At 35.5% G+C, this 144,179-nt stretch overlaps 9 protein-coding genes and 2 long non-coding RNA genes across 11 annotated transcripts; 6 read left to right on the top strand and 5 right to left on the bottom strand.

Moving 5' to 3' along the window:
- The first annotated feature begins 47,323 nt into the window (after positions 1 to 47,323).
- Positions 47,324 to 47,742, top strand: LOC115696524 (probable mediator of RNA polymerase II transcription subunit 26c). Its single transcript, XM_030623421.2, has 2 exons — positions 47,324 to 47,629; positions 47,713 to 47,742. The coding sequence occupies exons 1-2, from the start codon at positions 47,372 to 47,374 to the stop codon at positions 47,740 to 47,742; spliced, it is 288 nt and encodes a 95-aa protein (XP_030479281.1). The 5' UTR covers positions 47,324 to 47,371.
- LOC133039817 (uncharacterized) lies at positions 47,731 to 58,097 on the top strand. The gene is made up of 3 exons (XR_009688728.1): positions 47,731 to 47,767; positions 57,011 to 57,246; positions 57,861 to 58,097. It is a non-coding gene; the product is annotated as an uncharacterized LOC133039817 (long non-coding RNA).
- On the bottom strand, positions 53,483 to 54,348 carry LOC133029179 (uncharacterized). Its single transcript, XM_061101671.1, has 2 exons — positions 53,643 to 54,348; positions 53,483 to 53,548 (listed from the first exon to the last, which is right to left on the bottom strand). The coding sequence occupies exons 1-2, from the start codon at positions 54,144 to 54,146 to the stop codon at positions 53,483 to 53,485; spliced, it is 570 nt and encodes a 189-aa protein (XP_060957654.1). The 5' UTR covers positions 54,147 to 54,348.
- LOC133029178 (uncharacterized) lies at positions 54,398 to 55,789 on the bottom strand. The gene is made up of 3 exons (XM_061101670.1): positions 55,700 to 55,789; positions 54,729 to 55,592; positions 54,398 to 54,631 (listed from the first exon to the last, which is right to left on the bottom strand). The coding sequence occupies exons 1-3, from the start codon at positions 55,787 to 55,789 to the stop codon at positions 54,398 to 54,400; spliced, it is 1,188 nt and encodes a 395-aa protein (XP_060957653.1).
- A 1,245-nt stretch (positions 58,098 to 59,342) lies between the features above and the next one.
- LOC133039679 (uncharacterized) lies at positions 59,343 to 60,158 on the top strand. The gene has a single exon (XM_061118590.1). It carries the CDS (start codon positions 59,343 to 59,345, stop codon positions 60,156 to 60,158), a length of 816 nt encoding a protein of 271 aa, XP_060974573.1.
- A 1,778-nt stretch (positions 60,159 to 61,936) lies between these two features.
- LOC115696525 (uncharacterized mitochondrial protein AtMg00810-like) lies at positions 61,937 to 63,036 on the top strand. Its single transcript, XM_030623422.1, has 2 exons — positions 61,937 to 61,964; positions 62,051 to 63,036. Exons 1-2 carry the CDS (start codon positions 61,937 to 61,939, stop codon positions 63,034 to 63,036), a joined length of 1,014 nt encoding a protein of 337 aa, XP_030479282.1.
- Positions 63,037 to 65,726: 2,690 nt separating this feature from the next.
- LOC133039816 (uncharacterized) lies at positions 65,727 to 88,171 on the bottom strand. Its single transcript, XR_009688727.1, has 3 exons — positions 88,021 to 88,171; positions 87,771 to 87,871; positions 65,727 to 66,089 (listed from the first exon to the last, which is right to left on the bottom strand). It is a non-coding gene; the product is annotated as an uncharacterized LOC133039816 (long non-coding RNA).
- On the top strand, positions 82,242 to 87,565 carry LOC133029176 (uncharacterized). Its single transcript, XM_061101669.1, has 2 exons — positions 82,242 to 83,310; positions 83,442 to 87,565. Exons 1-2 carry the CDS (start codon positions 82,242 to 82,244, stop codon positions 87,524 to 87,526), a joined length of 5,154 nt encoding a protein of 1,717 aa, XP_060957652.1. The 3' UTR covers positions 87,527 to 87,565.
- Positions 88,172 to 88,778: 607 nt separating the features above from the next.
- Positions 88,779 to 92,706, top strand: LOC115696983 (glutamate receptor 2.7). The gene is made up of 5 exons (XM_030623879.2): positions 88,779 to 89,186; positions 89,275 to 90,614; positions 91,037 to 91,343; positions 91,557 to 91,951; positions 92,064 to 92,706. Exons 1-5 carry the CDS (start codon positions 88,889 to 88,891, stop codon positions 92,580 to 92,582), a joined length of 2,859 nt encoding a protein of 952 aa, XP_030479739.1. The 5' UTR covers positions 88,779 to 88,888; the 3' UTR covers positions 92,583 to 92,706.
- An 11,228-nt stretch (positions 92,707 to 103,934) lies between these two features.
- On the bottom strand, positions 103,935 to 106,879 carry LOC133039818 (protein Ycf2-like). Its single transcript, XM_061118774.1, has 4 exons — positions 106,631 to 106,879; positions 106,169 to 106,252; positions 105,985 to 106,077; positions 103,935 to 105,889 (listed from the first exon to the last, which is right to left on the bottom strand). The coding sequence occupies exons 1-4, from the start codon at positions 106,877 to 106,879 to the stop codon at positions 105,584 to 105,586; spliced, it is 732 nt and encodes a 243-aa protein (XP_060974757.1). The 3' UTR covers positions 103,935 to 105,583.
- A 10,207-nt stretch (positions 106,880 to 117,086) lies between these two features.
- LOC115698216 (E3 ubiquitin-protein ligase At4g11680) lies at positions 117,087 to 120,169 on the bottom strand. Its single transcript, XM_030625417.2, has 5 exons — positions 119,395 to 120,169; positions 118,891 to 119,010; positions 118,637 to 118,769; positions 117,857 to 118,021; positions 117,087 to 117,357 (listed from the first exon to the last, which is right to left on the bottom strand). The coding sequence occupies exons 1-5, from the start codon at positions 119,943 to 119,945 to the stop codon at positions 117,181 to 117,183; spliced, it is 1,146 nt and encodes a 381-aa protein (XP_030481277.1). The 5' UTR covers positions 119,946 to 120,169; the 3' UTR covers positions 117,087 to 117,180.
- Between the last annotated feature and the right edge of the window lie 24,010 nt (positions 120,170 to 144,179).

The following is a 144,179-nucleotide window of genomic DNA, read 5'->3' as shown; positions in this document are numbered from 1 at the left end:
CTGATCTACATTAATAAGTAAATCTGATTATATTGAAATGAGTTTTATTTAGGGCATAAAACCCAACAAACTCCCACTTGCACTCATATAAAACAAAAAGTGTGTTTCAAATAATCTCAACACCTTGATATACAAATCAAGTGTAGTAGTTGTAAACTCCTCGTAATAGGATCTAAAAGGTTGAATTAAACACAACCTTTTCCCCACTATTACTCTTCCTTAATCACAAAATCATTGATAATGTGAAATTCCTCTCTATATGTCTACTCTCTTGGGATACTGGATTCTATACCTTTGGCAACTACTTTTGGTTAATCAGGAAATAACACTAGTAGTTTAAGGCAATTTGAAATGGTGCCAAAGATGTATAGAGCTTTCCTTAGACTGAATAAGTACCTTTCCTGCAGCTTTAACATTCAGTCTTTCTCTGGTAGACCTAGAGACTTCAGATAGGTTTTTACACTTCTCCAAAATCACTATTCCACCCCCAGAGTAACCACCATCTTATCAGAAAGATTTACTAGCACAAAGGAAAATTTCAAAATCTGATATGGTGTAGTCTAAGAGTTTTAAACACACCCTTATAGACTAACATATAGTTCCTCTTATTAATCTTAAGATTTACTTGATTGTCTTCCAATGTTCTTCTCCTGGATTAATCTGATACCTACTCATTACTCCCACTCAACAGTAGGTGTCTGGTCTAAGGCATACAAAAGCATATCTAAGACCTCTCACTGTTGATGTAAGAAATTCTTTCATGGCTTTATCTTTTCTGGAATAGTTGAGACTTTTCCTTAGATAAATAAAATCTATGCCTAAGAAGTTGTGAAGCTTCTATAGATTGCCATTAGAAAGAAAATGATTCAGCATCTTACTAAAGTAAGTTGCTTGCATTAGAGTAAGTAATTACCAGGTATACCACAAGCCATAGGTTTAGATAAACTCAAACCTATAATACTAGGAACAGGAAGTTTTGTTAAGTCCATAGAATAGACTTATTAACTAAAATTTCCTTTTATGTCCTTGTAATAGAAAACTTTAGGTTATTCCATGTGAATGGATTAAACCATAGTTCTTTTGGCTTTCTTCTTAGTTTCTTATCTTGACAATCCATTACTTGTTTAAACTCACAATGGATTTTAATCACTAGTGTCTCCCAAGTCATAAGAAGGTGAGTTCCTAGAAACTCTCCCACTACGACAAGGTACCGTGAATTATGTCGAAGAAAACTAAATGGTATTAATCTCTTCGGTTGTGACAAGACAACAGAGGCAGTGGGATCATCATATGTTATATAAGATGATAGAAAACTTTTGGGATCAAGAAAAATATCTCCTTTATTTGCTACTTGTTTTCAGACTTAGTCATTATCTTAGAAAAGTAGTATTTGTTTGAACAAACACTTTCTTATCTATTGACAATGGGATGGTCCACCCCTAATCACTTAGAACAGCTAACAAACCATGGTTAACAGTTCTAGCTTTTCTTAAGATTTTGATTAGGTCATCCATGAATCTAGTAATGATTTACATTAAGTATACAACCATTACATCATTCTGAAATTGTATTACCATAGAAGGAATTAGGCAACGGCTAGTAACTAATCATCAATATGCAACTCGAAATTTCTGGGGAGGTAAGTTTGGATATAATTCAAAAATCAATTTAATGATCTTTGAACTGCATATTTACTAACTATTTCTCCACCCCTATCAGTTCGCAAGATCTTTAACCACTTACCTTAATGGTTTTAACCATTGTTAGAAATTTATGAAAATTTTCAAACATTTCAAATTTCTTTGCTAAAAGGTATATCTAGAGTTATCGTTTTAAGAATACAATGAAAAACTCATATCCACCCCTGAATGTACATCCATCTGCGAATGAGATGAACTACTTTCAGTGGATATAGGCATATTAACTCTTTGCAGAGATATATCTTGTCAAATCCACTATGAACAAGATACAAATGCCATAGATTAATAAAAATGTGGTTGTGTATTTTGATGATTTAGGTATAGTTACATCAAAGAGCTCATAGAATAGTGCAAGTGGATCCTGGTCACCGAATACCTAACTCATATTCCATACAGTTTGAATCCATTAATAGAAGATGGATATTAAACCCTTGTGAAGGTGTAACTTTATTGTATTCTGGAATTAGAAATATAAGAAAATTTCTGTTTGGATTCTAAAATTAAAGTCAAAGACTTAATTTATACCAAATAAAATGAGTAATTCTATCTTGGACCGCCACTACTAATACAAACTCTAAGTCAGATTTGCCCATACAAGTAGGAGATTTCTAAGATTGAGGATTTATATCAATTGGGAATAGAATTTCGGGATTATAATCATATGCATCATTTAATTTCTTAAGAGAAAATATAGAATGACATGAAATGATTTATAGACCATTCATCCAATGATATGTTATTGAGCTAATTCGAAATGAATAAGCTAAGAGGAATTAGGATAATTTCGTTTATAAATAAGAATCCAACGATGCTTCGATTAGCGAAAGACAAAGTAATCTTATTTATGTAATCTTCTTGTTTCATATTGTAAAAATACTAGTCTAAGGTGTCATCAATTGATGAACAGCTAGATGTTGCATATACAATATTTATCTTTCGAGATCTTACACTATTATGTATGTCTAATGGTGAAAATCCATTAGGGATTTATCTCATTAGAAAAACAAACATGTTAGACCAACAATGAAGATTCAAAATTAAACTACAACTTAATAACAGAAAATAACATGGTTCAATATAAATTCATACACAATTCAGAAATTATAAACATATAGCAAGTAGGAATGACTAGAGAAAATACTAAAACATACAATCCTAAATAATTTCCAAGGTTTTCAACAAACTGATACAGTGTCCCGGCAGGCGAGAGTCAAAGTATCATTTATTGAATAGAGTTGTCAGCTCATCCAAAATAGAAACCATTCTAGCAACATTTTATTCGATCAAAATAAGAATCCAACGTTGTCCCGGTAGGCGAGAGTCAAGGTTATTCTTATTTTATGAGCTTCCACCATTGTTTCATGTTTTATGAGTTTATCTCTAAGTAGTCACCGTAGGGGAGAGTCTAAATAGAGACGAAAACTCACAAAACACTTATCAAATGAAATCTTACGGTGTTAAATGCGTTCAACGAATAACCATCCATAGGGGGACGAAGTCTAGCGTCTCGAGGTTATATTGAAAACATTTAACTTTTGTAAGACCAACAATGGAGATCGAATATCTTAATAATAATCAAGCTCATTATTTAAAGTGAGTTGTATTTTCTTTGATTCTCTTTATTTAATCTATTTATTTTAAATATATATTTATTTAAAATTTCCAATTTAGAATGAAAAATTCTAAATATAAATTTTAATTTAATATTTATAAATTTTACTTACATGGATATGAAAATAATTATTTCCATCTTAGTAATAATTTCCAATAAATATTTAGAAAAATATTCAATTTAAGTTGTTACAAAATTAATTTAAATTAATTTACAGCTCAAATTTAATTTTCTATAAATATATATTGCATTTCAAAAAATTAAAGTATTCAAGGACACAATTTTCGAAAATGCATATTAAAATAAAAAATAAATCCTTGAAAAATTATTCTAATTTAATGTTGGCCCAAAATTAATTAATAAAATTAATTTACAACACAAAATATAATTTTCCTATTTAATTAAATATATATAAGAAAAATTTCAAATATTTAAGTATGATGATGAAAATCAACTTAAATATTAATTTTCTATTTAATTAAATACACTAGAAAAATACTTCAAGCAAAAATATCACCTATCTAGATTTTCCTTTGACTAATTAATTCAATTTCTAATTGTTGACCGAGATTTTCGGCAACTATTAAAATATGATTATAATGAAGAGCTGTAAGAAAGTGAGATGAAGATTTTTTACGTGGTTGGGGCGTTAATGAGCCTTAGTCCAAGAGTCTCTGTTATTAATGGATGTATTTAATACAGATTCTACACTTGAGAGAATGTCTTTCTCTTAAATACAGAGAATGTTCTTGGTGAGTATTTTCTCTCCTTGCTCTTTTGCAAACCAAGATTCTCGACCCCATTAAATGAGCTTTTAGGGGGTATTTATAGTGTTTTGGTGGGGTAATCCCTAGGATTGTTCTTACACGTGTATCTGTAAGTATCCATAAAGTTGGGCATTTCCAATGAATATACCATGGGTGATGCATGGTCAAATCCCTAGATGCTATAGGGCTTTTATGAAGAATGTCCTTTTTGCCTTGTGATTGACGTGACTCTTCGCAGAGTAGCCGTCGCTAGACTTAAATGATCATTACTGTAGCGCTGCTGTTCGGGGGTTGTGCCGTCAGACTTTATTGCGTGTTATAGTCTCAACACGCTTCCTCCCATGCAACATTAAATGCGACTTGATGGCTCGGGAGAGACCTGACATATCCCGGAGAGCCTTCACGCTATACTAGCTTCCTGGAGTACCTTGTACTCCGGGTGCCTCCTCCGGGACCCATGCTAACAGCGCTTCCTTGTGGCGCACAAAGACTTAGTAAATGTTTACAAGTTATCTGATCCACGTGTCCCCTCTCGACTGGTCCACGTATTTTGGGCGAATTCTGGAGCAACATTTACCCCCCAAGCCTTGTTTACTTAGTAAAAATAAACCAAGGCTTGTTCAAGTGTCTCCGGTCGACTCCTCGTTTCCCTAGCTCAAGCCTCGAGCGCGTGGGGGCAAATTAAATGATGTCATTTAATGCAGCGATTTGCTTTTTGCAGGAATGTCTCCCCCACCGTGCGATTGGTAGGTGATGACGCCTTTTCCTCATGCGTTTTTGCCTATAAAAGCCACCACCTTTCCTTCATTTCGGTTACTTTCCATTCCTTGCCATTTCTGCTCGAATTTCCCAGAGAGAAAATTCCTCAAAGTAGCACGAACTGTCTTAATACTTAGACACTTCATTCAGTTTTCCAGTGTTTGACTTCGCCAGTTCTCCTCAACTTTCACTCAACCACATTCAGTACCCCCAGTTCAACGATCTACTGTAAGTTTCTTGCATCCTTAGATAATAACATGCTTATACTTACTTCGTTCGTTTTCTGGGTTCGTACTTAGAGGCTTCTGGGTGTGTGAGTGTTTAAGTTCTTCGAGTTCTGCTTTATGTTTACTGCGTTAGTTGTAGAATCGCCATTATCATGCCCCTGTTGTAGTCATACAGCTTTGTTTGAAGAGGGCCATGTGTTCTTCGTTTAACAGTTGCTTAGGGCATAGGAAGGCTTTTCTCTTTTCTTTTTCTTTTTGCAAAACCACTTTCTGCGATTTCACTGCACCCGACACTTGTTCAGGGATTCTCTCCAGAGTTTCTCATGTGACACGTGTCCGGAGGGGGCCTCTTTCCAGCGGTTAGGGGACCCCCACTCCCTTTTTCTTGATTTAGGGTTTGGTATGGGACCTAACTGCTGGACTTTTCTTTTTCCCTTTTTGTTTTTCTCAGAACACAAAATGTCTGCTTCTGGCTCAAAATCTTCGAAGAAGAAAGGGAAAGGTATGGCCACGCTGGAAGAGGTTTCTCTGGGACCCGTTGCCCAGGAGGGGTATAAATCCCGTGCAACTGGTTGGGAAGCGGCCGAGCTTCGATCCACCCTGACTTGTCCTCACCAGCTGGAGAACATTATTAATGTGGCTGGGATCAAACCCTCCACCTCAGGGACCTTCCATCGGCCTCCTCGTGACTCGGAGACGCCTAATCATAACTATGACGGCTTCGGGGCTTGGAGTCAGACCCATTTGATGACCGGTGCCATGCTCCCGCTCCAAGATTACTTTGTTAATTTTCTTGTATTTGTCGGCCTTGCGCCATACCAACTTATTCCTCAAGCTTACCGCCTGCTCTCAGGCTTATTTATTTTTTACACCGCCCGTGGCTGGGGGTCTCCCAGCCCGGCGGAAATTTTATATTTTTATGAACTTGTATCCGTCCCCAAGAAAGGGGACAAACTTAAGGATGGTTTTTATGGGTTCGGATCCACCCCGCTAACGAGGGGGTGGTTCCGTATAATAGGCAGTACTCACGTTAAGGAGTACCGCCACCGCTTTTCTTTTCTTCCGGTTCAGGGCCGTGGACCACCCGGAGCTTCTCACGGAGTGGGTGCGGATCCCACCTTACCAGCGGACGCTTCCCACTCAGGCTTTCCTTCGAAGGGCCCAAGCCTTCGCCTCCTATGACCACGCCGATCTTGATGTCGGGGGCCTGGTTACCACGGAGAATTGCAGAAAGGCCAAACTTATCCTTTCTCATCAATCCGTGGATGACTCCAACCTCTCACGGGTCATTTGCCCCAATGTGAGGGCGCCTTGCGGAGAAGGCCTTCCAGGACGAGCTCATTGCCACGGCAGAGAAGAAGTACCAAGATTATCTCTACCGGAAGGCCCAGGAGAAAGCGTACTCTAAGGCCCAGGCTGCCTCGGGGAGAGGACTTCGCGTGGGGAGTCCGGTGGAGCGAAGGAGCCAAGCCATTGCTGAGAAGTCCGAAGCTAAATTTTTTGACAAGATACTTCAAGAAGAGATTGGGGATCGTTACGCTGTGCGGCCCCTTCGTATTGAAGATTCTTCCAAGAAGCAAACTTCCCGGCCACAGCCTTCGGCCCCCGAACCAAACTCGGGTGCTCCCGGTGCTAGCACCTCCGGTGCCGGCGGTAAGTCTCCCTTGATAATTCGCTATGTTCCTTCCGTTGATGAATACACCAGTCATAGGCCCGTAGGGTTCGACGAGCGTCTTCGTAGATTTAAGATGCCGTTGACCCGGTGGGGGGATCATTTGAAGGAGTTTTACTTTTCGAACTTAGGAGATTACCTAGGTCGGTCCCGGATGGGCTCCGGCCCTCCGGAACCTATTCCCTTAGGTCCATCAGCTTACATAACGTCCAGCTGGTTTCGGCCCTCGGACAGTTATCTCGGAGATGACGCCGCCAGCATTAAAGTACAGGACTTTGCTAGGGCCGAATTAGGAAGTTCGGGTAGGAGTAGCTTATTTGCTGTATCTTGTATAAGCGGTTCCTTGCGGACTTCTAACACTTGCTTATTTTTTTGAAACAGATATCTCCATGGATGCCATCCTGGAACAGCTTGCCGGGGTTCATACTCCCGTGGCTCCTCCGGCCTTCACCTCTTCTCCCCCAGCCCCTTCCTTGAAGGTTTCTTCCAGCGCTCCCCCCGACACTATTGACTTAGTGGATGACGAGGAGGTGCTTCCGGGAGAAGGCCAAGGGAAAGGGTGGGACTTCTCGGAGGAAGCCGTTGAGGGTGCAGGAGAGCCTCAAGCCCTTCCGGAGGTAGCAGAGGAGGACGAGGAGGAGCCTGAAGTGGCTCTGATTCGCAAGCGTAAGGGCAAGATGGTTGCCCAGGATGAGCCGAAGAGGCCTCGGAGAGCCGACACTCCTGCCCATGGCCTAGACGGCGGGGTCTCCCCGATGGAGGAAAATCCTGCTCCTCCCCACATCGAGCTTACCCCGATTCCGGGGGATGAGGTGAGGCAGGAGCTTCGCATAGCCAAACACAACTATGCTATGGATGAGTACTCCCGGGGGCATGCCGAAGTGGAGGCCCTTAGGAGGATTCTGCGAGCTGAGGTTGAGGCGAGCATCAACCACCCGGAATACCAGGATCCGTGGGACCTTAACCTGGACCCCTTATCGGACTGGTTCCGTCGCTTCCTAGGGCCTACCTTGGCTCCTTTTGCCGCGGAGATGACCGGCGAGTTCGCTTCTCAGCTCACACGCTGCGCGCCCAAGCGGTTTGCCACTTGTGCTTCCCTGAACTCCATCTTCCAGGTCCAGGACCTCAGCCATTCTCTCACGGTGGTAAGTACTTTGCAATTTTTGCGTTTCCTTTTGTTGTTTGTATTTTGTTTTCTTCCTTTGAGAAATTTTTCCTTATACTTCGTTATGGTTCAGCTTGCTGCTGAGGCTGGCCGCCTCTCCAAGAACATCATAAACCATGGCTTCACTCTGTCCGATTTTGGGGACATGAATGACGTCAGGAAGGTCCTCCAGGACCTCACAGCGGAGAGGCAGATCTACTAGGAGGCTGCCGAGCGCCAGGAGGCAGCGGCCAAGGCCAAGGAAGAGGAGGCCACATGGAGGGAGGCTCAGGCGGAGGCCATGATCCGGGACGAGGCTCAGCGGAGAGACAGGATGGAGGCCCAGCACCAGGAGGAACTAAGGGCTCAAACCGAGGCTACTGAGAAGGCCAGGCGAGATCTCCGGGAGGCCAGGGAGGCTTTGGATGAAATGGTCGCCAAGGTGAGATCTCTAGAGGAGACTCACCAGTCGGACATTGAATCCAAGGCCGCTCTAGCTGCGGAGTTGAAGGAGCTTAGGGATTTCAGAGAACAGTCCACTAGGAAGGCCAAGAGGGCCGAGCTCCTTTCTCCTGTTTCCTGCGCCCGGTGCCCGAAGCGCTTTGATGATGGTGTCTACATGGCTTGGGCCACCAATGATCAGAGTATCAAGCTTACTTTTTATCCCAAACCCGAGGAGATGATTGCCAGATTTCGGGAAAAGAAGAAGAAGCTTGATGCTGCGCTTGAGGCACGGATTGGACCTCGTCTTCCTCTGCGGGCTGACTGAGCTGCCGTATTATTGACCCAGATTCTACCCATTTCTTTTATAACTCTTTTTCTTTTTTTTGTTTGTACATATTTGCTGCTACCTTAGAACGATTTACATATAGGCGGCAGCTTTCATTTGAAGGGGAGACAATTATATTTTAAGGCCTGTCCCCGGGCCATTTATATGTATATGACCTGCCCTTTGGGCCAGGATATTTTTTATGCGATCTTTATTCGTCACACTTATATATATTTTAACCTGTCCTTTGGCTCAGGGTTTTTATACTTATGCTTTTTATTTTTGTGCATACTTTTTGACCTGCCCTTTGGGTCAGGATATTTTACTTAGTTTGTTTTTGTTTGTCCGTGCGGTATACCCTAGTACCCCCCTGAGTGGCATAGAAACTTTGTTTTTAAGGCACTCAATTTTATTTAATATAGAGGAGGTATACATTTGGACGGTACAAACCCTTTGAACAAAATCTAAGTTTAGTTCGCTACTGGTAATATTTTCTGAGGTGATCGGCGTTCCAGGTTCTTGGGACGGTGGTTCCGTCCATTCTTTTTAGTTTGTAAGTGCCAGAACCGATTTCGTCCTCGATCTCATATGGTCCTTCCCAATTTGGTCCAAGTACCCCCACTCCGGGTTCTTGGGTGGCTGGAAAAACCCTTCTTAGGACCATATCCCCAATAGCGAATTTTCTGTTTTTAACCTTGGAGTTAAAATACTTGGTCACCTTCTTTTGATAAGCAGCCATCCGTATTTGAGACTCATCCCGGAGTTCTTCGACTTGATCCAAAGCCTCTTGGAGCAAAGGCTCGATTGGTGGCGGATCATAAGTCGTCCTCCCGTGGGATGGGAATAATGTTTCCACCGGACCATTGCTTCACAACCGTACGCCATTGAGAACGGCGAGTGACCGGTTGTGGTTCTGGGGGTCGTCCGGTAGGCCCACAATACCCTTGGCAATTCTTCAGGCCAGTTATTTTTACAGGCCAGTAGCTTCTTTTTCAAAGTGACCTTTAGGATTTTATTGACTGCTTCCGCCTGGCCGTTTGTTTGAGGCCGGGCTACCGCGGAGAAGCTTTTTACCACTCCGTGTCGGTTGCAAAAGTCAGTAAATTCCTCGCAATCAAATTGCTTTCCATTGTCTGAGACTATTTTGTGAGGCAAGCCGTATCGACACACTATGTTTTTGATAACAAAGTCCAATGCCTTCTTAGCAGTTATTGTCTTCATAGGTACAGCCTCTGTCCACTTGGTGAAGTAGTCCACTGCCACTATTGCATACTTTACCCCTCCTTTTCCCGTAGGTAGAGACCCGATGAGATCTATTCCCCGTACCGCGAAGGGCTGTGGGCTGGTCATCAAAGTGATCTCATTTGGAGGAGCTCTCGGTATGTTCGCGTACCTTTGGCACGAGTCACACTTTTGGACATAGTCTATACAATCTCTTTTCATTGTTGGCCAGAAGTACCCTTGCCTCAATATTTTCTTTGAGAGGCTGGGTCCTCCCGTATGATCTCCACAGAACCCTTCATGGACCTCTAGCATGATTTGTCTAGCTTCAGGGTCCGATACACACCTTAAATAAGGCATGCTGAGTCCTCTCCGGTAGAGAATGTGGTCCATCATTACATAACGATGAGCTTGATACTGAATCTTTCGAGACAGTGCCCTCTCTTGGGGCAACTCACCTGTGGTTATGTACTTTATGATGGGGACCATCCAGCTGGGTTCTTGCCCAACCGTTTGTGTGGTCTCTTTTATTTTGATGCTTGGCTCTGCCAAGCGTTCCACTGGTACTACCCCCAGTTCTTCGATTTCACTGTCCGAGGCTAACTTAGCCAGACAGTCCGCATGAGCATTCTTCTCTCGGGGGATTCTTTCTACTTTGTAGTCCGTGAACTCGTGGAGCAGTTCTCGGACTATTGCTACGTACGCGGCCATCCGTTCGCCGTGAGTTTGGTATTCTCCGGAAACTTGGTTTACGACCAGCTGAGAATCACTGTAGACTTCCACTCTCTTAGCTCCTACAGCTTTAGCCAATTTTAGCCCTGCTATCAGGGCCTCATATTCGGCTTCATTATTCGAAGCTGTGAAGTTGAATCGGAGTGCCGCCTGGAGCCGTAATCCAGTAGGTGATATCATAGCCACTCCGGCTCCTGAACCGTTCTCATTAGAAGCTCCGTCCACAAATACTCTCCAACTGGGAATTGGTGGTTCCGGTGTATTGGTTGTTGCCTCGGCTTCATTGCATTCGGTGATGAAGTCTGCCAAGGCTTGGCCTTTTATGGAAATCCAGGGCACGTAATGTAAGTCGAACTGACTCAGCTCCATCGCCCACTTGAGGAGTCTTCCGGATGCTTCGTGCTTCGGAGAACTTGCCGGAGCGGATGATTGGTCAAGATTCTGATCGGATGGGCTTGGAAGTATGGTCTCAACTTCCTTGATGCCATCAGGAGGCAGAATACTAATTTTTCAATGACCGGGTACCTTGTCTCAGCCCCTACCATGCGCTTACTAACATAGTACACGGGGTGCTGAATTTTTTCTTCCTCCCGGACCAGTGCAGCGCTGACCGCATGCTCGGAGACGGCCAAGTAAAGGAACAAGTCTTCTCCAAGGACGGGTTTTGATAGGATAGGAGGTTTGGCCATGTGGTCTTTTAACCTTTTGAATGCCTCCTCGCATTCATCCGACCATTCGAACTTTTGGCATTTCTTCAGTATGTTGAAGAAGAGTATGCACTTGTCCGTGGATCGTGAGATAAAGCGGCTCAGTGCGGCTACCTTTCCGGTCAAGCTCTGCACGTCCTTATGTTTCTTGGGGGATGGCATGTCCAGGAGAGCTTGGATTTTCTCCGGGTTCGCTTCGATCCCCCTTTGGCTGACTATGAAGCCCAGGAATTTTCCCGACTTGACCCCGAAGGTGCATTTTTTCGGATTGAGCTTCATGCCGTATCTCCGGACGACTTCGAAACATTCTTCTAAGTCGCTTGCATGGCTGTTGCATGCTTTGGATTTGACGAGCATGTCGTCTACATATACCTCCATGTTTCGTCCCAGGAGGCTTTTAAACATCCGGTTAACCATTCTTTGATAGGTTGCTCCGGCGTTTTTCAGTCCGAAAGGCATGACTAGGTAACGTATACCCCACTTATCGGCCCCGAAGCTAGTGCACTCGGTCCGCCGTATGCATTTTTATTTGGTTGTACCCAAGGCATAGGCATCCATGAAAGACAGCAGCTTAAATCCGGACGTGGCGTCTACCATCTGGTCGATCCTGGGCAGCGGAAAGCAGTCCTTTGGGCAGGCTTTGTTTAGATCTGTGAAATCTATACAAACCCGCCAAGTCCCGTTCGGCTTGGGCACCAGGACCGGATTGGCCAGCCATTCCGGATAATATACGTCGCGGATCATGCCATTGGACAAGAGTTTGTCCACCTCTTTCTCTAAGGCCTCGGCTTTCACCGAGTCGAGCGGGCGTCTCTTTTGCTGTATAGGGGGCATGTCCGGGTTGACATTGAGTACATGGGTGATGACATGAGGGCTGATGCCGGTCATGTCTTCTTGGCGCCATGCAAAGATGTCGATGGCGCCCTTCAGTGTTTTTATTATTTTATCTTTTTCCTCCGGATCCAGGCTCTTCCCTATCCGGAGTACTTTGGTGGAGTCGTCGTCGCACACTGGTATTTCTTCGACGTCCTCCATTGGTTCCACGACCCTTTCGGACCCTATGCGAGGATCCAACTCATCCTCTTCAGCCTTCTCTATCTCAGGGGGCCCCCGGACCATGAGTACTGGTAAGTGGGTGGCAACATTGTAACATTGCCTGGCCTCTCCCTGATTTCCCTTCACCGTTCCGACTCCGGCTTCCTGGGTAGGGAATTTCAGGCATAGATGTCGGATTGAAGTAATCGCACCAAAGTCGACGAGGGCCGGTCGGCCTAGGATTGCGTTGTAGGCTGTTGGACAGTCTACCACCACGAAGGTGCAATACTTAAATGTGCTCTGGGGGGTATCCGGGCATAGGGTAACTGGGAGCCTGACTTTTCCCATCGGGATTAGCGTCGTCCCGTTAAACCCTGTGAGCTGTGATCCACTAGGCGAGAGGTCCCGGTCGGTCAACCCTATCGCAGTGAAGGCTTCTTTGAAGAGCAAGTTCACGGAACTCCCATTGTCAATCAGGACCCTAGCCACCACCTTATTTGCGATGGGGGTCTCTATGACCAGCGGGTCGTGGTGAGGAAAACGCACCGTCTTGGCGTCTTCTTCCGTGAACGTTATGGGCTGGTCCATTAGCCGAGGCCTTTGAGCCGGGAGTTGAGTAACCTCCCACACCTCACTGTGTCTTGCGGCCTCGGCATATCTTTTTCGCTCCTTGCGAGTGTTTCCTCCGATATGGGGACCTCCGGAGATCATGGCTACCCGTCCATTAGGCCGGGGCGGTAGCCCGGGGATATGCTGGGTGTCACCTGCGGGAGCACCGGAGGCAATACTCCCGCTCGTACCCTCGGCGTTCCCGGAGGCATACCCCCGGCCACCTGCCCCGAATTAAGGTGGGGCAACCTATTTTTGATCCACTCATAGAGGTGGCCCAAACGGATCAAATTTTCAATCTCGTCTTTGAGATTTTTACACTCATTGGTGCTATGACCAATGTCGTTGTGGTACTCGCATCTTTTACTCGGATCTCTCCGGGAGCTATCTTTGTACAACAGCTGGGGCCTCCGGTAGTGTGTATTTTGCCTAGTGGCAAAATATACACGTTCCTGGGAGTCCGTGAGCTCCGTGTACTGAGTATATTGGGGTGTGTATCCCTTCTTTTGGCGCTTCTCTCCCGTTCGGGTGCTGCCCTTGGAGGACCTTTTACTCCTCGACCCCTGGGTAGGGCCTGTTAAGCTAGCGTCGGGGCGGCACTCGTGAAGGAGTTCATCCATTCACCCGGACGGGTTGCCGTAATGGGAAGATGCCGGTGCCAAAGCTTGACCACAGGCCGTATCCGGGAGTAGCGGAGAACCGTATGCCACTTACCGGTGGAGTTGCCGTCGGACAAGCACCCGAGGGCGACACTCCCGGCATGTATCCCGCTATCCCGTGGGATAGTAGCCTCCGTAAGCCACGATCCGGGCTTCTTCGAGGTTAATATATTTTTGGACTCGCTTCGGAAGTCCCGAAGGCTAGCGGCCGCCTTCTTGCCGCAACTCGTTCCGAAGGGAGTCCGTGCGGATTCCTGCTTGGAGAAGCGCAAGCTGTTGTCCGTCGTCGACCTTCTTGGTCTTCGAGGCTTCCTCTCGGAACCTCTTGATGTAATTCTTCAAGGTCTCGGTGGGCAGTTGCTTGATGTTGGTCAAGGCACTAACCTCCAAGTTGACCTTCCTGGCAGCGACAAATTGTCTCCGGAAGTTGGTTTGGAGTTTGTTCCAAAGCAACTCCACCGATCCCGGTTCCAGCTTTTTGAACCATTCCTCCGCCGATCCGCTCGGCAGTGAGGGGGAAGCACAAGCATTTGGCGTCATTGCCGACCCGCATGATCTGTCATGACACGGTTGAACCGTGACAAGTGATCACTGGGGTCGGAGTTCCCAGTATATGCCGCCATTTCGGGCATCTTGAAGTTTTTAGGGTGCTCCGCCTCCAGGATATGTTTGGCACAAGGCTCCCGATCCTCACTGTCCGAGTCGGAGTCGTCTCCCTTCTGCCTCCGGGAGACTCGAGCAATATCTTTTCGAAGTATGGCAAGTTCCGCCATAATCCCTTCGTTTACAATACCCGAGGAGACCACGGGCCTGTATCTTTTTTAGTCAAGGTGATCCCGGAGGTCACCTTGATTCCCATTGATTTGATTCCTCAGATCAATGGGAGGACATCTCTGTCCTCTTCTTCCTCTACCCCCTGGTTCCTGGTGCACGGAAACGCTTTTCCGGTCCCCTCGATCCTGAGGGCCAAGACTCCCTCTTTAAGGCTTGCCCCTCTGCGGACCTTTCCCTTTAGGGAAATCTGAGCGGACCCTTCGCGGATCCTGCACCTTTTTCTTTCGCCCAGGGGTAGAAGTAGGGTTTTTTGTTTGGTTTTCCTCAGCAGGGTGCCTTATAGGGCTAGGTTCCCTAGGTCTTTGCTGCTGGGAGTTAGGCGAAGACGTCGCTGGCTCCCCGTCGAGCCCAGCTGCCATCGCCTTGGGATGTACGTGAATACCAGCTGCCTCCATGGCTTTCTGCATGGCTAGCATCACTTCCTGCATTTTTTGATTTTGCACTTTCTGAGCTTCGATCTCAGTTTCATGATCGATAGCTTTTTGTCTAAGGAGCACCAACTCCGAGTAGCTTCCTCCGTCATAGGCATACTCGTCGAGGTGTTCCTCGTAGTTCTCGTCGGGAACTATCTCTTCTTCTTCTTCCTCGGACTCCTCTGCTGCCCTTGAGGCTACATCTTCCTCATTGGGATCTTGAGCGTCTTCTAGAGGGCGAGGATGACGTGTAGCTCTTGTCTCCACCATTGTTGTGAAGTCAAATGCTTGTTATGTAGCAGCTTTCCTCAGCTCTTAATGAAAGCACCAAAATGTTGACCGAGATTTTCGGCAACTATTAAAATATGATTATAATGAAGAGCTGTAAGAAAGTGAGATGAAGATTTTTTACGTGGTTGGGGCGTTAATGAGCCTTAGTCCACGAGTCTCTGTTATTAATGGATGTATTTAATACAGATTCTACACTTGAGAGAATGTCTTTCTCTTAAATACAGAGAATGTTCTTGGTGAGTATTTTCTCTCCTTGCTCTTTTGCAAACCAAGATTCTCGACCCCATTAAATGAGCTTTGAGGGGGTATTTATAGTGTTTTGGTGGGGTAATCCCTAGGATTGTTCTTACACGTGTATCTGTAAGTATCCATAAAGTTGGGCATTTCCAATGAATATACCATGGGTGATGCATGGTCAAATCCCTAGATGCTATAGGGCTTTTATGAAGAATGTCCTTTTTGCCTTGTGATTGACGTGACTCTTCGCAGAGTAGCCGTCGCTAGACTTAAATGATCATTACTGTAGCGCTGCTGTTCGGGGGTTGTGCCGTCAGACTTTATTGCGTGTTACAGTCTCAACACGCTTCCTCCCATGCAGCATTAAATGCGACTTGATGGCTCGGGAGAGACCTGACATATCCCGGAGAGCCTTCACGCTATACTAGCTTCCTGGAGTACCTTGTACTCCGGGTGCCTCCTCCGGGACCCATGCTAACAGCGCTTCCTTGTGGCGCACAAAGACTTAGTAAATGTTTACAAGTTATCTGATCCACGTGTCCCCTCTCGACTGGTCCACGTATTTTGGGCGAATTCTGGAGCAACACTAATAATATACTTTAATTCAATTTATTTTAAATTAATCAATAAATGAAAAAAATCATTGATTTAAGTTGATCCAAGAATTAATTAAAATAAATAATTAATTTACAACTTAATCTATTTTTCAAGATAGATTCAAAATCATCTTGCATTATGAAATGCAATTTCGAAAATTGATTAATAAAATAAAGAAAAAATATATTTTACTTCATTTATTTTAATTAATCATTAATGAAAAAATCATTGATTTAAGTTGGTCCAAAATTAAAATAAATAATTTACAACTTTAATCTATTTTTCAAATAAAATTCAAAATTCCAACATTTAAGAAATGCAATTTCGAAATTTGATTAATAAAATAAAGAAAATATATTTTGAAAATTATTTAAATTTAGTTGAAAAATAAATTTCAACTAAAAATAATTTTCTATTTAATTAAGTGTCATGAAAAAGAAATATTTAAGTATCATGATGAAAATCAACTTAGATATTTAATTTTCAAATTAATTAAATGTATTAAATTCAAGAAATAAATAATTAAGTGTAGAGAAGGCTTAATTATTAATTTGTAGTTTAATACTAAGAAAAAATATACTTAAAATAAATTGTACCAAAATTAATTATTTAAATAATTAATTTCACAATGTATAATATTTTCCTATTTAATATTAGAAATAATAAGTAGTCTAGAAATAACTATCTAGAAAATATCTTATTTGACTAAATATCTTTTCCACAAAATTTGAAAAAATATCTAATTTAAGTTGTATTAGAAAAAACCTAGAACTTAAATATTTTCAAATTTAAATTTAATTAAATATCAAAAATTAAGTTGTAACCACTTAATTCAAAAAAATATTCCATTTTAAGTTAATATTCGAAAAGATATTAACTTAAAAAATATCCAAAATATTCTATTTTAAGTTAATATTCGAAAAGATAATAACTTAAAAAATATCTAAAGAATCTTAATAACCAATGCCTAAAATTCCTCAACTTAATTTTGAAATTTTAAATCCAAAAGATATTCAGATTTAAGTTGGTTAGTTTTAGATAACTAAATATCAACTTAAATAGGAATATTTAATGAAAAATTTAAATTAAGCTTCAGAAAGAATCTAGATGGTTATAATTCTATATTTAATTAAATACAAGAAAATACATATAGTTTAGCTTAGAATAAAAAATTCTTTAAGCTATATTTTTCTTAAATTAATTTCAAAATAAATGAAATTAATTATGTTGCTAATCAATTTTATTAGGTTAAACTAGTTTAATTAACCTAGTACAAGTGTTCAAATCAGGCAAATGGGCCTTCACAATTGGGGTGGTTAATGTGAGGGGGTGCTGGGTTCAGTATGTCGTACCTACTACTATGGCTCCCAACTCTCACACAAGGCCCAAAAGAGAGGAATTTAACCTTAAAATGAACAACTGTTATTAATTGAATAAGCCCCAAAACTAAATGGGCCTAAATAAAATCTATCAATAACTATGACATTTTATTTAGCAACAACAACCTATATGCATCTATAATGAAATTAAACACATAGGCTCACACAGGCACACTTTGGATGGGTCCTATCATGTTGCTAGGTCATACACAGATGAAAGAAGTTTGTAAATATACCTGTTACAAATTATTGTCTTGACCAAGGGAGCCATCAGATCAATAGATCTGGCAAAAGGTAACCATGGCTATTTGCAATCAAGTAATAGTAGGTTTTGAAAACTTACACACAAGCTAAAACACATACTCCTGCAACAAGGTTAGCTGGATAGTTGGATGTAGGATTTATTTAATTTTAAATTAAATTATTAATTTCGAAATAATTAATTAAATAAAAAATAATTTTCGAAAATTTAAAAAATTTGAATAATTCGAAATTTAAAAAAAAAATTAAATTTAAAATTAAACCTACAATTTTGAAAAATTAGGTTTCAACCAACCTAAATATCATTTCAAAAATTTGCTAACTACTTTTAAAATTTAAATGTTATTTTATAAATAAAAATTAAATAAAAAATTAAAAAAGATAAATAAATATCTTTTTCAGATTTTAAATGTAATTTAAACAAATAAAATAACAAACTTTAAAAGTTAGCAAAATATATTACATCTTTTTAAAATTACATGATTATAGTTATCTTATTTTAAATTTAAATAAGGTCGAATTATTTAAAAAAAAATTAAATTTAAAATATTTAAAATCTGACCTTAAATTTAAAAATAAGATAAGATATAATCAAATTTAAAAATAAGATAGATTATTAAGCAAATAAGACAGATACTAACTATTTTAAATTCAAATTACATTAATATCTTGAATTGAATTTAAAAAATATTAAATTAATTCATAATGATAATTAGAATTGAATTAGGAATAGCAATAGTATAAATATAGAACTACACAAAAAATCGGAAGTTAATTCCATGAAAAAGCATGAAAAATCAAAGAAAAACGAAAAAATTGTGAGCTGTACGGACAGTTTTCGCGATCGCAGGAAAATTTCAGCACAACTCTGATTTTTTCGAATCGTCAAAAAATCATAACTAATTCAAATTAAATCGAAATTGAGTTCTGTAAAAAAGTAACTTGCTTAATTTTTTCCATACTATCCAATAAAAATAATTCCAGAAACAGATATTCAATTATTTTTAACGAAAATTCACAAACACTAATTAATCATCAAATAACACTCAATACAACATGATACCATCCAAAAACAAACAAACAATCGTTTTAAAGTCCAAATTTCTTGCAAGTAAATCAATTACCATGGCTCTGAGGCCAGTTGTTGGAAATTATTCTACCAGGATCTTAGATCTACTCACAAGTATGTTTATTAACACCCTAAATATGAACTTTCTAAAACGATGAAATAAACACATATAAAGTTTAGGAAACCTTACATTGGGTGCAGCGGAATTAAATGACTCCTTCCGTTCAGATATCTAGCCCTTGATTCCTTTCTGTAGCAGAGCATTATCAATATCTGAACCTGGATCTCTTTCTCTGAATGTTTGATGCTGAAACCTCCTTCTTGCTGAAAGTCTTTCTTCACGATCTTCCTCACTATGATTGAGGTATCACTTGCTGTGTATGGGCACTAATCATACACTAAGGATTTCGAAATTCAAGAGGAAGAGAGAGAGAGTGGGTTCGGGCAAAGATAGGGAGAGAGAAGGCTCAGGTTTTTCTGATTCAGAAAGTGTCAGAAAAAAGTATAATTTTCCTGAAGCCTTCACTATCTATTTATAGCATTCCACTAGGGTTAGGTTTGAATTATTTGGCATTAAAATAATGAAAATATCAGAGGTAAATTCCTATAAAAGTGGCCGGCCCTATACATGTGGATTTGGGCCTCACTTTTTGCAATTTTGCAGTTTTATCTTTTCTGCATCTGATTTTCTCAAAAACGCCAATTTTTTAATTCAACCATTTAAATGCCAATTCTAACTATTTAATAACTATAAATAATTATTAAATAATATTGTCATTTATCATATTTATTAATTGAACCATACAACGTATCATAATTAACAAATATGCCCCTAAAACTTTTTCTTTACAATTTTTCCCTTACTTAGTGAAAAATTCACAAATAGACATACTCTAATTTGAGAATTATAATTGATTAATCAAAACCAATTACATGAGTCTTACAAGCAATATTATCTCAACTAGTGTGGGGACCATGGGTCTATATAACCGAGCTTCCAATAAGTAGATCAAGAATTTAGCACTAAAATTCACTAACTTATTAATTCTTTGTTGAATCCACGCATAGAACTTAAAATTGCACTCTCAGTATATAAAATGCTCTATATGTTCCACCATATAGACACATAATTAGTTATCCATTGTTATAATCCTAATTTGATCAATGATCCTCTATATGAATGATCTACACTGAAAAGGGATTAGATTACCGTTACACCCTACAATGTATTTATTCCTTAAAACACTTGACCCCGTATAAATGATATTTCAGCTTATGTGAAATGAGTACTCCACCATTTATGTTCGTTTCATCAAGCTTGAAGGAGATCATCCTTTGCTTACTATTCGCCAGATAGAAGCTATAGATTCCATGTTTATGCTAGCGCTCCCACTCAATTGCACTACCGTGTTCCCAAAATGTACGTATCACCCTGACCTAAAAGTAGGCTTAACTAACAAATCAAAGAACACGAATAGCCTCTTGAGATCGAGCCTAATCATAAAAGGATTAAGAGCATTTGATCTAGGATCAACTAGGCGATATTGGCTTGAATAGATATTACGGTAAGTTTAATAAATCTAAGTCAAAGTTCAATATTGGTCCCTTCCGATGCATACTCCATGCATCCAACCTGAGCTTTACTTTAACCAATGCTCTGGAAAGAACATAGCACTTCTCCAAATGCAAGTAAACTCTGTTGTAGATTATCATATCAGTAAAACCCTATGTCTGATAAATCTAGGAAACTTTATTCACATAGTCATGTTTACTTTCCAATGTGTTGACAGCACAATAAACAGGATCAAGTATGTGAAAAGGGTTTCAGATGAATTTATACATTATGTACATATAATCATGAAATAAATCATGTGAACCATGCAACATTAAATGTTATTTCTGATCTACATTAATAAGTAAATCTGATTATATTGAAATGAGTTTTATTTAGGGCATAAAACCCAACAAACTCACACTTGCACTAATATAAAACAAAAAGTGCGATTCAAATAATCTCAACACCTTGATATACAAATCAAGTGTAGTAGTAGTAAACTCCTCGTAATAGGATCTAAAAGGTTGAATTAAACACAACCTTTTCCCCACTATTACTCTTCCTTAATCACAAAATCATTGATAATGTGAAATTCCTCTCTATATGTCTACTCTCTTGGGATACTGGATTCTATACCTTTGGCAACTACTTTTGGTTAATCAGGAAATAACACTAGTAGTTTAAGGCAATTTGAAATGGTGCCAAAGATGTATAGAGCTTTCCTTAGACTGAATAAGTACCTTTCCTGCAGCTTTAACATTCAGTCTTTCTCTGGTAGACCTAGAGACTTCAGATAGGTTTTTACACTTCTCCAAAATCACTATTCCACCCCTAGAGTAACCACCATCTTATCAGAAAGATTTACTAGCACAAAGGCAAATTTCAAAATTTGATATGGTGTAGTCTAAGAGTTTTAAACACACCCTTATAGACTAACATATAGTTCCTCTTATTAATCTTAAGATTTACTTGATTGTCTTCCAATGTTCTTCTCCTGGATTAATCTGATACCTACTCATTACTCTCACTCAACAGCAGGTGTCTGGTCTAAGGCATACAAAAGCATATCTAAGACCTCTCACTGTTGATGTAAGAAATTCTTTCATGGCTTTATCTTTTCTGGAATAGTTGAGACTTTTCCTTAGATAAATAAAATCTATGCCTAAGAAGTTGTGAAGCTTCTATAGATTGCCATTAGAAAGAAAATGATTCAGCATCTTACTAAAGTAAGTTGCTTGCATTAGAGTAAGTAATTACCAGGTATACCACAAGCCATAGGTTTAGATAAACTCAAACCTATAATACTAGGAACAGGAAGTTTTGTTAAGTCCATAGAATAGACTTATTAACTAAAATTTCCTTTTATGTCCTTGTAATAGAAAACTTTAGGTTATTCCATGTGAATGGATTAAACCATAGTTCTTTTGGCTTTCTTCTTAGTTTCTTATCTTGACAATCCATTACTTGTTTAAACTCACAATGGATTTTAATCACTAGTGTCTCCCAAGTCATAAGAAGGTGAGTTCCTAGAAACTCTCCCACTACGACAAGGTACCGTGAATTATGTCGAAGAAAACTAAATGGTATTAATCTCTTCGGTTGTCACAAGACAACAGAGGCAGTGGGATCATCATATATTATATAAGATGATAGAACACTTTTGGGATCAAGAAAAATATCTCCTTTATTTGCTACTTGTTTTCAGACTTAGTCATTATCTTAGAAAAGTAGTATTTGTTTGAACAAACACTTTCTTATCTATTGACAATGGGATGGTCCACCCCTAATCACTTAGAACAGCTAACAAACCATGGTTAACAGTTCTAGCTTTTCTTAAGATTTTGATTAGGTCATCCATGAATCTAGTAATGATTTACATTAAGTATACAACCATTACATCATTCTGAAATTGTATTACCATAGAAGGAATTAGGCAACGACTAGTAACTAATCATCAATATGCAACTCGAAATTTCTGGGGAGGTAAGTTTGGATATAATTCAAAAATCAATTTAATGATCTTTGAACTGCATATTTACTAACTATTTCTCCACCCCTATCAGTTCGCAAGATCTTTAACCACTTACCTTAATGGTTTTAACCATTGCTAGAAATTTATGAAAATTTTCAAACATTTCAAATTTCTTTGCTAAAAGGTATATCTAGAGTTATCGTTTTAAGAATACAATGAAAAACTCATATCCACCCCTGAATGTACATCCATCTGCGAATGAGATGAACTACTTTCAGTGGATATAGGCATATTAACTCTTTGCAGAGATTGATCTTGTCAAATCCACTATGAACAAGATACAAATGCCATAGATTAATAAAAATGTGGTTGTGTATTTTGATGATTTAGGTATAGTTACATCAAAGAGCTCTTAGAATAGTGCAAGTGGATCCTGGTCACAGAATACCTAACTCATATTCCATACAGTTTGAATCCATTAATAGAAGATGGATATTAAACCCTTGTGAAGGTGTAACTTTATTGTATTCTGGAATTAGAAATATAAGAAAATTTCTGTTTGGATTCTAAAATTAAAGTCAAAGACTTAATTTATACCAAATAAAATGAGTAATTCTATCTTGGACCACCACTACTAATACAAACTCTAAGTGCCCATACAAGTAGGAGATTTCTAAGATTGAGGATTTATATCAATTGGGAATAGAATTTTGGGATTATAATCATATGCATCATTTAATTTCTTAAGAGAAAATATAGAATGACATGAAATGATTTATAGACCATTCATCCAATGATATGTTATTGAGCTAATTCGAAATGAATAAGCTAAGAGGAATTAGGATAATTTCGTTTATAAATAAGAATCCAACGATGCTTCGATTAGCGAAAGACAAAGTAATCTTATTTATGTAATCTTCTTGTTTCATATTGTAAAAATACTAGTCTAAGGTGTCATCAATTGATGAACAGCTAGATGTTGCATATACAATATTTATCTTTCGAGATCTTACACTATTATGTATGTCTAATGGTGAAAATCCATTAGGGATTTATCTCATTAGAAAAACAAACATGTTAGACCAACAATGAAGATTCGAAATTAAACTACAACTTAATAACAGAAAATAACATGGTTCAATATAAATTCATACACAATTCAGAAATTATAAACATATAGCAAGTAGGAATGACTAGAGAAAATACTAAAACATACAATCCTAAATAATTTCCAAGGTTTTCAACAAACTAATACAAAGGTCCCTAAGAAAGCGAGAGTCAAAGTATCATTTATTGAATAGAGTTGTCAGCTCATCTAAAATAGAAACCATTCTAGCAACCTTTTATTCGATCAAAATAAGAATCCAACGTTGTCCCGGTAGGCGAGAGTCAATGTTATTCTTATTTTATGAGCTTCCACCATTGTTTCATGTTTTATGAGTTTATCTCTAAGTAGTCACCGTAGGGGAGAGTCTAAATAGAGACGAAAACTCACAAAACACTTATCAAATGAAATCTTACGGTGTTAAATGCGTTCAACGAATAACCATCCATAGGGGGACGAAGTCTAGCGTCTCGAGGTTATATTGAAAACATTTAACTTTTGTAAGACCAACAATGGAGATCGAATATCTTAATAATAATCAAGCTCATTATTTAAAGTGAGTTGTATTTTCTTTGATTCTCTTTATTTAATCTATTTATTTTAAATATATATTTATTTAAAATTTTCAATTTAGAATGAAAAATTCTAAATATAAATTTTAATTTAATATTTATAAATTTTACTTACATGGATATGAAAATAATTATTTCCATCTTAGTAATAATTTCCAATAAATATTTAGAAAAATATTCAATTTAAGTTGTTACAAAATTAATTTAAATTAATTTACAGCTCAAATTTAATTTTCTATAAATATATATTGCATTTCGAAAAATTAAAGTATTCAAGGATACAATTTTCGAAAATGCATATTAAAATAAAAAATAAATCCTGGAAAAATTATTCTAATTTAATGTTGGCCCAAAATTAATTAATAAAATTAATTTACAACAAAAAATATAATTTTCCTATTTAATTAAATATATATAAGAAAATTTCAAATATTTAAGTATGATAATGAAAATCAACTTAAATATTAATTTTCTATTTAATTAAATACACTAGAAAAATACTTCAAGCAAAAATATCACCTATCTAGATTTTCCTTTGACTAATTAATTCAATTTCTAATAATATACTTTAATTCAATTTATTTTAAATTAATCAATAAATGAAAAAATCATTGATTTAAGTTGATCCAAGAATAATAATTAATTTACAACTTAATCTATTTTTCAAGATAGATTCAAAATCATCTTGCATTATGAAATGCAATTTCGAAAATTGATTAATAAAATAAAGAAAAAATATATTTTACTTCATTTATTTTAATTAATCATTAAATGAAAAAATCATTGATTTAAGTTGGTCCAAAATTAAAATAAATAATTTACAACTTTAATCTATTTTTCAAATAAAATTTGAAATTCCAGCATTTAAGAAATGCAATTTCGAAATTTGATTAATAAAATAAAGAAAATATATTTTGAAAATTATTTAAATTTAGTTGAAAAATAAATTTCAACTAAAAATAATTTTCTATTTAATTAAGTGTCATGAAAAAGAAATATTTAAGTATCATGATGAAAATCAACTTAGATATTTAATTTTCAAATTAATTAAATGTATTAAATTCAAGAAATAAATAATTTAGTGTAGAGAGGGCTTAATTATTAATTTCTAGTTTAATACTAAGAAAAAATATACTTAAAATAAATTGTACCAAAATTAATTATTTAAATAATTAATTTCACAATGTATAATATTTTCCTATTTAATATTAGAAATAATAAGTAGTCTAGAAATAACTATCTAGAAAATATCTTATTTGACTAAGTATCTTTTCCACAAAATTTGAAAAAATATCTAATTTAAGTTGTATTAGAAAAAATCTAGAACTTAAATATTTTCAAATTTAAATTTAATTAAATATCAAAAATTAAGTTGTAACCACTTAATTCAAAAAAATATTCCATTTTAAGTTAATATTCGAAAAGATATTAACTTAAAAAATATCCAAAATATTCTATTTTAAGTTAATATTCGAAAAGATAATAACTTAAAAAATATCTAAAGAATCTTAATAACCAATGCCTAAAATTCCTCAACTTAATTTTGAAATTTTAAATCCAAAAGATATTCAGATTTAAGTTGGTTAGTTTTAGATAACTAAATATCAACTTAAATAGGAATATTTAATGAAAAATTTAAATTAAGCTTCAGAAAGAATCTAGATGGTTATAATTCTATATTTAATTAAATACAAGAAAATACATATAGTTTAGCTTAGAATAAAAAATTCTTTAAGCTATATTTTTCTTAAATTAATTTCAAAATAAATGAAATTAATTATGTTGCTAATCAATTTTATTAGGTTAAACTAGTTTAATTAACCTAGTACAAGTGTTCAAATCAGGCAAATGGGCCTTCACAATTGGGGTGGTTAATGTGAGGGGGTGCTGGGTTCAGTATGTCGTACCCACTACTATGGCTCCCAACTCTCACACAAGGCCCAAAAGAGAGGAATTTAACCTTAAAATGAACAACTGTTATTAATTGAATAAGCCCCAAAACTAAATGGGCCTAAATAAAATCTATCAATAACTATGACATTTTATTTAGCAACAACAACCTATATGCATCTATGATGAAATTAAACACATAGGCTCACACAGGAACACTTTGGATGGGTCCTATCATGTTGCTAGGTCATACACAGATGAAAGAAGTTTGTAAATATACCTGTTACAAATTATTATCTTGACCAAGGGAGCCATCAGATCAATAGATCTGGCAAAAGGTAACCATGGCTATTTGCAATCAAGTAATAATAGGTTTTGAAAACTGACACACAAGCTAAAACACATACTCCTGCAACAAGGTTAGCTGGATAGTTGGATGTAGGATTTATTTAATTTTAAATTAAATTATTAATTTCGAAATAATTAATTAAATAAAAAATAATTTTCGAAAATTTAAAATAATTTGAATAATTCGAAATTTTAAAAAAAAAAATTAAATTTAAAATTAAACCTACAATTTTGAAAACTTAGGTTTCAACCAACCTAAATATCATTTTAAAAATTTGCTAACTACTTTTAAAATTTAAATGTTATTTTATAAATAAAAATTAAATAAAAAATTAAAAAAGATAAATGAATATCTTTTTCAGATTTTAAATGTAATTTAAATAAATAAAATTACAAACTTTAAAAGTTAGCAAAATATCTTACATCTTTTAAAAATTACATGATTATAGTTATCTTATTTTAAATTTAAATAAGGTCAAATTATTTAAAAAAAATTAAATTTAAAATATTTAAAATCTGACCTGAAATTTAAAAATAAGATAAGATATAATCAAATTTAAAAATAAGATAGATTATTAAGCAAATAAGACAGATACTAACTATTTTAAATTCAAATTACATTAATATCTTGAATTGAATTTAAAAAATATTAAATTAATTCATAATGATAATTAGAATTGAATTAGGAATAGTAATAGTATAAATATAGAACTACACAAAAAATCGGAAGTTAATTCCATGAAAAAGCATGAAAAATCGAAGAAAAACGAAAAAATTGTGAGCTGTACGGACAGTTTTCGCGATCGCAGGAAAATTTCAGCACAACTCCGATTTTTTCGAATCTTCAAAAAATCATAACTAATTCAAATTAAATCGAAATTGAGTTCTGTAAAAAAATAACTTGCTTAAATTTTCCATACTATCCAATAAAAATAATTCCAGAAACAGATATTCAATTATTTTTAACGAAAATTCACAAACACTAATTAATCATCAAATAACACTCAATACAACATGATACCATCCAAAAACAAACAAATAATCGTTTTAAAGTCCAAATTTCTTGCAAGTAAATCAATTACCATGGCTCTGAAGCCAGTTGTTGGAAATTATTTTACCAGGATCTTAGATCTACTCACAAGTATGTTTATTAACACCCTAGATATGAACTTTCTAAAACGATGAAATAAACACATATAAAGTTTAGGAAACCTTACATTGGGTGAAGCGGAATTAAATGACTCCTTCCGTTCAGATATCTAGCCCTTGATTCCTTTCTGTAGCAGAGCATTATCAATATCTGAACCTGGATCTCTTTCTCTGAATATTTGATGCTGAAACCTCCTTCTTGCTGAAAGTCTTTCTTCACGATCTTCCTCACTATGATTGAGGTATCACTTGCTGTGTGTGTGCACTACTCATACACTAAGGATTTCGAAATTCAAGAGGAATAGAGAGAGAGTGGGTTCGGGCAAAGATAGGGAGAGAGAAGGCTCAGGTTTTTCTGATTCAGAAAGTGTCTGAAAAAAGTGTAATTTTCCTGAAGCCTTCACTATCTATTTATAGCATTCCACTAGGGTTAGGTTTGAATTATTTGGCATTAAAATAATGAAAATATCAGAGGTAAATTCCTATAAAAGTGGCCGGCCCTATACATGTGGATTTGGGCCTCACTTTTTGCAATTTTGCAGTTTTATCTTTTATGCATCTGATTTTCTCAAAAATGCCAATTTTTTAATTCAACCATTTAAATGCCAATTCTAACCATTTAATAACTATAAATAATTATTAAATAATATTGTCATTTATCATATTTATTAATTGAACCATACAAAGTATCATAATTAACAAATATGCCCCTAAAACTCTTTCTTTACAATTTTTCCCTTACTTAGTGAAAAATTCACAAATAGACACAGTCTAATTTGAGAATTATAATTGATTAATCAAAACCAATTACATGAGTCTTACAAGCAATATTATCTCAACTAGTGCGAGGACCATGGGTCTATATAACCGAGCTTCCAATAAGTAGATCAAGAATTTAGCACTAAAATTCACTAACTTATTAATTCTTCATTAAATCCACGCATAGAACTTAGAATTGCACTCTCAGTATATAGAATGCTCTATATGTTCCACCATATAGACACATCATTAGTTATCCATTGTTATAATCCTAATTTGATCAATGATCCTCTATATGAATGATCTACACTGTAAAGGGATTAGATTACCGTTACACCCTACAATGTATTTATTCCTTAAAACACTTGACCCCGTATAAATGATATTTCAGCTTATGTGAAATGAGTACTCCACCATTTATGTTCATTTCGTCAAGCTCGAAGGAGATCATCCTTTGCTTACTATTCGCCAGATAGAAGCTATAGATTCCATGTTTATGCTAGCGCTCCCACTAAATTGCACTACCGTGTTCCCAAAATGTACGTATCACCCTGACCTAAAAGTAGGCTTAACTAACAAATCAAAGAACACGAATAGCCTCTTGAGATCGAGCCTAATCATAACAGGATTAAGAACATTTGATCTAGGATCAACTAGGCGATATTGACTTGAATAGATATTACGGTAAGTTTAATAAATCTAAGTCAAAGTTCAATATCGGTCCCTTCCGATGCATACTCCATGCATCCAATCTGAGCTTTACTTTAACCAATGCTCTGGAAAGAACATAGCACTTCTCCAAATGCAAGTAAACTCTGTTGTAGATTATCATATCAGTAAAACCCTATGTCTGATAAATCTAGGAAACTCTATTCACATAGTCATGTTTACTTTCCAATGTGTTGACAGCACAATAAACAGGATCAAGTATGTGAAAAGGGTTTCAGATGAATTTATACATTATGTACATATAATCATGAAATAAATCATGTGAACCATGCAACATTAAATGTTATTTCTGATCTACATTAATAAGTAAATCTGATTATATTGAAATGAGTTTTATTTAGGGCATAAAACCCAACAGTTTCTTCTTCTTCTCCCGAAATTTAGCAATAGCCTCCTCAGGCTTGGGATAGAAGTCAAGCTTGATGTTTTGGCCGTTTGTCTGCCAGGCCATGTAGACGCCATCGTCGAAGCGCTTGACACAACGCTTGCAGGAAACAGGGGAGAGGAGCTCATCTCTTTTAGCCTTCTTTAAGGCTTGATCTCTGAAGTCCTTGAGCTCCTTCATCTCCACGGCCAAGTTAACCCTGGACTGCAAGTACGCCTGGTGCAACTCTTCTAAGGACCTCACCTTGGCGGCCAACTCCTCCCGAAGCTCACGCTTGGCCTTGGCAGTGGCCTCGCCCTCCGCCCTCAGGGCCTCCCGGTGCCTCGCCTCCAGCCTGTCCCTCCGCAGGACCTCCTCTCGGAGCATCGCCTCTGCCTGGGCTTCCCTCTGTTTAGCCTCCTCCTCGAGCTTTGCCTTAGCAAGGGCCTCCTTTCGCTCAGCCTCCTCCTGGATCGCCCGCCTTTCAGCAGACAAGTCCCGCAGGATCCTCACGACCTCGTCTATGCCCCCGAATTCGGACAGGATGAAGCCATGATTAACTATGGTCTTGGAAAGGCGGCTGGTCTCTGCAGTAATCTGGAAAAGGAAATAAGAGTGAGAATAAAAGCCTTAGGCAAAATATCGAGGAAAGAAATAAATCACAAGTACTTACCTCAGCCATGGCGTTGCTGATGTCCTGAACCTGGTAGACGGAGTTCAAGGATGCACAAGCAACGTACCGTTTGGGCAGGAATTGAGTCAGATGGGAGACATACTCGCTAGTCATCTCCGAGGGAAAAAGGGGCCAAGGTGGGCCCGAGGAAACGGTTGAACCAGTCCGTCAGGGGTCCATGTTCAGGTCCCACGGATTCCGAAAGTTCTCCTCGTTGAGAGTGTTTTGCAGCTCCTCTCGTAAGACCCTCTTCAAGGCCTCCACCTCAGCATGCCCCCGGGTGTACTCATCAAAGGCGTAGTTGTGTTTGGCTATCCGAAGATTCTGCCTCTCCTCATCTCCGGGGATCGGAGTCAACACAATGCCATGAGGTACCGTATATTCCTCCGCCTCAGAGGGGATCCCGGAGTCATGACTCGGGGCCGTAGTGTCCACCCTCCGGGGGCGTTTAGAAGGCTCCTCTTCTACCATCTTGCCCTTGCACTTGCGCACAAGAGCAACCTCTTGCTCTTCTTCACCTTCTTCAGCTTCCTCAAGAAGTACCCCTTGCTCTTCTTCACCTTCTTCAGCTTCCTCAAGAAGTACCTCCTCCTCGTCCACTAAGACAATAGGGCCCGGAGGGGCGCTGGAAGAAGCCTTCCCGGGGGTGACCAACTGGGAAGAACTAGGAGGAGGGGAAACATCAGGACTGTGGGCTCCAGCAAGAGTGGCCAAGATCTCATCCATGAGAGCGACTGCTGCAACAAAAGAAAAAGGTTAAGTGTTAGAATTTGTAAAAATGGTGTACACTTAACAAAAAGCAATCAAGCTAGCCCTACCTCGACTCTCTAATTCGGCCCTAGCAAAGTCCCGAATCTTAACACTGGCTGCATCATCCCCGAGATAGCTGTCTGAGGGACGGAACCAGCTAGAAGATAGATAGGCTGAAGAGTCCAAGGGAACAGGCACTGGACGTCCAGAACCCATCCGGGACCCGCCTAAATAATCGCCTAAGTGAGAGAAATAATACTCTTTGGCATGATCCCCCCACCGAGTGGAGAGCATCTTAAACCTATGGAGATGTTCATCGAACCCTATAGGCCTAAGGCTAGCATACTCACGGACAGGAGGGACGTAATGTATCGTTAAAGGGGACTTACCGATTCCAGAAGTGCTGGCATCGGGAGCCCCCGTATTCGGCACTTGGACAGCAGGCCTTGGTCTGGGGGTTCTTCTCTCCATCGGGCTCCCGATACGAAGGGGCCTCCCGGCAGCCACCTGGGCCTTGTTATAAGCCTGCTCCTGTGCCTTCTGTAAGAGGTATTTCTGGTACTTATCTTCCACCGTGGCGATGATATCCTCCCGGAGTACCTTCTCCGCGGTCGGAACCCTCACATTTGGGCAGAAGACTTTAGAAAGGTTGGATTCATCCACCAACTGATGCCCCTGGATCATTTTGGCCTTTCGACAGTGCTCCATCATGACCAACTCCCCGACGTCGAGGGCCTTCTTGTCATATGTGGCGAAGGTCTTAGCCCGTTGGAGGAAAAGCTGAGTAGGTTCAGTCCGCGCATAAGGAGGGATACTAACCCACTCCGTGAGAAGCTCCGGATGTTCCACAGCCTGGAACCCGAAGGAGAAGAAGAAGCGGTGACGATATTCCTTCACATGTTTCTGTTGGTTGAAAGGGATCGGGCCCTCATTCAAGGGATGGGCCCGGAAACCGTAAAAACTGTCCTTAAACTTATCTCCCTTTTTGGGGACGGAAACGAGTTCATAAAAATACAAAATCTCCGCTGGACTGGGAGAGCCCCAGCCCCGGGCAGAGTAAAAAATAAATAAGCCTGAAAGCAGGCGGTATGCTTGAGGAATGAGTTTGTATGGCGCAAGGCCGACAAAAACAAGAAAATTAATAAAGTAATCCTGAAGGGGAAGCATGGCCCCGACCATCAAGTGCGTTTGGCTCCAAGCTCCAAAGCCCCTGTAGTTGTGATTGGGCGTCTTCGCATCCCGGGGCGGCCGGTGGTAAGTCCTGGAAGTCGCAGGCTTGATACCTGCCACCACCACAATGTCTTCCAGTTGGTGGGGGCAAGTAAAGGTAGAGTGAAGCTCGGCCGCTTCCCACCCCTTAGCACGGGACTTATACCCTTCCTGGGCCACTGGATCCTTCATAACTTCTTCCAGGGTGGCCAAACGTTTCCCTCCTTTCTGTGAAGATTTGGAACCGGATGCAGACATCTTAGTTCTGAAAAAGATTGAAAATTCCAGCTGTCAGGCCCCAAACCACCCTAAGTCAAAAAAAGGGAATGTGGGTCCCCTAACCGCTGGAAAGAGGCCCCCTCCGGACATTTGTCAACAGGAGAGACTTAGAACGTTTTCCTTGACAAAAGTCGGGTGCAAAAATCCCACAGATGGTGAAATTACGAATAAGCAAAGAAAAGGAAAAAAGGGTAAAAATCGAGCAGACAAAGTCCTTTCTGAACCCTTGAAAGTCATTACGGGAAGAAAAGATGGGTCCTTGACAAAAAATACGTAGAATAGAAGTATCTCGAACACGAGAAAGGAGGAATCTATCGTGTTACACAGAAACTCGAGACAGAAATTCCCAGAAATTTTAAACATCAAACCCAGAAAAAGCAGATGAACAGTAAAGCATGCGATGTACACAAACAATAAACTAAAGTACGAGATGCGAAGAACTTACATAAAGCTTGAGAACTGGGCGTTGTTGTTGATCGACGGTAAAGAGTTGATTGACAGCAGCGAAGGACGATCAGTAAGAAATCTATGGTGTTTGAGGGTTTTCTGTTCGAAGGTTTCTTTTTCTCTCTGGAAAACTTGAGAAAATTTGGTGAAATTCTGAAAGTAACCAAATGAAGTGAGAATGGTGGCTTTTATAGGCCAAAAAGCATGTGAAACAGGCGTGACCAGCTACCAATCGAACGGTTGGGAAGGCATACAATAAATATATTCTCATGAAAATTTATTTTGAGTTGCAAATTAATTTAAATTAATACAACTTAAATAATTTTCTTAATATTTATATATCAAAATTACTAATGAGATGGAAATAATTCAACTTATTTCAATCACCATTTAAGTATAATTTTATAAATATTAAATTAAATTCTAATTTAGAATTTTAATTCTAAATTCGATATTTAATGAATATATTTTATTATAAATAATAATGAAAATACATTTAAAAGAATGAGCTTTATTATTAAGATATTCGATCTCCATTGTTTGTTTTACATAGCGTTTGTTTTAGTGAGTAATCCTCTGTAATGGAGGAACGTTCATTAGCAAGTTCGCACCGTTTAATATCGAAAGATAAGTAGCTTTGTAAGTGTTTTATATGGTATGGATCACCCTAATGGTGGCGACTGTATTTGACTTGCAAAATATGAAACAATGGTAGAAGCTCATAAGATAGAATTGCCTTGACTCTAGCCTAAACGGGACAACGCTGAATTCCAATCTTGATCGAATAAAAGGTTGCTAGAATGATTATCATTTTAGATGAGTTGACAACTCTATTCAATGGATGGTAGCTTTGACTCTCGCCTAAACGGGACAATGATATCAGTTTGTTGAAAACCTTGGAAATTATTTAGGATTGTATGTTTTAGTATTTTCACTTGTCATTCCTACTTGCTATATGTTTAATAATTTCTGAATTGTGTATGAATTAATATTGAACCATGTTATTTTCTGTTATTAAGTTGTAGTTTAATTTTGAATCTTCATTGTTGGTCTAACTTGGTTTGTTTATCTAATGAGATAAATCCCTAATGGATTTTCACCATTAGACATACATAATAGTGTTAGATCTCGAAAGATAAATATTGTATATGCAACATCTAGTTGTTCATCAATTGATGACACCTTAGACTAGTATTTTTACAATATAAAACAAGAAGATTGTATACATAAGATTACTTTGACTCTCGCTAATCGGAGCATCGTTGGATTCTTATTTAAACAACGAAATTATCCTAATTCCTCTTAGCTTATTCATTTCGAATTAGCTCCATAACATATCATTGGATGAATGGTCTATAAATCATTTAATGTCATTCTATTTTCTCTTCAGAAATTAAATGACGCATATGATTATAATCCTGAAATTCTATTCCAAAATGATATACATCCTCAATCTTAGAAATCTCCTACTTGTATGGGCAAATCTGACTTAGAGTTTAAATTAGTAGTGGTGGTGCAAGAAAGAATTACACATTATATTTGGTATAAATTTAAGTCTTTGACTTTAATTTTAGATTCCAAACAGAAATTTTCTTATATTTCTAATTCCAGGATACAATACATTTACACTTTCACAAGTGTTTAATAACCATTTTCTATCAATGGATTCAAACTGTATGAAATATGAGTTTAGTATTCTGTGACCAGGATCCACTTGCACTATTCTAAGAACTTTTTAATGTAACTAAACCTAAGTCATCAAAAAGACACAACCACATTTTTATTAATCTATGGCATTTGTATCTTGTTCATAGTGGTTTTGACAAGATCAATCTCTGCAAAGAGTTAATATGCCTATATCCACTGAAAGTTGTTCATCTCATTCGTGGATGGATGTACATTCAGGGGTGGATATGAGTTTTTCGTTGTATTCTTAAAAACGATCACTCTAGATTATACCTTATGCAAAGAAATTTGAAATGTTTGAAAAATTTCATTAATTTCTAGCAATGGTGGAAAACCATTAAGGTAAGTGGTTAAAGATCTTGCGAACTGATAGGGGTGGAGAAATAGTTAATAGATATGCAGTTCAAAGATCATTAAATTGATTTTTGAATTATATCCAAACTTACCTCCCCAGAAATTTCGATTTGCGTATTGATGATTAGTTACTAGTCGTTGCCTAAGTCTTTCTATGATAATACAATTTCATAATGATGTAATGGTTGTATACTTAATGTAAATCATTACTAAATTCATGGATGACCTAATCAAAATCTTAAGAAAAGCTAGAACTGTTAACCATAGTTTGCATGTTTGTTAGCTATTCTAAGTGATTAGGGGTGGACCATCCCATAGTCAATAGATAAGAAAGTGTTTGTTTAAACAAATAATACTTTTCTAAGATAATGACTAAATCTGAAAATAAAGGAGATATTTTTCTTGATTCCAAAAGTGCTTTATCATCTTATTTGACATATGATGATCCCACTGCCTCTGTTGTTTTGACACAACTGAAGAGGTCAATACCATTTAGTTTTCTTAGACATAATTCACGGTACCTTGTCATAGTGGGAGAGTTTCTAGGAACTCACCTTCTTATGACTTGGAAGACACTAGTGATTAAAATCCATTGTGAGTTTAAACAAGTAATGGATTGTCAAGATAAGAAACTAAGAAAAAAAGCCAATAGAACTATGGTTTAACCCATTCACATGGAGTAACCTAAAGTTTTCTATTACAAGGACATAAAAGGAAATTTTTGTTTATAAGTCTATTCAATGGACTTAACAAAACTTCCTGTTCCTAGTATTATAGGTTTGAGTTTATCTAAACCTATGGCTTATGGTATACCTGGTAATTACTTACTCTAATGCAAGCAACTTACTTTAGTAAGATGCTAAAGCATTTTCTTTCTAATGGAAATCTATAGAAGCTTCACAACTTCTTAGACATAGATTTTATTTATCTAAGGAAAAGTCTCAACTATTCCAGAAAAGATAAAGTCATGAAAGAATTTTTTATATCAACAGTGAGAGGTCTTAGATATGCTTTTGTATGCCTTAGACTAGACACCTGCTGTTGAGTGGGAGTAATGAGTAGGTATCAGATTAATCCAGGAGAAGAACATTGGAAGACAATCAAGTAAATCTTAAGATTAAGAAGATGAACTATATGTTAGTCAATAAGGGTGTATTTAAAACTCTTAGACTACACCACATCAGATTTCGAGATTTGCCTTTGTGCTAAGAAATCTTTCTGATAAGATGGTGATTACTCTGGGGGTGGAATAGTGATTTTGGAGAAGTGTAAAAACCTATCTGAGGTCTCTAGGTCTACTAGAAAGGGACTGAATGTTAAAGTTGCAGGAAAGGTACTTATTCAGTCTAAGGAAAGTTCTATACATTTTTGGCATCATTCCAAATTGCCTAAACTGCTAGTGTTATTTCCTGATTAACCAAAAGTAGTTGCCAAAGGTATAGAATCTAGTATCCCAAAAAGAGTAGACATATAGAGAGGAATTTCACATTATCAATGATTTTGTGATTAAGGAAGAGTAATGGTGGAGGTTGTGTTTAATTCAACCTTTCAGATCCTATTACGCGAAGTTTACTACTACTACACTTGATTTGTATATCAAGGTGTTGAGATTATTTGAAATGCACTTTTTGTTTTATATTAGTGCAAGTGGGAGTTTGTTGGGTTTTATGCCCTAAATAAAACTCATTTCAATATAATCAGATTTACTTATTAATATAGATCAGAAATAACATTTAATGTTGCATGGTTCACATGATTTATTTCATGATTATATGTACATAATGTATGAATTCATCTGAAACCCTTTTCACATACTTGATCCTGTTTATTGTGTTGTCAACATATTGGAAAGTAAACATGACTATGTGAATAAAATTTCCTAGATTTATCAGCCACAGGGTTTTACTGATATGATAATCTACAAAAGAGTTTACTTGCATTTGGAGAAATGCTATGTTCTTTCCAAAGCATTGGTTAAAGTAAAGCTCAGGTTGGATGCATGGAATATGCATCGAAAGGGACCGATATTGAACTTTGACTTAGATTTATTAAACTTACCGTAATATCTATTCAAGTCAATATCGCCTAGTTGATCCTAGATCAAATGATCTTAATCCTGTTATGATTAGGCTCAATCTCAAGAGGCTATTCGTGTTCTTTGATTTGTTAGTTAAGCCTACTTTTGGGTCAGGGTGATACGTACATTTTGGGAACACGGTAGTGCAATTGAGTGGGAGCGCTAACATAAACAAGGAATCTATAGCTTCTATCTGGCGAATAGTAATTAAAGGATGATCTCCTTCGAGCCTGACCAAACGAAAATAAATTGTGTAGTACTCATTTCACATAAGCTGAAATATCATTTATACGGGGTTAATTATTTTAAGGATAAAATACATTGTACGGTGTAACGGTAATCTAATCCCTTTACAGTGTAGATCATTCATATAGAGGATCATTGATCAAATTAGGATTATAACAATGGATAACTAATGATGTGTCTATATGGTGGAACATATAGAGCATTCTATATATTGAGAGTGCAATTCTAAGTTCTATGCGTGGATTCAACGAAGAATTAATAAGTCAGTGAATTTAGGTTATAAATTCTTGATCTGCTTATTGGAAGCTCGGTTATATAGACCCATGGTCCCCCCACTAGTTGAGATAATATTGCTTGTAAGACTCATATAATTGGTTTTGATTAATCAATTATAATTCTCAAATTAGACTATGTCTATTTGTGAATTTTTCACTAAGTAAGGGCAAAATTGTAAAGAAAGAGTTTTAGGGGCATATTTGTTAATTATGATACTTTGTATGGTTCAATTAATAAATATGATAAATGACAATATTATTTAATAATTATTTATAGTTATTAAATAGTTAGAATTGGCATTTAAATGGTTGAATTTGAAAATTGGCGTTTTTGAGAAAATGAGATGCAGAAATGATAAAACTGCAAAATTGCAAAAAGTGAGGCCCAAATCCATATTGCTTAGGGCCGGCCACTTTTATAGGGTTTTTCATCTGATATTTTCATTATTTTAATGCCAAATAATTCAAACCTAACCCTAGTGGAATGCTATAAATAGATAGTGAAGGCTTTAGGAAATTTACACTTAACTTTTACACTTTTCCTTCAGAGAAAAACCTGAGCCTTCTCTCTCTAAACCTAGCTGCCACCTTCTTCTCTTTCTTCTTCCTTGAAATTTCGAACCACTTAGTGATTAGAGTAGTGCCCGCACACAGCAAGTGATACCTCAATCATAGTGAGGAAGATCGTAAAGAAAGACATTCAACAAGAAGGAGTTTCAACACTAAAGAAGGAGAGAAAGAGATCCAGGTTCAGATCTTGATAATACTCTGCGACATAAAGGATACAAGGGTTAGAGATCTGAACGGAAGGAGTCATATTATTCCGCTGCACCCAATGTAAGGTTTCTCATACTTTATATGTGTTTATTTCATAATCGTTTTAGAAGTTCATATTTAGGGTGTTAATCAACATACTTGTGAGTAGATCTAAGATCTTGGTAAAATAATTTCCAACACAAGCTTCCTCTGAGCAGTCATCTCGCATTTAATGCTGCATGGAAGGAAGCGTATTGGAACTGCCACACGCAATAAAGTCTGACGGCACAACCCCCAATCTGTACCTACTAGGCTATGACCAATAAAGTCTAGTGACGGCTACTCTGTGAAGAATCACATCATTCAAAAGAGATTAAGGACTGCCCCCTTAAAATCCCTACAGCACCTAGGGATTAGACCATGCATTACCCATGATATATTCCTTGGGAATGTACAACTTTACTGATAGTTACAGAAATGCATGTACTTTAATTCTAGGGATCACCCCACGAAAACACTATAAATACCCCCAAAGCTCATTAAAGAGGGGTCGAGAATTCTGGGTTGCATAATTGCTAGAAGAGTAAATACTCACCAAGAACATTCTCTGTATTAAATACTATCATAAATACACAGGCTCGTAGACTAAGGCTCATTAACGCCTCAACCACGTATAAATCTCTCTCTTAATTTCTTATAGCTCTCTAAACTATTATTATTTTATTGGTTGCCGAAAACCTCGGTCAACAAAACTAAAAAAATTAATTCAAAATTAAAAAAAAAAATTCGAGCTTCATCTTCATCTTGGACTAACTCCACCCTTTTGTCCAACCATCCGATTCAACTCGCTAAATAGCATTCGAGTTCAAGCAGCTGGACCTTACTCATTACTCACACTCATCAGCAGGTGTCTAGTCTAAGGCATACAAAAGCATATCTGAGACCTCTTACTGATGATCCTAAGGAATTGTTTTATTGGCTTTATCGTTTCTGGAATAGTTAAAACTTTTCCTTAGATAAATAAAATCTATGTCTAGAAGTCGAGAAGCTTCTATAGGTTGCCATTAGAAAAGAAATGTTCCAACGTCTTACTAAAGTAAGTTGCTTGCATTAGAGTAAGTAAATACTAGGCATACCGCAAGCCATAGGTTTAGATAATCTCAAACCTATAATACTAGGAACAGGAAGTTTTGTTAAGTCCATTGAATAGACTTATTTTCAAAATTTCCTTTCTTGTCCTTGTGATAGAAAACTTTTGGTTGTTCCATGTGAATGGTTTTAACCATAGTTTTCTTGGCTTTTCATCCTAGTTTCTTAATCTGACAATCCATTATTTGTTTAAACTAATAATGGATTTTCATCACAAGCGTCTCCCAAGTCATAAGAGGGTGAGTTCCTTGAAACCCTCCCACTATGACAAGGTACCGTGATTTTGTCTAAGAATAAACAGGGCATTTTCACCAATGAGAGCAATGTTAATGTTCTCTATTTGGGAAAGTTATCCATTCAACATATTATCACTCAACAGTGACAACATGGGATTGGTCATTGTCATATTAGATACTACAAATAACAATAAACCGAAATCAATTAAGGTTTAACACAAAATCTCATTCAGAAATTATTAGCACATAGCAAGTAGGAATGACAAGTAAAAATACTAAAAACATACGATCCTAAATAATTTCCAAGGTTTTCAACAAACTGATATTAGTGTCCCCTTTAGGCGAGAGTCAAAGCTACCATCCATTGAATAGAGTTGTCAGCTCATCTAAAATGATAAACATTCTACCAACCTTTTATTCGATCAAGATATGAATCCAGCGTTGTCCCGTTCAGGCGAGAGTCAAGGCTATTCTATCTTATGAGCTTCCACCATTATTTCATACTTTTGTAAGCCTTATTAAAGTCGCCACCATTAGGGTGATCCATACTAAAATAAAACGCTTACAAAGAGTACTTATCTTTCTAGATTTTACGGCGCTAACTTGCTAATGAACGTTCCTCCATAAGGGAGGATTACTCACTTTAACAATAACTATGTAAAACCAACAATGGAGATCGAATATCCTAATAATAATAAAGCTCATTATTTAAAATGTATTTTCTTCTAATATTTATTTTAATCTATTTAATTTAAATATATATTTATTTAATTAAAATTTCCAATTTAGAATAAAATTCTAAATAAAATTTAATTTAATATTTATAAAATTATACTTAGATGGATATGAAAATAAAATGAATTATTTCCATCTTAGTAATAATTTTTCAATAAATATTAAGAAAATTATTTAATTTAAGTTGTATTAATTTTAATTAATTTGCAACTCAAATTTAATTTTCTATAAATATATATTGCATTTCAAAAAATTAAAGTATATAATTATACAATTTTCGAAATGTTTTAAAATAAAATAAAAATAAATTAAACATTACTAGAAAAAATACTTGAAGCAAAAAAATAATATCTATCTAGATTTTCTTTGACTAATTAATTCAATTTCTAATTATAATATATTTTAGTTCAATTATTTTAAATTAATCATTAAATGAAAAAATAATTGATTTAAGTTGGTTCAAAATTAATTAAAATAAATAATTAATTTACAACTTTAATCTATTTTTCAAGATAAATTTAAAAATATCTTGCATAATTAAATGCAATTTCGAAAAAATGGATTAATAAAATAAAAAAAATATATTTTGAAAATTATTCAAATTTAAGTTGTTATGAATTTTTTTCTTAAAAAAATCCAACTTTAAATAATTCTCTATTTAATTAAATATCATGAAAATCAACTTAGATATTTAATTTTTCAATTTAATTAAATGTATTAAATTCAAGAAATAAATAATTAAGTATAGATTAGACTTAATTATTAATTCTAGTTTAATACTAGGAAAATATACTTAACTTAGATTGTACAAAAAATTAATTATTAAACAATTAATTTTCAATATAAATTATTTTCCTATTTTAATATTAGAAAAAAAAAATAACAAGTACTAGAAATAACTATCTAGAATATATTTCAATTAACTAAGTGTTTTTCTAAAATTTGAAAAAAAAAAAAAAAACTAATTTAAGTTGTTATAGAAAAAATCTAAAAAATTCAACTTAAATATTTTTCAAATAAAATTTAATTAAATAACAAAATTAAGTTGTAACCACCTAATTACAAATATTCCATTTTAAGTTGATTTAAAATTTTTAAAAAAATATCAGCTTAAAAAAAATATCTTAAGAATCTTCAATAACCAATTCCTAGAATTTCTCAACTTGATTTTAAAATTCAAAAGATATTCAAATTTAAGTTGATAAAAAAAATTAGTTAGAAATAACTAATTTACAACTTAAATAGGAATATTTAATGAAATAATAAAAATAAGCTTAAGAAAGAATCTAGTTATAATTCTTTATTTAATTAAATATAAGAAAAATAGAGATAGTTTATCTAGAAATAATTTCATTAAACTAAGAGTGTTTTTCTTAAAATTAACTTTAAAATATTAAAAAAAAATCATATATTTTAAAAGTTAATTATGTTGCTAATCAATTTTATTAGGTTAAACTAATTTAATTAACATAGTACAGTTATCCAAATCAGGCAAATGAGCCTTCACAGTTGGGGTAGTTCATGTGAGGGAGGGCTGGGTCTAGTATGTCGTACCCACTACTATTGGCCCCCTAACTCTCACACAAGGCCCAAAAGAAAGGAATTTAACCTTGAAATGAACAATTGTTATTAATTGAATAGGCCCAAAAACTAAATGGGCCTAAATAAAATCTATCATGGTGTGACATTTTATTTAGCAACCTAGTTCATTAAAAAAATGAACAACCTATATGCATCTATAACATAAAGTAAACATATAGGCTCATACAGGCACACAGATTTGGATGGATCCTATCATGTTACTAGGTCATACACAGATAAAAGAAGAATGTAAAATTTACCTGTTACAAATTATTTACTTGACCTATTGACAATTGAACCATTGGTTAAAATCAGATCATTGGATCTGTCAACAAGTTAACCATGGCAATTTAGATCAAGCAATAATAGGTTTTATAAAACTTACACACAAGCTAAAACACATACTCCTGCAACAAGTTGAATTGGGTAGTTGGATGTAGGATGTATTTAATTTTAAATTAATTAAAAAAAATTCGAAAAAAATAATAACTAAATAAAAATATTTTTTTCGGTTTTAAATAAATTTAAATAAAATAAATTAATATTTAAAATTAAACCTACAATTTTGAAAAATTAGGTTTCAATTAACCTAAATACCATTTCAAAAATTTGCTAACCATCTTTTAAATTTTCATGTTATTTTATAAATTAAATATTCAATAAAATAAAATGATAATTAAATATCCTTTTCTGATTTTATAATTTAATTTAAATAACAAAATTTAAAAGTTAGCAAAATATCTTATTTCTATTCAAAATATCATGATTATAGTAATCTTATTTTAAATTTAAATAAGGTCAAATTATTTGAAAAAATAGAATAATTTTTTTAAAAATATTAATATCTGACCTTAAATTTAAAAATAAGATAAAAAAATTAAGCAAAAAGATAGATTTTTACCTATTTTCAAGTTCAAATTACACTAATATCTTAAATTAATTTTAAAAAATTCAAATTAATTTATTTCTGATAATTAGATTTGAAATATGAAAAGTAAAAATCAAAATACAAAACTACACAAAAAATGAGAAGTTAATTCCATGAAAAAGCATGAAAAAAATTGAAAAATTGGAAAAAAATTGCATGTGGTACGGACAGTATGCAGTGCATACCATCCGCACGCACATGGAGGGCATTCTGACCGAGGGAGCACGGCGCAGGAGGCTGTATGCAGCCTCTTCGCGCGCGCCCAAGGTCGATTTCAAACATGCGCCCGCGTCCTGACCAGTAAACTCAGACAGCAGGCTGTCTGAAACCCACGCGTCCGAGGAAATAGCCTCATCTGCGCGCGTGCATGGGGTGATGACACCTGATTTTTCCGATTTTCAAAAATTCATAACTAATTCAAATAAAATCGAAATTAAGTTCTATAAAAAAGTGAATTGCTTAATTTTTTCCAAAATATCCAATAAAAATAATTCCAAAAACAAAATTCAATTATTTTTCATAAAATTTCACAAACATCAATCAATCATCAAATAACACACAGATCAACATGAAACCATCCAAATCACACACAAATCGTTTAAAGTCCAAATTTCTTGAAAGTAAATCAGTTACCATGGCTCTGATACCAGTTGTTGGAGTTTATTTTACCAGGATCTTAGATTTACTAACAAGTATGTTGTTTAACATCCTAAATATGAACTTCTAAAACGATAATAGATACATATAAAGTTTAGGAAACCTTACATTGGTTGCAGCGGAATAATATGTCTCCTTCCACTCAGATCTCTAACCTTTGTATCCTTTCTGTCGCAGAGTATCACCAAGATCTGAGTCTGAATGTCCTTCTCTTCAATTTGGATTCTTCATGATCTTCCAGACTATGATTGAGATACCACTTGATGTGTGTGGGCACTACTCTATCACTCAAGGTTTTCGAAATTAGAAGAAGAAAAGAGAGAGAGGGGGGGTCGGCTATAGAAGGATAGTGAGTGGCTCAATTTTTCTGAAGGCAATCTCTTAAATCACTTGAATCTCTTATTTGGTGTGAGCCATCACTATCTATTTATAGGTAACCACTAGGTTTAGGTTAGTAATTATTTGGAATTAAAATAATGAAAATAATAATTGGAAAAAGGCTCTCCAAATGGCCGGCCATGGTGTTAATGGGCCCCACTTGGAATTTTGCAATTTTGATATTTTTCATTTCTATTATCTCAAAAACGCCAATTTTCTAATTCTAACCATTTAAATGCCAAAACTAATTATTTAATAAATTAAATAAATTATTAAATAATATTGTCATTTAATATAATTATTAATTAGACATATAGAGTCTCTTAATTAATAAATAAAACCTAGAATCTCTTTTCTTCACAATTTTGCCCTTGCTTAGTGAAAAGTCATAAACTAGACATAGTCTAATTCTAGAATTATAACTGATTAATTAAAATCAATTATCTGAGTCTTACAAGCAGTATGGTCTCAACTAGAATGGGGACCATGGACCTCTATTACTGAGCTTCCAATAAGCTGAACCGAATTTACCAAGTAAATTCCCTAACTTATTAATTCCTTGTTGAATCCACTCTTAGAACTTGGAATTGTACTCTTAGCTATATAGAACGCTCTATATGTTCCACCATATAGATACACTATCACATTTAACCATCGTTATAATCTCAATTGATCAAAGATCCTCTATATAGATGATTTACACCGAGTAGGGATAAATTTACCGTTTCACCCCTCAATGTATTTTGCTCCTTAAAACACTCAGCTACCTGTAAATGATACTTTAGTGAACTAAAATATAATCACTGAAACAAGAGCTCTTCCATTTACATCTATTTAGCTAAGCTCGAAGGAAATCATCACTTGACTTCCAAACACCTATAAAAGCTATAGATTCTATATTTATGTTTAGCGCTCCCACTCAATCATACTATCATGTTCCTAAAATGTACGTATCACACTGACCCAAAAGTAGGCTTAACTAACAAATAAAAGAACATGAATAGCACTCCTAAGATTGAGCCTAAGCATATCAGGATTTAGATCTTTTGATCTAAGATCAACTAGTGATATTGACTTGGAAAGATACAGCGGTAAGTATTATAATATCTTAACTAAGATCAATATCGGTCCAGTCCAATGTATACTCCATACATTTGAAACTAGTATACTTTGCTGCCAATGTTCTGGAAAGAACATAACACTTGTGCAAAGTGTAAGTATACTCCATCGCTGATTATCACATCAGTGTAAATCCAAAGCACTGATGAAACAGGGACTTAGTCTTTCGAATCATATAATCACAATCACATTCTACTGTGTTGATATCACTGTAATTGTGAATGACTATATGTTCTGGACTCAACAGATTTTGTACATATATTAAACCATAAACATGAAAACTAGATGTTAACATAAATCACTTCTAATTCTCTTATTGATAACAAATCAGATTAGATTGTAATGGGTTTTATTTAAGGCATAAAATCCCAACAGTTTCATGTTGTAGAGATCGAGAATCTACCACATTTATATGTTTCACACCACGTTTCATGCTTAGTGTAATAGTAGTTTCTTTTAGAAGGGTATTACATATGATAATTTCTTTTAGGTGCCGTTTGGTAACACTTTTGTTTTTTAATTTTTTAATCACAAAATGAAAGTAAAATTTTTGTTTTTAAAAAATTTATTTTTGAAAAACAAAAATGCGTTTTGTAACAACTTTTATTTTTCAATTTTAAAAACAGAAAACAAAAGTGTGTTCTGTAAAGTTCATTTCCATTTTTATTTTTTGATTTTATTTAAGTCGTGTCTAGGTCCGATGTTGGATTCGGGTTCGGATCAGAAGCCGCATTCAGCGCCAAGGCCGTGGGGAGGAGATTTGGTCCGGGTCTGGTCGTAATCCAAAAGATTGATTTCGAAAAAAAAAAACATTTTAAAAAAATATTGAAAGTGATTTTTTTTTTGTTTTTAAATTTTTGATTTCTAATTATAAAATTGAAACGTAAAAACAGTTTTATAGAACATGTTTTTGAAAAATATTTTTACTTTTCCAATTTTAAAAACAAAAAACTGATTAAAAAAATGTTAGCAAACGCCACCTTAATTTTTTGGGTTTTTTATTTTCTCCCTTTATTTTTTTGAGTTATTTACGCCAGTGAACGTTGTTTGCATTTTAATTATGAATTTAGCCTTAGTTTAATTAATACGGTTTTATACTATTTGTATTTTAAAATTTGGAGTAATACGTATACCGTTCCAAATGCTTTTCATATTTGATATGTTTTGCATGTATATTACGTTTGCAGGTTTGTGCAATATTAAAATATTAAAAAAAAAAAATAGAGGGCATTTGTTGGGGTAAAGAAAGATAAAAGGCCTCGATCAATATCAATACTCTTGCCCTTTTTCTTCTGTAAAATTCTAAAGCTCTCTCTCTTCAATCATCTCTGCTACAACAATCAATGGCTTCGAGTCGATGACTCAGGCCTGAGGTAGGCTTTCAATTTAGGCTTATTTCTCCTTTGTTTTTTTTTTTATCTTTCCGATAAAGTCTGTACTTTTCTTTTATTTTCCTAATTATTTATGGGTTTGGGTTTTGTATTTAGGTTTACCTACTGTTCGCTGCCGTCGGTGTCGCCGTTGGGATCTGTGGGTTTCATACAACTACTACATAAATAACAACATTACATTTTAATTACCATAAGTAACTAATTTGTTGTTTTTTTTTTTTTTATGTATGTTCTATTTGAATTATTCACCAATGAATCTCCTTTTTGTTTTTTTAAAAAAAGTTTAAAAAGTTTTTTTGGTAACACCGATAATTATTTGAGCTCAAAAATTATATCACCGCAATCTACTTTTCAAGAGGATCGTTTTAACATATGGGAAACATATATTTTTTTATCGTTGTTGGAAAAAATAATTAAAATTAAAAGTAACTTTTTATTAGTTTTTTCTTTTTTTGAGAAAAAACCTTTTAGTTTCTTTACTAGAAAATTAAATTTCAAATACGAACTATTTCTAAAATAACTTATAATAATTTAATTTTTTTTAAACACGACCTCTTCTCTACTATATGGGATGTGTAGTGTTACTCATTTAAAGTAAATATATTTAGATACTAAAAAACTTTTAAATATGAAATATTATAATATTTATTGTAGTAACCCATAAAATTAGATGGTATACTTATTTTGTTCAAATATAATATTTAGTTACTTCTTTGTTAATAATTTATAAAAGAAAGAGAAAGGTTACTTTATCTTGTTCATCTTTTTTTTTTTATATATATATATATAAAAAAAAATATATATGTTTCCCACAACTCAAAATATGGTTTAAAATTGCTAAAAAAAATAATCTTAAGGTATCTTAAATAATAAAATAACATATAATATAGTCTAAAAATTAAAAAAAATAAAATCATAATTTTAAGGTTATCCGATTAAAATAAACAACTAAATGTGTATGAGAAAAAAATTATTCATGAAATAATTTTTTTATAATAAAAAGTAACTAATTGATATATTATTTACATCAAAAGCAACCAAAATGTTACTTTTTTTAAAACTTGCAAAACACTGAAAATTCTGGAAGCGAGAATTTTCAAGTTTTTCCTATTTTCGGTAATAATTTTGAATTTCGGTATTTATGTTGACGTGGCACATTGGTATTTGCGCAAAAAAATTTGTTGAAGGTATTTTTATAAATAAAATCAGTTTTTGGTATAATATTAAAAAGACCCCTTATTTTTTTCGCCATATTGTTGATCGGTCAATCAGAATCTCGAGAATGGATACGATGATTTGCGTACCATAATGGATAGCTCCGGCGTGGATGTGTGGACCCTTATCGACACAGCAATTGCTGTAGCTTCCAAAGATTACGGCAGCGATCTGAAGAAACACCGAGACGGTATCGTTGAGCGTCTCTACACGGCAACTGCGACTTCTTCAGCTCCTACTGTAGCTTATTTGGGTCTGAGTTGGTTGGTTTGTCTTGTACAGTCGAAAGATAGCTTGGTTGGACTGCTTCAAGGTCTCGCAGACATGGATATAACTTTCCAAGCTCTCAAGGTAATTCTTTTGTGGTGGCCATTGCTGTTTTGTTTGTTTCTCTTACTTTTCTCATGTAATGTTCTTTAATTGTTGTAATATAGGAAACTGATATTGGGAGACATGTTAAGTGAGGAGATTGGTGAAGCAACTTGTCAGGTTTTGATGACAACTCTTCCCTTTGTTTGAGCTACCAATGGAAATGAATAATTTTATTATTATTATTATTATTTTCTTAAAAAAAATGGTGTTGGGTTCTTATTTGATTTTAAGGCTGTTTGTTTATCAATGGGTAAAATTAAATAACCCTGGAGAACATGCCTCTGCAATCATGGGTACATTAGTACAAATCCTTTTCCCATTGGGAAATTTCACTTTTTGGCCTTAATAATACAAGCCATATCAAAATTTATACCCTCCCTTAATTTGTACAAATTTAGTCCATTAATTACATGAACTTCCCATTTTACCCTTTTTTTTCAAAAAAAAAAAAAATAAATTAGGTAAAATCTGAAATTGATCTTTCTCTCTCTCTTCCCTCTTCCCTCTCTCTCGTGCACCACTCTCTCTCTCTAAAAAAAACTGAAAAATTTATCAAAAAAATTCCCTCTGTCCGTCCCACTCTCTCGTCCCTCTCTTTCTTCCCTCTTGAATGGTTGTTTTCTCGGTGGGTGTTGGTGGAAAACCGAAGCACAACCCAATATCACTCAAGAATCTTACACCATTATAATGGGTAAGTTGTGTTTTAAGCATTTTGTTTGACTTTATGTAGTTTAAAATTGTTATATGTGTGTTATTTGTTGGGACTGCTGTTTTTTGGTCTGAAATTGTTGAGATATGGCAGATCTGGTTTTCAGTCGAATTCTGTGTTTTCCAGTGTTATCGATGATATATCGATAATATGTCGATGGTTTATCGATGATTACAAAAGGAAAGGTTAGTGACGACCATTATCGACGTTATGTCGACATAATGTCGACGTTATGTCGACATTAAGCAACAAACCCACTAAATACAATTTGTCGACATTTTGTCAATAGTTGTCGACAGCATGTCGACAACAAGCGTTTATCTCTTTTTTAGATGTTGTCGATATTTTGTCGACACCATGTCGACAAAATATCGATGTAAATGAAAAAAAGCCGTAAATAACATAACATAACATTAAAATAACCTAAAATAAAAGGGAAATTTCATTAAAATTAGAAAAAAAACATAACATAAAAAAACATAAAAAAAAAAACAGAAAATAAAGTTCATAAAAAAAAAACAAACATTAAATAAAACTCACCACAAGACATAACATAACAAATTATTTTTTTTAAATTCTTTGGCTTGTGGGTGAGCCTTGCAATACTTGCATAATGTTCCAGGCTTCACCGGTTTACCGTTAAAGATGCCTAGTTTGCAACGACGGCATCCTTCGGGGAACCCTGGTGGTGGAGCCGGCCATACACCAGTTTTGCAAAAATGTGCTTCAAGTTGCTCGAACTCGAACTCGTTCCCACATCGTTCTCTTTCGAAAGCTCTTTGGGCGTCAAAAACTTTCTGCATTTCAGGAGTAACTATGCCAACATCAGGCTCCTGCTTCAGCTCTTCAGGAGTTAAGATGGGGAATTTGCCTTTGTTCTTTCTTGGGGCCATAATTAGAACTTAAGAATAAGAGAAATTTTTAAGAGTAAGAGAGAAGTAGAAGACAAGAGCACTTATGAATAAGAAAGGGATTTGCTTTTATAGAGCAGTAAACATGTTAGGAATGTATGAAAATTTAATGGTCATTAAATGCGTGTAACTGTACAGGTAAAACGCATGAAATGGTGTATTTGTCGACTGAATGTCGATACTATGTCGACATGATGTCGACAACATGCCAATTTAGTGACACTGCTAACTCATTTGTCGATACCATGTCGACGTCATGTCGACAGCTTGTCGATAGGACACGTGTCTGACATGCAACGTGTCAGTTGGGAAGGGTTGTTGGGAACGTAGATAAAATTTATTAACATTAAATGTGTAACCGTAAAACACGAAACGCATGCACTGTGTGTTTGTTGATTGAATGTCGATGGTATGTCGATGTTATGTCGATGGCGAGCATGCTTGGTGTGGTTGTCGATGGTATGTCGATAGTATGTCGACTAAATGTCGACAATTAGTGCCCTAATTTCTGATGTTGTGATTATCGACATTATGTCGATTGATATCGATGGGATGTCGATTTTTATTTTTTTTTGGGTGTTTTTCCCTTTACTCACCTTGTTTTTTTGGTTTGCAATTGCAGGAGAGAAAGTGTTCCTTGTAGTATCGTACGATGGTGTTTGGTTATGTGAGAATTATAATTGGATCTACAAAGCAAATAGCAGCTTGACGTTGACAGTTACAACTGAGACAACCCTACAAGAACTGCGACAAATTTTATATGAAGAGTTGGAAGTTGATCCGGTAGCATATGATTTAAAGTTGGAGATTTGTTCCTTGTACATGAAGGGAAAAATGGTTGCGCCAGAGGTTATTAAGAGAGAACGCCAACTAAGAACGTTTTTAGAGATGAGGGCAACAATGTCAAATACAGAGTTTATGCCATTATTCGTGACCAAGGTGAGAAAAGTTGGGAATTCGGAGCCTACGCCGCCTACTAATCCTCTCCCTCAAAGTGTGGTAGGGTCTTGCGTTCCCAAAACAGATGTTGGGATTGGTGTGAATGAGGAGGTTCCGACCAATTTAGAGGTTCCAACCAATGTAGGGCAAGAACAAGAAGCGACAGGATTTCATCAATTTGAAGAGTTCGATACACCCTTCTACAATAACGATCCTATTGTAGATTTGAATATGGACGATGAACATGATTTGGCAGTCGATGAAGCCGTAGCGGGACCATCGTTGAGGTTAGAGTGTGTACCGAGTAACCAAGGTACACAGCGAGAACAACAACCTCGTAGTGAAAATCGCACTACACCTGGAACTAGCAGTAGTCGACAAGGCAGAACTGAAGAACATGCTCGTCATGCAACGTTCTCAACGTTCTCCTCTTTTGAAGTTTGTACCAAGTTCAAAGCTCCCATGTGGACAAAGGAAGATATAATGGAAAATCATGAGCTAACTACTTATTTACAAAGTAAGGAAGCAGGGGTGATAGAGCTTGGTAATTTTTATGAAAACAAGGAAGAACTGAGACAAGTAGTGGGTAGGTTTGCACTTAATAACAATTTCGAGTGGATGGTGAAGAAGTCATCCTCTGATGTGTTGTACGTTACATGCAAGGCTCCAGATTGTAAATGGAGATTGAGGGGGAGGAAGAAGATGCATTCTGACAACTTTGAGGTCACTGTATTTCACAATGAACACACATGTAACATGAATGCGAGACGTTCAGATCACCGTCAAGCAGCACCATGGGTAGTTGGCCACCTTATTAAGGGGAAGTACACCCAAGATGGAACTAAGTACAAGGCTAAAGACATACAGAGGGACATGTTTGACAACTACGGTATCAGTATGAGTTATGTGAAGGCGTGGAGGTGCAGGGAGATGGGACTTACGTATGCTAGGGGTACGCCTGAGTTTTCATACATGAAGCTTCCTGGGTACTTGTACATGCTGGAACAGAAGAATCCAGGTACCATTACTGACTTGTACTTAGAGGATGAGCGGTTCAAGTACTGTTTTATATCACTCGGTGCATGTAGAAGGGGCTTTTCTTTTTGTCGTCCTGTTTTGAGTATCGATGGCACCTTCTTGAAGACGAAGTACGGCGGTATAACATTAGTTGCTGTGGCATACGATGCGAACAACCAATTGTTGCCGGTTGCTTATGGTATCGTTGACAGTGAGAATAACGACTCCTGGACGTATTTCTTACAGAAGTTGAGGGTAGCAATTGGCGTGGTTGAGAACTTAGTGTTTGTGTCAGATAGGCATCAAAGCATTGATCATGCTGTTGAACTCGTTTTTCCCGAAGCAGTCCACTGTGCATGCTATCACCACATTGTTATGAACGTGAACGCCAAATTCAAGACTGATGCTTTTCACAACCAAATATATAATGTTGCTTACGCATGGTCGAAGACTGAATGCGATAGAGAGTTCGAGAAGCTTAGAAAGATGAATCCGGCCATTGCTGCATATGTGGAGAGTATAGGGTTTGAGAAGTGGGCTCACCCTTATTGTTTGGGCGATAGATACAACATCATGACGAGCAACGCTGCTGAAAGCTTCAATAGTGTCACAGAAGAGTTCAGGAAATATCCAATAACTACTTTGGTTGAATTTATCAGGTTCAGACTCCAATCGTGGTTCGCTGATCGCCTCGAAAATGCTGACAAATGTGCCACCCCTTTGGCCACGCTCTTTGAAAAAAACTTGGCAAAAATTCATGAAAATGCAAGGTACAGGCGCGTCCAACGAAATGGAGCCAATTTGTATAACGTTGGTAGGGGACCTAACGGTGAAAGAGGTGGTGATGTGAATCTAGTTGAAAGAACATGCACCTGCGGCGTGTTCACGTTATTGAAACTCCCTTGCCTTCATGCATGTGCCGCGGCATTGAAAGCGAACACAAGTGTGTACACGCTTTGCTCACCTTATTATTCAAAAGAAACGTGGAGGAAGATTTACGATGATACCATCAATCTTGCTGGTGACGAGGATGATTGGGTTCTCCCAGAACACATCAAGAATATGAAAGTTGGGGTACCTGTGGAAAAGAAGCCTGTAGGTCGTCCAAGAAAAAGCAACGCTGGAAGAAGACGGGAGAATCGTTTCCCGTCTGGTGATAAAAAAGGTTCTGTACCACGAAACTGCAGCCGCTGTGGTAGTTCAGGCCACAACAGAGCAACATGCAAAGCCCGCATTTGAGGCGTCTTGTACGTATTCGTTGGGAAATTTGATCTATTGTAATGATGCATATTTTGTCATAGTTATTTTTGTTGAGGTTGAATATTTTTCAAATATTTTAATTATTTTTAGGTTTAAAGTTATTTTTGTTGAATAATATTGATATTTTATATTTGAAACCACGAATAATTATCAAAATTTGAACGAAAAGAAAATCTATATATACATAACTGTAATGTTAATTACACAAAATATACAATGTCCCAATAATTACACATATAATCAGCCGACATTTTGGTAAAATAAATCAACACACCACCGTTGACGAAACATAGCTATCCGGTCTGGCGTCACATCGGTCAATCCACGCTGCATCATGAGATGCTCCACATACTCAATGCAATAGATGCCACAATCACCACTAAATGCAAAATAAAATGTAAAGTCAGTCTAACGTAAACATATTTTAATACTATAGTACTTTTTTATCGCTATGTACCTGGTTGTTGACTTCGGAACTAAGTCATGAGTGGCTCGAGTCGAGTGCATTTTTGGAAGCACCGTGATGTCCCTGTTAGTTAACGCCATGCTCTGGTTGTTATGTGGAAATTCCCCGGTTGCAAGGATTAGCGAGGGCAGCAGTTCTCCCCAAGTCTTCAGGATGGGTTCCATGGCGGTCCAATGACAGACGCTGGAATCACAGTCGTAGACATTAATTTTCCACAGCTCTATGTCGACTTCAAGTGTGACCCAGTGCCTTGCCTCGGGAAGGTTCAGAACGAAGTAAATAAACTCGTTACCCCTCCATCTCTCAAAGACTTGGGACTGTAATTACAGAGAACAACGAAACAATTAACAAACCATAATAATCTTCCCAAACAATTAACATTTAAAATCTTACTAAAACAATACCTTATGAACCCCTCTGCAGTAGTCCAGGATATAATCCTCCCACACAAAGTTTTTCCTCGGACCCCTGTGGCTCGTCCATGCACTACTGATCATGGTGGTCACGAATGTGGAGAGAATGACACCCTTCTAAGGAAATGTCAGTGGATAGTCGGTGCGTCGCCTCCTCAGCATATGCATTGCTGCATCTATATGCTGCATATAAAGGGAAATGTCAGTTAGACAAAAAAATATATTAATTGCACATAAAGTTGTAAAGTGAAGTAATATTATAAAATACTTTACTTACGTCATCTGTAAGCCATTCCTTTGGTGTGAGCATTATCCAAAAGAATCCTGGACCGTAATCACCACTTCTCAAATCCCGAAGTCGGTGGTTCGGAATGAGTCCAACACACCACTTTCGGAAAGTGGTTAACAATTTCTCATCCGGTGGCTCCAGGGGATCAAAAGTCGAAGATGGCCTATGTCTCCTCTTCATCTCCGTATAGTCACCGAACCATACAGGAGGCTTTCTCTTCCTCTTCCGACTCTTAACCACTGCAGGTTGTGCCTCTATCGACAGAATCTCACCCTGCGACTCGGTGTCATGTACATGGATAACAGGTTGTGCCTCGATCGGAGTCGCTGGAGCTCCCTCATAAGGATCGTAATCGTCGGGGAAGACCTCCTCCTCTTCTACTGGGGGTGAAGCAGCTGGTGGTGGGGTAGATGGATCTGCTGGGGCCTCCGGTGCTGAAGCTGTCGTTGGCGGACGATTCAACATGGCCAATATGTCTCTGAGCTGCTCCATAATTACGTTCTGACCACCCTTCAGCTCTACATGGCTGGTCTCGTATGCCTTCTTCAGCTCGACATGAGCAGCATACAGACCCTGAGTGTCAGCCTCGATCCTATCCAACCTCGCCACTAAATCAGTGTACTCGGCACCCCGAACGCCTGATGAAGATGGTGCACTGGGCTGAGGTTCTAAATCAGTGGCCTGAAAAAATATATATCAAAAAAATACGGTAAGCATACGATAATTCCACAATGTAACAAATATCACAAAACAAAAACAATAAAAAATAAAGACATAAAAAAAGTTCCAAAAATTGGTACCTGAGTGTTTGTTTCCTGAGTGTCTGGGACCTGAGTCTCTGGTACCTGACTACCTGCCTCAGCCTCTGTGTCATCCACACCATCATCAACCAGGTTCTCCACACCATCGTAAGATATGGTCCTCACAAATGCCTCCTCCTCTGTCCGTGGAAGTAGCCCCTTCACCACTTCAAGATTCTGTTTATGGTTCAAAAAATATCAAAATAAAACCATTTAGCATTTATTACAAGCATTTATGTTAAATAATTATTCTGAACATAAGTGAAAATCATACCCGTCTAGAAAATAATGCGCTGACGTCTTTCTTCCCAATATCGCCCTTGCTCGTCCAGCTAAGCATCCTGGGGAACCGAATCCCGTGATTCGTGCCATACCTCTTCCCAACCTCCAAAATGGCCTCGTACGCCCAATATTGTACTGCAGGTGCGAAGCCATATGCTGTGTATTTGCACTCGTGCTGAACATCTGAACTCAGCTTCTTCTCGTAGTTGGCCTTCTGTTTCAACATGTCTTTTTGAAGCGAGTGCATGAGTCTGGCGAATGAGTGCTTCCCCCAAGGAATCCGGAAGAAGAACTCGAGGTCTTCCACATATCTAAGTATGTGAGGCGTAATCAGCGCGTTTGCCTCGCGGCCCAGAACCACTGACTCCACAAACAAGCACAAGCCGAGCTTGTACAAGTCTTCCGGGTTCTGACAGTTTGTGAACCTATCTTGGAGTGCTTCTATCTTCACACTATCAGACCGGTTGAAATATTTGTTGATCAATCTGTCTGACCCCGAGCGCGCGACCTGCGCAGCCTTCTCCTCTTCTGTTGGCCCCGAGGAGAAGTCCAGGCCTGTAATGAGTGCAAACTCCAGCACCCCGAATCTGACCTCCTTCTGACCAATATAAAACCGCATCCTCAACTCCTTCTGAGCATCCACTTTCATTTTGTGGAGCATCAGCTGGTGAAATAACACCGAGGAGAATGTCAAGGGTACGACATTCCAGAAGCTCCCGAAACGGCTATCCTTCGCCGTGTTATTAAGGTTGAACTCCTCAAACCGAGCTTTGATTTTTGCAAACACTCCAGTGCCTCTATATGTGACGCGGCCAGTAAAATGCTCGGGTGCTGGAATAATGAGTCTGGGAGCCATCTGAAAAAACAAAAAACAAATAAATAAAGCTGCCAAAAAAATTTAAAAATATGTCGACATTATGTCGACATTCTGTCGACATTATGTTGACATTATCAAAAGCAGACACAATTCAACAATATCGACAAAATATCGACATCCTGTCGACATTCAGTCGACAATTTTAAACGAACAACAATTCCACAGCATGTCGACATTTGTCGACATCCTGTCGACATTCAGTCGACAATACAAATTAAATTCAACATGTAAATATAATCGACAATATATCGACAACATGTCGATATGCTGTCGACAAATTCAATCAGACCATAATTTCACAACAAGTCGACAACATATCGACATACTGTCGATATTAAGTCGACAATACAACCTAACAATAAACAAGTTGATCTAATCGACAAACCATCGACAAGTCGTCGACAATATAGGGCAGAAAATACATTTCACCCACTAATCGACATCCTGTCGACATACAACGATATCCTATCGACATACAAATAACAGCTAAATTCAAACAGACACCCAAAATATCGACATCCTATTGACATCCTATCGATATGTCATCGACAAACACTGTACATACATATAATTTCGCCAAAAATAATACACAGAATCAAAGGAATCCACAGAATGTATATGAACAAAGATAAATCACAAGTAATCAAGTAATCCACAAAAATCTAGCAAAATTGAACATTTAAAATCAATTTTTTTTAAAAAAAAATGGTACCTTTTTGACTGAAGTGGGTGTCGATTGAGGACGGTGGTGGGTGTTGACTGGATTTTGTGGTCGTTGTTTCGTGGGTTTTGTCGTCCTCGACTGGGTTGTGGGTTCGTCGATTGGATGCACACGAAGAGGGAATGGAGGGAGAGGGAATGGAGGTTGGGGAAGTGGGTTTGGGTTCTCGGACTTTCGTTATGGCGAGGGAGAGGGAATGGAGGTTGGGGAAGACGAAGTGGAAAGAGAGAGAGGGAATGGAGGTCGGGAACGCTGGTTGGGTTTCTCGGAGGTAGGTGGGGGGTTGGGGAAGCCGAAGTGGGAAGAGAGAGAGGAAAGGGAAACTGTTAGAGGGAAATTTTAATTAAATGGTAATTTGGGTAACTTTTAAAATTATAGGCATCAATTTGTACAAATTAGTTTAGGGTATAAATTTTGATATGGGGTATATTATTAAGGGCAAATAGTGAAATTTCCCTTCCCATTTTAGTTTTATCCTTTTGGTTTGAAATTTGATCTTTTCCCAAACCCATATTGCTTGATCTGTATTCGAATTGAATGCGTACATTAATTGCGATTAAGCTATACTTAATTATTCCTAAATCCAAATTCATATTTTGATTTGACCTTTATTCAAATTATGCAAAAAAAAATAATAATAATTAAAGTGGCTTCTGATTACCTTCAATTGACGTAGATAAGCCTTACGCTGAGTTTTTGGGCACCTACGAGTCGTTGTTTCTGTTTGCAATGGGGGAAGACAGTAATGTGTATCTATCGTTTTAGTTTATGTGTCGCCGCATCTGGTTTGCAACGGTGAAGACAATAATGGACATCTCACCCATCTCTCTCTATTTGCTTATGACGTCAGAGCACTAATTCCTCTCTTAGTCCTCTACTTCAGTAGCTCGTTAAACTTAAGCTTGAGACAAGGTATTTGATTGACTATTAAACTATGAATTTTGTATTTAAAATTTGGTTGTCATCATTCTGATGATAACACAATTTTTTTAAATTAATTTTTTTATTTAATTAAATGGTTAGATTTGGAAAAATCACAAACCAAAGTCCTATACAGAATGGATAAACTATTATAAGAATTTGTTTCAACATAATACAGAATGAAAAACTGCACAACAAATCAAAAAAGTTACAATGAATCATCTCTTTATACTATAATAAATTGGCAATATACCATATTAGAAAAATTGTTCCTAAGTATATGGTGCCTTCTTTATTCCACCCAGTTTTCTCTTAACATAATACACATTTCTAAACATAGAATGATACTAGCATTACAAATAAAAAATTTACAGGGCTATAGCTACAAATCCTTTAAAAGAATACCAATCCAACAGGAAGAGAATTAATTACTCTTCTTCTTCTATTCTCTTTTTGGCTTTTGGATGAGAGCCAATCCTTGCAGTATCACTCAAGTGTCGGAACGTTTAAAAGTTGAATTGTAGCCTGGTCGGTATAAATTGAAGTCTTTCAAATTTTTCTAACTCACTGGATTTCTATGGTCGGGCCACTATGCTATGTTTCAGATGCCCTCCTAAGAGGAAATTGGGGGACATAGTTGCGATTCAGACCAACACCCAGTCTAAAAGTTTTTCCAACTTCTGTTGTGGCTTGCCAATTAGTTGAGAGGCAAAGCTGGAGGATCAAAACTAATTAGATTTGCCCACAAATTGGCAAGCTTCAGCAAGTAGTGATTTCCATCCCAAACCACCATTTTCATTCCTGATGCCAATAAATATAGAAAATTTCAGTAAATGCATTGGGCTAGATATTAGGAGTAAAACATAGTGAAAATGAATTGTGTTATTAGATGATTAGAATGAAACAGTATTACAAGTATTTATAGGCAAAAAGCCAAGCTACAGTACATAACAGAATAAACCGAAAAATAACTAACAAAACTAACTAATTCCTAACTGATCTAAGAAGCAGACACGTAAAAATTGGGAAATAGAAAATCGTTTCATTTAATGAATAATTCCATAACAATGAATTTAGCAAAGTAAAATAACCAATTTGATGTCCACCACATGATTAGTATTGATGCTTGAAGTTGTAGGCAGGCAATATGCTTCAGAGTTCGATGCAACTTTGAATGCACTAATGGAGTCCAACCAACCTATCTTCCGCAGGAATCGTGCCATGCTTTCTCTCAAGAACAACCTATCTGTTGACTGTCAATGTTATCCGCAGGAATCGTGCCAGGTATGAAGGTCTTTTTCTTTTTTCTCCATTGTTATTGGTAATCTGAAAAATTCAGGGTACATCAGTTCTAGAAAAGATTATATATCTTTTCAATCTTGGCCATGAACTTTATATTTTATTTGGTTTCTAGTCTTAGATCAGTTAGGAATTAGTTAGTTTTGTTAGTTATTTTTCGGTTTATTCTGTTATGTACTGTAGCTTGGCTTTGTGCCTATAAATACTTGTAATACTGTTTCATTCTAATCATCTAATAACACAATTCATTTTCACTCTGTTTTACTCCTAATATGGTATCAGTCGCAATATCCTGAAGCTCCAAGAAATCAAATTGCAGCTTCAAGATTCAAGCTTCCTCCATCACAGCAATGGTGCGTACTCGAGCTACAAGTTCTGCAACCAATTCTGATGATCCTTCCAGAGTTGAAGTCCCCACGGCTCCTCCACCATCGAATACTTCCGCTGACAACCCATCTCGAACGAACACTCTTCCTTCTCCTGCTGTTCATCGTCCTCTTCCAGTCGAAAGACCAGCATACGAAGACGTTCGATCACCCTATTATCTCAGTACAGCAGACCATCCTGGTCTGGTCTTGGTTACATCTGTCCTCACATACAAGAACTTCCAACCATGGAAAAGGGACTTCAAACTCTCCATTTGAGCAAGAAACAAAACTCCTTTTCTTGAAGGTACTCTTCCTCAACCCCCTTCCCATGATTCTCTCTTTGATTCTTGGAATAGATGCAATCAACTTGTCATGTCTTGGATCTTGCATTCGGTTTCACCCAAAATAAAAAGCAGCATCATGTACTTAGATACTGCATCTGAGATGTGGACCGTGTTAAACAATCGGTTTAACCAAGGCAATGGTCCACGGATCTTTGAATTAAACGAAACACTAACATACCTCAATCAAGGGGATGACTCCGTTAGTGCATACTTCACTAAACTCACTGCCATCAGGGACGAAATTAATCAATTAAGACCCTGCATTCCTTGCACATGTTCTGCTGCTGCCCAAAGATTAGATCATCAAAACCATGACCATGTTCTTCAATTCCTTAAGGGTCTCAATGACTCATATCATGCAGTTCGTGACCAAATACTACTGCTTGATCCATGCCCCCCTTTAAACAAAGTCTTTTCTATGGTAGTCAACCAAGAAAGACAAAGAACTTTGGGTCATAGATCTTTTCCTCCCTTGGCTGCTGCAACATCCAGTAACTCCCAAGACAATGCCCCTGCAACAAATGCAGCTTCCAAAAACAAACGCCCTCGCCCTCATTGCACCCACTGCCAAAAACCTGGTCACTACAGGGACAAATGTTACTTTCTAGTTGGCTTCCCACCTGACTATGGCAATCGCAAACCAAGTGACAACCCCCCTGTCAACACAAAGAAACCTGACACTGGTAATCACACCAGAAATCCCCAAGCTTCACATGTTTCAAGCACTGCTGATGCATCTACTCCTCAACTTACACCTGCCCAATGTCAACAAATCATCTCTATGTTGACTCAACAGCTGCAGCCTACTACAGATGCCTCAACCTCCAATGACAATGTTGCCATCAACAACTTCTCAGGACCTTTCTCCGATATCGAAGATTGGGACTGCTAAGCGTTTTGGCAACTTGTACTACTTACAGCAACAGACCAATGAAGACAATTCTACTATACAAGCTTGTAATGTACACCTTAATCAAATCCAATGGCATACTCGCCTTGGACATCCCTCTGTAAAGATTACTAATAAGATCAATAAACATTTACAAGTTTCTGAAATTTCTACACCTTTTAATTGTCCAACATGTCATATTGCAAAACAAAAAAAGCTGCCATTTCAATCAAACAACAACATATCTCCTCATATTTTTGACCTTGTTCATATGGATATATGGGGACCCTATTCTGTCTCATCCATTGAAGGTTACAGATATTTTCTAACCATAGTGGATGACCATTCACGACACACTTGGTTATATCTCTTAAAAGCAAAATCAGATGCTCCCTTGGCCATACAAACTTTTTTTCAGCACGTACTGATTCAATACAAAACAAACATTAAATCAATTCAAACTGACAATGCCAAGGAGCTAACTCTTACTACTTTCTATGCCACCAAAGGTGTCATCAATTATAACTCATGTGTTGGCCGTCCACAACAAAACGTTGTTGTCGAACGAAAACATCAACATATACTAAATGTGGCTCGAGCCCTTGCCTTCCAATCCCACTTACCTCTGCAGTACTGGAGTTATATGGTCACCACGGCTGTTTATCTATTAAACAGAACCCCATCCATCTTATTAAATGACAAAACTACACATGAACTCCTTCACCAAAAACAACCACAATATCATCACGTTCGCAATTTCGGTTGTTTAGCATATGCATCTGTTGTCAATTCAGCAACAAAATTCTCACCTCGAGCCAAACCGTGTGTTTTCATTGGCTATCCACATAATATGAAGGCTTACACCCTTCTTGATATTCAAACAAATCACATTTTTCATTCAAGAGATGTGATTTTTTATGAAAATATATACCCTTTGAAACAATCCACCCCACCACACAACATTGATCAGTTTTTTTCCAATACTGACACTAATAATTCCCATATCACAATTGAGATCAATCCGTCTCACCTCCCACAATACAAGTAGTATAACACTCACCCTCAGTCTCCTGATATTAATCCCTCTCGAGATCACAACTCCACAGACAGTGCACATTCGCACTTAGCTCCTGAGAACTCCACTCAACCTCAATCAATACCTGCTACAACAATAAAAACACGATCTGGCCGCATATCAAAAACTCCAACATCCCTCAATGATTACCAATGTCCCACCACCAGCACAGACTATCCTCTCACAAATTTCTTATCTTATCACAGATTCTCTCCTCTTTTTCGAGCTGCTATACTCTCACTTAATTGCATTCCAGAACCAACAACTTACAAGCAAGCTTCCAAACATAAAATTTGGAACAATGCTATCGATGTCGAAACCGATGCACTCGAAAAGAATCATACATGGATTGTAGTCCCATTACCACCAAATCAACACGTCATTGACAATAAATGGGTCTACAAGAAGAAATATAAACCAGATGGTTCTGTAGAACATTGCAAAGCACGTTTGGTAGCCAAAGGCTACACCCAACAACCTGGCATAGACTACTTCGAAACCTATGCACCCGTAGCCAAATTTAACACACTCAAAATCATGTTTTCCCTTGCAGCCATCAATAACTGGCACCTTCATCATATGGACATCAACTATGCATTCCTCCATGGGGAATTGCATGAAGATGTCTACATGAAACTCCCACAAGGATAAAAACCTAAAGAACCAGTCCCACCTAATGCAGTGTGCAAACTACAAAAGAGTCTATATGGCCTTAAACAATCTTCAAGGCAATGGTATGCCAAATTGAGTTCTCATCTTCTACACGAACAATTCACTCAATCCCCAAACGATCATTCTCTGTTTATTAGACATCAGTCAGGTGTTTTTTTGGCTCTTCTCGTTTATGTGGACGACATTATCGTCGCCACAATTAACACATCTGCCTTAACCAAATTCATCACTACCCTTGATGCACAATTCAAGTTAAAAGACCTTGGCCCTCTCCATTTCTTTCTCGGTCTAGAAATTGCACGATGCCCTCAAGGCATCTCTGTATCTCAACGACCATTCACTATTCAATTGCTCAAAGATTCTGGCTGCCTTGGTTCAAAACCAGTGTCCACTCCCATGGAACCAAACATTAAACTTAGCACTGAATCAGGGGACTTACTACCAAACCCAACTCAATATCACAGCCTCATTGGCAAGCTTCTATACCTCACAATAACACGGCCTGATATAAGTTTTGCCGTAAATAAATTGAGTCAATTTTTACAATCCCCTCGACAACCTCACTTGACTGCAGCCACAAGAATTTTACACTACCTAAAGAATTCTCCAGGGCAGGGCCTATTTTTCCACGCATCATCATCATCACCACTCCAGCTCAAAGCTTTTGCTGATGCTGATTGGGGAGCATGCCTCGACACCAGACGCTCCATCTCTGGCTACTGTGTATTTCTTGGCAAATCCTTAATCTCCTGGAAGTCAAAGAAACAGCCCACGGTTTCCCGCTCCTCAGCCGAAGCAGAGTACCGGGTAATGGCCAATGCTACGTGTGAACTAACCTGGGTCATCTCCATACTGAAGGATTTTCACACCAACATTCAGCTGCCTTCAACTCTTTTTTGTGACAATAGCGTAGCAATCCACATTTCAGAAAATCCAGTATACCATGAGAGAACTAAACACGTCGAAATCGATTGCCATATCGTCCGAGAAAAGATCACCAATGGCACTCTCAAAATGAATCATGTTTCATCCAAAGCCAATCTTGCAGACATCCTAACAAAACCACTCTTTCCTGCTTCCTTCAACGAAATTTTGTCCAAGATGGGTGTTCGAGATCTCTACACTCCACCTTGAAGGGGCCTCTTAGATCAGTTAGGAATTAGTTAGTTTTGTTAGTTATTTTTCGGTTTATTCTGTTATGTACTGTAGCTTGGCTTTGTGCCTATAAATACTTGTAATACTGTTTCATTCTAATCATCTAATAACACAATTCATTTTCACTCTGTTTTACTCCTAATACTGCTTGATATCAATCAATGTAAAGACTCTCAAATCTAAGAGCACTAAAACTAGAAAATAGACAAAATAAAATACATTTACAAGGTTGGGTTTAGCCCATTATGTAAAGAATCCTAATAAATTGAGCATGGTTTGCTTTTTTGAATGTAATGTATTAGTTAGAATGATATCTTAACCACTTGAGGTTAACTCAAGTGGCCATAGGTGGGTGTGTGTGTCTTGCAGGTTCTGGGTTCGAGTCCCAGATAAAATATGGTTGTAATATATAAACGCCTTAAATCAAAAAAAAAAAAAAGTTAGAATGATATCTTGGCACTTGTCATTTTATTGGGAGACAAAAAGTTGAATAATAATGTTTATCTGGATAGAAGTATGAACTTTTAGTGTCATAGGTCAAAATTGTTACAAATTTACCTTCCTTACATAAACAATTGATGGCATGTTGATTTTTTTTGATGAGCTAAAATGACAATTCTGATTAATCATCTGTCAGGTACTTGTTATATTCTTTTTTGTTTTTCGAACAATTATATGTGGGAGTGTCATTTTATTGTTGGAACAATTAAAATGCCAACACATCATCTGTTCTTTAAAGTGTTAATTTTAGATTTTTCTTTTAAAGGTTAGACACATGGCTAAATATTGAATGACATTCGCATATCTTATTTGCCAATTTCAATAAGATCCTTTTGGTCATATGCAGAAAGAGTTGATGTGTAGATATTTTAGCATGATATGAGATATAATTAGATTAATTTTATCAAAGAGAAGAGGAAAGTATATACCAAATCACTTATATGAGAGCCTAAAATATTGATGTGGTTAAGCTGTTAGAGTATGATGTAGCTATTTTTATTACACTATTCTCGATCTATTAATTGTTTATAATTGCAGTTTATTATATGGAGTTTTACACAACACTTACATCAAATGAGAGAGTTGTTGATATTCTATAAAGTTGGTTAAGAGTTTCAAAGTAAACATTTATACTTTTGTGTATGCATTTGAATGTTGAATGTTGTTATTGGCAACGTAAAAAATTTTGGATTAGTAAAAATTGTTATTTATTATATTTATTAAGGACTAATATTTATAAAAAAAAATGTTACATTAAATTTATAATATTTTTCATTGTATATTTACATTTAAATGTAGAGTTTTTTTTTTTTTTTTGCTTTTACTTTAATTTTGTTCTTGAATTTTTTCATTTAAATGTACAATTTGAGAGGATGTAAAGTCGTCAAATAGTGTAGAAGCATACCTGCATTTGAACATTAGTTTTTGGTTTATTTTTAAATTAATTTAAGAACAATTAGATTATAAAGATTTTTTAAACACTAACATATTGCATTCAAAATTTATTTTAATTTACAACAACATTATTTAAATTAATTGAATATACATTAAAACAATCTAAAAATATAACTAATACTATTTTTCTCAATTTTTTATTGTATCATTATTAAATAAAATAGAAACTAATTAGCATAAAACTAAATATACGTGCCTCACATGTAATTTTCTTCTAGTTTATATATATATATATATAAAAAAAATATAAGTTAAAATAATTGAATTCCTTTCTATTGGGTAGGATTAATGTTTTAGTAGGAGTATTCAATTGTATGATAGATTTTTTAACTACTATCAAATTGTAATGCCACGTCAATAAATAAACGGTAAAATATTGAAAAATCTAACAGAAGGGCATGTTTACTTGTTATATATTAGGAGGTATTTTTACCAAGTCATATATTATAAAGAACAAAATCTGGTAGTATTATAAGTAAATGGGGCAAAAATGCTAATTGCTCTATTTTTATTGGAGCATAACTGTTTCCAACATCGGCTCTAACTTCTTTTGTGTTAGTTGTTCTATAAATAACAAGAGTATGATCTCATAGTAACAAAAATTTGTAGTTGTTACATCAATTACGACCAAAAACTAATGCAGAGATTTATTATAAGTTAATTAGGATTTTTGTCTCGTAAACCTTAATATGTACAAAATCATATCCCATGAACTTTTTAAGTTGTTAAAAATTTTTTTTTTTGAACTATCAAGATTGTTGAATTTAAGGTTTTTTTTTTCTAATTTTAGTAAGAAAAGTCTAATATAGATGAAAATTCAGGAGAATTAATTTGATACATGTTGAAGTTCGAGAGGCATAATTTGGTTGATATTAAATTCTAGAGAGCATAATTTAGGTGGCGTTTGGTAACACTTTTGTTTTTTTAATTTTAAAAACAGAAAAATGAAATTAGATTTCTTGTTTTTAAAAAATAAAAATGAGTTCTATAACTACTTTTGTTTTTAAATTTTAAAAATAGAAAACAAAAGTATGTTCTGTAACCACTTTTGTTTTATAATTTTAAAAACAGAAAACAAAAGCGTGTTCTGTAACCATTTTTATTTTTCAATTTTAAAAACAGAAACATAAATTTTGATTTTTTTTCTTTTTTTGAATAAAAAATTATGAATATCATTTATTTTTATTTTTAAACAAATATATGAAAATTATAAAAAATCAAATAAAAAATACTCATTAACATCTTAAAAAAAAATCAAGTAATTTAAAATCACGAAACTCATTATCTATAACACAAAACCGACAAAGTCATAATAAAATATGAACTAATAATTGTTTAATCTTGAAGAAAACTATTAAAAAAATTCTAATTGTTAATAATCTTCACTCATTATCTTCATCGTCGATTTTCTCTCCATATATAATCAGCAATTTCATCACGGACATTAGCCATTTCACGAAGTTGATCTCTTGAAATGCTAAACTCAACACTATCATTCAAAGTTTCGTGGGTCCTTTGTATAGTAGCATCTTGTACTTCAGGAATGTCTTCATCTCTATCAAAATATACGTCTTTTTCTACATTTGTCCTTATAAAATTATGAATTCCACAACAAGCAATCACAATGTACTGGCAATAATATAGCATCCAAAACATCCTAATTTTCATCTCAAATTCAGGTTTCAATACTCAAAAAAGCAGATTAAAAAACGAGGATGTATGTCCTTAAAAACATTCAAAACAGCTTAGAAACTTATATAACCACCCACATTAAGATAAATAAAAGATAAACAACTCAAGCGTGGAAGCCAGGATCTGCCCGAAATCCAGATACTTATTCTTTCCCAATAGACAAACATAACCTCACCAAGCCAATTCATTTTCTCTCTTCAATTCTCTTGGAACAACCAATACTTAAACACCTATTTATACTAATTTTAAATTAACATCATGGCAGTTGGCTAATAGTTACCCAACTAACTAACTGTCAAGGCAACAGTAAAGAATTGATTCATATAATTGAGTTAGAGTCAGAAACTAACAATGGATAGAATAAATATGATTTTTGTAACTATTAGTTTTGTTGAGAAAAAATTCAGGAGACAAAACTCTACAAACATGGTAGTTTAGGAGACATATTTTATTTATTCCAGTAGATATGCAAATAGTGAGATTGTTGAGTAAAAATTCTGCACTATAAAAACTCTATTAAACAAAACAATTTTCAAATATATTATGTTCCATTACAAGTGTAGAAATTATGATCACACACACAAAGAGAAAGGCACAAGAAATGCTTGGCTGAGATTTCTAGAGAAAAGTCCTTCATTCTCTTTACATTCCACTTTCCTGAACTTTCCTTGGAAACAAAAATGAGTAAACCATTTGATAGTCTTTCAATGCATAAGTATATGATATTGCTATTGTAGTAATTAATAAATTACGGATATATGTGCATGTTTTATTATAATATCATATAGTGGCGAACATATCTATATAGCTCATAATTATATACACCATTATGGCTGTAGATACAAAAGTCAACACACAATCAGTCTTCATATTTTATTCTTGTAAAAACACATTAGATAGAGTAGACTGTAGACACACGATTGTGAATTTGTGAGCGTGTCTAGCTAATTAATTAATTTCATCATGAGCATATATGCATGTTTGGTCCAATCGCTTCAAGCTAGGGGACCATATAATTATAACATATATATCTCAACCGATTGTCTTGCACGTATATATATATATAAGAATTGCCTTGCAAGTATATATTTATATATTAGTAAGTCAGCAAGTATATATATATATATAAGAATTGCCTTGCAAGTATATATTTATATATTAGTAAGTCAAGTTGCTCAAAATAAATACATAGATCAAATAATTAAGCTGAATTAATTCAAATAATGATATAACAATTTGTTTTTACCCTACTTAATTCGTAACATGATCTACCCAACTATGTATTAGCTAATAGTCATTTCTAACCCGAGAAACCCAGAATTAACCAAAATCAACTAAAGGCAATCAAATGAACCAAAAACCTAGAATTCCACATATATTTCCAATAATATATATTGTAGGAAATCAAGCTAGCAATTAGTTGTAAATTTACATTTAATGTATTTTCCATTTACTCTAGTATTACTAGGTGTTCACATTGTATTAGATATACCCTTTGTATACACTAAAAGAGATCATCAGAATATAAAAATCATTTCTCTCATTTTTTTCATTTTTCTACATGGTATCAGAGCATGTAAAAGCTCCTCAAGAGAATTTTTTTTCATTCCTTCCCATCTTAAAATTAGGGTTCTTAAAATTAGGGTTTGGAGGCTCTATCTTAGAAAACTAATTAAAAGGAGTTTTCTATTCTCACCTCCGACCCAAGAAGCTTCTCCCACCTCCGATCGGCAAAACCCAAAAATCTGGCGATCATCCGAGCTGCGGGTGGGCCCCACGTGCCACCTCCATCCGCGGTGACTATCTCCACGCGCCAGCGCGTGGGCGCGCGTGGCAGCCTCCAACGGAGTTTTTCCAGCATCGCCTCTCTCAGGTTTCTCCATCTCTGGCTCTTCTCCAACTCCAACGACGTTTTTCCAGCGCTGTCTCTCTTTGTTTCTATACTTGTTTGTTTTGTCTTGTTGTCTTTCTCCATGGCAGAACAAATATCTCTTTAGTTGCAAGACAGTGCAATACTCATGCACTTCAGGTTATGCAAATCCCTCATGACCCTTGGATTGTGGATTCTGGTGCTTCTGACCATATGACAGGTGATAGATCACTATTTTCTTTTCTAAGTAAGTGCTCTCATGAAAAGACTGTTCGCATAGCTGATGGTTCGTCTTCTAGAATTGATGGAATTGGAACTATAACAATCTCACCAAGTCTTGTCTTAAATTCTGTCCTTTACGTTCCAAAGCTTGATTGCAATTTACTTTCTGTAAGCAAATTGAGTAGTGATCTTAATTGTGAAGTTAAGTTTGCTGCTAAATTTTGTGTTTTTCAGGATGTGGAATCGGGGAAGATGATTGGCTATGCTGAGTTCAGTAAGGGCTTGTATTTGCTAAAAATCGACAACCCCATGTTTAACCATGGAATTCGTTGTTGTTTCTCCCAAGGTCAATCTCTTTCCTCAGTAAATCAATCTAATAAAATCAGTACTATCATGGCATTACCGTCTAGGTCATCCAAATTTTGTATATCTTAAACACTTATTCCCATCCCTATTTGTCAATATAAATCCTCAGTCTCTCAAGTGTGATATTTGTCAATTTTCTAAGCACTCTCGCCACTCTTTCATTCCAAGACCTTATCAACCCTCTCACCCATTCTCACTCATTCATGGTGATATATGGGGACCATCCAAAATTCAAAATATCAGTGGAGCACGTTGGTTTTTATTACTAGTTGATGATCACAACCGCCTAAGTTGGACATTCCTCATGAAAGAAAAATCTGAAACAAGTCATATTTTTCAAAATTTCCACAAAATGATCCAAACTCAATTCTAAACAAACATCCAAGTGTTAAAAACCGACAATGCTCGTGACTTCTTCAATTCTGTACTTGGATCATATTTGCAATCCAATGGGATAGTTCATTAAAGTTCGTGCGTAGACACACCACAACAAAATGGTGTGGCTGAACGCAAAAATTGTCATTTACTAGAGGTAGCCCGATCTTTACTTTTTTCATCCCATGTTCCAAAAAGATTTTGGGGTGAAGCAGTTCTCACAGCTACCTATCTCATAAATAGAATGCCATCACGTGTATTAAAATTCAAAACTCCGCTGCAAATCTTCCTAGAAACATATCCCCACTCACATCTTGTGTCTCAAATTCCCTTACGTGTCTTTGGTTGTGTTGCATTTGTCCATGTTCACTCCTCACATCGTAGCAAACTTGATACTCGAGCCACGAAATGTATCATTCTTGGCTATTCATCTAATAAAAAAGGATACAAATGCTACTGTCCTGTTTCACAAAAAGTGTTCAACTCCATGGATGTTACTTTCTTTGAGGAACAGTCTTATTATCCCAAATTTGCAGTTCAGGGGGAGAATCATAATCAAGAACTACAAAATTGGGAAAATTGGGACTTTGTTTCACTCATTGATCCTCATTCTTCTTCTGACAACACCATTGCTCCAAAAACTACTCATCCTCCTGTTTCACTCACTGATCCTCATTCTTCTTCTGACAACACCATTGCTTCAAACACTCGTCATCCGTCTGTTACTCATACTCCAAACTATTCAGTCAAATCACATGAGCCAAGAAATCCTCATCCAATTCCTTCCTTAAGCCTTGTTCCTATCAACGAGGACCGACTCAACCATTCAGCCAATTCACATGAGCCAAAAACTCCAATCCACATCCCAAACAAAGAAATCTGAGTTTACTCAAGGAAAAAGAAAAATCTTGCCAGCATTGAACAAGCTACCACTCAAACTCAGCAAAGTCATGAATATAATCCGATTCCATTTATTCTTGAACAAACACAGGAAGATGTTCGAGTTGAACCTGTTCTGGAAGAAGATGTGTCTGACGATCTAAGCATTCCCATTGCTCTCAGGAAAGGTGTTCGTTCTTGCACTCAACATCCTATTCGCAACTATTTGAGTTACTCAAGCTTATCTCCTACCTATAGAGCTTTTATCACCACCCTGGATCAAGTTCAGATTCCAAATTCAGTTCAGGAAGCTCTACAGGATCCCAATTGGAATGCTGCCACAATGGAGGAAATAAAAGCACTTGAAAAGAATAAAACATGGATTATCACAGATTTGCCAAATGGCAAACGCACAGTTGGTTGTAAATGGATATTCTTGGTCAAGTATAAGGCTGATGGGAGCATTGAAAGATTTAAAGCCCGATTAGTGGCTAAAGGATTCACCCAATCGTACGGCATCAATTACCAAGAGACATTTGCTCCTGTTGCTAAGTTGAACACCATCCGAGTTCTCTTATCTATTGTTGTCAACAATGAATGGCCTTTATTCCAACTTGACGTAAAAAATGTGTTTCTTAACGGCGACCTTGTGGAAGAAGTATACATGGACATTCCTCCAGGATTTGAGGACTGATTCTCAAAAGGAAAAGTGTGCAAACTGAAAAAATCTCTCTACGGCCTCAAGCAATCCCCTCGAGCCTAGTTTGACAGGTTTACAAAAGTGTTGAAAGGAGATGGTTACACCCAATGCCAATCAGATCATACTTTGTTTATAAAACACTCAGTTGGTGGAAAATTAACAACATTGATTATTTATGTCGACGATATTGTGGTTACAGGTAATTTCGTGGAAGAAATTTCTCATCTCAAGCAGCTTCTCTCCAGCGAATTTGAAATTAAAGATCTAGGCCAACTAAGATACTTTCTGGGGATGGAAGTTGCAAGATCCAGCCAAGGTATCTCAGTAACTCAGCAGAAATATGTCATTGATCTCTTACAGGAAACATGGATGATCGGATGCAAGCCAAGTGAAACTCTGATGGACCCTAATACCAAACTTGAAGCACACACAGACAGAACAAAAGTTGACCGAGGAAGGTATCAACGTCTTGTTGGAAGGCTAATATGTTGGGTTTTATGCCCTAAATAAAACTTATTTCAATATAATCAGATTTACTTATTAATATAGATCAGAAATAACATTTAATGTTGCATGGTTCACATGATTTATTTCATGATTATATGTACATAATGTATAAATTCATCTGAAACCCTTTTCACATACTTGATCATGTTTATTGTGCCGTCAACACATTGGAAAGTAAACATGACTATGTGAATAAAGTTTCCTAGATTTATCAGACATAGGGTTTTACTGATATGATTATCTACAACAGAGTTTACTTGCATTTGGAGAAGTGCTATGTTCTTTCCAGAGCATTGGTTAAAGTAAAGCTCAGGTTGGATGCATGTAGTATGCATTGGAAGGGACCGATATTGAACTTTGACTTAGATTTATTAAACTTACCGTAATATCTATTCAAGTCAATATCGCCTAGTTGATCCTAGATCAAATGATCTTAATCCTGATATGATTAGGCTCAATCTCGAGAGGCTATTCGTGTTCTTTGATTTGTTAGTTAAGCCTACTTTTAGGTCAGGGTGATACGTACATTTTGGGAACACGGTAGTGCAATTGAGTGGGAGCGCTAGCATAAACATGGAATCTATAGCTTCTATCTGGCGAATAGTAAGCAAAGGATGATCTCCTTCGAGCTTGACCAAACGAACATAAATGGTGGAGTACTCATTTCACATAAGCTGAAATATCATTTATACGGGGTCAAGTGTTTTAAGGATAAAATACATTGTAGGGTGTAACGGTAATCTAATCCCTTTACAGTGTAGATCATTCATATAGAGGATCATTGATCAAATTAAGATTATAACAATGGATAACTAATGATGCGTCTATATGGTGGAACATATAGAGCATTCTATATACCGAGAGTGCAATTCTGAGTTCTATGCATGGATTCAACGAAGAATTAATAAGTTAGTGAATTTTAGTGCTAAATTCTTGATCTACTTATTGGAAGCTCGGTTATATAGACCCATGGTCCCCGCACTAGTTGAGATAATATTGCTTGTAAGACTCATGTAATTGGTTTTTATTAATCAATTATAATTCTCAATTTAGACTATGTCTATTTGTGAATTTTTCACTAAGTAAGGGCGAAATTGTAAAGAAAGAGTTTATAGGGACATATTTGTTAATTATGATACTTTGTATGGTTCAATTAATAAATATGATAAATGACAATATTATTTAATAATTATTTATAGTTATTAAATAGTTAGAATTGTCATTTTAAATGGTTGAATTAAAAAATTGGCGTTTTTGAGAAAATCATATGCAGAAAAGGTAAAATTGTAAAATTGCAAAAAGTGAGGCCCAAATCCACTAGTATAGGGCCGGCCACTTTTGTAGGCAATTTAAACTGATATTTTCATTATTTTAATGCCAAATAATTCAAACCTAACCCTAGTGGAATGCTATAAATAGATAGTGAAGGCTTCAGGAAAATCACACTTAAAATTTTCTATTTTTCCTTCAGAGAAAAACCTGAGCCTTCTCTCTCCCTATCTTTGGCCGAATCCACTCTCTTTCTCTTCCTCATTGAGATTTCGAAATTCTTAGTGTATGAGTAGTGCCCACACACAGCAAGTGATACCTCAATCATAGTGAGGAAGATCGTGAAGAAAGACTTTCAGCAAGAAGGAGTTTCAGCAATAAAGATTCAAAGAATGAGATCCAGGTTCAGATATTGATAATGCTCTGCTACAGAAAGGAATCAAGGGCTAGATATCTGAACGGAAGGAGTCATTATGTTCCGTTGCACCCAATGTAAGGTTTACTAAACTTTATATGTGTTTATTTCATCGTTTTAGAAAGTTCATATTTAGGGTGTTAATCAACATACTTGTGAGTAGATCTAAAATCCTGGTAAAATAAATTCCAACAACTGGTCTCAAAGCCATGATAATTAATTTACTTGCAAGAAATTTGGACTTTAAAACGATTGTTTATTTGTTTTTGGATGGTATCATGTTGTATTGAGTGTTATTTGATGATTGATTGGTGTTTGTGAATTATTGTTAAAAATAATTAAATATCTGTTTCTGGAATAATTTTTATTGGATAGTATGGAAAAAATTAAGCAAGTTACTTTTTTACAGAACTCATTTTCGATTTAATTTGAATTAGTTATGATTTTTTGAAGATTAAAAAAAAAAAACGGAGTTGTGCTGAAATTTTCCTGCGATCGCGAAAACTGTCCGTACAGCTCAAAATTTTTTTTCGTTTTTCTTCGTTTTTTCATGCTTTTTCATGGAATTAACTTTTGATTTTTGTGTAGTTCTGTATTTATACTATTACTATTCCTAATTCAATTCTAATTATCATTTTGAATTAATTTAATATTTTTTAAATTTAATTCAAGATATTAGTGTAATTTGAATTTGAAAATAATTAGTATCTATCTTTTTTGCTTAATAATCTATCTTATTTTTTAAATTTGATCATATCTTATCTTTTTTTTAAATTTAAGGTTAGATTTAAAATATTTTAAATTAATTTTTTTTTAAATAATTTAACCTTATTTAAATTTAAAATAAGATAACTATAATCATGTAATTTTAAAAGGATGTAAGATATTTTGCTAACTTTTAAATTTTGTTATTTTATTTATTTAAATTACATTTAAAATCTGAAAAAGATATTCATTTATCTTTTTTAATTTTTTTATTTAATTTTTATTTATAAAATAACATTTAAATTTTAAAAGTAGTTAGCAAATTTTGAAATGATGTTTAGGTTGGTTGAAACCTAATTTTTCAAAATTGTAGGTTTAATTTTAAATTTAAATTTTAATTTAATTTCGATTTTTTTTTTTCAATTTTTTTTTAAATTTTCGATTTTTTTTTATTTAATTATTTATTTTTCGAAATTAATCATTTAATTTAAAGTTAAATAAATCATACATCCAACTATCCAGCTAACCTTGTTACAGGAGTATGTGTTTTAGCTTGTGTGTAAGTTTTCAAAACCTATTATTACTTGATTGCAAATAGCCATGGTTACTTTTTGCCAGATCTAATGATCTGATGGCTCCCTTGGTCAAGTTAATAATTTGTAACAGGTATATTTACAATCTTCTTTCATCTGTGTATGACCTAGCAACATGATAGGACCAATCCAAAGTGTGCATGTGTGAGCCTATGTGTTTAATTTCATTATAGATGCATATAGGTTGATGTTGCTAAATAAATTATCATAGTTCTTGATAGATTTTATTTAGGCCCATTTAGTTTTTGGGCCTATTCAATTAATAACAGTTGTTCATTTTAAGGTTAAATTCCTCTCTTTTGGGCCTTGTGTGAGAGTTGGGAGCCATAGCAGTGGGTACGACATACTGAACCCAGCACCCCCTCACATGAACCACCCCAATTGTGAAGGCCCATTTGCTTGATTTGAATAACTGTACTAGGTTAATTAAACTAGTTTAACCTAATAAAATTGATTAGCAACATAATTAATTTCATTTATTTTGAAATTAATTTAAGAAAATCATAGTTTAAAGAATTTTATTCTAAGCTAAACTATGTGTATTTTCTTGTATTTAATTAAATATAGAATTATAACCATCTAGATTCTTTCTGAAGCTTAATTTAAATTTTTCATTAAATATTCTTATTTAAGTTGATATTTAGTTATCTATAACTAACCAACTTAAATTTGAATATCTTTTAGATTTAAAATTTCAAAATTAAGTTGAGGAATTTTAGGCATTGGTTATTAAGATTCTTTAAGATATTTTTTTTAAGTTAATATCTTTTCGAATATTAACTTAAAATAGAATATTTTAGATATTTTTTAAGTTAATATTTTTTCGAATATTAACTTAAAATGAAATATTTTCAAATTAAGTGGTTACAACTTAATTTTTGATATTTAATTAAATTTAAATTTGAAAATATTTAAGTTCTAGATTTTTTCTAATACAACTTAAATTAAATATTTTTTCAAATTTTGTGGAAATGATACTTAGTCAAATAAGATATTTTCTAGATAGTTATTTCTAGACTACTTATTATTTCTAATATTAAATAGGAAAATATTATACATTGTGAAATTAATTATTTAAATAATTAATTTTGGTAAAATTTATTTTAAGTATATTTTTCCTAGTATTAAACTAGAGATTAATAATTAAGCCTTCTCTACACTTAATTATTTATTTCTTGAATTTAATACATTTAATTAATTTGAAAATTAAATATCTAAGTTGATTTTCATCATGATACTTAAATATTTCTTTTTCATGACACTTAATTAAATAGAAAATTATTTTTAGTTGAAATTTATTTTTCAACTAAATTTAAATAATTTTTGAAATATATATTTTTTTATTTTATTAATCAAATTTTGAAATTGCATTTCTTAAATGCTGGAATTTCGAATTTTATTTGAAAAATAGATTAAAGTTGTAAATTATTGGACCAACTTAAATCAATGATTTTTTCATTTATTGATTAATTTAAAATAAATTGAATAAAAATATATTTTATTAGAAATTTAATTAATTAGTCAAAGGAAAATCTAGATATGTGATATTTTTGCTTGAAGTATTTTTCTAGTGTATTTAATTGAATAGAAAATTAATATTTAAGTTGATTTTCATCATCATACTTAAATATTTGAAATTTTTCTTATATATATATTTAATTAAATTGGAAAAATATATTTTTTGTTGTAAATTAATTTTATTAATTAATTTTGGGCCAACATTAAATTAGAATAATCTTTCCAGGATTTATTTTTATTTTTTATTTTAACATGCATTTTTCGAAAATTGTATCCTTGAATACTTTAATTTTTCGAAATGCAATATATATTTATAGAAAATTAAATTTTAGTTGTAAATTAATTTAAATTAGTTTTGTAACAACTTAAATTGAATATTTTTCTAAATATTTATTGGAAATTATTACTAAGATGGAAATAATTCATATTATTATCATATCCATCTAAGTAAAATTTATATTTAGAATTTTTCATTCTAAATTGGAAATTTTAATTAAATAAATATATATTTAAAATAAATAGATTTAATAAAGAGAATCAAAGAAAATACAACTCACTTTAAATAATGAGCTTGATTATTATTAAGATATTCGATCTCCATTGTTGGTCTTACAAAAGTTAAATGTTTTCAATATAACCTCGAGACGCTAGACTTCGTCCCCCTATGGATGGTTATTCGTTGAACACATTTAACACCGTAAGATCTCCTTTAATAAGTGTTTTGTAAGTTTTCGTCTCTATTAGACTCTCCCCTACGGTGACTACTTAGAGATAAACTTATAAAACATGAAACAATGGTGGAAGCTCATGAAATGAGAATAACCTTGACTCTCGCCTACCGGGACAACGTTGGATTCTTATTTTGATCGAATAAAAGGTTGCTAGAATGGTTTCTATTTTAGATGAGCTGACAACTCTATTCAATAAATGATACTTTGACTCTCGCCTACCGGGACACTGTATCAGTTTGTTGGAAACCTTGGAAATTATTTAGGATTGTATATTTTAGTATTTTCACTTGTCATTCCTACTTGCTATATGTTTAATAATTTCTGAATTTTGTATGAATTTATATTGAACCATGTTATTTTCTGTTATTAAATTGTAGTTTAATTTCGAATCTTCATTGTTGGTCTAACATGTTTGTTTTTCTAATGAGATAAATCCCTAATGGATTTTCACCATTAGACATACATAATAGTGTAAGATCTCGAAAGATAAATATTGTATATGCAAATCTAGTTGTTCATCAATTGATGACACCTCAGACTAGTATTTTTACAATATGAAACAAGAAGATTACATAAATAAGATTACTTTGTCTTTCGCTAATCGAAGCATCGTTGGATTCTTATTTATAAACGAAATTATCCTAATTCCTCTTAACTTATTCATTTCGAATTAGCTCAATAATATATCATTGGATGAATGGTCTATAAATCATTTCATGTCATTATATTTTCTCTTAAGAAATTAAATGACGCATATGATTATAATCCCGAAATTCTATTCCCAATTGATATAAATCCTCAATCTTAGAAATCTCCTACTTGTATGGGCAAATCTGACTTAGAGTTTGTATTAGTAGTGGTGGTCCAAGATAGAATTACTCATTTTATTTGGTATAAATTAAGTCTTTGACTTTAATTTTAGAATCCAAACAGAAATTTTCTTATATTTCTATTTCCAGGAAGCAATACAGTTGCACTTTCCAAGTGTTTAATATCCATCTATTAATGGATTCAAACTGTATGGAATATGAGTTAGGTATTCTGTGACCAGGATCCACTTGCACTATTCTAAGAATTCTTTGATATAACTAAACCTAAGTCATCAAAAGACACTACCACTTTTTTTTTAATCTATGGCATTTGTATCTTGTTCATAGTGGATTTGACAAGATCAATCTCTACAAAGAGTTAATATGCCTATATCCACTGAAAGTAGTTCATCTCATTCGCAGATGGATGTACATTCAGGGGTGGATATGAGTTTTTCGTTGTATTCTTAAAACGATAACTCTAGATATCCCTTTTAGCAAGAAATTTGAAATATTTGAAAATTTTCATTAATTTCTTGCAATGGTTAAAACCATTAAGGTAAGTGGTTAAAGATCTTGCGAACTGATAGGGGTGGAGAAATAGTTAGTAGATATGCAGTTCAAAGATCATTAACTTGATTTTCGAATTATATCCAAACTTACCTCCCCAGAAATTTCGAGTTGCATGTTGATGATTAGTTACTAGTTGTTGCCTAATTCCTTCTATGGTAATATAATTTCAGAATGATGTAATGGTTGTATACTTAATGTAAATCATTACTAGATTCATGGATGACCTAATCAAAATCTTAAGAAAAGCTTGAACTATTAACCATGGTTTGTTAGCTATTCTAAGTGATTAGGGGTGGACCATCCCATAGTGAATAGATAAGAAAGTGTTTGTTCAAACAAATACTACTTTTCTAAGATAATGACTAAGTCTGAAAATAAAGTAGCAAATGAAGGAGATATTCAATTCTTGATTCCAAAAGTGTTCTATCATCTTATTTGACATATGATGATCCCACTGTCTCTGTTGTCTTGTCACAACCAAAGAGATTAATACCATTTAGTTTTCTTCGACATAATTCACGATACCTTGTCGTAGTGGGAGAGTTTCTAAGAACTCACCTTCTTATGACTTGGGAGACACTAGTGATTAAAATCCATTGTGTGTTTAAACAAGTAATGGATTGTCAAGATAAGAAACTAAGAAGAAAGCCAATAGAACTATGGTTTAATCCAGTCACATGGAGTAACCTAAATTTTTTCTATTACAAGGACATAAAAGGAAATTTTCGTTTATAAGTCTATTCAATAAACTTAACAAAACTTCATGTTCCTAGTATTATAGGTTTGAGTTTATCTAAACCTATGGCTTGTGGTATACCTGGTAATTACTTACTCTAATGCAAGCAACTTACTTTAGTAAGATGCTGAAGTATTTTCTTTCTAATGGCAATCTATAGAAGCTTCACACCTTCTTAGACATAGATTTTATTTATCTAAGGAAAAGTCTCAACTATTCTAGAAAAGATAAAGCCATGAAAGAATTTCTTAAATCAACAGTGAGAGGTCTTAGATATGCTTTTGTATGCCTTAGACCAGACACCTGCTGTTGAGTGGGAGTAATGAGTAGGCATCAGATTAATCCAGGAGAAGAACATTGGAAGACAATCAAGTAAATCCTAAGATTAAGAAGAGGAACTATATGTTAGTCTATAAGGGTATGTTTAAAACTCTTAGACTACACCATATCAGATTTCGAAATTTGCCTTTGTGCTAGTAAATCTTTCTGATAAGATGGTGATTACTCTGGGGGTGGAATAGTGATTTTGGAGAAGTGTAAAAACCTATCTGAAGTCTCTAGCTCTACCAGATAGGGACTGAATGTTAAAGTTGCAGGAAAGGTACTTATTCAGTCTAAGGAAAGTTCTATACATTTTTGGCACCATTCCAAATTGCCTAAACTACTAGTGTTATTTCCTGATTAACCAAAAGTAGTTGCCAAAGATATAGAATCCAGTAACCCAAGAGAGTATACATATAGAGAGGAATTTCACATTATCAATGATTTTGTGATTAAAGGAAGAGTAATGGTGGAGAAAAGGTTGTGTTTAATTCAACCTTTCAGATCCTATTACGAGGAGTTTACTACTACTACACTTGATTTGTATATCAAGGTGTTGAGATTATTTGAAACGCACTTTTTTGTTTTATATTAGTGCAAGTGGGAGTTTGTTGGGTTTTATGCCCTAAATAAAACTCATTTCAATATAATCAGATTTACTTATTAATATAGATCAGAAATAACATTTAATGTTGCATGGTTCACATGATTTATTTCATGATTATATGTACATAATGTATAAATTCATCTGAAACCCTTTTCACATACTTGATCCTGTTTATTGTGCCGTCAACACATTGGAAAGTAAACATGACTATGTGAATAAAGTTTCCTAGATTTATCAAACATAGGGTTTTACTGATATGATAATCTACAACAGAGTTTACTTGCATTTGGAGAAGTGCTATGTTCTTTCCAGAGCATTGGTTAAAGTAAAGCTCAGGTTGGATGCATGGAGTATGCATCGGAAGGGACCGATATTGAACTTTGACTTAGATTTATTAAACTTACCGTAATATCTATTCAAGTCAATATCGCCTAGTTGATCCTAGATCAAATGATCTTAATCCTGATATGATTAGGCTCAATCTCGAGAGGCTATTCGTGTTCTTTGATTTGTTAGTTAAGCCTACTTTTAGGTCAGGGTGATACGTACATTTTGAGAACACGGTAGTGCAATTGAGTGGGAGCGCTAGCATAAACATGGAATCTATAGCTTCTATCTGGCGAATTGTAAGCAAAGGATGATCTCCTTCGAGCTTGACCAAACGAACATAAATGGTGGAGTACTCATTTCACATAAGCTGAAATATCATTTATACGGGGTCAAGTGTTTTAAGGATAAAATACATTGTAGGGTGTAACGGTAATCTAATCCCTTTACAGTGTAGATCATTCATATAGAGGATCATTGATCAAATTAGGATTATAACAATGGATAACTAATGATGCGTCTATATGGTGGAACATATAGAGTATTCTATATACCGAGAGTGCAATTCTGAGTTCTATGCGTGGATTCAACGAAGAATTAATAAGTTAGTGAATTTTAGTGCTAAATTCTTGATCTACTTATTGGAAGCTCGGTTATATAGACCCATGGTCCCCGCACTAGTTGAGATAATATTGCTTGTAAGACTCATGTAATTGGTTTTTATTAATCAATTATAATTCTCAATTTAGACTATGTCTATTTGTGAATTTTTCACTAAGTAAGGGCGAAATTGTAAAGAAAGAGTTTATAGGGACATATTTGTTAATTATGATACTTTGTATGGTTCAATTAATAAATATGATAAATGACAATATTATTTAATAATTATTTATAGTTATTAAATAGTTAGAATTGTCATTTTAAATGGTTGAATTAAAAAATTGGCGTTTTTGAGAAAATCATATGCAGAAAAGGTAAAATTGCAAAATTGCAAAAAGTGAGGCCCAAATCCACTAGTATAGGGCCGGCCACTTTTGTAGGCAATTTAAACTGATATTTTCATTATTTTAATGCCAAATAATTCAAACCTAACCCTAGTGGAATGCTATAAATAGATAGTGAAGGCTTCAGGAAAATCACACTTAAAATTTTCTATTTTTCCTTCAGAGAAAAACCTGAGCCTTCTCTCTCCCTATCTTTGGCCGAATCCACTCTCTTTCTCTTCCTCATTGAGATTTCGAAATTCTTAGTGTATGAGTAGTGCCCACACACAGCAAGTGATACCTCAATCATAGTGAGGAAGATCGTGAAGAAAGACTTTCAGCAAGAAGGAGTTTCAGCACCAAAGATTCAAAGAAAGAGATCCAGGTTCAGATATTGATAATGCTCTACTACAGAAAGGAATCAAGGGCTAGATATCTGAACGGAAGGAGTCATTATGTTCCGCTGCACCCAATGTAAGGTTTACTAAACTTTATATGTGTTTATTTCATCGTTTTAGAAAGTTCATATTTAGGGTGTTAATCAACATACTTGTGAGTAGATCTAAGATCCTGATAAAATAAATTCCAACATAATATACCTAACTCACACTCGGCCTGACATAAGCTTTGCTGTGAGTGTTGTTAGCCAATTTCTCAATAATCCCTTTGAGGAACACATGGATGCTGTCTACCGGATTCTTAGGTACCTCAAGGGAACACTAGGAAAAGGGTTAATGTTCAGGAAAACTCTCAACAAAGATCGTCAAATATACACAGATGCAGATTGGGCTGGTTCTCTCACTGATCGAAGATCCACTTCTGGGTACTGCTCCTACGTTTGGGGAAATCTCGTATCTTGGCGAAGCAAGAAGCAACAAGTGGTAGCTCGCAGCAGTGCAGAAGCAGAATTTCTTGCCTTAGCACATGGAATTTGTGAAGGAATGTGGCTGAAACGTCTTCTTGATGAACTCAGAATCAAACTTGAAGGCCCAATAGATGTTCTCTGTGACAATCAATCAGCCATAGCAATAGCAAAGAATCCAGTTCATCATGATAGGACTAAACATGTTGAAATTGATCGTCACTTCATCAATGAAAAGATTGAAAGCAAGATCATCACCTTGAAGCATATTCCCTCGAGACAACAAGCTGCTGATATCTTAACCAAAGCTCTCCATCGTCCTAATTTTAGGGAACTAAGTTCAAAATTAGGAATGTTTAGTATATATCTAGCTTGAGGGGGAGTGTAGGAAATCAAGCTAGCAATTAGTTGTAAATTTACATTTAATGTATTTTCCATTTACTCTAGTATTACTAGGTGTTCACATTGTATTATATATACCTTTTGTATACACTAAAAGAGATCATCAGAGGGAATCTGTTTGTCACAGAACATTATTTCAGTGGAACAAGTTAACTACTGACCGAGAGCTTAGAGAAGTCATGTCCTTTGACATGTTATTTTTCTCTCTACTATAGAGTGTTGTTTTGATTAGTACAAGTCTTGTTATTTTGGTTTTTGTTTCCTGAGATGGCCTCAAGCAGTCGAGTAATGGAAGAGTTAGAGAATAGATGGGATACAATCTGTTTAGAAGAAGAGGAAGAGAGCGAAGAGATACTGGAAGATGAGGAAGATGGCAACCCTGTGTTTGATGGAAGATGGAGCCTTGTAGGGAAATTGTTAACAGGCAGAATATCCGATTATAAGGTATTTCAAAATATGATCGCAGACCTATGGAAGCCAGGCAAAGGTATGACTGTAAAGATTTTAGAGCAGAACCGATTCTTGTTTCAGTTCTATCATGAGATTGACATTCAACGTGTTATCAATGGTAGTCCATGGACATTTGATCGAAAGCATTTGATCTTGAAGAGACTGAAGGCAGGGGACAACCCAAAAATGGTGGAATTGGATACGATTGACATGTGGGTTCAGATCCATGACTTACAATCTGGATTCAAAACAGAGCAAGCAGTTCAAAAAGCCGGGAATTACATTGGCACATTTCTCAGTTCGGATCCTAATAATTTTCATGGTATTTGGCGTGATTACCTTCGGGTACGGGTCTCTATTTCGTTACATAAACCTCTGAAGAGGAGGATGAAGTTCCGGAAACGTGATGGTGAAACTTTTTGGGCCAATTTTAAATATGAGAAAGTCCCCACATTCTGCTTTATATGTGGTATCATGGGACACCCTGAGACATTTTGTCCCAAGCTATACGATACCCCTGTAGCTAATCTCACAAAGCCATACGGCCTCTTTATGAAAGCTCCACCACGAAGAAACAACTTTCTCACTGCTTCTCCATGGCTCCGGCAACATGAAGCACCCCCGATGGATACCGGCGTCAAGAGTCCTGATGAAGATACCGAATTTAATGCTCCCCATGATACTCGGCCTGATGATAGGGAGGATAATCTTCCAAGGAATAATTATGGAAACTTGCATGGATATGGAAAGGAAATTGCCTATGATTTGGGAGCTGCTCATGTACAGCCGAATATGGCTTTAAATGAGCCAATTGTCTTGGTCAAAGAGAATCAAGCTTTATTCTCTTCTGATATGGAATTGACGATATCTGAGCTTAAAAGGAGACGTGTTGGGCTTACCAAAACTAATGTCTCAACTGGGCCCGTATTAGATGATATGGAACATGATAAAAATGACAATGAGGAGGCAACAGTGGTACTTTCAAAAAACGGAGTCAAGGTGGGTTCTGGTGTCCAGGCCCACCAAACATTATGAGCACCTTGAGTTGGAACTGCCGTGGGCTTGGGAACCCACGGGCCATTCAGTTCCTGGAGGATATTTGTTTCCAAAAGAAGCCCAAATTTCTTTTCTTATGTGAGACCCTTTGTAACAAAGAATTGGTGAATCGGGTGCGAGTTAGACTCGGTTTTGAAGGAGCCTTTTCAGTCGATGCTGTTGGAAGAAAGGGAGGCCTTGCTCTGTTCTGGAAATCGAATGATGAAGCCAAGTTCTTGGGTTTTTCTCAACATCATATCGATTTGGAGGTTAGTGTTCAAGGTATGGGAGTTTGGAGGTTAACTGGACTATATGGCGAACCAAACAGACAATTACGACATCAAACTTGGCAACTTCTTCGAAGCCTCTCTCTCGAGTCAACACTTCCATGGTGTGTAATTGGTGATTTTAATAACATAGCCAGCAATGAAGAGAAGAAAGGAGGACGTCCGTATCCCACTGCTTTAATCTCTGGCTTTCAATCGGCCCTTGACGATTGTCATCTTATCGACTTGGAGCTTCGTGGCTATCCTTTTACTTGGCAACGTGGAAAAGGAACGGACCAATGCATTGAAATTCGTCTAGATAAAGCCGCTGTTACTCATGAATGGTTAGTCATTTTTAATCACTCTACACTCACCAATATTGACTACACTTGCTCTGATCATACACCTATATTTTTACAACCTGAAATGCTGTCTACTGCTGCCACATTCCACTGCTTTCGGTATGAAAATGTATGGTCCCGTGAACCATTGTGTTCCCAGCTGGTTGAAGATTGTTGGTCTAATTTGCACGGGTTACCTCTGTCTAGTAAAATAGCTCAATGTTCAATTCGGTTGGAGGAATGGGGAAAGGAAAACTCAGGGAATTTCAAGAACCGTATCGCCCAAAGCAAGAGGCGTATGACCAGAATGAAGAGCCAGTCGAGTTCGTTTCTGCATACCGAATTCGAAAGTGAACAAAATAATTATTTTGAACTATTGGCTCAACAGGAGATTTATTGGAAGCAGAGATCGAAACAGTTTTGGCTCCATAATGGTGACAAGAATACCAAGTACTTCCATGCCTCTGCAAGTGCCAGGAAGAGAAACAATCAGATTCGTCAACTGCAAAACAATGCTGGGGAGTGGACAGATTGGACAACTGGCCTTGATCAGGTAATTGTTCAATATTTTAATGATCTGTATACAGCTGGTTATTCGTCAAATGATGGAGTTATTAGAGAGGTTAACTGCACTGTTAGTTCTATCCAAAATGAAGAACTCTTGAAACCAGTTTCTTGCGAGGAGGTGAGACTTGCCTTGTTTCAGATGCACCCTGATAAAGCTCCAGGGCCAGATGGAATGGGTCCGGGATTCTTTCAACATCACTGGAATACTGTTGGGATAGATGTGGTAAATCTTGTTCAGGATTTCTTTCATTCAGGCTCCTTCCCAAAAGAGTTGAATGAAACTAATCTTGTTTTAATTCCCAAAAAGAAGAATGTTGCTACAATGGGAGATTTAAGGCCTATTGCTCTTTGTAATGTTGCCTATAAAGTGATCTCTAAAGTTCTTGCAAATCGGATGAGAGATATCATTGATCTTATAATCTCAGACACTCAAAGTGCGTTCATCCCTGGACGCCTTATCTCAGATAATATCATGGTGGCTTTTGAAGTCATGCACTATCTCAAACGTAAAACAAAAGGCAAGAAAGGCTATATGGCTCTTAAACTGGACATGAGTAAGGCCTATGACCGGGTTGAATGGAGTTATCTTCAGGCTGTGATGCTTCAAATGGGTTTTGCTGAAAGATGGGTCAACTTGATTATGTTTTGTGTATCATCTGTCAGCTATTCTGTTTTGCATAATGGTCATCGAATGGGCCCTATCCTTCCTTCTCGTGGCATTCGTCAGGGAGATCCATTATCTACTTACCTCTTTATTATTTGTGCTGAAGGCTTCTCTGCTCTCATCAAGAAATTCGAATCCCAGCAGCTTCTTCAAGGTTGTCGTGTGGCTCATGGGGCACCATCCATTACACATATGCTCTTCGCTGATGACAGTTATCTGTTTTGTCAAGCAACAACTGGTGCAGCTGTGGGGATTTCTAATCTCCTCCAAGTCTTTGAGAATGCGTCAGGTCAGAAAATAAATTTCCACAAGTCAACCATCTTTTTCAGTCCAAACACTAGTGCTGAAACTCGAACTCAAATTTGCAATAGACTTGTCATGCCCGAAGCATCTGAAGGAAGCTTGTATCTGGGCCTCCCGAATATTGTTGGTCGAAACAAAAATGCAGTCCTGGGTTTTCTGAAGAATAAAGTAATTGCAAGGGTCAATAGTTGGGATGGTAAACTCCTTTCTCGAGCTGGTAAAGAAATACTTCTCAAAACGGTGGTTCAATCACTCCCAACTTACGCCATGAGTGTCTTCCTCCTCACCAAAAGTACATGTCTTGAAATCGAGAAGGAAATGGCTCGATTCTGGTGGAAGACATCCTCAAGTAAAGGACGAGGCATAACCTGGATGTCCTGGGATCGTATGTGTGCTTCAAAGTCTGAAGGTGGCTTGGGTTTTCGTAACTTGCATGACTTCAATCTTGCAATGCTTGCTAAGCAAGGTTGGCGGCTTTTGTGCAAACCCGATTCCCTTGCGGGGAAAATTTACAAAGCTAGATATTACCCTCATTCGGATTTCCTTACTGCTGAATTGGGTAATAATCCTAGCTTCGTTTGGCGAAGCATTTGGAGTTCTCAAGACCTTTTACGCTCTGGCATTCGAAGAACCATTGGCACGGGTACAAATGTTAACATTCTCCAACATCCTTGGCTCCCAAATTTGGCGAATCCGTATGTCTCTGTGCATCATCCTGGGTTAGTAAATCAATTCGTTGACTCGCTCTTCATAACAGATTCTAGAACATGGGACATTGATGTTGTTATGGACATGTTCTGCGCTTCGGATGCTGCTGCAATACTAGGAATTCCACTTAGCTTAAATGCTACACGTGACTCCTGGTCTTGGATGTATGAGAATAATGAAGATTTCTCTGTGAAAAGCGCCTACGGTCTTCTCCAAAAACAGAAACAATCCCAGCGTATTAACACTGATACTAGTTTCTGGGATAAGCTTTGGGGGTTGTGTATACCTCCCAAAGTCAAGAATTTCTTGTGGCGAGCTGCAACAAACAATCTCCCCACCTGTGTAAATCTGGTTTTTCGTCATGTGGAAGTGCCGACCGTGTGTCCTGTGTGCAAATCTCAACCCGAAACTACATCCCATGCATTGATTTTCTGCAATATTGCTCTCGCCTGCTGGAGAAAGGTTGGAGTCACCTTTGTTTTTGATCCAGGAGGCCATTTCCGCAGCTGGTTACAGCTGATGTTTACCTCGGCCACTGCAGAACAAATAGCAACAATTGCTATGGTTTGTTGGTCACTTTGGAAAGCCAGGAACAACACCGTTTGGAAAGCAAAAAATACTTCTGTTTCGAATATTGTTGGATCAGCTACAATTGCACTTGATCAATGGAAGAAAGCTCAAGACAAAAACTCTCTATCATCGTTATGCATAAATAACAAAGTTGATGGAGTTGAGCATTGGACTAAACCCGAAACTAACACAATCAAGTTAAACGTTGATGCATCGATTTTTGAAAGAGAAGAACAATATGGCTTTGGTATTGTGGCCCGTGACCACGGTGGCAACTGCTTGGAGGCTCGGGCAGGCTGCTTTGGTGGAATTTATTCTGCTGCGGTAGTTGAGGCCTTGGGAATCAAAGAGGCGCTTAGTTGGATCAAAACCAAAAATTGGGTCCATGTTGTGGTTGAAACGGATAGTCTTGTCACTGTCCAAGCAATCCGAAGTTCTCAAATCATGGGGTCGACTTTTGGTTTAATTATTCAGGACTGTCGTTCTGCTTTATTATCTTTGCCCAATGTTAATTTATGTTTTGTCAAACGATCAGCAAATCGTGCTGCACATTATGTTGCTAGGCAGTCTCGATTTCATGCTGGTGGTAGCATTTCTGATTTTCCCATTTCATCTGATCTTCAGAACCTTATGTATTCAGAATGCTAATTTATTTCAATGAAGTTGATATTTCATTCAAAAAAAAAAAAAAAAGAGATCATCAGAAAATAAAAATCATTTCTCTCATTTTTCTCATTTTTCTACATATATAATTATAAAAACCAATGCTTGATATAGTGGTCAAACTGGTCTTCCGTAGTTCCAATCTAATCCGAGAAACCAAATCCAATTATAATAATGAACAAAAACAATACACAAAACAACCAAAATAGGAAACGCAAGAGAGAGATACCTGATTGAGCGTGGTCAGACCTTGGAGCGATCTTCGAATCTTGAGGAAAATAGTGCTGAAACCAGAACCCGCCCCTTATTGACTTAGTCAAGTCTCAAGATCTAGGGCACATAACATCAACATCAACCTGAAGAAGAGGACCAAAACTCAAACCAAGACTAAGAGAGGAGAGAGAGAGAGAGAGTGTGTGTGTGTGAGTTTGTAAGTGAGAGAAAGAAGAGTAGTATGTTAATGGTGAAGTAAGATTTACCTGGTGAAGCTAGTCATGGAAGGCTCTGAGCTGAGGAATTGACCGAGAGAGAGAAGCAAAATGAAAAAAGTGTTTTTAAAATTTTTTAAAAGTATCAAAAATCTGTTTTTAAAATTTACTTCATTTTGTTTTTTAATTTTAAAAACAAAAATCGAAATGGAATTACCGAACATGATTTTTATTTGTATTTTTAAATTTTTGATTAAAAAAACAAAAAATTATTTTTAAAATGGTTACCGAACGAGTTCTTAGTATATGGATAATCACAAAATTAATAAAAATAGAATTAAATAAATATTCTTAAATTGAATAATTTTGAGGAATTTTGAATGTGAAAATGATTTGCTACATATCAAAAGTTTGAAAAATCATAATTAGTATTTTTTTTATATGATTTGAATGAATAAATTAATGAGAAAGCACGCATCAAGACTAAATCCACTTGCAAGATTTCATTGTTATATAGCAGCAATATTTGACTTCAAAATCCCCAAAGAAATTTGGAGCCGCTAAAGCTATAGATATTTTCCCCCAAAGTTTCAAGAAAATAACGTTTAAGCATTCTAAGAAAAAACTGTTTTTGTTTTTTAATTTCATAGTTGTCCAGTTATCTATCTTCCTCTACTCCCTTTGTACAACATTGAGACCAAGTCAAGTCAAAGGTATCAAATTCACGTCTTTTGTTTTTTTTTTTTCTATTTTTTTTATTTTGAGGGAATCAATTTACAACCTTTTCTAACAAGCAATAAGGCTCAAGTATACATACACATATATATAAATATTTATTATACGAAGGCATAAATTTTTTCCCATGAACCATAAAGTAGTGAATGAAATTCTAGTTTTAGAATATTATTAAAGCTAAAAGATGACTTATTCCTTTGTTTCCCTTACCAAAGTTCCAACTCTTCGTTCCATGTTTCACGTACTACTTGTCTTTCTTCTTATTACAACTTATTATGGAGCTCAAGCTGAAGGTACTAATGAAGAAAATATCACTAACGTTGGAGTTATTATTGATCTTAATTCTCGAATTGGGAAAGAGCAAAAAGCTGCCATGGAAATTGCAGCTCTAAACTTCAACCATAATTCAAAGAACAAGAACCACAAGCTGTTACTTTATTTTCAGGACTCAATAAAAGAACCCCTCAAAGCAGCTTCTTCTGGTAAGTTCTTCAAGAAACTTTTTTTTACCTTTAAACATTGATAATCTGTTTAAGTCATGGCTAATAGCTTTCTCCAATTTCGTTTCAGCTAAGAATATGATTGAAGAAAAGAAATTAGAAGTGATTGTTGGAATGGAAAGATGGGAAGAAGCTGTTATAATAGGGGAAGTAGGAAACCAAACTCAAGTTTCAGTTATTTCATTAGTGGCACCAAGCATAACACCTTCATTGATGCAGCTTCCATGGCCTTATTTGATATCAATGGCTAATGATGCTTCTGCTGAGATTAAGTGCATTGCAGATATTGTCTGTTCTTGTCATTGGGGAAAGGTAGTTGTGATTTATGAAGATAATGAATATGGCAGTGATTTGGGATCCTTGGCTCTTCTAAGTGAGGCTCTTCAGAATGTTGGTTCTGAGATCGAATACCGTTTAGTTCTTCCACCTTATTCAACTCTCTCTAATCCTAAAGAGGTTGTCTTAGATGAGCTGTTGAAGCTTTTGAGTGTACAATCTCGAACTTTTATCATTCTTCGATCTTCTTTGCCTATGGTTACTCATTTGTTTAGAGAAGCTAAGAAGATAGGACTTTTAGAGAAAGAGTCGGCTTGGTTGATGACTGAGAGTGTTACTAGTCTGTTGGACTATGCTGACAAATCTGTCATTTCCTCCATGAAAGGAACTCTAGGGATCAAGACATACTACTCCAAAGATACTTCTTCTTATAAAGCTTTTCAGAAGCAATTCCAGAGGACATTCCATCAAGAAAACCCAAATGAAAGTAACAATTTGAACCCGGGAATTTATGCTTTAAGAGCATATGACAGCATTAGAGCTATTACACAAGCCTTAGAGAGAGTAGCTACTGATACTAGTCCAAAATTGTTAAAGGAAAACATATTATCTTCTAGTTTTGAAGGTTTAAGTGGGACTGTAAGTTTTGATGAAAACAAGCTATTGTCTGATCGAACATTAAGGATTGTAAATGTGGTTGATAATGAAGGCCAAGAAATATCTCAGCCAAATGGAATATATCAAGAACTTGACTGTTGGAGGCCAAACTATTGGTTCTCAAACTGCTTTTTCACAGAAAAAGATAAAATGGAAAACAGAACAACTGATGTTCGTCAAGGCTCCCAAGGCATATATGGTTCTGTAGTTTGGCCTGGTAACTTAACAGAAAGAATTCCAAAAGGCTGGTCAATACCTACTATTAAAAAACGATTGAAGATTGGAGTTCCTGGTGATACCCAATTTAAAAAGTTTGTGACAATTAATCAATCCAAGAAGAACACAAATGAAGGTTATGATGGTTTCTGTATACGAATTTTCAGAATGGCATTGCAACATTTGAATTATGACCTGCAATATAAATTTATAGCCTTCACAGGTTCATACGACGAACTCATTGAGGCTGTATATAACAAGGTAAGCTCACATATTAAAAGTCCTTCTAAGATTATCTTCACACACAATATATAAAAGAAAATCATGTGCTCACTTCTTTATTTTAGGTTAAATAATTTTCTATTTATTTTATACTGTTAAAGAACTTTGTGTAGATAACAAGTAACTTTGTTCAAATTTTCCTTAAAAAAGAATGTTTGAACTTTGACAATTGAATTTCATTACCTTAAAGCTTCTCTTCTATAGCCTGCACATTGAAAACACTTTTAAGGCTAACCTTTGGCATTGTTTTTGGGGTGTTAGCTTTTAGCTAGAAAATAGAAATGTCAATTTACAAAGGATAGCAGAACATGTCAAGTTTTATCTTATTTTTTCTACTGTTACATTCACCTGTTCTTATGGAGATTGTTTGATTGTTCATGTGGGATCAATTTTAATGAAAGACCTTTGATGCTGTGGTGGGTGACATGACCATTCTATATGAGCGAACACAAAAGGTAGAATTTACTCAACCATTTGTCGAATCAGGTCTTTCGATGATAATTCCAATTAAGTCCAAACAATCGACATGGATGTTCATGAAGCCTTTCACTTGGGAAATGTGGGTGATGACCATTGTCATCTTGGTTTACACCATGCTTATAGTATGGTTCCTGGAGCATCCAACAAACCCTGAGTTTACTGGCTCGGTAAAAGATCAGATTGGCATTGCCTTTTGGTTCACTTTCTCCTCTCTATTCTTTGCTCAAAGTAAGTTATTCACTCTAACTCAGCTCATATCTCACCCTTTCATCATCACATGTAGAAATGTAGTGTTAAATATATATATATATATATATATATAAATAATTAATTTGAAAGCACCTTGGTGCCTCATAGCAATGTTCAAAAGTAAAGAAAAGCATTCTAGAAATTTCTTGTTTTAATTGCTTCTAAATAGAGATGTTTCTCACATTGTTTCAGGGGAAAGAGTTCATAGCAACATTACCAGAGTTGCTGTCATGACGTGGTTTTTTGTGGTTTTCATCCTAACTGCAAGTTATACGGCAAGTCTTTCATCAATTCTGACTGTGAAAAATCTTGAACAAGATATAAATATTGAGTGGCTAAAAAAAACCAACCAGAAGGTTGGTTGTTATGGTGATTCATTTGTAAGAAATTACCTGGAAAATGTGCTTCAATTCACTCCAGATAACATAAAAAATGTTCCAGAGGAAGATGATTACTCAGAGTGGTTTGATAAAAAATTAATAGCTGCTGCCTTTCTTGAACTCCCGTACCAGAAAGTTTTTATCAACAAGAACTGCAAAAAATACACCACCTCCTCTATCACGTACAGATTTGGAGGATTAGGCTTTGTAAGTACTAAGATAACATAGTATAACATTATTAGAAATGTATACGTGAATGCAAGTAGTGGTTGTGCTGTGCTATTTTCAAATTATTAACATGTGTTGGGACACATTTCAGGTATTCCAGAAGGGGTCTCCACTAACCAAAGATTTTTCAAATGCCATTCTAAAACTATCAGAAGATGGAAAAATAACAGCACTAGAGAAAGAATGTCTTACACCAGATGAGTGCTCATCAACATCTATAGAAACTGAACGATTAAGCCTTAAAAGCTTTTGGGGTATCTACCTAACATCTGGAGTCACTTCCACCATTTGCTTACTCATATCCTTGGTTCGCCTCCAGCGGAACTACCGGCTCCATCAGCAAGCAAATGGTGGTTGTCAAAGTATAAAAACAAACGCTTTTGGATTGGCAAAATATTTCTATAACGGGCAGCACATATATAGTCCAGGAAGAGTTTCCCCTACTACTACTACTACTACTACTACTACTACTACTAATGTTTCTAATCATGACATGCCTAATCTGATGGTAGATAATTCTTCAAGCTGGGATTTTGTGAACACATCTAATGAGGGTTTAGACCATCCTGACACATCTTCCCCTGCTACAGTTGAAATCACAACTGTTTAGATTCATTATTTTAGAATTTTAGGTGTGTATAAATCTCATTAAAGATGTAGGAGCATAATTTTAAGGGAAATGTAGATGTATAAATATATACACGGTTGAAGATACCTATTTTTATTACCTCAAATTTTGCTGAAAATTACATGTAAATAGAATAGTAAATAATTCAGTCATTCTTCATGACAAACAAACTTGCAAGCTCATTGACTAAATTTTAAGATGAGATCGATCCTTTAAACCTAAGTACAAGTAATGTCATCATAACATTAATTTATCCCAAAAATATGAAGTTGCTGTTGAATAATTTTTTTTTACAACTTGAGATTTTTGCTTCGAAGCTAATTATCGGATTCAACAAGTTGTTATATTCCTTTAATTGAAACTGTCAACATTTCAGCATCTGAAATTCTAAAAAATTTTGTGGTTGTTAATATCAGATCCCTTATGTAACCTAAACTTCGGAAGCAAAATCCTTCGGTATGTACTAGATGACATATTTACCCTCAACTCATTACAACTTACAACAGAAAAGAACACAATACATAAAGACTATTGACCTTAAAAAGTGATCAACTGACAGCAGAGTTGTATAGATCTGATGATTGCCACGTGTTACACAAATAAGAATAAAAAATAATAAACACAGAGATTTATTATAGAGGTTCGGCCCCCTTGTGATAGCGGGTAATAACGTATTCCCCTTTTGGTTGTATTGATACCTAGAGATAATACTATTCAGATCGCTATAGGTGGGATCTGATATAGCTATCTATAAGGATACAAAATATGAATCAGTAGGCAGATCTCTAATGAGAGAGTGAGATTGCCTTAGAGGCGTGTGAGAGAGATGAAGAGAGGAAACAGAGTCCTATTGGGCGTGAGCAAGACACACACACACACACACACACACACACACAGAGAGAGAGAGAGAGAGAGAGAGAGAGAGAGAGAGAGAGAGAGTAGGGCTTTCGGACTTAGAGCAATTTGGAGGCTAAATGACTTAGGTTTCTAGGCTAGTGTTAAGGCCTTTATATAGGAGGCATAAACCCTATATTATAGTTTAAATCCCTAGATATTTGCATAGGTTGTTAGATAATTACAAAAGACTAAAGTGCCCTTGAATCTAAATATTATTCAGCCATTGTGTTGGGCTTTTAGGGCCGAATTTGCAGCCCATGACTTGCTGTCCACATTTTGGGTTGTATATAGAGTCCTGCCAAGTTAATCCTGGCCGCCCAAGGCCTGCGGGATCTGACAGGTCAAGGCCTGCAAGATTTGGCAAGTCAAGGCATGTAGCACCTGGCAAGTCACTATAGCTCTACCAAGAGGAGGCCAACCTTTGGTTGTGGAGGCCAGCTTTTTGCAAGTTGAGGACAACTTTGTACACTATTTCCTGGTAGAGGTCAGGTTCCCTTGGTCGAACGGAAGCTCCCTTGGTCTAGAAGTCACTTCTTGGCCGGCCAGCCAGATCTTGGCCAGCTTATAGGATCACTCTGGTTGACCGATAGGCTTCTCTTCACAAGCCAGGGATGTTGGTACAACTTCTTGAGGACTTGTTTCACTCCATTCAGTTGCTGCTTGGCAGTTTTGCTATATCTTGCATATAGGCCCTATTCTGCTACTGGCAGGGCTGTACTCCACGTGTACTCTTTCTTTGGCTTACGTGGACATGCCACATCAGGTGGACAAATTTTGGGATAACATTTAGCCCCCAAGTCCCTGTTCGAACATCTGGTCAGATAGGGACTTTCTAGCTCTCGTCTTGTTTGTAGTAGTCTCTGTTGAGCAGCCTTGTCTAGCCAAGTGTTGGCTTTTTGCATGGCATGCTTTTGGATCTTTTATCTTCTCTCTCTCTCTCTCTCTCTCTCTCTATATATATATATATATATATATATCTATCTCATCTTCTCTTCTTGGATATCTCTTCTTTGTACCTGCCATTAACAAATTTTAATCTTTTAAAGCTTTTGGAAACTTTTAATTCTCGTGTTAGTTTGCAATCTCTTTGGTATATTGATCCTCATGACAGATTTAGAATGTATAATGTGTGACTTTTTGATTAAAAATATTCGATTTTGGCTTTGGCTATGCTTCTTGACTCTTTGAGTCATAAAGAATACGAGGCTCATATTCGAGTTTTGAAAGAAAAACACACATAAGGATTCAAAACATACCTTGGTTGGCCTAGGAGGTCTTGCTTGAGACCTGGCCGGCCCTAAGGCTTAATTATGGGAGTTGGCCAGCTTTAGGGTTTTACCCTATAAAGCTAGCTTGTTAATGCCTGGGTTTGGTGGCCCTGGCCAGTTCTTGGCTGAGTCATGGGACCTTGAGTACCTTGGTCGGCATGGGCCTTAGTTCCAATTGGGTAGCCAATTTTCTATCCTCTTGTGACTTTGGTAAGAATTTGGCTTTGTAGGCATATACAACCTTAGCCTCATATGTGGTTTCCTTAGAAACTTTGTATGAAGCTTAATGGTGAGTCTATTATAGTCGAATGTTCAACTTAATACTGTAAGGAACTGTGCCTTAGCCGTAGCCAAGTATGTGGCCCCTATAAGAGATCTGTCAAGTTCTTTTCAGGCTATGTGGTTCTAGCAGGGCCTTGACCTCATGCATGCGAACCGATTTCATATCCGACCTCAAAGTTTTCATGTTCTTGCTTTGGCCTATAGGCCCTCTATTTTTGAACACTACTATTATTTAGCTTTAAAGCCATCTATAACGGACATATGATTGTCTTGGCTGTCTTCTTATGGCCTTGACAGGTAAGGGTCCAGATTTACTTTGTCAAGCTGAAGTATGACACTATGACTGAGTATTATCAAGATCTCTAACCCTTGTTCCTTTCTGTCGTAGAGTATTATCAAGATCTGAGCCTAGATCTCTTTTTCTCCGTCGGGTTTGCTTACCACCGTCTTACTCACTATGATTGAGTACTTGACTTGCTATGTGTGGGCATGACACTCTATAACTATAGGGTTCGAATATGAAGAACAATGAAGGAGACTTGAAATCACTATAGAAGGTGTCTTTCATCTACTAGTTGTCTGACAGAGTTAGGAACTAGATTTTGGCAAGTTGAAAGTGTTGGATGAGATGAGTGCAGCATGTTCCTTTTATGGTGTTTCAACTAGGGCTTAGGGTTGAATTATATGGATTAAAAAAGAATAAAATATTAGGCAAAAATTCACTTAATGGCCGGCTATGAAGTGGACCATTCTCTAGTTACAATTTTGCCACTTTATTTCAACCACGTATTCTTCTTTCAATAACACAATATTTTTTAATTCAATCCTATAAATGCAAAAATTATTTATTTAATAATTATAATTAATTATCAAATAAAAGTTCCATTTATATTATTTATTAATTAGACCATGCAAAGTCTTTTAATTAATATAAAATCTCTTTTCTTCACAATTAAGCCATTGCTTAGTGAAAATTCATAAATAAGATATAGTCTAATATTAGAATTATAATTGATTAATTAAAATCAATTACCTGAGTCTGCAAGCAGTATTATCTAAATTAGTGAAAAGACCATGGGCCTATATAACTGAGATTTCAATAAGTAGATCTAGAATTTACTAAGTAAATTCTTTAATTTATTAATTCCACCTTGCGCCACTATAGATTTGGAACTGAATAGCACTCTCCATTATATAGAACGCTTTATATGTATCACGATATAGATACGTTATGATTATCCATTGTTACAATCCTAATAGTCAAAGATCCTCTATAGATGATCTACACTGAAAAGGGACAAATTTACCGTTCTGCCCTTCAATGTATTTTATTCTTAAAACACTTATCTACCTATAAATGATACTTCAGTAAACTAATATAATTACTAAAATGAGGCCTCAATCATTTATCTCTATTCAACCAAGCTCAAAGGAAATCATCGTTTCACTTCTAAATACTTGTAGAAGCTATAGATTCCATATCTATGTTTAGCGCAACCACTAAATTGAACTACCATGTTCCCAAGATGTAAATATCTGCCAGAACTATTAGTTAGCTTCCACGAACACCTCTAAGAACATAAATAATACAACTAAGTTGAACCTAACCATTTCAGAATTAAGATCCATTGACCTAAGATCAACCATTGATATTGACTTAGAAAGATATAATGGTAAGTTTCTGATATCTTATCCAAGATAAATATCTGTCCCTTTTAATGTATACTCCATACATCCGATACTGGTAAACTTTGCCAAAGCCCTGTAAAAGACATAACACTTATCCAAGGTGTAAGTATACCTTATCGTCGATTATCATGTCAGTCTAAATCTAGTGAACTGACAAATCATGGGAATTAAACTTTTGAACATATAATCATGATTATATTTTACTGTGCTGACGACAATATAATCATGAACAAATATATATATTTATATATATTCTGTACTTAATAGAATTTATACATTAAACATAATCATGAAATAAATCATGTGAACCATGCAACAGAGAATGATTTATGATCTTTATTAATTAGTAAATCTGATTATATTGAAATGGATTTTATTTAAGGCACAAAATCCAACAGTGGCCACCTCCATCATCCTTTGAATAAAAGCCTTCTAACTTTCATTATGTTGCTATTTGACGTTGGTAAGAGAGCCAACTTCCATATCCTTGTCACGTGTAGCAATGAACTATTTGTAGAAAGTCGACTATAAATCTTTCCAACATCCATTGATCCTGAAGCTAATCGTTTCCATCAATCTTTTGCGGACTTAATCAAGGTCAAGGAAAAACATAAGCATTTGGCATCGTCACTAACCCGGGCAACTTGCATCATCTTGTAATACTTCGCTAAATGCGCTCGCAGATCAATTCTTCCCTCATACAACTCAATGTGGTGCATTTTGAAGTTTTTCGAAAGTGGGATCACTGCGATCCTCCTCACACAAGGTTTCAGATCTTCATCTTTCGAATTCGAGAGAGCTCTACTCTGTTTCTTGACCAACTTGGTCAGAGCAGCTATCTACTCCTCCAATCGCTTTGTGTCACTCTTGGGAGATCACAACCCATCATCTTATTACTCAAGTGGTTTCTGAGGTCACCCCCACATAGCCTTGCTTACTTTTGTACTTCTCGTACTTGGCATCTAATCGCCATCGAAGGTCGGTAGTGGACCAGTTCCTCAAAATGTCCCACAGTTGTCCTTCTGTCCTAATTGACTGAATCACTAAGGTGGTTCCTTTGCCTTTTAAGCTTAGGTATCTTTACACTTTGTCCTCGTTGCACAGTTTTGCCTCTAGGATCAAAAGGGCCTCTGGGCTCGAAAGCATAGGTGGCCTTTTGCATCCTTTAGGGTTGGCCAACTAGATTCATATCTTTTCGAGAAGGTTTAGGAGTGGATTTTTGTGGGGGCTCACCCACCTTGCTTTTACCTTTATCCTAGCGAGGATCCGAGGTTTCAACTTCTGTTTATTTGTGGGAACATTCCTCGCCCATTACTTCCACTGAAGGCTCATTGTCAGACTCCTCCAAGTTGTCAAACTTGTTTTGAAGGCGTTCTATCATTCTTTTCATTTTTGTGGTGAGCTTCCTCTGTTCTGCTAACTCCGTCTGAGTAGCTTCTAAATCTTTGGTCACTCGCAACAAGTATGGGTTGTGGTCACAGTAATGACCATCCTTGTAGTACGTGTCTTTTACGTAGTCATCACCATCACCTTCTTTATCCCCACCTTCAAGGTTCTGGTCATCGTTGAGGCCGTTGAACAGGTTCTCGGCATCTTCCCCTCAGTTCTTGACGTGGGTCATGCCTTCTTCTCTAACACCGCCCGTCTGGGGCCGGAGGCAAGGGAATCTGCTTCCTTCAAAACAGTGTCCAATAGAGTTTTGTTGCTTGTATTCTTTTGGGTATTCACCATGATCGAAGTGATGCAACAACCAGTAAAATTTCCTCAACTCTCAATGAAAGCACCAAAATATTATCGAGATTTTGGAAAACTGATTATTTAGAGCTTAAGGAAAATGCAAAACAATAAATAATAGACAAAATAATTTTTACGTTGTTTGGGCGTTAATAATCCCTAGTCCACAAGTTTATGGAGTATTTATAGGCATACATGCGGGTAAGGGCATTTCCTTTACCCACTTAGGGTTTCGTACTTAGCATGTTTCTCTAGCTAGTGATTATAACTTGGTGATCTGGCTGTTGGTGGCTAGGAAACCTCCTAATCGTGAGATACACAACTGTGGCATCCCAATTTGTAGGACTAACGACACATGTTCCAAAGGTTTCACCTTGCAAAATTGGTGTATAAACAAACTGTTGGCAAAAATGAGCTAAAGAGCATGTACGTGCACTACCAAGGTCTGATGCGGGGGACAAGATCTGATTTGGTATTAGAAGATATGCAACTGTTGGGTTTAGCTCCAGATTAGGCATTATGGAGTTCTAAAAAGATCTGGCTAAGGTCTTCCTGGACCAACTAATTTGCTACCATCTCGGAGCATGTGCGACTTTCGTTCACTTCCAGTAGCAATAGGTTTGATGAGAATTTCGGAGTCCTTTTCGCCTTTGCTGGCAGGGAGAGCTTCTGGGTATTACAGCACCTTCTGTAACCCTGATAAGTGGAAGATATAAGATAACAATATTCAATTCGACGTGGCACTCTTCTATAATTACCACATACAATTCATCCATAAACAGGGATAACACTAACATATAGTAAATAGAAAAAGGTATTTGAGTCTTTGTTTGGGAAGGTAGTTTTGAGTGCAAAATTTATATATATATATATCTATATATCTATATAAATGAGAAGTATGAGGCGGTGATATGTCACTCTAAAATTATTCCAAATACTTTTATCAATTCTCTCCTTAATTTTCTCATTTTTTATTTTTTTATTATAAAATTTATTAATTAATTCTAATTAATTCTATGTATTCTCTCCTATTTTTATTATGTTTATAAAATATTAATAATTAATTAGAAGATATTTAATTATTTATATCATTATATTAATAATAAAAAAAAAGAATTTATTAAACATATAATATTATATATATACCGTACAAATTAGAATTTTTTTGATTTTTTTTAAATAAGGGTTTTTTTTCTTCAACTTGAGTGATCTATTCACCATATGCGAGGATCAAGGAATTGGGGCCAACTCTTCCATTTAGCAATTCACATCTTTACTCACCAATACAACTTTTTCATTGTTGCTATTATTGATTATATTTTAAGTGAACTCATTCCCATTTACTTTATTTTGGATGCTTTTTTATGTTATTTTTATGTTTTGCAAGTTTTGATATATCACAATATGCAAGAGCCACCACGAGAAGATTAATTCATGTCCAATTCTTTTAGATTCAACTAGAGCAATACTTATAGATTATTATGAGAATGTGTTTAGTCACATGAGGAGGTTTAAATTGATTTCTATTCATTATCAATATTTTAAGAAAATATTAATATATATGGTTTTTTATAAATTTGTTGCCTACTATTTTAAAAGTTTTGGTATTATTTTTTCTGTTTATAATTATATGGTGAGTTTTATTTAATTTTTTTTAATAGATTTCTATTTTGGGGTACTATATTCTCACAACTCTTTCCGTCTATAATTATATGGTGAGCTTTATTTAATTTTATCAATTATTTTTGTAGATTTCTATTTTGATTTAGTCTTTTATTACTCTATGTTATTTCACAACTCTTCTTTCTTTTTTTGTTTTGAGATTTTTTCTATAATAAACCAAAAATAGATGAAATTTACATTTATGACCCCAAAAAAGGAAATAAACAAAAGTGAAAACTAAAAAGTTGGTAATTACAAAAATACCGGCAGAGAAAACGGAAACCTCCATTCTCAACCCACCAGCCGATCCTTCTTCGTGACCTAGCCGTCCAACCCCAACAACCCATTCTCAACCATTTTTCTTCCAAAACCAGCAAAATCAAAATCTAAAAAAATATAGATCTTATAGGAAGACAAGTTGAATCCCGAAAATCCAAATACAAAAACGGAAAGGAAAAAAAAAATAGCCAACCTCCATTGATGTACAAAAAAAACTCAAAAACAACAATCATTGAAAAAAGAAATCGCGATCAGAGGTGAAGAACCGAATAGAAGGAGATCTGGAAATCAAAGAAACTCACCCATGATTGAATCAGAAAGAGAATTGAAGGTAAACCAATTTTTTCATGAACGTACTCAAATCCTTTAGTGTAGATTAATAGAAATTTGTTATTAATTGATGAAAACTGGATTAAATTGAAATAATAATAAAATATTGGTGAAGCTGAAAAAAAAAAAAAAACAACAACGGTTTGCATGAAAATAAACATTAACGGATATAAATAGTTGCTACAGTGTTTTATTCTGAAAATAGTTGTTTACAAGTTGTTTTCAAGTGGAATAATAGTTGTTTGGGATCTGCAAACTAGAAAAGATGAATCTATTGTTATTAATTACTGATTGCTTTTAAAATAGTTGTTTGATAGTTGATTTAACAGATTTAAATAGTCATCCAGATGAAAGTGTTAGTTGCAGAAGTTATTGTTGGAAAGAGTTGTTTATTAGTTGTTTTGACAGATTAAAATAGTTGTTTGCAACTACAAAAACTGAACGAAGTAAATAATTTACATTATTTCAGGATACGGAACCATTACAAATATTGGTGCAGAGCAATGGGCATTGGGATGACCACAAAAACTATGTTGAGTATGAATCAAGTGGAGAATTAATTTCCACCAAGTGCACTTTTGAGGAACTAATGAGAATAATGATGGAAGAACTCCAATGCAACCCTGAATCAACACAGCTACAACTGAAATATCAACTGAAGGAAGGAGGCCAACCACTACAAATCAAGGATGACAAAAGTCTGTTGTTCTACATAAAGCTATTAACAAAGGAGGTTGATTTCACAAGGTACCCATTGTGTGTGAACAAAACCAGCAACACGGCACCACCTAACCAAACAATGGTGTGGAACAATATGATCATGGAATCGTATGACAACAACGCAGCACAGGAAGATTTGCAGCAACCTGGAAACAACACGGCAACAACTTCCAAGCAACAACTATCTGCGCAGACGATTAGATCTGCTGAAGATGATACATTTTTCCTAGAAACAGGGACAGTGTCATCAGAATCAACCATACAACAACCAGAAAACAACAGAGAAAAAACTACAGCAGTAGATGAAGATTTCGACTTCACCGACTATGCAAAGCTTGTGGCTGCAGAAATGGTACAGCAACTTGAAAACAACCAGGAAGAAGAAGAGGAAGTGGACAACACAGAAATGATTATCATCAATGACAAACGACATGAAACAATAGAAAAGGGGCAAATTTACAAGGACAAAGAAACATTGATAAGTACACTATGCTACTTTGCAATCAAGAAGACATTTCAATACAAAGTAGTGAAATCTTGCACAAAAGAATACAGCATAGTGTGTTTGGACACAAACTGCAAATGGAGTTTAAAGGCTACAAAAAATAGAAACACAGAAACATTCATAATAATGAGCTACCAAGAAGAACACACATGTGCAGTTACAATAAGATGTGGAGATCAACGACAAGCTACATCAAAGTTGATAGCAGATTTTGTAAAACCAAAATTCTTGAACCTGAAAACAAAGTGCAGCCCAGCAGACATAAAGACAGAAATGAAAGACAAATACGGAATAAAGATGAATTGCATGAAAGCATGGCGTAGTAAAGAGCGAGCACAAACCCAGCTACATGGAAATGCTAAAGAGTCGTACAATCTCTTGCCAAGATACCTGTACATGCTACAGAAAACAAATCCAGGTAAAAAAAAATAAAATATTTTAGTTCGAAAATAGTTGTAAAAATAAAAACGTTGTTTTTGCATTGTTATTTAGTTGCGTAACAGTTGTTTGAAAAACACTGTTTGATTAAAATTCAGGAACATTAATTGACATAGAGAAAGAAGATGATGACAGTTTCAAATATGCATTTGTTGCATTGAATGCTGCTATAAAAGGTTGGCCAAACTGCAAACCAATCATCGTTGTGGATGGTACATTCCTAAAGGCCGCGTATGGAGGCACGTTGCTCACTGCCAACACACAAGATGCAGAATCGAAAATTTTTCCACTTGCATACTGCATAGTTGATTCTGAGAACGATAAATCATGGGAGTGGTTCTTAAAAAAAATAAAAGAAGCATTCGGGGTTCGAGAATATCAATGCCTAATATCAGACAGACATGAAAGCATCATCAAAGCAACTAGGAGAGTGTTCCCTAAAATAACACATGGCTACTGCATCTTCCACCTCTTGTCGAACCTCAAAACAAAATTCAAAAAAAATGCAAAGCATTTCAGAGCTCCATTCTTCGCAGCTGCAAAAGCTTACACAGAAATGGAGTTTGAATTCCATATGAGGGAGCTAGACAACTTGGATAAGCGCATAAGACCGTACCTGGAAAAAATTGGCCATGAAAAATGGTCAAGGTATCATTCAGAAAACAACAGGTGAAAACAAATAAAAAGGATAACATCAATTACATATTCAGATATTTTAAGCGTTGTATTTGCATTGTTTTTGCGTTGCGTTTGAGTTTTTTTTAAAAAAAAGAACTATGATAGAAACTGTCCAAATTATAGGTACTCTACCATGACATCAAACATAGTTGACGCACTGAACTCAGCAAATTTAGCAGCAAGGGAAACACCAGTCACAACATTAATGGAGTGCTTGAGGGCACAAATGCAAGAGTGGACATACAATGATAGAAAGGAGGCACAAAAATGCACAACAAGGCTAACACCATCATCTGAGAAAAAACTCATAGGGAACTATGTACAGTCATTGCGACTAACAGTAAGTTGAGATTATTGTTCGCATAAAGTAAAATGAAAACAGTTGTTTTTGCATAGTTTTTTGGTTGTTTTAAAGTTGGTTTAAAACATGCAGGTGAAACCAGCAAACCAAAACCTATTTGAGGTGATAGATGAAGACAGAACAAGAATAGTAAACTTGAAGGAGAAGACGTGCACATGCAATAGATTTCAAAAAGATGAAATGCCATGTAACCATGCAGTCGCTGTCATGAAGGACTTGAACATAAACACATACAACTACTGTGCACAATACTACACATCAAAAGCATGGCTGCAAACATATGAAGAAACAGTATACCCAGTTGGAAACGTTAGAGAATGGGAACTACCAGAATTTTTTGAAGACATCATAGTGTTGCCTCCAAAAGAAAGAATCAAGTCTGGAAGGCCGAGGAAAAGAAGAATGGCAGCAGCTTGGGAAACAAAGAAACAAAACAAGTGTGGCAAGTGTGGACAAAAGGGACATAACAAAAAGACATGCAGAAGAATTACAACATAGAAGTACAAACAACTACACATCAACCAAAAAACAACTATACTAAAACATTTAAAAAACATACTGCATATTACTATTGGTTGTTACATTTTTTTTACTGTGAATTTTTATGTGGAGAGATATTGATAATAGAGAATTGGTATTATTATCATTAATATACAAAGAACATCAAATATTATAGTTAAATAATTAAATGAGTGCAATAAAGTTGAAATTAATAAGAACGAAACAAAACTACATAAAGTGATTAAAATGCAAATTAGTCGTTTGTAAGATGGTTGTAATAAGGTTGTTAATGATATGCTTTCATGGATTAAACTGAATATAAAAATTAAAAACCCAAAACTAGGAACAAATAAAAAACCAATTTCAATAAAAAAAAAAAACATGATAGAAACAACAACTTGTCTATAATTATGAACATAATCTGGTAATAGAAAAAACAAAAGCTCAATAAAAAAGTACTATTTCCAACAACAACAAATAGATAACTAAAACAAATTCTTCTTTGAACTCTTTGGAGGAGCCTCATCTTCAGTATCAATAAAATCCACTTCTTTCATGCGAGCATACTTATAGAACAATACAGCAAGCCTATCACGGTGTTTCTCAACATCAAATATGGGAGGAATCGGTTTCATATCAATGAAGTATTCGGCAAACGATACCACGAAACAACCACAGTCACTGGAAAACAACCAAAAAACAACATCAGAAAAACTTAAAAAAAGGAAAATAACATAAAAAATAAAAATAAAACAACACTTGAAAATAAAAACTAAAAACAACTTACTTCGAGGTTTGTTGAGGCAAACCATCAACCTTAACAACTTCGAAAGGGTCTAAACAAACAGGTTTGTTTTCCTTTTTGAACTCATCGAACAAAGCAAAAAAGTGGGGCAACAACACCGCAAATTGCTGACAAGCTTTGATAGCGGCACTATCTTTCATAGCAGTCGACAAGGAGTCGTACATGTACATACGCCTTTCCTCAATATTCAAGCGACCAAGAATCCAATGTGATTCAGTCTCCATATGGATGATAAACAAAACATGATCGCACAAATGCCAAGGGGAACCACATAACATTTTTCTACCTCTGATATAATCAGCAATGGCATGCTGGGCAGTTATCAAAGAATGATCTTTTTTCTGTGCAACAAATTTTTCATACAAAGCATGAATGGTTTTGAAGAATAAGCAATCGGTGGTTGTGAACTTAACCTTTGGCTCCTTTGCATACTTTCCTTTTTTACGTAGATAGTAAAAAATGATATCCAAATGCTAAACAATAAAAAATGAGAAATGTTCAAAATTAAGAAAATGAATTATATATCAACAACTGAAAAACAACCAACAAACAACATGAAGAAAACTATAGACTGACATTTTTTTAAAAAATCAAAAAAAAAATTAACTTACAGAATTAGTTAAACATTGGCAGGATATGCAAGCTTGTGGAACCACATCTTGGTTGCAACATCTTCCACGCCAAAACGAAAAGGGGGAACAATCTTATCCTTACCCTTCAAGTAAACCTTGTCGTTGTCATGGCTAACATAAAAAAAAATAGAATTGAAACATAAATAGTAAAGTAAAAAACAAAATATACAAAAAACACAACAAAAGTGCTGAAATTAAACACTTACGGATCTTTCTTTGATCGTCGTCCTTCACCAAGCCACAAGTCAAAATCATTCTCGTATTTATGTTCTACATCTTCACCAATCTTATCATCAAGAGGACACAAACCAGCCACATACTTAACAACTCCATAACTAGAACCATCTTTAGAACTAGAAATGGAAGAGTCATACTCCATAAACGGAGACGTCAACGCTATGGGTTTCTTAGATTTCCTCTTGTCAACAAGAGGAGTTTCTTCAACGGGAATTGGGTCATCTTCAACAAGTTCAATGTTAGAATCAACATTGAGACCTGTTGCACCCATCTAATATATTTTTTCCAAAAAAAATGAAAAAAAAAAGTCAGTGTTAAACACAAAAAGTATGAAGAAACTAAAAAACAACCATAAAAAAAATATACCTCAAAACAAACAAGACGACGATCCGTAACCTCAACATTTTCAGAAACTGAAATCTGTTTACTAGAGTCACCACCAATTCCATCTGAAGACATCTGTTTATATATGGTATTAAAAAGTAATTAGAACAAGGTTAAAAAATAACAACCTTTACACAACCAAAAAATAACACAAAAGCAACATTACCATAATCTCAACTGCTTTCACACCAGACTGAACAGTAGCCTCAACATCTATTTGAGTAGATCCGTCATTGAAATCAACGAAATTCTTGATACAGAAAAAAAAAGGAAAGAGAAGATAGAAAAAAAAAAATGAAGTTATTTTTTTGTAAAAGGCTTCAACAACTAAGAAAAAACTACATAACAACTAAAAAACAAAAAGTAAAATAAGAAGACCAACAATAATTGCGAACAACATAATCTATAAACACAGCCATCTAAATAACATAATAAATACAAATAAATAGTCTGAAAAATAGTTGCAAATTTAAAAAAAAAAAAAAAAAAAAAAAAAAGGAAAGAAAACTAAAACATAAGAAGAGACATAATAAGAACATAGAATTACAAGACCACTACCTAAACGGACTTACAACGAAATAAACCACACAAAGTAACTAAAACCTAGTTACATTGTCTACTTATCTACCTTCTCCTCACTATCAGTGCATTCATCATCACTGCCCTTATCATTTTTTTCTTTTGACTCAGAATCTTCATCAGCTTGACCATCCTTCTCTTCACCTTCACTACCCTCACCTTCTTCATCACCCATAACATTCTCTTCTTCATTGTCATCAGTTTTTTCATATTCATCTAAATCAAAATCTTCTTCATTACCACTTCCACCATCATCATTGGAAGAGTCACTGCCTTTGTCCAATATTGAAAATATCATTTAAATTAGTATAAAACAACTTAAAAAAAACTGAAAAACAACCATTGAAAAACTAACATACCTTAGCATAAGAATCGGCAAAACAGTAGAAAACTGTGTCTGCATTGAAGCCATCTGAGCACCAAAAGAAACAAACTGTGCACACACAAACTCTTTCAACTCAACCAAATCGGAAGAAATCTTCTGTTGGGAAGTATGCAGCAAATCGATCTTCACCTCCAACCCATCAAATTTCTCAGAAAAAGCATCAAGCTTGACAGAAATGTCACTCTGAGCAACAGAAGGCTCTTCGAGAACAGGAACACTCTTGTAAGAATTGTAGTCAGTGTCAAACTTGAAACTGCTCAATTTCAAAGCTTTGAACTCAGCAGCAGTGGGCCTCATATTTGATAGTTCCAGCTGATTAAAAAACAACAAAATGAAAATTTCAATTATAAAGATTATTAATAATAAAAAACAACTTAAAAACAACTACTAAAAAACTAAATTAAAACAAGCAGATGTACCTTATCTTTGGAAACATCAAAAATAGTAGTCTTCAAAACTTTGAAAGTCGGCTGACTATTGCATGTCCACTAAATAATCCTTGGAATACGAGAGTTTTCCTTTTGGCAATACTTACCTTTCATGTATTTACAACACTCATAGAACCAAATTTGAAAAACATGAGGACAACCAATCAAAGTGTAAAAAACACTCGGCCTCTTTCCCGAACTCCTTGCCTTCCTAACACCTTCAACCCAACTGTCAAGCTTGTTGGAATTTATTTTACCAGGATCTTAGATCTACTCACAAGTATGTTTATTAACACCCTAAATATGAACTTTCTAAAACGATGAAATAAACACATATAAAGTTTAGGAAACCTTACATTGGGTGCAGCGGAATAATATGACTCCTTCCGTTCAGATATCTAGCCCTTGATTCCTTTTACGTAGCGAGCATTATCAATATCTGAACCTGGATCTCTTTCTCTGAATCTTTGATGCTGAAACCTCCTTCTTGCTGAAAGTCTTTCTTCACGATCTTCCTCACTATGATTGAGGTATCACTTGCTGTGTGTGGGCACTACTCATACACTAAGAATTTTGAAATCTCAATGAGGAAGAGAGAGAGAGTGGGTTCGGCCAAAGATAGGGAGACAGAAGGCTCAGTTTTTTTATGATTCAGAAGTGTCAGAAGAAAAGTCTAATTTTCCTGAAGCCTTCACTATCTATTTATAGCATTCTACTAGGGTTAGGTTTGAATTATTTGGCATTAAAATAATGAAAATATCAGAGATAAATTCCTATAAAAGTGGCCGGCCCTATACTAGTGGATTTGGGCCTCACTTTTTGCAATTTTGCAGTTTTACCTTTTCTGCATCTGATTTTCTCAAAAACGCCAATTTTCTAATTCAACCATTTAAATGCCAATTCTAACTATTTAATAACTATAAATAATTATTAAATAATATTGTCATTTATCATATTTATTAATTGAACCATACAAAGTATCATAATTAACAAATATGAATTATTTCCATCTTAGTAATAATTTCTAATAAATATTTAGAAAAATATTCAATTTAAGTTGTTACAAAATTAATTTACAACTCAAATTTAATTTTCTATAAATATATATTGCATTTCGAAAAAATTAAAGTATTTAAGAATACAATTTTCGAAATTGCATATTAAAATAAAAAATAAATCCTGGAAAAATTATTCTAATTTAATGTTGACCCAAAATTAATTAATAAAATTAATTTACAACAAAAAAAAAATAATTTTCCTATTTAATTAAATATATATAAGAAAAATTTCAAATATTTAAGTATGATGATGAATATTAACTTAAATATTAATTTTCTATTTAATTAAATACACTAGAAAAATACTTCAAGCAAAAATATCACCTATCTAGATTATCCTTTGACTAATTAATTAAATTTCTAATAAAATATATTTTACTTCATTTATTTTAAATTAATCAATAAATGAAAAAATCATTGATTTAAGTTGGTCCAAAATTAAAATAAATAATTTACAACTTTAATCTATTTTTCAAATAAAATTCGAAATTCCAGCATTTAAGAAATTCAATTTCGAAATTTGATTAATAAAATAAAGAAAAAATATATTTTAAAAATTATTTAAATTTAGTTGAAAAAATAAATTTCAACTAAAAATAATTTTCTATTTAATTAAGTGTCATGAAAAAGAAATATTTAAGTATGATGATGAAAATCAACTTAGATATCTAATTTTCAAGTTAATTAAATGTATTAAATTCAAGAAATAAATAATTAAGTGTAGAGAAGACTTAATTATTAATCTCTAGTTTAATACTAGGAAAAAATATACTTAAAATAAATTGTACCAAAATTAATTATTTAAATAATTAATTTCACAATGTATAATATTTTCCTATTTAATATTAGAAATAATAAGTAGTCTAGAAATTACTATCTAGAAAATATCTTATTTGACTAAGTATCTTTTCCACAAAATTTGAAAAAAAAAAATATCTAATTTAAGTTGTATTAGAAAAAAAATCTAGAACTTAAATATTTTCAAATTTAAATTTAATTAAATATCAAAAATTAAGTTGTAACCACTTAATTTAAAAATATTCCATTTTAAGTTAATATTCGAAAAGATATTAACTTAAAAAATATCTAAAATATTCTATTTTAAGTTAATATTCGAAAAGATATTAACTTAAAAAAAATATCTAAAGAATCTTAATAACCAATGCCTAAATTCCTCAACTTAATTTTGAAATTTTAAATCCAAAAGATATTCAGATTTAAGTTGGTTAGTTGTAGATAACTAAATATCAGCTTAAATAGGAATATTTAATGAAATATTTAAATTAAGCTCCAGAAAGAATCTAGATGGTTATAATTCTATATTTAATTAAATAGTTTAGCTTAGAATAAAGAATTCTTTAAACTATAATTTTCTTAAATTAATTTCAAAATAAATGAAATTAATTATGTTGCTAATCAATTTTATTAGGTTAAACTAGTTTAATTAACCTAGTACAGTTGTTCAAATCAGGCAAATGGGCCTTCACAATTGGGGTGGTTCATGTGAGGGGGTGCTGGGTTCAGTATGTCGTACCCACTTCTATGGCTCCCAACTCTCACACAAGGCCCAAAAGAGAAAAATTTAACCTTAAAATGAACAACTGTTATTAATTGAATAGGCCCAAAAACTAAATGGGCCTAAATAAATTCTATCAAGAACTATGATAATTTATTTTAGCAACAACAACCTATATGCATCTATAATAAAATTAAGCACATAGGCTCACACAGGCACACTTTGGATGGGTCCTATCATGTTGCTAGGTCATACACAGATGAAAGAAGATTGTAAATATACCTGTTACAAATTATTAACTTGACCAAGGGAGCCATGAGTTAAAATCAGATCATTAGATCTGGCAAAAGGTAACTATGGCTATTTGCAATCAAGTAATAATAGGTTTTGAAAACTTACACACAAGCTAAAACACATACTCCTGCAACAAGGTTAGCTGGATAGTTGGATGTAGGATTTATTTAATTTTAAATTAAATAATTAATTTCGAAAAAAAATCGAAATTAAATTAAAAAATTTGAATTTAAAATTAAACCTACAATTTTGAAAAATTAGGTTTCAACCAACCTAAATATCATTTCAAAATTTGCTAACTACTTTTTAAAATTTAAATGTTATTTTATAAATAAAAATTAAATAAAAAATTAGAAAAGATAAATGAATATCGTTTTCAGATTTTAAATGTAATTTAAATAAATAAAATAACAAAATTTAAAAGTTAGCAAAGTATCTTACATCCTTTAAAAATTACATGATTATAGTTATCTTATTTTAAATTTAAATAAGGTCAATTTATTTAAAAAAAAAATTAATTTAAAATATTTTAAATCTGACCTTAAATTTAAAAATAAGATAAGATATAATCAAATTTTAAAATAAGATAGATTATTAAGCAAAAAGATAGATAGTAACTATTTTCAAATTCAAATTACACTAATATCTTGAATTAAATTTAAAAAATATTAAATTAATTCAAAATGATAATTAGAATTGAATTAGGAATAGTAATAGTATAAATACAGAACTACACAAAAAATCGGAAGTTAATTCCATAAAAAAGCATGAAAAAACGAAGAAAAACGAAAAAATTGTGAGCTGTACGTACAGTTTTCGCGATCGTAGGAAAATTTCAGCACAACTCCGATTTTTTCGAATCTTCAAAAAATCATAACTAATTCAAATTAAATCGAAATTGAGTTCTGTAAAAAAGTAACTTGCTTAATTTTTTCCATACTATCCAATAAAAATAATTCCAGAAACAGAATCGCAATTATTTTTCACAAAAATTTACAAGCATCAATCAATCATCAAATAACACTCAATACAACATGATACTATCCAAAAACAAACAAACAATCGTTTTAAAGTCCAAATTTCTTGCAAGTAAATCAATTACCATGGCTCTGAGGCCAGTTGATGGAATTTATTTAACCAGGATCTTAGATCTACTCACAAGTATGTTTATTAACACCCTAAATATGAACTTTCTAAAACGATGAAATAAACACATATAAAGTTTAGGAAACCTTACATTGGGTGCAGCGGAATAATATGACTCCTTCCGTTCAGATATCTAGCCCTTGATTCCTTTCTGTAGCAGAGCATAATCAATATCTGAACCTGGATCTCTTTCTCTGAATCTTTGATGCTGAAACCTCCTTCTTGCTGAAAGTCTTTCTTCACGATCTTCCTCACTATGATTGAGGTATCACTTGCTGTGTGTGGGCACTACTCATACACTAAGAATTTCGAAATCTTAATGAGGAAGAGAGAGAGAGTGGGTTCGGCCAAAGATAGGGAGAGAGAAGGCTCAGTTTTTTTCTGATTCAGAAGTGTCAGAAGAAAAGTCTAATTTTCCTGAAGCCTTCACTATCTATTTATAGCATTCTACTAGGGTTAGGTTTGAATTATTTGGCATTAAAATAATGAAAATATCAGAGGTAAATTCCTATAAAAGTGGCCGGCCCTATACTAGTGGATTTGGGCCTCACTTTTTACAATTTTGCAGTTTTACCTTTTCTGCATCTGATTTTCTCAAAAACGCCAATTTTCTAATTCAACCATTTTAATGCCAATTCTAACTATTTAATAACTATAAATAATTATTAAATAATATTGTCATTTATCATATTTATTAATTGAACCATACAAAGTATCATAATTAACAAATATGCCCCTAAAACTCTTTCTTTACAATTTCGCCCTTACTTAGTGAAAGTTTCACAAATAGACATAGTCTAATTTGAGAATTATAATTGATTAATCAAAACCAATTACATGAGTCTTACAAGCAATATTATCTCAACTAGTGCGGGGACCATGGGTCTATATAACCGAGCTTCCAATAAGTAGATCAAGAATTTAGCACTAATTACAAGCAATATTATCTCAACTAGTGCGGGGACCATGGGTCTATATAACCGAGCTTCCAATAAGTAGATCAAGAATTTAGCACTAAAATTCACTAACTTATTAATTCTTTGTTGAATCCACGCATAGAACTTAGAATTGCACTCTCAGTTATATAGAATGCTCTATATGTTCCACCATATAGACACATCATTAGTTATCCATTGTTATAATCCTAATTTGATCAATGATCCTCTATATGAATGATCTACACTGTAAAGGGATTAGATTACCGTTACACCCTACAATGTATTTTATCCTTAAAACACTTGACCTCGTATAAATGATATTTCAGCTTATGTGAAATGAGTACTCCACCATTTATGTTCGTTTGGTCAAGCTCGAAGGAGATCATCCTTTGCTTACTCTTCGCCAGATAGAAGCTATAGATTCCATGTTTATGCTAGCGCTCCCACTCAATTGCACTACCGTGTTCCCAAAATGTACGTATCACCCTGATCTAAAAGTAGGCTTAACTAACAAATCAAAGAACACGAATAGCCTTTCCAGATTGAGCCTAATCATAACAGGATTAAGAACATTTGATCTAGGATCAACTAGGCGATATTGACTTGAATAGATATTACGGTAAGTTTAATAAATCTAAGTCAAAGTTCACTATCGGTCCCTTCCAATGCATACTCCATGCATCCAACCTGAGCTCTACTTTAACTAATGCTCTGGAAAGAACATAGCACTTCTCCAAATGCAAGTAAACTCTGTTGTAGATTATCATATCAGTAAAACCCTATGTCTGATAAATCTAGGAAACTTTATTCACATAGTCATGTTTACTTTCCAATGTGTTGACGGCACAATAAACAGGATCAAGTATGTGAAAAGGGTTTCAGATGAATTTATACATTATTTACATATAATCATGAAATAAATCATGTGAACCATGCAACATTAAATGTTATTTCTGATCTATATTAATAAGTAAATCTGATTATATTGAAATGAGTTTTATTTAGGGCATAAAACCCAACAAAGCTTACCCTTCAATGAAGAAATAGTCAGTTCAAAAGAACTCCGTCCCCAAGCAAATTCATTGTACCTCCCACTGTCTACAACATCTAAAATAGACCTAGGTACATTTTTATGCTTAGTGCCACTAAGCAAAAACCATTCCACAAAATACACAACTGCCAACTTCACAGCATCCTCATCAGAATCACCCCACCTCTTGGTGGTAAAACATTCCCTAACAGATTCCTTAGTGATAGAGGATGAAGTTGGCCAATATTTTTCAGAAAGACTATTAACGTCTTGCTTAAAATCTAAAACACTACAGTCACCTTCACAGTCTAAACCAGTAATCAAAGCAAACTCCTCAATGCTAAACCTAAGCCTAACACCGCGTATCATTACCCACAACTCAGCATCATTAGGTTGCTGAACCTCCCACAACAACAACCCATGAAACACTTGCGGTTGAACTTTAAAATCAGGAAGCTTAAGGAAATGTCCAAAACAGGTTTTGGAAAACATTTCAAGCTGTTCAGGTGAAAGGCAAGACTTAATGTTTTCTATCACTTGGAAAGTAGCAGTCGAAAAGGCTTTCGCAATGAAGAGATTCTTCTGATTATAAATATAATCCCATTGCTGTATCAATTGAAACTAAAAAAAAATGAGGACAAAACAAAAAAACTAAAACAGAAACAGAAAATAAATAATAAAAACAATTTTTTTTTTTTTAAAAAAAAAGACACCTTATGGGGATTTTTTTTTGGTAAGTCAAATCCTTCAACCTTCTCAGAGGTCCTAACATTGACCTGCAAAAATTAGAAATACAAAATAAAACATAAGCAACAAATCTGAGCAACAAGAACAATGCAAATATAAAATGTAGTAACCAAAATACAACCAATACAAAACCTAAAAACAACATTTATGAAACCGTTACAGTATGATAAACGTAAAAGATAAACAGCTTTCAAAAAATACATAAACAACACTGTAACAACTTGTAAAAAATAAAAGTTATAAAATGGTTGTGAATACTGAAATTATCATAAAAAATCCAAACAAAACTCACAATAAACAGATAAACAAACGAAAAATATTTAAAACACTGTAGTTGTTTGTAAAAAGTAAAAATTTTATAATGATAAACAACCAAAACAAAACTAACAATAAACAGATTAACAACTAAAAGTATTAACAACACTGTAAAAGCTAGTTAAAAATGAAATTTTTAAAATGCTTCTCGATAATAATATTGTGATAAACAACCGAAAAAAAACTCACAATAAACATATAAATAACTAAAGTATTAACAACACTGTAACATCTTGTTGAAAATAAAATTACTAAAATGCTGCTCAATAGTAATATTGTGGTAAACAACCGAAAAAAACTCACAATAAACATATAAACAACCAATGGGAAAATTGCAGTAAATAACTGTAACACAATACGAATTGAACTGTGTAATTTAAAAACAACCAAACAACAACTGAATAAAAACAAGAAAACAACATCAACCACAATACATGACAGAAATACATAAAGAACAACACAAAACATAAAAAAATGATGATAAACAACTAAATCAGTGACCTGAAAAGCTGATGTAAAAATTAACTCAATAAAATGATACCAAGCAATTTAAAATTACCTTCGATTTAAGTTTAGGCTTTTGGTCCTCAGCATGCACTTCATCCTCAAAATCAGAATCTGAGGAAACCTAGAACAAAAATGGGGAAAACATTAAATCATCAAATGTAATACAACAAATAGAACAACCAGAAAAAAACTAAAGAAAAATTGAAAAACAACAAAAAGAAACTTACATCGCGTGCAGAGTTGGAAATTTTAGCTCTCTTAGGCTTAGGAGCGTCGACCTTAACTGGAAGGGCTCTTTTCTTAGTGCCCGATGTCTCTGGAACATCACCCACTAATTTCTTAGCAATTTTTTTTAGCCCCATCTTAGCTTCGACTTTGGAAGAAATAGTTGGAGGTTTCTTAGATTTTTTAGGGTGTTTCTTGGCCGGAGATGGGGATTTCGAACCACTTCTAGTGGTTGCCATTTATATAGAAAAAAAACAGGGGAGGATGACAATGTAGGTTGAGGAAAACGTGGGTGAGGGCTTGGAGAAGGTGATCGTGGGAAGAAGAAATGGGTTAGGGCTTGAAAATGGTGATCGTGGGAAGCAACTGTTGAAGACGAAAAGAAGCAGAGGAAAAAAAAAATCAAAAAAAAAAGGAAAAATGGAGTTATGAGGTGGCGTGCGTGAACGTGTGAAGAGAAGATGACATATGCATGGTAAAGGTAGTTTTGTAATTATGAAACTTTTTGAAAACTAAAATTGAAAAATGTAAAAGGTATAAAAGTTTAATAAACCGTGTAATGACAAAAAAGTAAAAAAATGATGAAATGTGGCATCAGGTGTAAAAATCTCTTTTGTTTTAGATCACGAATTATATGATGTGTTTTTTTTTATAGATTTGATAATTTTTTTTCGAGATCTCTATTCTTGGTGAGATTTTTTTCAATTTCTAATATTTGTTAATAGTCTTTTATTACCCTATATCGTTTGACAATATCTCTTATTATTCTTTTTTTTAGACCACAAATTATATTATGAGTTTTTTCTTTTTTCACAGATCTGTCATTTTTTTTTCTCCAAATCTTTATTCTTGATGATATTTTTTAATTTTTAATGTTTTTTATCTCTATTTTAGTATTGATTTAGTCTTCTATTACCCTATATTTTTAATAATACTCTTTCTCTTTCTTTTTAGTAAAGAATTTATAACAAAATTATTCACTTATGTATAAAAAAGTTAGTACTTAATTAACTCAAGTATATGATTTATTTTATGTCAAGAGCAAATTTATTTTGATCAATAGTGATAAATGAGATACGATAATGATAGCGAATGTAGTGGTGACTACAAATGAGTTACGGTGATAATATCTGTTTTGAATGACAACAATTTTGAAATCATATGATGAGTTTTCTATAGATAATTTATCAATTGTTTTTTTTTTATATCTCTATTTTGTGTGAGGATTTTCCAACCTCTATTTTTTTTATTTTACTATAACATTTGAAAATATCTTTTTGTTGCTATTTTTTAGATAAGAAATTGTATGATGAGTTTTTCTACCATGTTAATTTATTTTTCTGTATAAAAATTATGAAAAAATTAAGTAGAATAGTTACTCATATTATTAAAAAAATATCAATTTTATTTCCTAGTTATTATATATGAGTGAGTAAGAGAATAGAGCGGATATACAATGAATTGAGGCAATCTCCAATTACATCCAAGGGGCCTAAGGACTCCCATGCGTATGTAATTAGCTTTTCTATATCAATCTTGCTGCTGTTGTGTGTGTTTTGGTTACTATTTTATTATTTTCTTGAGCTTGGATTATTTGGTTCTTACTTAACAGTATCAATAATTTTTTCTTTCTTTTACTAAGAGAGGTGTCAAGAAATTAAACACGAAATCTACAAAACTTTTACAATGTTTTATTAAGTGGGGTACATTTTACTTGTCATTTAAAATAATCTTACATAAACATAAAATTAAAATAAAATATGGATGTATATATATATCTCTATATGCGGAATTCTTATAATATTACTTATGGTTATATATATATATATTTATATATATATATATATATATAAATATATATATATATAAAAAAAAAAAAAAAAAAACTAAAGGATGCTGATACAGCGAGTTCCTAGTGCAGAGAAATCAACAAAAAGTCTCACTGAGTTAACAGTATGTACAAATAGGTATGAAGGACACAACCAGTGTCCAAAACAAAAACTCTAGTTTTCATACATCATCAGCGCAACTTTCGTTGGCGGGTTTCAAAATGTTGAACTTGCAGAGAGGGCATACTGCGTTGATATGTAACCACTTGTCTACACAAGCACAGTGGAAATGGTGGCGGCAAGGAAGTTCACGGAGTTTGGTTCCGTCATCATATGCGGTGAGACAAATGCAACATTCCTAAAATTCACCAAAAAGAATTAATATATCAGTAACTTTGTTTCTTATTCATGTTATGTTTCTAAGTTTTATAAGAAATCTAGAATGAACAAATCGAACACAGTCCCACAATTCCAATGTATTATTTGAAGATTACAGGTCTGGATCCGAAGTTATGATAACAAAATTGCTTCATTGCATGTTATGGTGCATAAAACGTCAATGTTTCGGCCTTAAAAGACCTAGACAGATGGTGATAACAATCCATCATAGGTTCTATGATGAAAAAGTGCATAACTTTCAGGGCATCTTAAGATAATATCCAATACCATCTGATATGGCATACTGTTATTGGTGTAATTCAAAATCGAATACTAAATTTTAATTGAGACCCGATATTGGTGATAGTGGTATGCAATACCCATTAGCAATACTTGTAAAAAATGGCATATAAATTGTTGTCTTCAAACACACAAGCAAATATTTCAAACATTCAAGTTATCCTTTCATGAAAACTTACAGCATCCTCTTGTGAAAGAACACGTTCAATGGGTGAATTATCTTCACATTCAATCATTACTCCTCCAAAAGATTCTTGGATCTCTCCATTAACTTTCTGAACATCAGATACCTTGCGAAACATGAATTTTGGTAATCGATCAAGGTCTTCTTTTGTTGCTCCTTCCTAAAAGATGATGTGAAGTTAGATATGGTAAATCAAAATAGTCAAGCATGGATTATGAATTACAAAATACATTGGTTCACGGTGCCCTATTAGAACTACTAAAGTCTGAATAGTATCATCTGAATTTGTAGTCTTCCAATAAAAAAAAAGCCTTAAATTCTACTAATCCTTGTAGATGTTGGTAATGTATATAATATGCTCTATGCATTACTATCTTTCTAGTTTATTTATAACAAGTAACCAGCAAATACCTTGCCAATATATGTGACATGTAACATATAATCTAACTGCCAGAAGCAGAAGAGACAAAAACATAAATCCACTGCTTGTGGCCTAATGAGAATAGAAATATGCCCCACTTATAAGTGTTTTTCTACACGAATCGTAATGTTTGTCAGCAGTTCCCAGAAGCAAAAAGCTTAGTGAACAACACAGTGGCAATAATCGTGAAATGCTAACACAGAAATTCTTATCTCAAATACCAAAATCAATCATGGATTATGACAACAAGAAGAGTGCTAAATTGGAATGCTTAGTAAACTGCAGGCGAACATTAGTGAATAGAATACTATGAGCATATCCGAAACTAAAGTAATTAAAAGTCTTGTAAATTACCTGATCTGTGACAACATATAGGATTGCAATTATGCATGGGAGACAACAGCAAACGGCTATGCCGATAAGGCAAGCAACTGCAACGCAGATAACAACAAATACCACGTCAAAGGCTAGAAAAATCACAGAGAGCCTGCAAAAACAGCAACTTTATGAACAAAAGGAGAGAATGAAAAATAAAAACAAATAGACATTTGCTTACATAACTGAAAGAAAAAAGAAAAAAATAAATAAATAAACAAGATCAAACTCACCAGTATAGCTGTGGTGAGTCAATAATCAAACTATCACCACCAGCAGTTACCCAGTAGAACCCAACGATCCACCAGATAAATGAGAACATTGTATTTGCAGACTCCAAATGCTTTGCAAGACTGTCATAACAATACAATACAAACTTTAGTCAATGAACAAATATGTTTATATACTTCACATATCTAACACACATTCAAATAAGAAGTAAATTAATTATGAATTCTTATATAAAATAAAATGGCTCTTCTGATCTCAGAATTCTTTTCAAAGAAAACCACTTCAACACCTTTAGAGTCTTCAAATTAACAAAAGTTCCAACATATATAAGGCATACATACATATACAAAGCAATACAATGCAAAACAGCTCCAAATTACCATGATTTTCACACAATTATTCGTATAAATATAAACCACATCAAACAAAAACGATTCTTTTTAACACCAAGAAATAATTTTCCTGGAAAATAAATTCAATTAATATATTTCCAGTATTCAAATTACCTACTTCCACTTCCAGCTTCAACAAGACCCTCCTCAACGGCATATTCCTCCACATCACTTCCAGACCCAGAATTCAAATCCCCACCGCTCTCCCAACCTTGACTCCCTTCCAATTCCTCCCCACCCCTCTCGCGCTGGCGCCTCCTGTACTCAGCCGCAACGCAACCCATGTGGAACACGCACTGAAGCGCATACCCAATAATCCAAAGCCTAAGTGGCACCGAAGGGTTCTCGTTAACGCTAAGCCAGAGCACCGCGATCCCAATCCCCACGAACGTAGCGTTCCACAGCACGTCCAGTGCGATCACCGGCTTCGAGTAGGCCCAATCGCTCTGGCGCTCCTCCAGCTGCTGGGCAGCAGCCTCCCGCACACGTACGGACGGCTCACGCAGCATCATACCGCGCCCGCTGGCGCGCCGGAGGAACCGAGCCGCGCCACGAAGAGGAGTCGGAGGCCGGCGCAGGTAGCGGCGGCTCCTCGAGGGGCTGTTTGAGAGGAGTGGTGAGGTGGCGTCGGTGGCGTAACTGGGTGCCGGGGTCTCGCGTTCCATTTGTTGGTTTGGTTCTTTCTAAATCTTATTTTCTTTTAAATTTAAATATTTTGTTTTGGGGAATCAGAGAGAGTAGAGCTGGTTATTTTCCTTTGGCTTTCTTCTCGAAGAGAAAAGAAGCTGCCATGCTTTCATAATTTATTATTTGTTGGGGATTCATCTCCTTCTTTCCAGTGTAAAATTTGTTGTAAATTTGGTTCAAAAAATTAACCAATTAACTACCAAAGCCTATTTTATTTGCAACTTATAATTATAAAAATATGGGACTTGTATCGTAGGAGGGAATGAGATATTTTAGGGGCTGTTTGGAATAGGTTAATCTTAGTAAGGGAATGGTAATGTGAAACATTACCTTGTTTGTTTGGAGGGTTTAGCTTTGGAATGTTATTCCCCTAGTAATATAACTACCCTTGAGGAGGGTAATGTTCATACCTTAAAAAAGAGTAGGATTGAATTATTACCTTCCATCATATTAATTTGAATAATATCTTTGAATTAATAAATAAATTTAAATACCAATAATATTATCATTTATTATAAATAAAATGTTACGATATATATATATTTAGTCTGTGAGATCAGTTTTTTTTAACTGAGTTATTTTATACTATTAGCAATAACATATATATATTTATTATACAAAAAATTTATGCAGGTGATGTACATAAATAACATATCGAACAAAAATAAATAACATAGTGATAAAATATATAAACATGTTCATTTTAATTAATAAAAAATACAATAAAATTTAATGTTTACTAATTAATAAATATATTTCTTTAATAAATAATTATTTTATTTTTATATGTAATTAACATTAAATAGATATAATAAAAAAGTATTTTTATTTTAATTTTTCAAAATAATATATATAAGATTCCTGTACTCAACCAAACAGTGTAATTTAATTAACAGTAATATGATTACATATTACCCTACACAACCAAACACAGTTTACACATTTCTCTATAATCATATTCTCCTTCATAATATTCCCTATAATCAAATTATTTTGAACACCTCATACCAAACGCCCAGTAACCACTTTAAATTAAACTTTATTTATAACTAATTTTAAATCCTATTTAATTGTTATATTCAAGTAACAAAAATTTTAAGCCTAACTCTACATCTGAATCTAATTTTTATTTTATTTACTTATTTAGTTTTATGATTGAGATATTTTACTTATAGGTAAGTATAACAATTTGTAATTATTAATCTAATTAAATGGTTTAAATTAAACTTTGAAATCTATAACCTAAAACAAACCGCGCTTTGCGTACGGTTGTAATTTATTTAGTGGTAATTAAATCTTAAAATTATTTGAATTTTAAAATTTTTATATATTTTATGTATTTTTGATGATAATATGAGTAACTATTAACTAATTTTTCTTCGCATTTAATAAAAATAATTTTGATATTGTAAAACGTAATTTTATTAATTGTTTTGAACTTAGTAAATATTTTTCATTATATTATTTATTATACATACATATATTATTAGTTTTCAAAATATACACATAAATTAAAGGATGTTTTTTCAATTTTAACCAAAAAAAAAGTAAAAATATTACAAAAATACTTTCAGCTGACCAAATAAATAAATATACAACTCAAATAAATAAAATTACACAAATACCACTTACGCACACCTTCAACCCATGATCCATGCTTTCTAGGCAATTATCGCGCAACCACGCAGCAACCCAACGCAACCGAAACAAAAATTCAACCAGAAAGAGAACCACCATTAATTTCGACAACTTCACTTGAGAAAACAACCAGAATCAATCAAAACATGGGCTGTTTTGAATTCATAAAAAAAATGTAGAAAAACTACTGCGAAACTAAAATTCAACCTGAAATCGAGATTAATTTGCATAAAACTAATGCCCTGACTTCAATTTTTAAATCCATGAAAAGCAGATCTCAAAAAGTTGATCTGGAGTTCCCAAACAATCCAACTCAAATATAATCCAAAAAAATTACATCAATACTATAATAAAATATTTATCTTGGTGTATCTTCGTTGTTTTCTGAATTTCTAATAGTAAATTTGTTCATATTAAATCATATAGAGACAAGTAGATAGAGTTACGTACGTAGAAACACTGTTCTAATTTTTAATGTTTCACAACAGTGGCATTACAGTTGCATAAATATTTTGCTAATAGTTATTTTATCTTATTAAAACCTCCGTCTGATGCAACCTTCGGCCAACCACCTAGAAACTTTCGTCTGATTAAAACCTTCGTGTTATGCAACTTTCGGCCAACCACCTAGCAACCACCCTGCAACTATCGTCTGAATGAAATCTTCATCTAATGCAACCACGCAGCAACCACCCTGTAATCATTATCTGATTGTGTAAGTGATAGTGTAAGTGGTATTTTAGTAATTAAAATCATATAAAAGGTATAAATATTGTCCACACTTTATAGAGGTATCTTTGTAAATAAAGTGTCAATTTATATTTTCTATGTAATAATTCCTAAATTAAATTAAAATTAAAAATATATACCTATAATAATTGATAAATTTATAGAAAATATTTTTAAAATTATTGTCATCATCGTAATGAGTGTATTTCATAGTCCTTACTTTGCTTTTTAATAGGCTTGCTTAGGGCTGTTCATCCGATCCAATCCGTACTTTTTTGGTCAAACAACATCCAATCCGCACTAAGTGCGGATTTCATTTTTTGGATCCAATCCAATTCGCACAATAGCTCAAATTCAATCCGCAAAAGTGCGGATTGGATCGGTTACTTTGGATTGGTTACTTTTTAATATTAAATTATTTAATATTTATGAAAACAATATTTTTTTTTACATACCTAGCAACAAAATAAAACAAATTATAGTTATTTTATGTCTCCAACAACACATTAAATAAATAAAATAACAAATAACAAATAACAAATTCAAAGCAAGAAAAAAAAATTGTATAAATATAAAAAATATTTAATTTTATTGTAAATTGTATGTAGAAAAAAATATATAAGAATAGAATATACATTTTATCTATTAAGTTTTGCAATATAATTGTATTATATGTATTACACTTTTAAATTAGTATTTTCTTTATATTAAAATATTATTTGTATATATAATTTTTTAATTTTGTTATAAATAAGTGTGGATTGGATTGGATCGGTTACTTTTACCTGTCAATCAACATCCAATCCGCACAAGTGCGGATTTTGAATTTTCCAATCCAATCTGCACAAGTGCGGATATCCGCACTTTGCGGATTGGATTGGATTAGATCGTATGGATTGGATTGGATCGACTATTTTATAAACACCCCTAGGCTTGCTCTCTCAGGCTTGCTCTTTATATAAAAAAAAGACAACGAACGAAAAATCCTGTTGGAATATGTTTTACCAGGATCTAGATTTACTAACAAGTATGTTTCATTAACATCCTAATATGAATTTCTAAAACAATGAAATTAAACACATATAAAGTTTAGGAAACCTTACTGTTGCCCCTAATTTTGCCCAATATACGTGGACCAACCGGACAGGGACACGTGGATCAAGCAATTTTATAATATTTGCTAAGTCTTTTTATGCCATAAGGTAACGTCCCGGACATAGGTCCCGGAGAAGGCACATGGAGCTCAAGGTGCTCCCGGAAGCTCACATAACGCTAAGGCATCTCCGCGAGGTGTCAGGCTTCTCCTGAGCAATCAAGTCGCATTAAATGCCGCATGGGAGGAAGCGTGTTGGGACTGCTACACGCAATAAAGTCTGACGGCACAACCTCCAACCAGCAGCGCCACAGTAATGATCATTTGTCTAGCGACGGCTACACTGTGAAGGGTCACGTCAATCAAAAGGCAATAAGGACATTCCACATAAAAACCCTACAGCACCTAGGGATTTGACCATGCATTACCCATGGTATATTCATTGGGAATACCCAACTTTATGGATACTTACAGATATACTTGTAAGGACAATTCTAGGGATTACCCCACCAAAAACACTATAAATACCCCCTCAAAGCTCATTAAATGGGATCGAGAATCTTGGGCTGCATATGAGCAACTAGAGTAAATACTCACCAAGAACATTCTCTGTATTTATAAGGGTGAAATTCTCCCAAGTTGAATCTTTGTGTTAAATACATCCATAAATAACAAAGACTCGTGGACTAAGGCTCATTAACGCCCCAACCACGTAAAAATCCTTCTCTCACTTTCTTACAGCTCAATAATTTTATAATATTTTATTAGTTGCCGAAAATCTTGGTCAACATTTTGATGCTTTCATTGAGAGCTGAAGAAAGCTACTATAAACAAACATCTGACTTCACAAACATGGTGGAGACAAGAAGTACTCGTCAGCCTCGTCCTCTGAAAGATGCTCAAGACCCGAATGAGGAAGATGTAGCCTCAAGAGCAGCAGAGGAGTCCGAGGAAGAAGAGATAGTCCCCGATGATGACTATGAGGGAAACCTCGACAAGTATGCTTATGACAAAGGTAGTTACTCAGAACTGGTGCTTCTCAGACAAAAAGTTATCGATCACGAAGCCGAGATCGAAGCTCAGAAAGCGCAAAACCAGAAAATGCAGGAAGTGATGCTGGCCATGCAAAAAGCCATGGAAGCAGCTGGCATTCACGTGCACCCTAAGGCAATGACCGCTGGACTCGACAAGGAGCCAGCTACGTCTTCGCCTAATTCCCGACAGCAGAAATCTAGGGAGCCTAGCCCTATAAGATACCCTGCTGAAGGGAATCAAACAAAAAACCCTACTTCTACCCCAGGGCGAAAGAAAAAGGTGCAGGATCCGCGAAAGGTTCGCTCAGATTTCCCTAAAGGGAAAGGTCCGCAGAGGGGCAAGCCCCAAAAAGGGAGCCTTGGCCCTCAGGATCGAGGGGACCGAAAAAGCGTTTCCGTACACCAAGAACCCGGGGGTAGAGGGAGAAGAGGACAGAGGTGTCCCCCCGTTGATCTGAGAAATCAAATCAATGGGAACCAAGGTGATCTCCGGGATCACCTTGACCAAAAAAGATACGGACCCATGGTCTCCTCGGGTACGTTGAATGAAGGAATTATGGCGGAACTCGCCATACTTCCAAAAGACATTGCCCGAGTCTCCCGGAGGCAGAAGGGAGACGACTCCGATTCGGACAGCGAGGATCGGGAGCCATGTGCTAAGCACATCTTAGAGGCGGAGCTCCCTAAGAACTTCAAGATGCCCGAAATGGCAGCTTATACCGGGAACTCCGATCCTAGCGACCACTTGTCACGGTTCAACCGTGTCATGACGGTCATGAGGGTCAGCAATGACGCCAAATGTCTGTGCTTCCCACTTACTCTAAGTGGGTCCGCGGAGGAATGGTTCCAAAAACTGGAACCAGGATCCGTGGGCTGTTGGAACAAACTACAGACCAACTTCCGGAGACAGTTTGTCGCCGCAAGAAAGGTCAATCTGGAGGTCAGTGCCTTGACTAACATCAAGCAACTGCCCACTGAGACCTTGAAGAATTATATAAAGAGGTTCCGAGAGGAAGCCTCGAAAATCAAGAAGGTTGATGACGGACAACAGCTTGCACTTCTCCAAGCAAGCATCCGTACTGGGACTCCGTTCTGGAATGAGCTGCAGCAGGAAGGAGCTGCTAGCCTCCAGGACTTCCAAAAGAGAGTCCAAAAATACATCAACCTCGAAGAAGCCCAAATCGTGGCTTATGGAGGCTACTATCCCACCGGAATAGCAGGGTACATGCCCGGAGTATCGCCCTCGGGTACTGCCCCGACCGCAACTCCACAAGCAAGTGGCATACAATTCTCTGCTACCCCCGGATATAGCCAGGGCCAAACCTTGGCACCAGCATCATCCCACTTTGGCAACCCGTCCGGAGTGAATGGGCAAGCTCCTTCACACTCTGCTCCGGCTGCTAGCCTGACAGGCCCTTCCCAGGGTTCAAGGAGTAAAAGATCCTCCAAAGGCAGCACCCGGACGGGAGAGAAGCGCCAGAAAAAGGGGTACACCCCCAAGTATACTCAATACACGGAGTTGTCGGACTCCCAAGAGCGTGTGTACTTTGCTACTAGACAAAATACACACTACCGGAGACCACAACCGTTGTACAAAGATAGCTCCCGGAGAGATCCGAGCAAAAGATGCGAGTACCACAACGACATTGGTCATAGCACCAATGAATGTAAGAATCTCAAGGACGAGATCGAAAATCTAATCCGATTGGGCCACCTCTACGAGTGGATCAAGAATAGGTTGCCCCACCTCAATCCGGGTCAGGCGACCGTAGGTATGCCTCAGGGAACACTGGGGGGTACAACAGGAGTATTGGCTCCAGCTGCCCCCACGGGCGACGCCCAGCATATCCCCGGTCTGCCGCCCCGGCCTAATGGAAGGGTAGCCATGATCTCCGGAGGTCCCCATATCGGAGGGACTACTCGCAAGGAGCTTAAGCGATACGCCGGGGCCGCGAAACACAATGAGGTGTGGGAAGTTACTCAACTCCCAGCTCAAAGGCCCCGGTTGATGGACCAACCCATCACGTTCACGGAGGAAGACGCCAAGACGGTGCGTTTCCCTCATCATGACCCGTTGGTCATAGAGACCCCCATCGCGAATAAAGTGGTGGCCAGAGTCTTAATTGACAATGGGAGTTCCGTGAACTTACTCTTTAAAGATGCCTTCACCGCGATAGACTTGACAGACCGGGACCTCTCACCCAGTGGGTCCCAGCTCACAGGGTTTAACGGGACGACACTTATCCCAATGGGAAAAGTAAGGCTCCCAGTCACCTTGTGCTCGGACACCCCCCAGAGCACATTCAAATACTGCACCTTCGTAGTGGTGGACTGTCCTACAGCCTACAACGCGATCCTCGGCCGACCGGCCTTGGTGGACTTTGGCGCAGTCAATTCGATCCGGCATCTGTGCCTAAAGTTCCTTACCCGGGAGGCCGAAATCGGAACTGTGAGGGGAAACCAGGGGGAAGCAAGACAATGTTACAAAGTCGCAACCCACCTGCCCGTGCTAATGGTCCGGGAGTCAGCTGAGCCAGAAGTGGCTGAAGACGATGAGTTGGACCCCCGTGTGGGGTCCGAAAGAATTGTGGAACCAATGGAGGACGTCGAAGAAGTATCAGTGTGCGACGTCGACTCTGTTGGAAATTATTTTACCAGGATCTTAGATCTACTCACAAGTATGTTTATTAACACCCTAAATATGAACTTTCTAAAACGATGAAATAAACACATATAAAGTTTAGGAAACCTTACATTGGGTGCAGCGGAATAATATGACTCCTTCCGTTCAGATATCTAGCCCTTGATTCCTTTCTGTAGCTGAGCATTATCAATATCTGAACCTGGATCTCTTTCTCTGAATCCTTGATGCTGAATCTCCTTTGCTGATGATCTTTCTTCACGATCTTCCTCACTATGATTGAGGTATCACTTGCTGTGTGTGGGCACTACTCATACACTAAGGTAGTTCGAAATTATCAAGGAAGAATAGAGAGAGAGAGTGGCGGCTAGAGAAGAAAGAGGAGGCTCAGGTTTTTCTGATTCAGAAAGTGTAGAAATTTAAGTGTAAATTTCCTGAAGCCTTCACTATCTATTTATAGCATTCCACTAGGGTAAGGTTTGAATTATTTGGCATTAAAATAATCAAAATATCAGTTTAAATTTCCTACAAAAGTGGCCAGCCCTATACAAGTGGATTTGGGCCTTACTTTTTGCAATTTTGCAGTTTTATCTTTTCTGCATCTGATTTTCTCAAAAACGCCAATTTTCAAATTCAACCATTTAAATGCCAACTCTAACTATTTAATAACTATAAATAATATTGTCCTTTATCATATTTATTAATTGAACCATACAAAGTATCATAATTAACAAATATGCCCCTATAAACTCTTTCTTTACAATTTCGCCCTTACTTAGTGAAAATTTCACAAATAGACATAGTCTAATTTGAGAATTATAATTGATTAATCAAAACCAATTATAAGAGTCTTACAAGCAATATTATCTCAACTAGTGGGGGGACCATGGGTCTATATAACCGAGCTTCCAATAAGTAGATCAAGAATTTAGGACTAAAATTCACTGACTTATTAATTCTTCGTTGAATCCACGCATAGAACTTAGAATTGCACTCTCAGTATATAGAATGCTCTATATGTTCCACCATATAGACACATCATTAGTTATCCATTGTTATAATCCTAATGTGATCAATGATCCTCTATATGAATGATCTACACTGTAAAGGGATAAAATTACCGTTACACCCTACAATGTATTTATTCCTTAAAACACTTGACCCCGTATAAATGATATTTCAGCTTATGTGAAATGAGTACTCCACCATTTATGTTCGTTTGGTCAAGCTCGAAGGAGATCATCCTTTGCTTACTATTCGCCAGATAGAAGCTATAGATTCCATGTTTATGCTAGCGCTCCCACTCAATTGCACTACCGTGTTCCCAAAATGTACGTATCACCCTGACCTAAAAGTAGGCTTAACTAACAAATCAAAGAACACGAATAGCCTTTCAAGATTGAGCCTAATCATAACAGGATTAAGAACATTTGATCTAGGATCAACTAGGCGATATTGACTTGAATAGATATTACGGTAAGTTTAATAAATCTAAATCAAAGTTCAATATCGGTCCCTTCCGATGCATACTCCATGCATCCAACCTGAGCTTTACTTTAACCAATGTTCTGGAAAGAACATAGTATTTCTCCAAATACAAGTAAACTCTTGTTGTAGATTATCATATCAGTAAAACCCTGTGTCTGATAAATCTAGGAAACTTTATTCACATAGTCATGTTTACTTTCCAATGTGTTGACGGCACAATAAACAGGATCAAGTATGTGAAAAGGGTTTCGGATGAATTTATACATTATGTACATATAATCATGAAATAAATCATGTGAACCATGCAACATTAGATGTTATTTCTGATCTATATTAATAAGTAAATCTGATTATATTGAAATGAGTTTTATTTAGGGCATAAAACCCAACAAACTCCCACTTGCACTAATATAAAACAAAAAGTGCGTTTCAAATAATCTCAACACCTTGATATACAAATCAAGTGTAGTAGTAGTAAACTCCTCGTAATAGGATCTGAAAGGTTGAATTAACCACAACCTTTTCTCCACTATTACTCTTCCTTTAATCACAAAATCATTGATAATGTGAAATTCCTCTCTATATGTCTACTCTCTTGGGATACTGGATTCTATATCTTTGGCAACTACTTTTGGTTAATCAGGAAATTAACACTAGTAGTTTAAGGCAATTTGGAATGGTGCTAAAGATGTATAGAACTTTCCTTAGACTGAATAAGTACCTTTCCTGCAACCTTAACATTCAGTCCCTCTCTGGTAGACCTAGAGACTTCAGATAGGTTTTTACACTTCTCCAAAATCACTATTCCACCCCCAGAGTAACCACCATCTTATCAGAAATATTTACTAGCACATAGACAAATTTCGAAATCTGATGTGGTGTAGTCTAAGAGTTTTAAACACACTCTTATAGACTAACATATAGTTCTTCTTCTTAATCTTAGGATTTACTTGATTGTCTTCCAATGTTCTCCTCCTGGATTAATCTGATACCTACTCATTACTCCCACTCAACAGCAGGTGTCTGGTCTAAGGCATACAAAAGCATATCTAAGACCTCTCACTGTTGATATAAGAAATTCTTTCATGGCTTTATCTTTTCTGGAATAGTTGAGACTTTTCCTTAGATAAATAAAATCTATGTCTAAGAAGTTGTGAAGCTTCTATAGATTTCCATTAGAAAGAAAATGCTTCAGCATCTTACTAAAGTAAGTTGCTTGCATTAGAGTAAGTAATTACCAGGTATACCACAAGCCATAGGTTTAGATAAACTCAAACCTATAATACTAGGAACAAGAAGTTTTGTTAAGTCCATTGAATAGGCTTATAAACGTAAATTTCCTTTTATGTCCTTGTAATAGAAAACTTTAGGTTATTCCATGTGAATGGATTAAACCATAGTTCTATTGGCTTTCTTCTTAGTTTCTTATCTTGACAATCCATTACTTGTTTAAACTCACAATGGATTTTAATCACTAGTGTCTCCCAAGTCATAAGAAGGTCAGTTCCTAGAAACTCTCCCACTACGACAAGGTACCGTGAATTATGTCTAAGAAAATGGTATTAACCTCTTCGGTTGTGACAAGACAACAGAGGCAGTGGGATCATCATATGTCAAATAAGATGATAGAACACTTTTGGAATCAAGAAAAATATCTCCTTTATTTGCTACTTGTTTTCAGACTTAGTCATTTTCTTAGAAAAGTAGTATTTGTTTGAACAAACACTTTCTTATCTATTGACAATGGGATGGTCCACCCCTAATCACTTAGAATAGCTAACAAACCATGGTTAATAGTTCTAGCTTTTCTTAAGATTTTGATTAGGTCATCCATGAATCTAGTAATGATTTACATTAAGTATACAACAATTACATCATTCTGAAATTGTATTACCATAGAAGGATTTAGGCAATGACTAGTAACTAATCATCAACATGCAACTCGAAATTTCTAGGGAGGTAAGTTTGGATATAATTCAAAAATCAATTTAATGATCTTTGAACTGCATATCTACTAACTATTTCTCCACCCCTATCAGTTCGCAAGATCTTTAACCACTTACCTTAATGGTATTAACCATTGCTAGAAATTAATGAAATTTTTCAAACATTTCAAATTTCTTTGCTAAAAGGTATAATCTAGAGTGATCGTTTTAAGAATACAACGAAAAACTCATATCCACCCCTGAATGTACATCCATCTGCGAATGAGATGAACTACTTTCAGTGGATATAGGCATATTAACTCTTTGCAGAGATTGATCTTGTCAAATCCACTATGAACAAGATACAAATGCCATAGATTAAAAAAAATGTGGTAGTGTCTATGATGACATATGTTTAGTTACATCAAAGAGTTCTTAGAATACTGCAAGTGGATCCTGGTCACAGAATACATAACTCATATTCCATACAGTTTTAATCCATTAATAGAAGATGGATATTAAACACTTGAGAAAGTGTAACTGTATTGTATTCTGGAAATAGAAATATAAGAAAATTTCTGTTTGGATTCTAAAATTAAAGTCAAAGACTTAAATTTATACCAAATATTATGAGTAATTCTATCTTGGACCACCACTACTAATTTAACTCTAAGTCAGATTTGCCCATACAAGTAGGAGATTTCTAAGATTGAGGATTTATATCAATTGGGAATAAAATTTCAGGATTATAATCATAAGCGTCATTTAATTTTCTTAAGAGAAAATATAGAATGACATGAAATGATTTATAGACCATTCATCCAATGATATGTTTTGAAGCTAATTCGAAATGAATAAGCTAAGAGGAATTAGGATAATTTCGTTTATAAATAAGAATGCAACGATGCTTCGATTAACGCGAGTCAAAGTAATCTTATTTATACAATCTTCTTGTTTCATATTGTAAAAATACTAGTCTAAGGTGTCATCAATTGATGAACAGCTAGATGCCGCATATACAATATTTATCTTTCGAGATCTTACACTATTATGTATGTCTAATGGTGAAAATCAATTAGGGATTTATCTCATTAGAAAAACAAACATGTTAGACCAACAATGAAGATTCGAAATTAAACTACAACTTAATAACAGAAAATAACATGGTTCAATATAAATTCATACACAATTCAGAAATTATAAACATATAGCAAGTAGGAATGACTAGTGAAAATACTAAAACATACAATCCTAAATAATTTCCAAGGTTTTCAACAAACTGATACAGTGTCCCGGTAGGCGAGAGTCAAAGCATCATTTATTGAATAGAGTTGTCAGCTCATCTAAAATAGAAACCATTCTACAACCTTTTATTCGATCAAAATAAGAATCCAACGTTGTCCCGGTAGGCGAGAGTCAAGGTTATTCTCATTTTATGAGCTTCCACCATTGTTTCACGTTTTATGAGTTTATCTCTAAGTAGTCACCGTAGGGGAGAGTCTAAATAGAGACAGAAACTCACAAAACACTTATCAAATGAAATCTTACGGTGTTAAATGCGTTCAACGAATAACCATCCATAGGGGGACGAAGTCTAGCGTCTCGAGGTTATATTGAAAACATTTAACTTTTGGAAGACCAACAATGGAGATCGAATATCTTAATAATAATCAATCTCATTATTTAAAGTGAGTTGTATTTTCTTTGATTCTCTTTATTTAATTTATTTTTTTTTAAATATATATTTATTTAAAATTTCCAATTTAGAATGAAAAATTTTAAATATAAATTTTAATTTAATATTTATAAATTTTACTTATATGGAAATAAAAATAACATGAATTATTTCCATCTTAGTAATAATTTCCAATAAATATTTAGAAAAATATTCAATTTAAGTTGTTACAAAATTAATATAAATTAATTTACTACTCAAATTTAATTTTCTATAAATATATATTGCATTTCGAAAAATTAAAGTATTTAAGAATACAATTTTCGAAAATGCATGTTAAAATAAAAAATTAATCCTGGAAAAATTATTCTAATTTAATGTTGGCCCAAAATTAATTAATAAAATTAATTTACAACAAAAAATATAATTTTCCTATTTAATTAAATATATAAGAAAAATTTCAAATATTTAAGTATGATGATGAAAATCAACTTAAATATTAATTTTCTATTTAATTAAATACACTAGAAAAATACTTCAAGCAAAAATATCATCTATCTAGATTTTCCTTTGACTAATTAATTCAATTTCTAATAATATACTTTAATTCAATTTATTTAAAATTAATCAATAAATGAAAAAATATTGATTTAAGTTGATCCAAGATAAAATTCGAAATTCTAGCATTTAAGAAATGTAATTTCAAAAATTGATTAATAAAATAAAGAAAAAAATATATTTTGAAAATTATTTAAATTTAGTTGAAAAAATAAATTTCAACTAAAAATAATTTTCTATTTAATTAAATGTCATGAAAAAGAAATATTTAAGTATGATGATAAAAATCAACTTAGATATTCAATTTTCAAATTAATTAAATGTATTAAATTCAAGAAATAAATAATTAAGTGTAGAGAAGGCTTAATTATTAGTCTTTAGTTTAATACTAGGAAAAATATACTTAAAATAAATTGTACCAAAATTAATTATATAAATAATTAATTTCACAATGTATAATATTTTCCTATTTAATATTAGAAATAATAAGTAGTCTAAAAATAACTATCTAGAAAATATCTTATTTGACTAAGTATCTTTTCCACAAAATTTGAAAAAAAATATCTAATTTAAGTTGTATTAGAAAAAATCTAGAACTTAAATATTTTTCAAATTTAAATTTAATTAAATATCAAAAATTAAGTTGTAACCACTTAATTTGAAAATATTTCATTTTAAGTTAATATTCGAAAAGATATTAACTTAAAAAATATCTAAAGAATCTTAATAACCAATGCCTAAAATTCCTCAACTTAATTTTGAAATTTGAAATTCAAAAGATATTCAGATTTAAGTTGGTTAGTTGTAGATAACTAAATATCAACTTAAATAAGAATATTTAATGAAAAATTTAAATTAAGTTCTAGAAAGAATCTAGATGGTTATAATTCTATATTTAATTAAATACAAGAAAATACATATAGTTTAGCTTAGAATAAAAAATTCTTCAAACTATAATTTTCTTAAATTAATTTCAAAATAAATGAAATTAATTATGTTGCTAATCAATTTTATTAGGTTAAACTAGTGTAATTAACCTAGTACAGTTGTTCAAATCAGGCAAATGGGCCTTCACAATTGGGGTGGTTCATGTGAGGGGGTGCTGGGTTCAGTATGTCGTACCCACTTCTATGGCTCCCAACTCTCACACAAGGCCCAAAAGAGAGGAATTTAACCTTAATAAGAACAATTGTTATTAATTGAATAAGCCCAATAACTAAATGGGCCTAAATAAATTCTATCAAGAACTATGATAATTTATTTTAGCAACAACAATCTATATGTATCTATAATCAAATTAAACACATAGGCTCACACAGGCACACTTTGGATGGGTCTTATCATGTTGCTAGGTCATACACAGATGAAAGAAGATTGTAAATATACCTGTTACAAATTATTAACTTGACCAAGGGAGCCATGAGATCATTAGATCTGGCAAAAAGTAACCATGGCTATTTGTAATCAAGTAATAATAGGTTTTGAAAACTTACAAACAAGCTAAAACACATACTCCTGCAACAAGGTTAGCTGGATAGTTGGATGTAGGATTTATTTAATTTTAAATTAAATAATTAATTTCGAAATAATTAATTAATTAAAAAATAATTTTTCGAAAATTTAAAAAAAAAAATTGAATCATTCAAAATTTAAAAAGAAAATTAAATTTAAAAATTAAATCTACAATTTTGAAAAATTAGGTTTCAACCAACCTAAATATCATTTCAAAATTTGCTAAGTACTTTTAAAATTTAAATGTTATTTTATAAATAAAAATTAAATAAAAATTAGAAAAGATAAGTTAAATATCTTTTTCAGATTTTAAATTTAATTTAAACAAATAAAATAACAAAATTTAAAAGTTAGCAAAATATCTTACATCTATTTAAAATTACATGATTATAATTATCTTATTTTAAATTTAAATAAGATCAAAATATCTAAAAAAGATTTAATTTAAAAAATATATAAAATCTGACCTTAAATTTAAAATTAAGATAAGATATAATCAAATTTAAAAATAAGATAGATTTTTAAGCAAGAAGATAGATACTAATTCTATTCAAATTCAAATTACACTAATATCTTGAATTAAATTTAAAAAATATTAAATTAATTCAAAATGATAATTAGAATTGAATTAGGAATAGTAATAGTATAAATACAAAACTATACCAAAAATCGAAAGTTAATTCCATGAAAAAGCATGAAAAATCGAAGAAAAACGAAAAAATTGTGAACTGTACGGACAGTTTTCGCGATCGCAGGAAAATTTCAGCACAGCTCCGATTTTTTCGAATCTTCAAAAAATCATAACTAATTCAAATAAAATCGAAATTGAGTTCTGTAAAAGGCTAACTTGCTTAATTTTTTCCATACTATCCAATAAAAATAACACTCAATACAACATGATACCATCCTAAAACAAACAAACAATCGTTTTAAAGTCCAAATTTCTTGCAAGTAAATCAATTACCATGGCTCTGAGGCCAGTTGTTGGAAATTATTTTACCAGGATCTTAGATCTACTCACAAGTATGTTTATTAACATCCTAAATATGAACTTTCTAAAACGATGAAATAAACACATATAAAGTTTAGGAAACCTTACATTGGGTGCAGCGGAATAATATGACTCCTTCCGTTCAGATATCTAGCCCTTGATTCCTTTCTGTAGCTGAGCATTATCAATATCTGAACCTGGATCTCTTTCTCTGAATCCTTGATGCTGAATCTCCTTTGCTGATGATCTTTCTTCACGATCTTCCTCACTATGATTGAGGTATCACTTGCTGTGTGTGGGCACTACTCATACACTAAGGTAGTTCGAAATTATCAAGGAAGAATAGAGAGAGAGAGAGTGGCGGCTAGAGAAGAGAGAGGAGGCTCAGGTTTTTCTGATTCAGAAAGTGTAGAAATTTAAGTGTAAATTTCCTGAAGCCTTCACTATCTATTTATAGCATTCCACTAGGGTAAGGTTTGAATTATTTGGCATTAAAATAATGAAAATATCAGTTTAAAGTTCCTACAAAAGTGGCCAGCCCTATACAAGTGGATTTGGGCCTTACTTTTTGCAATTTTGCAGTTTTATCTTTTCTGCATCTGATTTTCTCAAAAACGCCAATTTTCAAATTCAACCATTTAAATGCCAACTCTAACTATTTAATAACTATAAATAATTATTAAATAATATTGTCATTTATCATATTTATTAATTGAACCATACAAAGTATCATAATTAACAAATATGCCCCTATAAACTCTTTCTTTACAATTTCGCCCTTACTTAGTGAAAATTTCACAAATAGACATAGTCTAATTTGAGAATTATAATTGATTAATCAAAGCCAATTATAAGAGTCTTACAAGCAATATTATCTCAACTAGTGGGGGGACCATGGGTCTATATAACCGAGCTTCCAATAAGTAGATCAAGAATTTAGGACTAAAATTCACTGACTTATTAATTCTTCGTTGAATCCACGCATAGAACTTAGAATTGCACTCTCAGTATATAGAATGCTCTATATGTTCCACCATATAGACACATCATTAGTTATCCATTGTTATAATCCTAATGTGATCAATGATCCTCTATATGAATGATCTACACAGTAAAGGGATTAGATTACTGTAACACCCTACTATGTATTTTATCCTTAAAACACTTGACCCCGTATAAATGATATTTCAACTTATGTGAAATGAGATCTCCACCATTTATTTTCGTTTGGTCAAGCTCGAAGGAGATCATCCTTTGCTTACTATTCGCCAGATAGAAGCTATAGATTCCATGTTAATGCTAGCGCTCCCACTCAATTGCACTACCGTGTTCCCAAAATGTACGTATCACCCTGACCTAAAAGTAGGCTTAACTAACAAATCAAAGAACACGAATAGCCTTTCAAGATTGAGCCTAATCATAACAGGATTAAAAACATTTGATCTAGGATCAACTAGGCGATATTGACTTGAATAGATATTACGGTAAGTTTAATAAATCTAAATCAAAGTTCAATATCGGTCCCTTCCGATGCATACTCCATGCATCCAACCTGAGCTTTACTTTAACCAATGTTCTGGAAAGAACATAGTATTTCTCCAAATACAAGTAAACTCTTGTTGTAGATTATCATATCAGTAAAACCCTGTGTCTGATAAATCTAGGAAACTTTATTCACATAGTCATATTTACTTTCCAATGTGTTGACGGCACAATAAACAGGATCAAGTATGTGAAAAGGGTTTCAGATGAATTTATACATTATGTACATATAATCATGAAATAAATCATGTGAACCATGCAACATTAGATGTTATTTCTGATCTATATTAATAAGTAAATCTGATTATATTGAAATGAGTTTTATTTAGGGCATAAAACCCTACAGACTCCACCAAGGTACTCCGGCTAGGGAAGAACCTAGACCCGGAGGAAAAAGAAAAAATAATAAAAACACTGAAGGGCGCCATCGACATCTTTGCATGGCGCCAAGAAGACATGGCTGGCATAAACCCTCATGTCATCACCCACGTACTCAACGTCAATCCGGACATGCTTCCCGTCCAGCAAAAGCGACGCCCGCTCGATTCGGGGAAAGCCGAAGCTCTAGAGAAAGAGGTGGACAAACGTTTGACTAACGGCATGATCCGCGATGTATACTATCCGGAGTGGCTGGCCAATCCGGTCCTGGTGCCCAAGACGAACGGAACTTGGCGAGTTTATATAGATTTCACCGATCTAAACAAAGCTTGTCCGAAGGACTGCTTCCCGCTGCCCAGGATCGACCAGATGGTAGATGCCACTTCTGGATTCAAACTGCTATCCTTCATGGACGCCTATGCTGGGTACAATCAAATAAAAATGCATACGGCAGACCAGGAGTGCACTAGCCTCAGGACCGATAAGGGGGTATACTGTTACCTGGTCATGCCCTTCGGACTGAAAAATGCTGGAGCAACCTATCAAAGAATGGTTAACCGGATGTTTAAAGGCCTCCTGGGGCGAAACATGGAGGTTTACGTGGACGACGTGCTCGTCAAATCCAAAGCATGCAACAGCCATGCAAGCGACTTAGAAGAATGCTTCGAAGTTGTCCAGAGATACGGCATGAAGCTCAATCCAAAGAAATGCACCTTTAGGGTCAAATCAGGAAAATTCCTGGGCTTCATTGTCAGTCAAAGGGGGATCGAGGCAAATCCGGAAAAAATCCAGGCTCTCCTGAGCATGCCATCCCCCAAAAAACATAAAGATGTGCAGAGCCTGACCGAGAAGGTAGCTGCATTAAGCCGTTTCTTCTCGCGGTCCACGGACAAGTGCATACCCTTCTTAAACGTGCTAAAGAAGTGCCAAAAGTTCGAATGGTCGGACGAATGCGAGGAGGCATTCAAAAAGCTAAAAGAGCACATGGCCAAGCCTCCTATCCTATCAAAACCCGTCCTCGGAGAAGACCTATTTCTTTACTTGGCCGTCTCCGAACACGCGGTCAGTGCTGCCCTGGTCCGGGAAGAAGAGAAAACTCAGCATCCCATGTACTATGTCAGCAAGCGCATGATAGGGGCCGAAACAAGATACCCAATCATTGAAAAACTGGTGTTTTGCCTCCTGATGGCATCAAGGAAGTTGAGGCCATATTTCCAAGCCCATCCGATCAAAGTTCTGACCAATCACCCGCTCCGGCAGGTCCTCCAAAAACCTGAAGCATCCGGAAGGCTTCTCAAGTGGGCAATGGAGCTAAGTCAATTCGACTTGCACTACATACCCCGAATTTCTATAAAAGGCCAAGCCTTGGTGGACTTCATTACTGAATGCAACGAAGCCGAGGCAATCGCGAATACGACGGTACCGCCAACCCCCACATGGAGGGTATTTGTGGACAGAGCCTCCAATGAGAACGGTTCCGGAGCCGGAGTGGCTATGATATCACCAACTGGACTGCGACTCCAGGCGGCCCTACAGTTTGACTTCGCAGCTTCAAACAATGAGGCCGAATATGAAGCCCTGATAGCAGGGCTGAAATTAGCAAAAACTGTAGGAGCCAAAAGAGTGGAAGTCTATAGTGATTCCCAACTGGTCGTAAACCAGGTATCCGGAGAATACCAAACCCGCGGCGAGCGAATGGCCGCGTACGTAACAATAGTCCGAGAGCTGCTCCACGAGTTCACGGACTACAAAATAGAAAGAATCCCCCGAGAAAAGAACGCTCACGCGGACTGTCTGGCTAAGTTAGCCTCGGATAGCAAAATCGAAGAGCTGGGGGTAGTACCAGTGGAACGCTTGGCAGAGCCAAGCATCAAAATAAAAGAGACCACACTAATGGTTGGGCAAGAACCCAGCTGGATGGTCCCCATCATAAAATACATAACAAAAGGTGAGTTGCCCCAAGAAAGGGCACTGTCTCGGAAGATTCAGTATCAGGCTCATCGTTATGTAATGATGGACCAAATTCTCTACCGAAGAGGACTCAGCATGCCTTATTTAAGGTGTGTATCGGACCCTGAAGCTAGACAAATCATGCTAGAAGTCCACGAAGGGTTCTGTGGAGATCATACGGGAGGACCCAGTCTCTCAAAGAAAATATTGAGGCAAGGGTACTTCTGGCCAACAATGAAAAAAGATTGTATAGACTATGTCCAAAAGTGTGACTCGTGCCAAAGGTACGCGAACATACCGAGAGCTCCTCCAAATGAAATCACCCTGATGACTAGTCCCTGGCCCTTCGCGGTTTGGGGAATAGATCTTATTGGGTCCCTGCCAACAGGAAAAGGAGGAGTAAAGTATGCAATAGTAGCAGTAGACTACTTCACCAAATGGACGGAGGCTGAGCCTATGAAGACAAAAACTGCTAAGAAAGCACTGGACTTTGTTATTAAAAACATAGTGTGTCGATATGGCTTGCCTCACAAAATAGTCTCTGACAATGGAAAGCAATTCGATTGCGAGGAATTTACTGACTTCTGCAACCAACATCGAGTAGTGAAAAGCTTCTCCGAGGTGGCCAGACCTCAAACAAACGGTCAGGCGGAAGCAGTCAATAAAATCCTAAAGGTCACCTTGAAGAAAAAGCTGCTGGCCTGCAAAAAACAACTGGCCTGAAGAGTTGCCAAGGGTGTTATGGGCCTATCGGACGACCCCCAGAACCACGACCGGTCACTCGCCTTTTTCAATGGCATACGGTTGTGAAGCGATGGTCCCGGTAGAAACGTTATTCCCATCCCACAGGAGGACGACTTACGATCCAGCCACGAACCAAGCTTTGCTTCAAGAGGCTTTGGATCAAGTCGAAGAACTCCGGGATGAGTCTCAAATACGGATGGCAGCTTATCAGAAGAAGGTGACCAAGTATTTTAACTCTAAGGTTAAAAACAGAAAATTTGCTATTGGGGATATGGTCCTAAGAAGAGTCTTCCCAGCCACCCAGGAACCCGGAGTGGGGGTACTTGGACCAAATTGGGAGGGACCATATGAAATCGAGGACGAAATCGGCTCCGGCACTTACAAGCTAAAAAGAATGGATGGAACCATTGTGCCAAGAGCCTGGAATGCCGATCACCTCAGAAAATATTACCAATAGCAAAAATTTAACTTAGACTTTGTTCAAAGAGTTTGTACCGTCCAAATGTATACCTCCTCTACATGTTGAATAAAACTGAGTGCCTTAAAAACAAAGTTTCTATGCCACTCAGGGGGGTACTAGGGTATACCGCACGGACAGACAGAAAACAAACTAAGTAAAATATCCTGACCCAAAGGGCAGGTCAAAAAGTATGCACAAAAATAAAAAGCATAAGTATAAAAATCCTGATCCAAAGGACAGGTCAAAAAAGAAAAATATGTGGCAAAAAAGATCACATACAAATATCCTAGCCCACAGGGCAGGTCAAATATACAAAAGTGGCCCGGGGACAGGCCTTAAAAAATTGTCTCCCCTTCAAATAAAAAACTGCTACCTAAATATATTGTCCCAAGGTAGCAGCAAATATATACAAAAAAGAAAAAATAATAATAATAAAAGAAGTGGGTGGAATCTTGGTTGTACTGGGTTAATCTCGAAGCAGCTCAGTCAATACGCGGAGGAAGGCGAGGTCCGATACGCGCCTCTACCATGGCATCAAGCTTCTTCTTCTTCTCCCGAAATTTGGCAATCATTTCCTCAGGTTTGGGGTAGAAGGTAAGCCTGATATTTTGGTCGTTGGTAGACCAAGCCATGAAGACTCCATCGTCGAAGCGCTTTGGGCACCGGCCGCAGGAAACAGGGGAAAGGAGCTCGGCTCTTTTTGCCTTCTTGGTGGCTTGTTCCTTGAAGTCCCTGAGCTCCTTCAGCTCCGCGGCTAGAGTGGCCCTGGACTCTAAGTTTGCTTGGTGAGTTTCCTCTAAGGATCTCACCTTGGCAACCATCTCGTCCAAGGCTTCCCTGGCCTCCCGGAGCTCCCGCTTGGCCTTTGCAGCAGCCTCACTTTCCGCCCTCAGCTCCTCCTGATGCTGGGCATACCCCCGGGAGTATTCGTCCATGGCATAGTTATGCTTGGCTATCCGGAGCTCTTGCCTCACCTTGTCTCCAGGAACCGGAGTCAGCACGATGTTGGGAGGAGCAGGATGCTCTTCCATGGGAGAGACCCCACCATCAAGACCATGGGCCGGAGTGTCAGCTCTCCGAGGCCGCTTGGGCTCGTCCTGGGCAATCATTTTGCCCTTGCGCTTGCGAATCAGAGCAATTTCTTGCTCTTCTTCACCTTCTTCAGCTTCCTCAGGAAGAGCCCGGAGCCCTCCTGCACCTTCTGCAACTTCCTCAGAAAAGCCCCATTGCTTTTCTTGACCTTCTCCCGGCAGCACCTCCTCGTCATCCACTAAATCAATAGTGTCGGGGGGAGCGCTGGAAGAAATCTTTAGAGCAGGGGCCATGGGGGAAGAAGTAAAGGCAGGAGGAGCCTCAGGAGTGTGAACCCCACCAAGCTGATCCAGGATGGCGTCCATGGAGATACCTGCTACAACAAAATAAGCAAGTGTTAGAACATTCGTGGGAAACCACTAACACAAGATATGGCAAGTAAGCTAGTCCTACCCGGACTCCCTAATTCGGCCCTAGCAAAGTTCTGAACTTTTATGCTGGCAGCATCATCTCCGAGATAGCTGTCCGAAGGCCGGAACCAGCTGGATGTAATGTAAGCTGAAGGACCTAAGGGAACAGGTTCCGGAGGACTAGAACCCATCCGGGACCGACCTAGGAAATCTCCTAAGTTTGAAAAATAAAATTCCTTCAAACGATCCCCCCACCGGGTCGAGGGCATCCTAAACCTATACAGACGCTCGTCGAACCCTACGGGCCTACGACTGGCATATTCGCCAACAGAAGGAACATAATGAATTATCAAAGGAGACTTACCGCCGGCGCCGGAAGTGCTGGCGCCAGGAGCCCCAGTGTTTGGCTCTGGAACCGAAGGCTGTGGCCTGGGAGCCCTTCTCTCTGATGAATCCCCAACGTGAAGGGGCTTCCCGGCACGACGATCTCCAATCTCTTCTTGAAGAATCTTGTCAAAAAATTTAGCCTCGGACTTCCCGGCAATCGCTTGACTTCTTCTCTCCACCGGGCTCCCCACACGGAGCACCCTCCCGGAGGCCGCCTGGGCCTTAGAGTACGCCTTCTCCTGGGCCTTCCGGTAGAGATAGTCCTGGTATTTCTTCTCTGCCGTGGCGATGATCTCGTCCCGGAAGGTCTTCTCCGCGACCGGCGCCCTCACATTGGGACAGATGACCCGGGAGAGGTTAGAGTCCTCCACGGATTGATGCGGAAGGATAAGTTTGGCCTTCCTGCAGTTCTCCGTAGTGACCAAACCCCCAACGTCAAGATCGGCTCGGTCGTAAGAAGCAAAGGCCTGGGCTCTCCAGAGAAAGGCCTGGGTAGGGGCGGTCCGCTGATATGGAGGGATCCTCACCCACTCAGTGAGGAGCTCCGGGTGGTCCACTGCCCTAAATCCGGAGGAAAAGAAAAAGCGATGGCGATACTCCTTGACGTGAGTCTGCCTATTATACGGGACCACCCCTTCATTAGCAGGGTGGACCCGGAACCCATGAAAACCGTCCTTAAGTTTGTCCCCCTTCTTGGGGACGGAAACAAGTTCATAAAAGTACAAAATTTCCGCCGGGCGGGGAGATCCTCATCCTCGGGCGGCATAAAAAATGAATAAGCCTGAGAGCAGGCGGTAAGCTTGGGGGATGAGTTGGTATGGCGCAAGGCCGACAAAAACTAGAAAATTCACAAAATAATCCTGAAGAGGAAGCATGGCACCGGCCATCAGGTGCGTTTGGCTCCAGGCTCCGAAGCCGCCGTAATTGTGGTTGGGCGTCTCCGCATCGCGAGGTGGCCGATGGTAGGTTCCTGAGGTGGAAGGCTTGATTCCAGCAACCTCCACAATGTTCTCCAGTTGGTGGGGACAAGTCAAGGTGGAATGAAGCTCAGCCGCTTCCCATCCGGTCGCCCGGGACTTATACCCTTCCTGGGCAACGGGTCCCAAGGAGACCTCCTCAAGAGTAGCCATGCGCTTTCCACTTTTCTTTGAAGACTTGGAGCCAGAAGCAGACATTTTTCTATTCTGTGAAAAAAAAAGAGAGTAAAAGTCCAGCAGTTAGGCCCCGTACCAAGCCCTAAATCAAGAAAAAGGGAATGGGGGTCCCCTAACCGCTGGAAAGAGGCCCCCTCCGGACACGTGTCACACAGGAAACCCTAGAAGGATTCCCTGGACAAGTGTCGGGTGCAGTAAATTCCCAGAAGAAGGCTTTACGCGATAAAGAAAACAGAAAGAAAAGATTCTGTTCTATGCCCTAAGCAACCATTATATGAAGAACGTATGGTCTTCTACAAAGAAAATACACAATAACAACAGAGGCATGACAATGGCGATCCTACCACAAGAGCAGTAAATTCAAACAGACTACATGAAGAACTTAAACACCTGCATGCCCAGAAATCTCGAATGCAAACCCAGAAAAGAACAAACAGAATAAGTAATAGCATGCCATTCAATAATAGCAAAGGATGCAAAAAAACTTACAATGAGGTGTTGAACTGGGGGTCCTGATGCAAGTCGAGTAAAGACGAGAAGGACTGGTAGCAACGAGCAAAGAAGAACTGGGAAAATTGCAAAGTGTTTGGAGGCTTCGTTCTAGGCCTGAGAATTTTCTCTCTAGGGAATTCGAGCAAAGTTGGCAAGAAATGGGAAGTAACCGAAATGAAGGAAAGATGGTGGCTTTTATAGGCAAAAATGCGTGAGGAACAGGCGTCATCACCTACCAATCAAACGGTGAGGGAAGCGCACGATTCAAATGCCCAAAGATCAACGGACCAGATTGATTTACAATAAAGGCAGTGGAAACGTTTGAGTATCCGTCTGACACCATTAATGCGCCGTATCAATCGATGGGCGTGAAACAAAT

The sequence above is a fragment of the Cannabis sativa genome, chromosome 7 (assembly GCF_029168945.1).
Source record: "Cannabis sativa cultivar Pink pepper isolate KNU-18-1 chromosome 7, ASM2916894v1, whole genome shotgun sequence".
NCBI lineage: Eukaryota > Viridiplantae > Streptophyta > Magnoliopsida > Rosales > Cannabaceae > Cannabis > Cannabis sativa.
This window is presented reverse-complemented; position numbering and strand designations above follow the sequence as displayed.

Coding starts and splice junctions, on each gene's coding strand:
- LOC115696524 (XM_030623421.2), top strand. CDS start 47,372: ATGGATAGCTCCGGCGTGGATGTGTGGACCCTTATCGACACAGCAATT. Junction 47,630..47,712: donor TAACTTTCCAAGCTCTCAAG/GTAATTCTTTTG, acceptor GTTGTAATATAG/GAAACTGATATTGGGAGACA.
- LOC133029179 (XM_061101671.1), bottom strand. CDS start 54,146: ATGGAGCAGCTCAGAGACATATTGGCCATGTTGAATCGTCCGCCAACG. Junction 53,549..53,642: donor AGGAATGGCTTACAGATGAC/GTAAGTAAAGTA, acceptor CTTTATATGCAG/CATATAGATGCAGCAATGCA.
- LOC133029178 (XM_061101670.1), bottom strand. CDS start 55,789: ATGTCGACATGCTGTGGAATTGTTGTTCGTTTAAAATTGTCGACTGAA. Junction 55,593..55,699: donor TGTCGATATTGTTGAATTGT/GTCTGCTTTTGA, acceptor TTGTTTTTTCAG/ATGGCTCCCAGACTCATTAT. Junction 54,632..54,728: donor GCGCATTATTTTCTAGACGG/GTATGATTTTCA, acceptor AACCATAAACAG/AATCTTGAAGTGGTGAAGGG.
- LOC133039679 (XM_061118590.1), top strand. CDS start 59,343: ATGTACTTAGATACTGCATCTGAGATGTGGACCGTGTTAAACAATCGG.
- LOC115696525 (XM_030623422.1), top strand. CDS start 61,937: ATGGCCTTAAACAATCTTCAAGGCAATG. Junction 61,965..62,050: donor AAACAATCTTCAAGGCAATG/GTATGCCAAATT, acceptor GACATCAGTCAG/GTGTTTTTTTGGCTCTTCTC.
- LOC133029176 (XM_061101669.1), top strand. CDS start 82,242: ATGGCCTCAAGCAGTCGAGTAATGGAAGAGTTAGAGAATAGATGGGAT. Junction 83,311..83,441: donor ATCTGAGCTTAAAAGGAGAC/GTGTTGGGCTTA, acceptor TCTGGTGTCCAG/GCCCACCAAACATTATGAGC.
- LOC115696983 (XM_030623879.2), top strand. CDS start 88,889: ATGACTTATTCCTTTGTTTCCCTTACCAAAGTTCCAACTCTTCGTTCC. Junction 91,344..91,556: donor CTCTCTATTCTTTGCTCAAA/GTAAGTTATTCA, acceptor ACATTGTTTCAG/GGGAAAGAGTTCATAGCAAC. Junction 91,952..92,063: donor GATTTGGAGGATTAGGCTTT/GTAAGTACTAAG, acceptor GACACATTTCAG/GTATTCCAGAAGGGGTCTCC.
- LOC133039818 (XM_061118774.1), bottom strand. CDS start 106,879: ATGATATTTTCAATATTGGACAAAGGCAGTGACTCTTCCAATGATGAT. Junction 106,253..106,630: donor GCACTGATAGTGAGGAGAAG/GTAGATAAGTAG, acceptor TTCTGTATCAAG/AATTTCGTTGATTTCAATGA. Junction 105,890..105,984: donor GTCGTCTTGTTTGTTTTGAG/GTATATTTTTTT, acceptor AAAATATATTAG/ATGGGTGCAACAGGTCTCAA.
- LOC115698216 (XM_030625417.2), bottom strand. CDS start 119,945: ATGGAACGCGAGACCCCGGCACCCAGTTACGCCACCGACGCCACCTCA. Junction 118,022..118,636: donor TATATGTTGTCACAGATCAG/GTAATTTACAAG, acceptor ATCATCTTTTAG/GAAGGAGCAACAAAAGAAGA. Junction 117,358..117,856: donor TTCTTTCACAAGAGGATGCT/GTAAGTTTTCAT, acceptor GGTGAATTTTAG/GAATGTTGCATTTGTCTCAC.